This window comes from Juglans regia, chromosome 7 (assembly GCF_001411555.2).
Source record: "Juglans regia cultivar Chandler chromosome 7, Walnut 2.0, whole genome shotgun sequence".
Lineage (NCBI taxonomy): Eukaryota > Viridiplantae > Streptophyta > Magnoliopsida > Fagales > Juglandaceae > Juglans > Juglans regia.
Window position 1 is genome coordinate 613,778 of NC_049907.1, and position 140,534 is coordinate 754,311.

The 140,534-nt window shown below is 36.0% G+C and overlaps 17 protein-coding genes and 1 pseudogene across 21 annotated transcripts; 8 read left to right on the top strand and 10 right to left on the bottom strand.

Moving 5' to 3' along the window:
- Positions 1-1,242: 1,242 nt before the first annotated feature.
- On the top strand, positions 1,243-3,651 carry LOC118348995 (probable amino-acid acetyltransferase NAGS1, chloroplastic). The gene is made up of 4 exons (XM_035691793.1): positions 1,243-1,376; positions 1,977-2,136; positions 2,541-2,613; positions 3,248-3,651. The coding sequence occupies exons 1-4, from the start codon at positions 1,287-1,289 to the stop codon at positions 3,396-3,398; spliced, it is 474 nt and encodes a 157-aa protein (XP_035547686.1). The 5' UTR covers positions 1,243-1,286; the 3' UTR covers positions 3,399-3,651.
- Positions 3,652-5,260: 1,609 nt separating this feature from the next.
- Positions 5,261-23,144, bottom strand: LOC109002459 (NADH dehydrogenase [ubiquinone] iron-sulfur protein 4, mitochondrial). The gene is made up of 5 exons (XM_018980221.2): positions 22,896-23,144; positions 13,941-14,029; positions 13,042-13,171; positions 12,444-12,473; positions 5,261-5,526 (listed from the first exon to the last, which is right to left on the bottom strand). The coding sequence occupies exons 1-5, from the start codon at positions 23,052-23,054 to the stop codon at positions 5,467-5,469; spliced, it is 468 nt and encodes a 155-aa protein (XP_018835766.1). The 5' UTR covers positions 23,055-23,144; the 3' UTR covers positions 5,261-5,466.
- A 3,523-nt stretch (positions 23,145-26,667) lies between these two features.
- On the top strand, positions 26,668-31,213 carry LOC109002460 (telomere repeat-binding factor 2-like). The gene is made up of 7 exons (XM_018980222.2): positions 26,668-26,916; positions 27,630-27,829; positions 28,038-28,252; positions 28,784-28,868; positions 29,488-29,571; positions 30,091-30,440; positions 30,864-31,213. Coding segments are annotated over exons 2-7 (885 nt in total). The 5' UTR covers positions 26,668-26,916; positions 27,630-27,679; the 3' UTR covers positions 30,865-31,213.
- A 1,991-nt stretch (positions 31,214-33,204) lies between these two features.
- LOC109002461 (50S ribosomal protein L7/L12-like) lies at positions 33,205-34,050 on the bottom strand. The gene has a single exon (XM_018980223.2). The coding sequence runs from the start codon at positions 33,925-33,927 to the stop codon at positions 33,418-33,420; it is 510 nt and encodes a 169-aa protein (XP_018835768.1). The 5' UTR covers positions 33,928-34,050; the 3' UTR covers positions 33,205-33,417.
- Positions 34,051-34,935: 885 nt separating this feature from the next.
- Positions 34,936-38,639, bottom strand: LOC108997894 (ADP-ribosylation factor-like protein 8b). Its single transcript, XM_035691748.1, has 6 exons — positions 38,443-38,639; positions 36,968-37,049; positions 36,836-36,868; positions 36,553-36,674; positions 35,372-35,533; positions 34,936-35,205 (listed from the first exon to the last, which is right to left on the bottom strand). Exons 1-6 carry the CDS (start codon positions 38,478-38,480, stop codon positions 35,088-35,090), a joined length of 555 nt encoding a protein of 184 aa, XP_035547641.1. The 5' UTR covers positions 38,481-38,639; the 3' UTR covers positions 34,936-35,087.
- Positions 38,640-42,121: 3,482 nt separating this feature from the next.
- On the top strand, positions 42,122-44,921 carry LOC109002447. Its single transcript, XM_018980203.2, has 9 exons — positions 42,122-42,367; positions 42,666-42,859; positions 42,984-43,259; positions 43,338-43,396; positions 43,555-43,591; positions 43,683-43,754; positions 43,877-44,027; positions 44,116-44,283; positions 44,438-44,921. The coding sequence occupies exons 1-9, from the start codon at positions 42,167-42,169 to the stop codon at positions 44,804-44,806; spliced, it is 1,527 nt and encodes a 508-aa protein (XP_018835748.1). The 5' UTR covers positions 42,122-42,166; the 3' UTR covers positions 44,807-44,921.
- Positions 44,922-46,934: 2,013 nt separating this feature from the next.
- LOC109002440 lies at positions 46,935-52,021 on the top strand (annotated as a pseudogene).
- A 4,207-nt stretch (positions 52,022-56,228) lies between these two features.
- Positions 56,229-58,214, bottom strand: LOC109002462 (protein SHORT-ROOT-like). The gene has a single exon (XM_035691603.1). The coding sequence runs from the start codon at positions 57,902-57,904 to the stop codon at positions 56,429-56,431; it is 1,476 nt and encodes a 491-aa protein (XP_035547496.1). The 5' UTR covers positions 57,905-58,214; the 3' UTR covers positions 56,229-56,428.
- Positions 58,215-63,400: 5,186 nt separating this feature from the next.
- LOC109002463 (peptidyl-prolyl cis-trans isomerase CYP65) lies at positions 63,401-69,502 on the bottom strand. The gene is made up of 11 exons (XM_018980225.2): positions 69,174-69,502; positions 69,005-69,067; positions 68,822-68,925; positions 66,897-66,988; positions 66,695-66,784; positions 66,508-66,583; positions 66,055-66,425; positions 65,511-65,767; positions 65,145-65,433; positions 63,911-64,021; positions 63,401-63,809 (listed from the first exon to the last, which is right to left on the bottom strand). Exons 1-11 carry the CDS (start codon positions 69,299-69,301, stop codon positions 63,603-63,605), a joined length of 1,788 nt encoding a protein of 595 aa, XP_018835770.2. The 5' UTR covers positions 69,302-69,502; the 3' UTR covers positions 63,401-63,602.
- A 181-nt stretch (positions 69,503-69,683) lies between these two features.
- Positions 69,684-72,746, top strand: LOC109002442. The gene is made up of 4 exons (XM_035691741.1): positions 69,684-69,971; positions 71,198-71,345; positions 72,155-72,225; positions 72,313-72,746. The coding sequence occupies exons 1-4, from the start codon at positions 69,720-69,722 to the stop codon at positions 72,532-72,534; spliced, it is 693 nt and encodes a 230-aa protein (XP_035547634.1). The 5' UTR covers positions 69,684-69,719; the 3' UTR covers positions 72,535-72,746.
- Positions 72,747-75,297: 2,551 nt separating this feature from the next.
- Positions 75,298-80,280, bottom strand: LOC109022093 (adenylyl-sulfate kinase 3-like). Its single transcript, XM_019004897.2, has 7 exons — positions 79,838-80,280; positions 77,572-77,712; positions 76,839-76,988; positions 76,619-76,737; positions 76,389-76,473; positions 75,953-75,999; positions 75,298-75,732 (listed from the first exon to the last, which is right to left on the bottom strand). Exons 1-7 carry the CDS (start codon positions 80,025-80,027, stop codon positions 75,634-75,636), a joined length of 831 nt encoding a protein of 276 aa, XP_018860442.1. The 5' UTR covers positions 80,028-80,280; the 3' UTR covers positions 75,298-75,633.
- A 6,904-nt stretch (positions 80,281-87,184) lies between these two features.
- Positions 87,185-90,624, bottom strand: LOC109005686 (BTB/POZ domain-containing protein At3g49900-like). Its single transcript, XM_018984725.2, has 4 exons — positions 90,251-90,624; positions 90,043-90,112; positions 89,210-89,746; positions 87,185-88,132 (listed from the first exon to the last, which is right to left on the bottom strand). The coding sequence occupies exons 1-4, from the start codon at positions 90,394-90,396 to the stop codon at positions 87,380-87,382; spliced, it is 1,506 nt and encodes a 501-aa protein (XP_018840270.2). The 5' UTR covers positions 90,397-90,624; the 3' UTR covers positions 87,185-87,379.
- A 1,188-nt stretch (positions 90,625-91,812) lies between these two features.
- LOC109009362 (60S ribosomal protein L26-1) lies at positions 91,813-92,542 on the top strand. Its single transcript, XM_018989816.2, has one exon. It carries the CDS (start codon positions 91,912-91,914, stop codon positions 92,350-92,352), a length of 441 nt encoding a protein of 146 aa, XP_018845361.1. The 5' UTR covers positions 91,813-91,911; the 3' UTR covers positions 92,353-92,542.
- A 2,562-nt stretch (positions 92,543-95,104) lies between these two features.
- On the bottom strand, positions 95,105-103,680 carry LOC109009361 (mitochondrial outer membrane protein porin 2-like). Its single transcript, XM_018989814.2, has 6 exons — positions 103,525-103,680; positions 103,339-103,406; positions 96,284-96,394; positions 96,109-96,195; positions 95,797-96,005; positions 95,105-95,686 (listed from the first exon to the last, which is right to left on the bottom strand). The coding sequence occupies exons 1-6, from the start codon at positions 103,571-103,573 to the stop codon at positions 95,380-95,382; spliced, it is 831 nt and encodes a 276-aa protein (XP_018845359.2). The 5' UTR covers positions 103,574-103,680; the 3' UTR covers positions 95,105-95,379.
- A 6,177-nt stretch (positions 103,681-109,857) lies between these two features.
- On the top strand, positions 109,858-116,863 carry LOC109012392 (calcium-transporting ATPase 2, plasma membrane-type-like). Of its 3 annotated transcripts, XM_018993997.2 has the most exons (9): positions 109,858-109,979; positions 110,153-110,204; positions 110,301-110,559; positions 112,179-112,233; positions 112,313-114,267; positions 114,376-114,534; positions 115,451-115,622; positions 115,735-116,033; positions 116,247-116,863. In XM_018993997.2, exons 3-9 carry the CDS (start codon positions 110,377-110,379, stop codon positions 116,490-116,492), a joined length of 3,069 nt encoding a protein of 1,022 aa, XP_018849542.2. In that variant the 5' UTR covers positions 109,858-109,979; positions 110,153-110,204; positions 110,301-110,376; the 3' UTR covers positions 116,493-116,863. The 3 variants fall into 3 exon arrangements, with proteins under 3 accessions (XP_018849542.2, XP_018849541.2, XP_018849540.2); XM_018993996.2 differs by having other exon boundaries at positions 110,153-110,559; XM_018993995.2 differs by having other exon boundaries at positions 109,863-110,559.
- A 3,508-nt stretch (positions 116,864-120,371) lies between these two features.
- On the bottom strand, positions 120,372-125,834 carry LOC109012394. Its single transcript, XM_018994000.2, has 5 exons — positions 124,717-125,834; positions 123,596-124,060; positions 122,438-123,505; positions 122,162-122,345; positions 120,372-121,484 (listed from the first exon to the last, which is right to left on the bottom strand). Exons 1-5 carry the CDS (start codon positions 125,812-125,814, stop codon positions 120,508-120,510), a joined length of 3,792 nt encoding a protein of 1,263 aa, XP_018849545.2. The 5' UTR covers positions 125,815-125,834; the 3' UTR covers positions 120,372-120,507.
- A 1,993-nt stretch (positions 125,835-127,827) lies between these two features.
- Positions 127,828-130,047, bottom strand: LOC109012395 (cyclin-D5-1-like). The gene is made up of 5 exons (XM_018994001.2): positions 129,602-130,047; positions 129,413-129,499; positions 129,032-129,323; positions 128,813-128,946; positions 127,828-128,669 (listed from the first exon to the last, which is right to left on the bottom strand). Exons 1-5 carry the CDS (start codon positions 129,872-129,874, stop codon positions 128,457-128,459), a joined length of 999 nt encoding a protein of 332 aa, XP_018849546.2. The 5' UTR covers positions 129,875-130,047; the 3' UTR covers positions 127,828-128,456.
- Positions 130,048-135,419: 5,372 nt separating this feature from the next.
- On the top strand, positions 135,420-139,423 carry LOC108982395 (BTB/POZ and TAZ domain-containing protein 4-like). 3 transcript variants are annotated; one of them, XM_035692699.1, is made up of 6 exons: positions 135,420-135,881; positions 137,268-137,549; positions 137,806-137,936; positions 138,307-138,613; positions 138,737-139,050; positions 139,169-139,423. In XM_035692699.1, the coding sequence occupies exons 2-6, from the start codon at positions 137,286-137,288 to the stop codon at positions 139,302-139,304; spliced, it is 1,152 nt and encodes a 383-aa protein (XP_035548592.1). In that variant the 5' UTR covers positions 135,420-135,881; positions 137,268-137,285; the 3' UTR covers positions 139,305-139,423. The 3 variants fall into 3 exon arrangements, with proteins under 3 accessions (XP_035548592.1, XP_018809310.1, XP_018809309.1); XM_018953765.2 differs by lacking the exon at positions 135,420-135,881 and adding an exon at positions 136,616-136,877; XM_018953764.2 differs by lacking the exon at positions 135,420-135,881 and adding an exon at positions 136,885-137,001.
- Positions 139,424-140,534: the final 1,111 nt, after the last annotated feature.

Below are 140,534 nucleotides of genomic sequence, written 5' to 3' on the forward strand. Positions count from 1 at the left end.
ATGGAATGGTGTTACATGTGTAAAAGTAATGGCGAATCAATTGAGCACCTTTTCCTGCACTGTGAGGTGGCGAGGGAGCTATAGGCAGGTATTTTCAGTTGAGCTGGGCTGTATTGGGTCATGCCTAGAGTGTGATGGAGCTTTTAGCATGTTGGAATAGTCATCATCATTGCCCTCAACTCGCAGCTACATGGAAGATGGTTCCTTTGTGTCTATTGTGGTGTATATGGATGGAATGGAACGAGAGATGCTTCAACAACAAGGAGAGAAATGTGGGGGAATTATGGAATTTTTTTGTGTTTTCTTTAGTTCAATGGCTGGCTGCTATTGTACGGTGGGAACGTTTACGAGTTCTTATTTTCTTTTCAGCTTTCTAGAATGTGATTAGGAGTCTCTTTTGTATACTTACTGTGTACATGGGTGTTTCCTAGTTTCATTCAATCAATAAATTTCTTACTTATAAAAAAAAAAATTAGAACTAGTGGGTAGAGTTCAAAGAAAGTTATTTGAAGTGATAAGTTGTCATAAGAAAAATTCTACTCATCATCTCCACACACCACTATTTATTTTTATTTTTTTCTCTTACCAAATGTGTGGTGTATGGATGATGAGTAGAAGAATTCAATTAGTTTAAGAATAATAAAACCCAAAAAAATTAAAAAATGAAAATACAAATAAATGTGGTGTGGTGTATGAGGATGATGAATAGCAAAACTCATTGTTATAATGCTCGTGGGACTGTCCTTGGATCAGTATTTATTTGGTTGAGTTGACTTTGTGGTCAGTTCTTACCTTGTAACTTACATGCTGGTCACTTTCAGTGACTTGTTGATAAATTATCCTTGTATGATTTGCCTAGTACTTGAGACTTTTTAATGCCTTTAATGCTTCTTTTTCTTGCTCATAGGCTGTAATTAGGTATTTCTCTCTTGTATACTACTTGTGTACTTGGACTTTGCCTAATTATGAGGATCAATAAACATTCAAGCATTAACCGTTTTTAGTATCACCTGCATGATTCTTATTTCCAATGAGTAAAACAAATTTAGGAAACGAGAAGATTGTGATTTATATGCAACAAAAGTTGCATTACTACCTGGAAATGATCCCTTCTTCAGAAATTATACTCCAGATGGTTTGGAATCTGCCTTTTAAGTATCTACAACTGTCTTTTCTAGTTAGAATGATGCAATCATATTGCTGATTTATACTTCATTATGCTGTTCTTCATCCCATTCACTAACTTGTGCATTTAATCCTGTAGTGACCTCTATGAAGGAACCCGGATGGCTAGGGCCGAAGATTTCTCTAGCATAAGACAAATCATGCAACCTTTGGAAGAATCTGGCATACTTGTTCTCCGGACTGATCAAGAGGTTTGTGCCCTTGCTCTTTCATAGTTAAGGGGAGGTTTGAATAGTGAGTTGAGATAAGATGAGACGAAATTTGAAAGTTGAATAAAATATTATTAGAAAACCCAGGGGTTGGCCCAAGTGGTGAAGACCTTAGTCTTTGGTATCACTCCCTTCAAGGTCCAAGGTTCAACACCTCATGGGTGTAAACAATCTTTTGGTGCCACACCTTCGGGTAAAAAGCCAGCGATTTAACCAGTTCCGTGTAGGAAAACTTCCGAGGGTACGGTGCACGGGACTGGGGTTTTCTTTGCAGGGGTGGGTCCGAAAGGCCCTACCTTGGAGAGGTTTCCTGACATAAAAAAATATATATATATATTGTTATAATATTATTTTTGTTTTGAAATTTGTAAAAGTTGAATTGTTTATTGTATTTTGTATGAAAATTTGAAAAAGTTGTAATGATTAGATGAGGGGCTTTTTGTATCCAAACCTCCCCTTAATCAACAGGTCTGAGTAGCATTTGCTGATGTGGTTATTAATATTAACACTGAAAAACTGCCCCTGTTTGGTGTTAGTTTCATTTGAACTGGAAACATTATTCACTTGTTTTTGTGCTAGTAGCTTCTTGAAGCATTGGATTCCTTCGTTGTTGTGGAAAGAGATGGCCAGATAATTGCTTGTGCTGCTCTTTTTCCTTTCTTTGAGGAGAAGTGTGGAGAGGTTGCTGCTATTGCAGTTTCTCCTGATTGCCGTGGACAAGGACAAGGATACAAATTACTTGGTATGATTTTAATTTCCTTATTACTGCAGTTTGGCAACATCTGAGATGCGTACCCATAGATTACTATTAGTGTTTTTCTGTTCAATATCTAGCGCCTTGTTCTGACAGAAACTGATAGGAGTAATAAATAACATAGCAGAATCATTCATTATGAGAACTCTTTGGAAGGGTGATTATATTATGAACATGGATATAATGTGCTCCAAACCAATGCAGTAGTAGATTCACATATACAAGAAAAAAACAAAATCTTTAAAGGTTGACATCAAGTGCGTCTGTTCAATTATATGAATTCAGAAAATCCTATTGGTGGTTTTTCCTTTTTTTTTTTTAATTAAATAATTACCTGTTTGTTGCTTGTGGCCTTTGGTCTGCAATTTTATAACTGGAGCAAATGACTGCAGATTACATCGAGAAGAAGGCATCCTCCCTTGGATTGGAGATGCTTTTCCTGCTTACAACACGAACAGCAGATTGGTATGTTTGCACCCTCCTACTGCATGAATTTGCAACCTCCTGCTGCTTTAAATAAATTTCATAGATGTATGCTTACTGTATCAGATTGCAATGGATTCAATAATATATATATATAACTGAAAGTAGATTGCTGGTTGAAAAATACAGTGGAGTATATTATAGTTTTATGAAGAGGCTGTGCCCCAAATTTTATTGATTAGCCCTTAATAATGGTGGTAGAACACCATTACAAGTTTGAGATTTCAGCTGTCACAAGAATCCAAAAACCAAAATTGGATGCTGTTTTGATGACAGCTCGCTCGTTGGGAGAAATGAGTCTTTCGAACTCTTCGTTTTTGGGCGAATACTCTTGTACTGAATGTGGATGCTTTAAATGTTTCCTTTTTAGACTTTGTTAGTTCCTAGTTTCATAGCTTGTATTTAGGTGTTTCCGCTTGTATACTTCCTGTGTGCTTGGACTATGCCTCTCTACTTGCATTAATAAATTTCTTATTACTTGTAAAAAAATAAAAATAGCAACCAAAACCAACCTGCGAATGAGAAATATGTTTGTGTTTGGTATTCAGTTTATGGCTTGGTGAACATGGTAAAATGCTCGCTTTTGGAAAACTTATATCCACTTTTTGTTTTACAGGTTTGTGAGGCGTGGTTTTTTGGAATGTTCACTTGAGTCAATACCAGAAAAGAGGAGAAAAATGATCAATCTGTCCCGCAAATCCAAGTACTATACGAAGGAACTGCTACCTGATTCAAGTGGAATTACTGTTGATAGAGCAGTCCTTTGAAGTTGCAATGCTGCAGCTTGAAAAATTAGTTTTAGTAGATCAGAAGTATGTCGCGGATGTCTTTCTCATAATGCCGCATCAGATTTTTGATGTTGGCTATATTGGATTAATCTGCCATCCTGTGGAGGCATACTCGAAATTTTGTTCTGGGTTATGTTGAATAACAAGTATTGCAATTAACCACCTTTTTGTGCTCATTTACAGAATGGCAAGTTGCTGATGATATAATGAAAAGAAGATGGTGACCTCTGAATCCACGTATGATGTAAGGTCTATGAGAGGAAATGAATTGATAAGATTCTTACTTGAGACCTAAAAAGAATAATGAATCAGATGGTGATTCTAATTCAACACTTGGATCATGGTATACTTCCATGCTCTACAACTGCATCAACAGTTGCTCATTTATCGACACATCCAATAACTCTACTTATTGGAATGACTTGATGTTAGGCTTATACATTCTAAAAGCAACAACCCTTTACAATCTTATACTCGAAAGCGATGGTTAGCTCTCATGAGAACCTGGCTTGTAAGAAATTACATATATGATATATATGATTAAGCTTGGCTTACACGAGAGATGCGGCACACTTTGATCATGACACAGTGCTAGGCCGGTGGCTGTTCGAGTGCACGTACGGTATCAGTCATCAGAGTGCATGAATGATATATTCTTACACTTCATAAAATATTAAAAACTGCCAAGATAGGTTGATCGTCGAGGGGACATAGATACAAGGATAGGTTTCATATTGCAAGGTCCGTACCCAGCGGTTATATTAGGATACATTTATATTGCAAATCAACATGCTCATGATTCTGTATTTGAAGCATTTTGGCTCTTGTCCTGGTGTTAATTTCCTCATTTTCACTGTAATATTTCACAGCTAGCCCAAAAAATTAAGGACATAAAAGACTTCTGGATCAAGAGTCAATACATCGGTGACTATCCCGTTTGGATGGTGAAAATGTTTCATCTCATTTTATCTCATCATTACAACTTTATCAAATTTCCACACAAAATATAATAAAAAATTTAATTTTTTTAAATTTCAAAACAATAATAATATTAAAAAATAATATTATAATAATATTTTATTCAACTTTCATCTAAAATCTTCTCAACTCATTTTACTATCCAAACTGAACTAAGTGCTGCATTGCCTCTTTGAATAAAGCAACGAGGGGTAATGTATGCAATGCCATTATGCCGCTGACATTAGGGCCCGTAGTCGAGTGGCTGAAGGCAGTTCACAGCGATGACCAAAAGTACCCCAATGTATTAAACTCAACTTTCCGGCAACAATTTGTTCCGTAACTTGAAATACAGCTACTCTAATGCTGTGAGACGGTCACAAAAAGGCAGGGGATGAGCAACTTTCCGGCAACAATTGACATTGACTCATCAAATAAGTGTCATATTCAAAATTCAATGAATTTGTGTTTAAAATCCCTATTAGATTCAGTATACACTAAAATCTTCAACTTTAAGCTACAGTATATAAATTCATCTCTAAATTTGAAGACTAATTGTTTACTCTATAATTATTATTTTATTTACTTAAATCATTGTTTCTCAATTTTGAACCACAATATATTTAAGTTGGAAAACAATAATTAAGTATCAAATTAAATTATTAATTAAAGTGTAATTGTAAAATATGAAACAGATAAATTAATAATTTTATTATTAAAAAAATAATATTATATTATTATTTTGACTAATTCAATGTGGAGTTATGGCTATGAAGATTTTGAATTTATGAAAAATATGTACTTTTCATCAAATTTTAAAGATAAATTTGATGAAACCAATGCCAATTCCTTTTTTTTTTTTGGGGGGGGGGGGGGACACAGAATTCTTCAATCAGTCTATTGCACCGCGGATGCAACTTAAATGTGCCATAGTTTTACCGAGTACAACTTCAACTCCCATTTATTAAAATCAAGGAATTCATTTGGGGCAAAGCGACTTTTTTTAAGAAAAATGTGATACCAGGAAAAATTCAAGGCAGCTCGTCTCTTATATAATAGAACCATGAGCAGAGAGAAGTGAGAAATAAAATCATTCTTCCTCTGGTTTGGGAAGGCCCTTCCACTTGAAATTGTCTGCATATGCCTTCACCTGCAATCAGAGCAGAAGCTTCTACATTGTTACGACTGATATGAACATTTTAACATGCTGATGAATCAGCAACTAAGACAGCTATGATCATGTCATGCTTCCCTAGACATGGGTTGATGCAACAATGCACGGCTGGCCGAACACTGACTCACAACCATCTAAATCCTCAACTTATATTGCCACATTTTAATATTTATTCTAGAGCACTTTAGGCCTAGAAGTTATTTTGAATTATTGCATACGATACACATCTTAAATTTTTCTGGGCGTATTAACAAGATCTAAAATCATCATTCTGCATGACTAGTTAACTCTCGAACTTGTTAAACGTTTTCATCCACACTCCATATCTATTCTCATCATAGTGACTTTTTTACTTTTTGGAAGGAGATACTAATAAAAAAAACTTTTTGGAAGGAGATATCCTCCTTGTTCTCTTCTCCTTTTGCCAATTAAGCATCATTTTCCAATTCAGAAAGTCGAAAAAACAACTCCATATGCAAGGAAAAAAAAGGTACAGAGAGACTTCAAGATAACATTTGAGATCTTCCACAGGAGCCAGGACTTTAATTCTTCATGCATCATGAAAAAACCATAATGGTAAAGTAGGACATAAAAGAACTACAATGTCTTCTATGTGCCAACACCAATTATTGGATGACCACCATTCCAACATTATACTACAAGGATGAAATAAAAAGAGAGAAAAAAAAAATGTTGTAGAGAGGGATTCAAACCCTAGTGCAACAAAGACACACAGGTCAGTCAATGGTCGACAAAAGCAACAACACCCCAAGAATTGCGATTAAAAAGGAGACTAGTACAAGCTCAAAAGGCTAAGCAACCAGATAAGGAAAACGATTGAGCTTAAAGACAGGCATTCCTCTTCTGTTTACCCAAACAAAAATGGACTACGCTACTGATAACACCACTAAAGCCATCAGTAAACCATCTCTACAGTTCAACATGTTAGGAAAACATCATGTACAGGAAGAAAGGATTGTAATAAGAATTCATATCATTGACGGCATTTTTCTGACTGTCTTGGAAGGAAAATGCCTCCTACGAAATGCATTGCAATTGAATCCAAGGTGTTTGAGGTTATAAGGGATGGACGCCATGAGCTTATAACTGAGAAAGGATGAAAAGTTGTGAAAGATATGAGCTTGGGGCTAGCTACGGTATGATGGTTTACCAAAGCTTTGGAGGAGCGTCTGAAGGCTGGGAGAAAGGAGTTTTACACTGCTCATCGGGAAGGGGACAGGGGCTTCATTGCACAGCGTTGCTCTAACTCCCAAGGCTTTTACATGGCACTGGTAGAGTACGATGGGGAAGGCCGCCGGAGTTTCATCTTCATACCAGGGGATAGGGTGCATGGGTTGGAGGAAGCTAGCGGAGGTATTGAAGGAAGCTGGAAGAGAAGGTGGTCCTGCTCGTTTGTCCCCGCCAGTGACAACGGTAGCCACTTTTGACACTCGGTCATACAGGGAGGTACTCCAACAACCACGGGTTTTGGAGTTGCCTCGCGAACATGTCAGACTGGTAGGAGTGGTAGGTCTGCAAAGGTCAGGTGGTGCCACCATTTCTGCAAGTGCACAGAGATGTGAGGGGGGTGGCAGGGGAGGTGTTGGTCTGAATGAGGAAATGGTGCATCAAGTGTTGACTGTAATGAAGAGCCAGCTGGGCAAAATGACTGATAAAGTTAACTGGCTAATACAGTGCGTTAAGGAGAAAAATGGGCTGGGCTTGGGCTTGGGCTTGGGCTTGGGCTTGAATGTAGAAAATAACAGGAGTGTCGTTTCGGGCTCTCATGGTCAAACGGGCCAGGGTCAGCATAGTGGGCCTAAAGGGAAGGAAAAATGTATTGGGCCCAGGTGTTAGGCTTCAGCCCATGGGTATGCAGTCTTCCAAACAACAGGCAGGCCTTGTTTGGAGGAGAAGAATGCAGGTTGAAGTTGGCCCATTGGCAAGTGGGTACCAGCCACCATCGCTAGTGAAGGCTCAGGTGACCTTGCCGAAGGTTGCAAACCACCGACGGATGCTATGTTGTCGACGGTAGTATTCACAGAGCAAGGAGGTGTGAGATCGAGCAACACTAACATCCCCCTAGCCTCCGACATGTCGGGACCAGCATAGACTAGCCCAACGGTGGTTGCCGATGCACCTATGATGACAACCCCATTGAAAAGACAGTCGGGGGTTGAAGTTATAGAAGAAGGGGCTACGAGAATACTCAACTGTCCTCAGTTGGGCAGTCACAAAGAGTAGTGTCGGAGTCCACTGCCCCTACCAATGGTGTCCTAGCACCAGAAACTGGAGGAGTGGGCCCTCAAGGTAGTCACAGGGAGTTGGGCAAGGACTTGAGGAAGGAGGCACTCTTTGTGGGGGTGCCAGATGGATCGGATCTGCAGTTGGTTATCTGCGACGGAGAATGCTTTGATGGGGGGGTTGCTGAACTAACCCCATTATGCACGCTCCCTCCCAGTCCTAATTCAGAGAGGTTCATTTTTGTTTAAGAAGGTAGAGGAGTTACAAGCTTGCATTGGGGTTTCTTGTATAGGTTTTGAAGAGCAGTTCCGGGCCCTTCTTGTTGCCATTGAAAATGGTCGCTTGAAGTCCGCCACAAAGAGAGACAGGGAACTCAAAAGGCTCAAATGTACTATTAATTATGCAGCAAATGAGGAGAGTGGTGTAAGGGATAGATTGAAAGGGAGGGGGGTCACTATTGCTCATGAAACCTAAGATCCTCTCTTGGAACGTGCAGGGGTTTAGTGATCGCAATAAGCGCCTTCGCATAAAATCCTTACTGCGGACGTGGAAGGTTGATGTGGTGTGTCTTCAAGAAACAAAATTGCAGGTCATTAATAGAAGAATCATTCGTAGTCGGTGGGGGTGTTCGTATGTGGGTTGGTCCTATTTGGCCTCGTTGGGTGCTTCAGGTGATATTCTTTTAATGTGGGATAAAAAAGTCGTGGAGGTAGTACAGAAGTGTGTTGGGAATATATATATATATATATATATATGTTAATAAGTAAACAATTATCCGTTGGGAATTTCTCAGCCGCTAGTTTATTTAAAAATGTTGTAGATGGATGGGAGTGGACTTAATGTAGGCATCTATGGGCCAAACATGGATAGAGATAGGAGAAGGCTATGGGAGGAGTTGGCGGGTTTATATTATTTATGGGATGTGTCGTGGTGTATGGGTGGGGACTTCAATAGCACTCGCTTTCCTAGTGAGCGATCGGAGAATTATCGCAGGCCATGGAGGAGTTCTCTGAGTTCATATTTGATTTGGATATCATGGATCTCCCCCTTGTTGAGGCCTTGGGGGCGGGTTCACATGGTCCAATAGTCAGGGTTGGTCAAGATTGGATAGGTTTCTCGTCTCCCCTTTGTGGAAGGCACACTTTCCGGAGTTTTGTCAGAAGCAGTTGCCCCGTGTTCGCTCGGATCACTTTCCTATTTTGTTAGATTGTGGAGGTATTCATGGGGGACGCCAGTATTTCAAGTGTCAAAATATGTGGTTAGCAACTGATGGTTTTGTAGAGAAGTTTCGTTCTTGATGGTCTTCTTATCAGTTCACGGGTACTCCCATATTTATTCTTGGTGGTAAACTTAAGGCTTTGAAGTAAGATTTAAAGAAGTGGAACTTGGAAGTTTTTGGCAGCGTTGACAACTAGAAGACTACCCTTATGGAGGAGGAGCTACAAGAGTTAGAGATGGGAATTGACGGGAGAGACCTTGGAGGAGGTATTGTTGAGGAAAAGTTCAGTCGTGTCTGAACTAGAAAGGGTGTTGTTGATGGAGAAGACCTCGTGACGACAAAAATCCAGGGCCCTTTGGTTAAAAGAAGGTGATAAATGCATGAAGTTCTTCCATAAAGTGGCTAATGCACATTGGCACATCAATGCTATTGAGACACTCCATTCAGGTAATCAAGTACTCTCTTTCCCCTCCAAAATAGAGAACCATATTGTGCATTATTATGAAAACCTCCTCATGGAGCCGACTTGTTGGAGGCTGAAGCTCAATGATTTGTTTTTTGAGTCTATTGATCCGCAGAGTGCAACCTGGTTGGAAAGACCTTTTGACGAAGATGAGATTTATAAGGTCATTAATGGTATGGCTAAAGACAAAGTGCCGGTCCGAATGGCTTTTTGTTGGGATTCTTACAAGCTTGTTGGGAGATTGTGAAATGTGATGTTATGCGGATTTTTCTTGAATTCCACTCCTTCAAAAAGTTTGAGAAATGCCTCAATGTGACGTTCATTACTCTCATACTGAAGAATCATGGGGCTACGGAAATTGAGGATTTCTGCCCGATAAGCTTGGTGAGTTGGATATACAAGATTATTTCGAAGGTTCTTGCTAATCGGCTAAGCTTGGTAATGGAACAAATTATTTCAAAGCTTCAAAATGCATTTGTTCAAGGGAGACAAATCCTTGATTCAGTTCTCACTGCAAATGAGTGCTTGGATCATAGGTTGAAGGAGAGAGTACCAGGTATTCTATGCAAGCTAGACATGGAAAAAATATATGACCATATGAATTGGGAATTTCACTTTTATTTGCTCGGGAGGTGTAGCTTTGGTGATAGGTGGATTTTATGGATTCAACATTGTGTTACTACTTCTCGCTTCTCAGTGCTAGTTAATGGCACTCCTGCTGGATTTTTTAACAATTCCCGTGGATTGCGTCAAGGGGATCCGTTGTCTCCTTTTCTTTCATTATTGTTATAGAGACACTTGGTTGGATGGTGAAGGTTGCTGTTGAAGAAGGTTTTTATGCGGTTTTTGGGTGGGCAATGGTACTAATGGATCTATCATAATCTCACATCTCTTATTTGCAGATGACACTCTCCTCTTTTGTAAAGTGGATCTTGGCAAGATTCAAGCTTTACGAGCACTTGTTATGCTTTGAAGCCGTGTCGGGGCTTAAGGTGAACCTTGGTAAGTCCGAGATAGTGGTGGTGGGTGTGGTGCCTAGAATCAACAATCTGGCGAGTCTCTTGGGTTGTAAAATGTCTTCTTTGCCTATGAAATATTTGAGTCTTTTTTTGGGGGCAACCTTTAAAGCTAGAGCTATTTGGGATGGGGTTATTGAGAAAGTTGAGAAAATAGTTGACTGGTTGGAAACGGTTGTATTTATCGAAAAGGGGTTGACTCACACTGATTATGAGCATTTTATCTAACCTTCCGACCTTTTTTTTTTTTTTTTTTTTCTATCTATTTCCATTGCCTGCTAGGGTGGCGAATATGATCGAGAAGTTATTTCAGACTTTTTTGAGGAGTGGAGTGGGGGAGGAAACAAAATTCCATCTTGTTAATTGGAATAAAGTTTGCTCCCCAATCTTGAACGGTGGATTGCGAGTGCGCAATTTGAAGACTTTCAATAAAGCTCTATTACGGAAATGGCTATGTAGGTACCACTTGGAGGGGGATTCACTGTGGAAGGAAGTTATTGACTTTAAACACGAAAGTGCTTGGGGGGGCTGGTGTTCCAATGAAGTGAGAGAGAGAGGGGCGTGGGCATGTGGAAATTTATTAGGAGGGGTTGGCAATGTTTTGAATACCATATCCGTTTCTTGGTTGGAGAGGGTACCAGAATCAGGTTTTGGCATGATGTTTGGTGTGGAGATCACGCTCTTGATAGGGCCTTCCTAGCTCTCTATAGTATTGCAGTTAACAAGGATGCTTCTGTGGCAAATCTGCTTGCATTTTCTCATGATTCTCATTGGTGGAATGTCCTATTTAATAGGGATATTCATGATTGGGAATTGCATACCGTTTCAGAATTTTTCAGATTGATATACTCCACAGGAAGTATAACGGCACAGGGAGATAGAATACAGTGGAGGTCCAATGGCAACAAGAAGTTTACAGTCAAGGCGTATTACAAAATATTGTTATCACAAGGTAACATACCCTTCCTGTGGAAAAGTATTTGGAGGTCTCGTGTGCCTTCCAAATTAGCTTTTTTTGTATGGACTGCTGCTCTTGGGAATATTTTGACCACGGACAACTTAAGGAAGAGGGGGCTCATTGTGATGGATTGGTGCTATTTGTGCAAAAAACATGGAAAATCAATGGATCACTTATTATTGCATTGTGAGGTGACAAGAGTGCTGTGGAATAAGATCTTTAGAAGAGTTGATGTCGCTTGGATAATTCCATTTAGGGTGGTTGATTTACTTGTTTGTTGGAAGGAAATTCAAGGCTGTCCACTTATCAAAAAAAAGGAAATTCAAGGTAGTCCCCAAGTGGCGGCAGTATGGAAGATGATTCCCTTGTGCATTATGTGGTGTACTTGGTCAGAAAGGAATGCGTGATGCTTTGAAGATAGGGAGCACACAATGACGGAGCTTCACATTTTTTTTGCACACACGTTATTGCTTTGGTTTTCAGCCATTGTGCTTTAGTATAAACAATGTTCATGACTTCTTATCCTTGATTTAGCAACTCTAGAATGTATTTAGGCGTTCTTTTGTATACCTTTGTGTACATAGGCTATGCCTATTTCATTCATATCAATAAAATTTACCTCTTATTTATATATTAAAAAAAAATCATATCATTAAGGAACTCTAATGGCTGGCAAGGGCGGCTAGATTTTGAATAGATATGCCATTAACAGCTCTTACTGCTCCTAAACAGCACAGCTTCAAGCTTTGTAACCAGCGATGGAGAAGCTAGAAACTAACCATTGCAATTTTTCAAATCTTCAAGATTATTCCACTCTTGGCTATTCTAAAGCCTAGCACAGAGTGTTATTAATAGTGACAAATCCAACAACATCAACTGTGACTCTGCGAGTCCCCTAGTCAAACCCTAACCCATAAGAAAAAGATTTTGCCATACATGGGATCATGAAAAATAACAAAAAATGTCAAAAGAAAAGGTGAAAGAATCTCAAACCTTCAATAATGGCGTGTGGTGTTTCTTAACCTGCAGATGAGTTCAAGAATTATTGTAAATAGAATTAACGAGAACCAATAGTTAAGGTCAGAGGAAAATGTGAAACCATCAAAGAAGAATCAAGAGAAATTTCAACCAATAACACTAAAGCCTATTATAACAAAGAAAATTTAAAATAAAGAATCAGAAGATGCTCACGGCTACAAAAATTTAAAATTTTGGAAAAAGGAAGGTAATAGAGTATAGGGTCTCAATACATGCATAGAAAAAACCCACAGGAAAAGAACATTATACAAGATATGAAGATGTGGAGACGTACAGCTATCATTAGCTCTACAATTCACGAAGGGGCAATAAAAGGCTAAATTTCAACTTGTCTTTATGTCAATCTACCAAGTAAGTTTACTGGAACCAGACGCAACTAAACAAGACAAGACAAGAACAGACAATGTGAAAGCATGTGCAATTGCACAAAAAAAAAGGTATGAGAACGGACCTCGAAATAATTAGATTTGAAAGGATTACATATCAAAGATCCAAAAGAGAAAAAAAAACCACTTGCAATGTCAAGTTTTCAAAAACATTGAACAACACATACCACATAGTCCCAACCATGCCTTTCTGCAAATGACTTTGCAGCTTCTTCACTGTCAAAACTCAGTGCAGAATCACCAACGTGGGCATATGGGTCCCCTGTGGACGTCCAGCCCATCAATGGATTTTCCCACCTACAAACTTATTAATTAGTGAGGAGAAACAATAAAATATGTAATCGGGGGTATATGATTTTTTTAAAAGTAATTCATTGTACAAGGGGCAGGTGCATCAAATTATCACCAAATAAATTTAAAGAACTAATGCATTTTTGTTAAAGAACTTGATTGCCCTCTCGTAAGAACAAATATTGGAGGGGAGCTTGTAATATGTGTTGGCCATTGCCCTGGGGCATCCATTAGTTGGTCAAGTGCATAAATGATGAACATTGCTGTCTGGCCTGAATTCTAGATAGATATTCTAAAGTTTAAAAAAAAAAATGACAGTCATTACATAAATATTCAGAAATTCAAGAAATCACAAATATTTAAGAAATATTCACAAAATAGAGATATCTTGTTTTCCTAGGCTTCACAAAAAATAGAGATAATTGCTATTAATAAACCACTGTAATCAACTTGTGACTTATACTTTTTCTAAATACAAAATATGTTCGGTATAATAAAGAAATTTTCTGGAAAAGCTCGATTTCACCATTATGCATATCTTTGACAACATATTGTCAGCAGATGGAAGTATCATTTCCATGAGATCAATCAGGCTTCTCTGCAGAAAGCCAAGAGCATAAGATTGCATTCAATAAATGGTATTTATCCACCTAGCCATCGTGAATAACGGTAGAAAATATTCCTACCACATAAAACCATCAAAGCAAAAGAGAATTCAAAGTTCACGACTAGAAAGGCTTCCCCCAAGAGGAATTACACAGATAAAAGAACATACTTTTGTGTTGACATAAAATTGATCTTCCACCTTCCAACTTTCCCTGATCCTTGTTGGGTTGCAGCTCTAGCAGGCGAGAGAATGACAACCTATAATACATATGTCAAAAACTGAAGTGAGAAGAAGTGCTCTGGACTGAAAATCTTAAACACAATTATCGAATAAATGAAAAAAAAAAAAAAAAGCTTAATAACTCAAGCAACTATGACAATCCAGTGACAAAAAGAACCAGATCAAGCCTAAACTTATGCCTTGAGTTCCCTTTGACCAACAGCTTGCCATGTCCTTAGTAACTCATGGAATCTATTTATATAACCATGACAAAATAGAGATTTTCCCAACTACATACATATACCGACTTCTCTTAAGTAGTGCTAGAGCATACAGGAAGTAACTCAAGTTTAATCAGGCATGTTTCAAACATTAAAAAGATCTAGTTCTTACCACCTAGAAATTGATACATACCAATCCACTATTAGCAAAATATTGGCCAGTCAATAACAACAAATTTTTTACTTCTTTCTGTGAGCCCAAGCCCATGGGCTACATTTACCTTTTGCTCTTACTTCTTTTTACCCGCGTTTTGGCTTTAGATTATTGTATGAGGCCTTTGGGTTGTAACAGTGGGCTTAGGCCCGTAGCATTAACTAGTTCGCAGATTGTAGTTTTATTATCTTGTTGTTACTTTTTAGCCCAGACCCAGTACTCGGATTATATGTACTGAGCAACTTGGCTCTGAAGAATCATCCAAATAGAATCAAAAAACTTAATTTTCCCTTCTATCTTCTTCTTCTACCCAAAGGTCCTCACCCTCGAAGTGAGATTATTCTTTTTGACTCTTTGTGGTGTGTTACAAATTGGTATCAAAGAGACACCGATCTCTGTGCCATCATGGAGGAAATCTTTGTATCCTTCAGCAAAATCAGTGAGTCAATGGAACGAATTCACGAAATTCTCCATCAACATGTAATTGATGGCAGGAAGGGTTTTGAAAAAAAAAATAATCATCTTGAACAACTACTTCGTGAGTTGCAGGAAAAGGAAGAACGAGATAAGTGTTATTCCGACGCAATTACTCTTTCTTCTGTTCCTAGAAATCCCTTTACAAATTGGAAATTATTTTTTCAACGCTCAAATCTCCCTCCCCAATTTTTGTTTCCTTCCTTTGCTCTCAAATTTTACTTTCTCTTTCCTTCCTTTATGTTGGTCGTCCCTAGCACTAACTATACACTAACTAAAAAAGGGGAAGACCAAGCCATCCAATGGAAGTTTGACCCCGATGGAATCGATTTTCAATTTCTCAACTCTTCACTTTCACCACAAAAAACCAGTCATACTATATTTCAACCCATAGATCTCTCAAAAACTTTAATCTTGGTGTGGTTCCACATCCACGCTAGTTCCATTCATCCATGGTGGACAAGGCAATCCTGTCGGCCTCTCAGTCACCTTCGTCGACGTCGTCGATCGTGCTGCTGGGCCATTCAGGGAGTTACAAAGCCTTGCTATGGGGAAAGGAGTAGCAGCAATAGCTTCGGCTTCTGTAAAGAAGACCCAGGTCTTCAGTTGCAACCTCAAAATCCGCTGCAACAGCTTTGGTCTCTGGTTCTCCAAATCAGTTTTGAATGGGGTCCAAAGCTTCTCCACAGCCTTAACTCAATCCTTTCTTGAACCACGAGATGTGCTACGTTTGGCTAGGAATGACATGACCTATGATGATGCGGCAGTTTTTGTCTCCATTCCCAGTGGTAAGCATTTCTCATGTCACCATTTTCAGTTTTTGTTGAAATTCAAGTGCACAGCATACTATGGAAGGTAATTTTGAGGTATATGGGGTCTTTTATACTTTGTTTGTAAGCTCTGGTGGAGGGGAATGGAGAATTCGTATGGGGTTGCAAGTTTCAGTAGATACGAACCTTGCTCCTCATATGCTTGATTTTTTGCCACTTAAAGTTGTTTTCAAGCCCTTTGATAGAGGAAGAGAAAGAAACCCTTTGGGAATGCATTGGAATGGCCAGGACACCATTGAGCTATTGAAAGAGCCCCAAAATTTTTTTGTAGCAAATAATGTAGTACATCATGTCACTCAGAGAGAGTAATTATTTAGGTTGTGTGGTGGAGAAGGATGTGCTGGAAAAGAATTTGCGAGTGTGGAATGGAGAGTGCGTTTGATGTGAGAATTGGGATGGGTCTAAAAAATTTATTGAAGGCTGATTGTGTGAAGGTGATTCCAATGATGCCTACTTTTGGGTGTGACTCCAATGATGTTACTTATTATGCTATGATAGATGCTGATGGACTGGCAATGCATGCAGCTCCTATGTACATAGCAGCAACCGGAATAAATAGGCCAATTGCACTCATTGAAGCTAATGTTGTCCTAAGTCGAATTAGTCTTTTCTGTGAGATAGCTGGGCACCTCTGTTTGGTACCCTTCACCCTAAGTTTGACCCAATGACTTCCTGGAAGTCTGCTATTGGTTTGATGTTATGCTCATTGCCTGTTGTGGTTTTTCTAACATGGTTAACCAACAAGGAGATGAAGCAGAAAGGGATGGGGTTAAATGTAGTTCTCTACAATACACTCTTGGCCATATGTGTTGATCTTGAATATTATCAAAGGAAAGCTAGGGTTTTCTTTAAGATACGGCAGCTAGGCAGCTAATCTCCTATTTTACTGGGTTGCGGCTAGGGTTACATGGCAACTAATCTCCTATTCTACTGGGATACAACAGAACTAATTTCAAATAGATTAGGATTTATTTACTAATCTTATCTTGTATTTAAATTAAACTTGTACATATTTAGATAAGATAAAGTCAGGTTAGTTTAGATAAGATAAAGATGTAGTTTGTTGAGATTCAAATTGAATTCTCAATCTTATCTTTGCAATTATTTCTGGAACTATTTTTTATATAATGAGAAGAAAGCACCTCAAAGAGGTATTCGACCAAATCTGACATGGTATCAGAGCTACTTTGATTTCCTTTTTCTTTTTTTTCTTGCACTTCCTCGGCCAACCCTAAAATCTTTAGGGTTTCTATTTTCTGTTTTTTCCAGAGGCTACTTCTAGTTTCTTGATTTTCCTGGGGTCCTCTATTTCACGGCAACATCTCTCTTTTCTTGCTCTTGGTCTGTTTTCATGGCATCTGAAAAATCTGATTCCTTGTGCATTCGGTTCAATGGAAAAAATTATTTTGCTTGGGCATTTCACTTTTAGCTTCTTGTCAAGGGTAAAGAACTCTGGGGTCATGTTGATGGGACTATTCCAGCCCCTAATAGTGCAAAGGAATTGTCTACATGGGAGAGTAAGGATGCCAAGATCATGTCTTGGATCCTAGGTTCTATTGAGACTCACATCATCCTCAATCTACGACCCTACAAAACCTCCAAGGCTATGTGGGAGTATTTGAAGAGAATCTACACTCAAAATAATTCTGCTCGAAGATTTCAATTGGAATTTGAGATGGCTAATTTTTCTCAAGGTGGCTTATCAGTGGAGGACTTCTATTTTGGTTTTTCAAATCTGTGGGCTGAATACACTAACATTGTGTATTCTTCTATCCCTGCCGATGGTCTCCCTCATGTGCAAAGTGTGCATGAAACTAGTAGGAGGGATCAGTTTCTAATGAAACTACGTTCAGATTTTGAATCTGTTTGTTCTCAGTTAATGAATAGAGATCCAATTCCTTCTCTTGATGATTGTTTGGGAGATTTGCTTCAGGAGGAGCAAAGGTTACTTACTCGGAGTAGAATGGAACAGCAACTTGCATCTCCTGCTCAAGTGGCATTTACAGCACAAGGAAAATCCAAGGGCCGAGACTGTTGCAAGGGATTTGGTCACATTGCCACCCACTGTCCAAAGAAATTTTGTAATTATTGCAAAAAATCTAGACATATTATCAAGGACTGTCCAATCCGACCTTCTCGGAAGCAAGAGAGTGCCTATTCCACCTCTGTTGAAGTCTCGGGTGCATCCTCTTCTTCAGCTCCTGCTGCTGCCACTCATGCTTCAACACCTGCCGGTTCCAATTTTACTACTCTTACTCCCGATATGGTACAACAAATGATAATTTCTGCCTTTTCTGCTTTAGGCATCTCAGGTAAACCAAAGTCCACCCCTAATTCTTGGCTCATAGATTCTAGTGCCTCAAATCATATGACTAATAATTCCACATTGTTACACAATCTTCAGTCCTATGATGGTCCTCTCAAAATCCACACGGCAAATGGTAGTTCACTACCAATTTCTGCCGTGGGTGATATGTCCCCTGTCATTCGAAATGTTTTGGTTTCTCCTACTCTCTCCACAAGTTTACTTTCTGTTGGACAGCTTGTTGAAAATAATTGTAATGTCTCTTTTTCATCTTCTGGTTGTGTTGTACAGGATTGAGTGTCCGGGAGGATGTTCGCGAGTGGTCCTACGGAGGGTCGGCTATTTCCAATAAATCCTAGTTCAGCTTCTATTGCATCTAGTTCCTTTATTTCTTGTAATGCTGTCAAAATAAGTACTAAGGATTGGCATCGACGTTTAGGACATCCCAATCCTAATGTACTCCAAACTTTGTTTAAATCTGGTGCTATTGACAATAAAAATTTTGTTTCAATGGAAACAATTTCTTTTGATTGTGTACCTCTAGCAAACTTGCCAAAAGCAAAGTGCTACCATTCCCACAATCTGGTTCTCATGCTTCTCGGGTGTTTGATATAATTCATAGCGATGTTTGGGGTATATCTCATGTTATATCACATGCTCACTATCAGTATTTTATTACTTTTATTGATGATTGCAGTAGATTCACTTGGATATACTTTCTCCGTACAAAGTGAAGTATTTTCTGTTTTCAAAGCCTTTCTTGCACTCATTCAGACACAATTTGCTTCCTCTATCAAGGTCTTACGATCTGATTCTAGGGGTGAATATATGTCTCATGAATTTCAGAATTTTCTTCAAGAAAAAGGTATTCTTTCTCAACGTTCTTGCACATCTACACCACAACAAAATGGGGTAGCTAAGCATAAGAATCGTCATCTACTTGATATGGTTCGGGCACTTCTTATTGACTCATCCGTTCCATCTCGTTTTTGGTGTGAAGCATTAGCTACTGTTGTCCATTTAATTAATAGATTGCCCACACCAGTTTTACATAATGTTTCTCCCTATTCCATATTGTTTGGTCACACTCCTAATTATTCTGATTTCCAAATCTTTGGTTGTGTGTGTTTCATTCATCTTCCACCACATGAAAGACATAAATTAACTACTCAATCTGTTAAGTGTGCTTTTCTTGGATATAGTTTCACTCAAAAAGGGTTTCTTTGTTATGATCCTAATGCACGAAGAATTCGAATTTCCAGGAATGTTTTCTTTTTTGAAAATCAGCAATTTTTTCTATCTCATGTCGATCCTATCTCACCTAGTTTTTCAATTATTCATGATGAGCCCGAGCCCTTCCCTATGCCCATTCCTAATACCTCTTATGCTCCAATGGCTCGGTTTAAACCTGGTTTTGTCTACACTCGACGTCATAGCACCCCTTTAGCCGAGTCTCCTATGGCTTTTCAAGATTCTCCTACTCCGGCACCTGATCCAACATCCACCATAGTTCCTACTGCTTCTATTCCTTGGAAATCTACCCGTCTCTCACCCACCAGATCGGTATGTTTTTTCTTCCCCCACTTCCATGACTGCTACATTATCTTCCATTGTTATCCCTTCTTGTTACAAACAGGCTATGGAACATGAGTGATGGCAGCAAGCAATGCAGACAGAACTTGATGCACTTGCGGCTAATCAGACTTGAGATGTGGTACAATGTCCTCCTTCTATCAAACCAATTGGTAGTAAATGGGTATACTCCGTAAAGCTTCGTTCCGATGGCTCACTAAAACAATACAAAGCTAGATTGGTTGATTTGGGGAATCGCCAAGAGTATGGCATAGATTATGATAAGACTTTTGCTCTGGTTGCCAAGATGACTACTGTTCGCTTGTTACTTGCTCTTGCTGCTTCTAAATCTTGGCAATTACATCAGATGGATGTCAAGAATGTTTTCTTGCATGGTGATCTAAATGAAGATATCTACATGAAACTTCCATCTGGTATGCCTATTTCCTCCCCTACGACTATTTGTAAATTGAAGAGGTCTTTGTATGTTCTTAAACAAGCTCCTCGAGCTTGGCTTCAGAAATTTCGCAATACTTTGCAAGGGTTTTCTTTTAAGCAAAGTAAGTACGATGCTTCCTTATTTTTGCACAAGGGCGATACTGGAGGAATATTTTTATTGGTATATGTAGATGATATTATCATCTCTAGTTCGGATGGACTTTTGATTCAAAAACTTCAGCAACATCTTCATAATGTGTTTCACATGAAGAATCTGGGGGATCTTACCTACTTTCTAGGGTTGGAAGTTAGGTCTCAGCCACATGGCTTATTTCTCAATCAACACAAGTATATTCAAGACCTAATTCAGTTAGAGAGATTGGAAGATACTACTCCAGTTGATACTCCTCGGGAGGTGAATGTTAAGTATAGGAAAGACGAAGGCGAACTTCTCTCTGATCTTACCTTATACCGTAAGTTGGTTGGTAGCTTGATTTATCTCACCATCACCCGCCCTGATATTTCCTATGTTGTCCACATTGTTCGTAAGTTCATGGATTCTCCTCAACATCTTCATTTTGTAGCTGTTCGTCGGATTATTCGCTATCTACTAGGGACTCCTAATCGTGGACTGTTTTTTCCCTATGGGTTCATCTCTTCAATTAGTTGCCTACAGTGATGCAGATTGGGCTGGATGTCCGGACTCTCGACGTTCTACTATTGGATGGTGTGTCTTCCTTGGGGATTCTCTTATCTCTTGGAAATGTAAGAAGCAAAAGTGTGAATCTAAGTCATCTACAGAAGCTGAATATCGGGTTGCGGCTAGGGTTAAATGGCAACTAATCTCCTATTTTATTGGGATACAGCAGAGCTGAATTTCAAATAGATTAGGATTTATTTCTAATCTTATCTTGTATTTAAATTAAACTTGTACATATTTAGATAGGATAAAATCATATTAGTTTAGATCAGATAAAGATGTAGTTTGTTGAGATTCAAATTGAATTCTCAATCTTATCTTTGTAATTATTTATGGAACTATTTTTTATATAATGAGAAGGAAGCACCTCAAAGAGGTATTTGACCAAATTTGACAGATATAAGGTTGGAGCTGTCAAGAAACTAAATGAGGAACTTAAAGCCAATGACCATTACTTGCCTCCTATTGTTATAGTTGATGAGATTGGGAAGCATGTTCTATAGTGGATGGGGATGTAGTGGTTACATTCAATTTCCGAGCAGACCATATGGACATAATTGCTAAGGCACTCGAATATGAGAATTTTTACATATTCAATCGGGCTCGATTTCCTAAAATCTGTTATGCTGGAATGCTTCAGTATGATGGCGAGTTGAAGCTTCCAAGTCATTACCTTGTTTCACCTCCAGAAATTGAGAGAATATCTTATGAATATCTAGTGAAAAATGGAATCCGTATATTTTCTTGCAGTGAGGTCATCGAAGTTGGCCATGTAACTTTCTGCTGGAATGCAAATTGCTCTAGATATTTTAAGCCAGCACTAGAGGAGTACGTGGAAATTCCAAATGATTTCATAATTACATTAAATGTCTAGCCAAAGATGAAGGCAATGGAAATTACCGAAAAAGTGAGAGATGCTATACTTAGCCGTAAATTTGACCACATGCATGTCAATCTACCAAATGGTGACATGGTGGGGCATACTGGTGACATTGATGCTACAGCTGTGGCTGGCAAGGCTGAAGATGAGGTTGTCAAGATAACTCTTGGTGCAATAAACCAAGTGGGAAGAATTTATGTTGAAATTGTAGAAGCATGTCTTGAAAAGCTAGTTACAAAGGCTGTGATTATTCTTAATAATGAGATGAACCCAGACACTACGTCGCATGCATTGAGTTACTTTCAACAAAGGCTGGAACCAAATAATGGCCTCTTGCAAGCAATGCTTTCTATGAGGAAGTTACTGCTCTTGGGCAACAGGGGTCAACAACTTAATCCTTGGGCAGGCTTGGGTTGACTCAACAAGGGAGATAATCTTAACGAATTTTAACCATGTTTTTTTGGGTTGGAGTTGGTAGCTATGAAATGAATGGATATGTATACAATGTTGCTGAGATGCTCTAAACCTTGAGGACAAGGTTCTTTGAAGGGGACAGCAATGTAACAAACCTAATTAACTTGGACTCAGCCTAAGCCCATGGGCCACATTTACCTTTTACTCCTACTTTTTTTTACCCGTGTTTTGGCTTTAGATTATTGTATGAGGCCTTTGGGTTGTAACAGGTAGTGGGCTTAGGCCCGTAGTTAACTAGTTTGCAGATTGTAGTTTTATTACCTTGTTGTTACTTTTTAGCCCAGGCCTAGTCCGTGGGTTATATGTACTGAGCAACTTGGCTCTGAAGAATCATCCAAACAGTATCAGAAAACTCAATTTTCCCTTCTATCTTATTCTTCTACCTGGAGGTCCTCACCTCGAAGTGAGATTATTCTTTCTAACTCTTTGTGGTGTGTTACAGTATTGAACTACCTTTCTATATATGTGTACGAATGCTCCTCCCCACGTATATATAAATATTTCCAGCTTGATCAATCCCCCTCAAAAAAAAAGAAAAAAAGAAAAGGCGAATAAAACTCCAAGATCAAACTTTTGATTTTAGAGAGCTATCGGAAATGGGCTAACTTGGGAAAATGAAATTCCCTAATCCCTAGAAGTCCAAGTTCATGAAACCTCACAATTATCAATAAGTATATGATCCATTTGAAAATGGGTAAGAAGAAAAAGAAACTAAAACAATGTGATCCAATTGAAAGTGGATCAAAACAATAAACAAAAAGAATAATTTTACGGAAAAGGTCAGTTCAGGCTGTACCCTACGACGAAGGTGCTCTTCGGGGATTCCGGAGACCATGCCGATCTCGCCGGGCTTGACCTCGATCAATGCATCAGCAGAGAACGGTCTGGACCATGGGACTAGTGTGGTTCGGAAAGCACGAGCGTGGCCTGAGATGCGTTGCACGGAGCTTGCCATCGAATATCCAAATGACGCTAAGGTAACCCAACACAGTTTTGCTTCATATGCGTATTTTGCCACAAGGGAGCTTCATATGCAATTTTTGGTAAATTTACAGGCCCAGCCCCTTTTAGTTCTTGATATATGAAAACTGGCCCTTACCTTCATTTATTAATAAATGCTAACTTGCCCTAGTACATTTTTTTTTAATATTAAAAAAAGTTATTATTAGTAAATTTGTGTATGTGTTTTTTTTAATATCTAAAAAAAATGAAAATTCACTAAGGACAATTTGGGGGACAACTTGGGAGAGCAACGTACATCATTTTTTTATTATCAAAAACACTCCGTCTTATATATATATATAAAAAAATAGAGTCAATTTGGATTAACTCACTATTATTTATAAATTTTATCCTATAAATTTCATTACTATTCACAAACCATCTCAATTTATCTCATCTCAAAATCCAAACAGGATCTTAATCTTCATGCCAAATGTAGTGTAAACAAAACATTCACACCCCCTATTGAAAAGTACCACTTCAATCTCATGTGTTATACGGTAGACATACAAAGCACGAGATCCTCACTCATTTTAAACCAAAACAAGTTTCATTCTCCTCCCAAATCAATCCATCATCCTCCTGAATTTGTCCCAAAAAATAGAGATAGATCTTCAACAAAATAAGAAAATAGAAATCAAATTTTGTAAATGTCATGCATCTTTCTTGTGACTTTATCGAAAACCAAACACGGTAAAATGCATAACTTGACATGGTAGAAGCTACGGTGGTGTGGTTTTCACTTTCCACTCCTCCCACATCTCACCAATGTTTCATGAGAAAATAAGTAGGCATTCAATGGTGGTCATCATCGCTAGATCATTGTGTAGGATTTCCATATGAGTTTAAGCATAGGCTAGTTACAACGAGCAAACCCTAAACATCCCCTCTCCCATGTCCAAATATTAATATGTATATACATACATATATATATATATGTATGTATATATATGAGTAGAAATGTCAAAATCCCCTCTTTATTTTTTTTTTCTCTTTGTGTTTTCTTTCCCAAAAATATAATATGATATGTATGTTGTTTCTTTTTCACTAGAAATTCTAGATAAAATGTAGGATTTTAAGGATGTACAAAGACATTGAAGAGTTGGTGAGAAATCTCTCAATTTGATTTGTAATAAATAACAAAATCTAGAGTTTGTGCATTGGGGTTGGAGACAATGGCTAAAATGTTGAAGTGTGATCGCAGAATCATGGGAGAAGAGGCTTTCTTTACATTAGGGGTAGGCAGCAGGGCCCTGCACCTCGCCCCCGCTTAGCAGGGCAAGCAACCCTGTTTCGCCCATACAGGAGTGGGGGATCCCGCCCTGCATTTTCTCTGTGCCGCGCCCGCTTACATGTTTATATATATATATATATATACATATGTATATAATATTTATATATAAAAACATAAATATATATGTATATTTTACAAATTGTGTATATATAAATATATATTACAATTTGTTAGACTTATTCACAAAATATGCACTAGTAAATTTAAAAACTACATAATTTTTAAATTATAGTCATATTTACAAAATTTAAATTTACAATTTGGATCTAAAAATATATTTTTAATCACTTTTAGACATATGAATAATTTTTAAACCTAGTAGAATGTAATCTATTTTTAAGTAGACATGAGACAGAACGGATTGTGAATCCGCCTCACACCCTGCCCACCGAGGCGAGGGACAAGGCTGAAAACCCCATCCCTAGCCCCATGTGGGGTGGGGGGCAGGGTGGGGGCTACCTTACATCGTATGGTGCGGGTAGCACCCTTACTTTACATCATGGTTTGAAGTGATAGGCTATAATGACAAATCAGAACACTGGAGAAAGATAGTTTCAGTACACAAGAGGCATAATTTAGTCCATCACGGTTTAATTTTTTACACAATTGGATGCTAATGTGTTTCACTAACATTGTGTGATGTAAATAGCCTATTCTCACCGCATCTAGCCTGAAGGGAAACTCACAAAATAATAATAATAATAGTAACACCTCGTCGTTTTAAAAAAAAAATACACTTTGTCACCTTATTTTATAAAGTAATGATATAAGCTTTGCATACTCCTTTTTTAATCTGGACATGATTATAGCAATCTTTCAATTTGAATATGATTATAACAAATGTTTTAACACGGTATTAAGATTCATGATATTATCAAATATTATCAATTGCATATCTTATTATCTTATACAAAAATATGCAACTACTACCCCTCAAGATAGGTTAGGATATAGTCTCTAAAAAGTCAATGAATTGTAAGTGTCGAAAAATCGCACAACAGGCTAGAATAAGAGAAAAAATTATTCTCAACCCACTATGATGATTCAAATCTGGAACGGCATGGTCTGGAGCTCCCAATAGTGGTCCGATACGACTGTGCGGTATTCGTACGTACATCAATGATAGTGAATAAGAAGTAAATGTAGGAAAAAAAGAGAGATTGAAATACACAAATTTATGTTGTTTGACACAATGCCTACATTCATGAGTGTTTGAGGAGGAGAAATCTAATAAAACATGAGTATTTTACAGTCTCTTATTTATCATTGTATAATTGAAGTTAGATCTCTATTTGCTGGAAGTGATATTCTCGCTGGAGCTCTCATCGCTTGGTTGAAGATGATGAAGAAGTCCTAGTCCCAATCCACTTTCTCGTCCGGTCTAATCCATTTTTATCCCCTGGCCTTGGGAGTGATGAGAGATGGCAGCTTTTCTCCACTTCTCGTTGACGTGCCTGACTTGCTTCACTCCTTTTTCATTTTTCTCTATTTTTTTCATCTAGTCTTTCTTTTCCTACTGACACTTTATTTTTTCTTGTTCTCTTTTTATCTCTTTTTTTTTTTTTTTTTTCTAGGGGAGTTCTTTGATAAACTAGACTTGTTTATTTAGGCTTGGGATATTTTATCTTCTTTCATATATAAATAATTGACTTAAGTGTCTATAGAGACAGACTTCTTGAGTCCATATCCTCTCATCCAGCTACCCTCACGATAGTAAATATTACATTATGTCAACAATTCCAGTGATATAAAGATATATAATTGGTGTAATGCACAACATGTGAATATTCTGGTTCTTAAAATAATATATACACGATCTTCCGAAAAATGCAGACATGAATTAGAATAATCTTAGTGCAATCAATTTAATTCGATCCTGAATTTTCATATTTATAAAGTATGTTGTTTACATTATTTTCTCTTATGATTTTCCATTATTGTTTATCAAAACCTCTCATAAATAACTACCATTGACTTCTTGATTGCTTTTGTTTTATATCATTATTAAAATGTATGGTATATCCTAACCGGTGAGGAACAAAAACAAAAAGAAAAGAAAAAGATTAAAAAAAAAAAGAAAATTAAGGGCGGTCTTGTATATCATTCTTTACAAGCAAGATACAGTTTCATTTAAAAACAATCTAGACCCCTTTCGTAATTTGAGAAAATATAAGGGTCGTGGGTTTCAAAAGAGCAACACAATTACCGTAAGTTGTTGTATTTCTCGGACAACATAAAAAGAAAGAAAAAAGGAAAAAGGAAAAAGGAAAAAGGAAAGAGGAAAGAAAACAAAGGCTATATAGTATATAGCACTCTGCTGTATATGTCTTGTGGTCTCAATCCTATGTTTCGTCCGTAATAATAGCAAAAATTCGAACAAAATTTGGCATATAATCCAAAAATGATTAGCACGTGAACCCATCTCCGGCAGGGTCGATTCCTTTGATCCGCTGCACCTCTGCCTCCACATCTTCTCCGTTTCTTTTCTTCTCGTTAATTTGTTCTCAGCTACACCTCAGAGGTAAAACTAAATTACATGGTGTATGTTTGTCTCTGGTTTTAGGACCTGTTCATGAGGTTGATCAAATCATGCTGATAATATTTTCATCAACTTTACGAATCTCTCTGCTTTCTTATGGTGCTTGCATTTTTATGCGGTGGGATCTATCTCGCATTGTTTTGTAGGTACGAACTTGCTGGGTTAATAAAATCAGGGCTGATTTGCACTAAAATTTGATACTTGTGGTTGACATTAATTTCTGGAGGCTATAATTCCTCAACTGAAAAGTAGATGCATCAGTTTTTGTTTTGAAGTAGATGCAATCTGTGAAGTTTGCTCGAATATGTAAAGTTTATTTGAGTTTTGGTGCAGATGCTTCATTAAAGTTGTTGCAAATTGGTTTTACACATTATTAGCAACAAAATAAAATCTGGGGCTCTCATGGAATTTGAGCCATTCAGATGAAATTAGCTTCGGTCATATGGTGTATTAGGAGTAGGAATGGGATAAAGGTGTTTACTTTGTTGGGTTTTATTTTATCCTTCATGATATGTATAGAATAATACAAGTTATTTGCCCTTTTTGCGGGTAATTTGGTTTTGAAAGGCTTACATGTACAACTCGGAATGTTTGGTCAAGATTTCGTTGCTGGGTCTCTATACATCTACTGTTAATGTGCAACTAATTTCAAGTCGCTGTCTGATTATCTGTATTCTGTGCATGGGTCCTGATAGGCGGCAGGATCAACTGTGATTTTGTTCTCGAAGGGTTTTAGGGTTTAGTGATGGGTGCTCCTAAGCAAAAGTGGACAGCAGAAGAAGAAGCAGCGCTTAAAGCCGGAGTCATTAAACACGGGGCAGGCAAATGGCGCACGATACTAACAGACCCGGAGTTCAGTGGCATCTTACATCTACGCTCAAATGTGGATCTGAAGGTAATTGTTTTAAATCTTTGGAAGCAACTCTTTAACTATTATGGAAGAAAGTGTGATCACTCTTTCAGCTTTGAAGAAGGTCTAGCATTTGATCCAATGGATGGTGCTTCTGTTCGTTGCATCTTATAAACTAGGAGGGCTATTTTAGTTTTAATCTGAAATTATATGTTATGGTGTGTCAGTATTGGGTATTATATATTCTGGACAGGATAAATGGAGAAATATAAATGTGACGGCAATATGGGGGTCCAGGCAGAAGGCCAAACTTGCACTTAAAAGGGATCTACCAACCCCCAAACTTGATGACAGCCCCATGGCACTGAGCACTGTACCTCAGAGTGATGCAGAAATTGTTGATGCTAAGCCTCTTGCAGTTTCTAGAGCAACATTGCAGAATGCTGATTCAAAGGAACCATTTGCAAGGTTACACCTCTAGTAATTATATGACATTTCACTTATTTATCTATGTAAAATGTGTATACCGTGATGGTGAAGTGTACCTACTTAAGTAGTTTTCATTCTTAATTTATCTGATCTAGAGTTCCCATCGCATTTTTATTTTCTCGTGTCACTTCATTTAGTAAATCTAGTTTACAAACTATGTACTAATATTGCTAGACTTTTATACATGGTCTAAGCAGCAGATATAGTACCACTCTTGGAAAAGTTGCTCTAGGTGAAGACGTGACTCTTGGCTGCTAAATAATCTCCATAAAATATTTGCTCCCTCCGATGTGGCAGACTGCTGTTAAACCCATATTGTGTATTTATAGCAGCTATAAAGGAAAGAGCCAAACAAAAGAAAAAAGAAAAAAAAAAGGCCTCCAAAAATAAGGTGGCTCTCCAGGTGTCACAGTCCATAAGAATCTTGTAATGGTAACCATGTTATCTTGTTTTTCTTGACATCACTGATTTCTTCTGTTGGAACTTGGAACCTCCTTTGCTTGATTGTAGGTTGGATAAGCTTATAGTAGAGGCTATTACCAATTTGAAGGAACCGAGGGGTTCTGACAGGGCTGCAATTGCTTTGTACATAGAGGTATTTCCACTATTGTGTCTTTCCTTTCGGTTGTGACTTCTTGAAACTATCATGCTTGCAGAAATAAAAACTTGAAGCTGTCAAACTTCATAACATTTAGTGCTTTTAATGAGCGTTTAGAATTATTCAAGTTTTTTTCTTGAGCATATCTCTTTTCAACCTTCACTTCTTTCTAATAAATTGGTCTTGCTAAAGTGAGATTTAAACGGCTTCCTCTTAAGCACGATTCTTTTGACAGAACAAAAACATTATCACAAATTGATCGCTTCTGCTATTTGTGCAGAAATTTTATAATTCATCGAATCACATCAATCAATGATAAATTAATGCTTATTTCTTTTAGATCTGAGGCTGCAGTCTTTCTTTTCAATTTGTTGTCAATTACAACTAGCTGGTATCCAGCAGACTTGATAATATTTCTATTTTTATCAGGCTGCTTACAAATTGTCTGCCACTGTTCAAAATCCTATAAGATTTCATGTAATTATTTTCTCAGTTTGGTCAAAAAATGTCAGAGAATCTCATCTAACTTTAGATCAATGGTTGCATGTTCAGTTTGGGAATTTTAGAAACATTGGAAATGCATGCGTTTGAAAATATTATGAACATTTTTCTGCAGGAGCGATACTGGGCACCACCAAACCTCAAAAAACTATTGTCCACAAAGTTGAAGCATATGACAGAAAAAGGAAGATTGAATAAGGTACTCAATCTGTCAAGTATGGGTGTTACATTGTACGATGGCAGGGAAACATGTTGGCATTTGTACATGGAAATTGATGAGCAAATGAAGCTAGTTGAGAAAGATTCATTCCTGCAATCCTGCAAATTATTTTAAGTTTGATACTTATAAAAAAAAAAGTTTGACACTTATCCTGTTTGAGGGTCATACAAAGATTTATCTTGTATGGCAGAAATATCTAGGCTATTACTTTGTAATAACCTTGGATATTCATGAATGGTTGTACATGTACTGCAGAAAGCAGTTCAAAGAAATTTTAGATGATGTACAAATGCAGGAAGGATTTTTTTCTCACTGCACAATGACATGAAAGTTAGCATTTGTGATATGCATATGTAGGTATGTTTCTGATGGGCGTCAACTACTATTTTAGAGAGAAGTTTATAAAGGATGTAGTCATGTAGACATAATTTTAAAGGAGAAGAAATAGCACGATCATGATTCAGAATTGGATACTGTTTATGGTGGTTGCATTGACAGATAAAACATAAGTACAAGATGGCACCAATTTTGATATCTTCTGAGAAAAGAAGAAGCTCTTCATTGTTACTCCTGGAGGAAAGGCAGAAGGATACTTTGAAGGCACAAAAGAGAGAGATCAATGTTCTCACAAAAGCCCAAGTCGATGCGGAGCTAATGAAGATGAAGGGTATGACTGCACAAGAGGCTGCTGCAGCTGCTGCACAAGCAGTTGCAGAAGCAGAAGCTGCTATCCATGAGGCTGAAAAGGCAGCTAGGGAGGCAGACGCTGCAGAAGCTGAAGCAGAAGCAGCACAAATTTTTGCCAAAGCAGCAATGAAGGCACTGAAATGTGGAACACTTCGTGCTTGGTAAAGTGTTCTCTCTTCAATTTTCTGTGTTTGCACTTTAACTTGGCTGTCCATAGTGTGTAGTCTTGGGATACCATGGTTAGGATGCTGCATTGGATCCCTAATGCCTCTATTACACCACTATCTTGTTCACTTTCTGAATTTTTTTTCAGAGAATGTTACAATCCCAATCCCCCCGCTTTTCCAAAACAGTAACTAATATCTTATTCTGAGTACTAAAATTCACACGAACCCTGTATATAACCCTGAAATCCATGATTTGCGACTTGTTGGATGTTGTCATGCTATCATAGAGAGGTTCTTGTTGACCAATTAGAAAACTTTATTTTGATCGCCTGTATCTAAGCTGCAATATTTCTTCACATTATAGTTTAGTGCCCTTGATGGCTGTTAATCCTAGTTGTATCTTTGCAAATTTTGCAGATGATGGAATTTCACGTAGCAAGAGTATCGAACGTGCATTGGGTCCATCATTGTACTGGTGCAGCTCCATCTTCAGCCAATATGTCTATAACTGTAAATATGGCTAGGCTTGTAAATGTGGGGATTGGGAGATTGATATGTGAGTTGTGTTTGCTATTTTTGGGATCATTTTGTTAGAAGTTCATAGATTTTTCCAAATTTTGGAACTCAAGTGTGAGAAGTAAAAGACCACCAAAAGAAATACATATAGGGACTTCAGTTGCCAAGTTAAATATGTATTCCAGATGTCCTTGCGACTGTCATTTTAATCAATGGAAGAGTAAATGAAGAAAAGAATCATTTTCAAGGGATGTATGTTTGAATGCTTGGTAGCTATGGCTTACCAAATAGAAGCCCCGTGTTTATCAACTACTGTGTTTGTTCATACATTCGCATTTGCGCTTCCTTTTCACCCACTCCCTTGCTATCGCGTGGGTTTACTCCTAAGATGACGAGAGCAGTATACAAAAGCAACAAAAAATTCTCACTCGGTCCGTAGTTCTCTTGCCTTTTATACGTATCAGCTGTTTCATGGAGAAAGAAAGGAAAATGTTCCAATATAAATATGTTTCCACTTCTCCTCATGTCAGCGCGAAGTTGTTATTAATGGAATATCACCCCTAAATCATGCCCTTCTTAGACCGGCATGCACTGCTTCCCTGTTTCTTCCGCCACAGGAGAGTGAGGGAGGAGGGAACTTCAATTTTCTTTTGACGAATAATAAATCTCATTCAAAAGGTATAAACTAAAGCAAAATGCTTTATAATACAATATACTAGCAGCAATTAATGCTACAAACTAGAAACAAATTTGAGACAAATCAATAACAGAGTAAGTGTAGCCGAAATATTATAAGGAATCCATGACTGATGGAGACGAAGATGGTATTCAGTTGCAGTCCATGCCAATTTACAGAGAGTTCACCTTGTAGCCCTTGCCCTTTTAAAGAATTTCCTGTCCAGTTGAGCTTAGTAAAAGAGCATTAACAAAAGATGTGGTTACTGCTCTTGCCTCTCCCAAAGGCACGTTAGAAGTCGCAGATTAAATAACGTTTTGGAATCATGGCCCAGTATGCTTGAGGCTGTTTTCTTCTGATCGCTTCCCATCTTTCTAAACTTGTAAATTTACAAGTTATGGAAGGCAACCAAACAGCTGAATCTTCACTATTGAAAGCAAGTTACCGGAGTTTCAGCCAGGTTGTCAGGTGTAGCTGGAGGCGATACCTATATAGCATTGTGGAGCACACTAGAGCCTTAAGCTTGAATTGAGCTTGCTGAATCATATAAAGCTTTATTTCCATATCACAATTAATGTGGTCCTGCAGGGGTGCGAATTGTCATGCCAAACATAAACTGAATCCGCTTTCCCCACCAAAGCATCAGTAAAGGTTGAGAGATGCCCCTTATTATGAAGAATCTTCCTCCAACCCCATGCAGTATCAAACTCCATAGCCTTCCTAATCTTTTTCAGACACTGCAATATATTTAGTCCACAAGAGCTTTGCACATATTATGTATAACGGAGAATCTTGCTTTTGGGGAAGCAAGAACATTTCTCTATCACCTTTTCTATGGTTTTGCCTTCATATTGCCCATTATTTGTGACAAAAGAATGGCACAAGAAAAGGAATCATATTTTGAGTAATTGTACATTTTTGACTATCAAGGCAGGCAAAAAGAAGGTAACCTTAGTTCTATTTCTTCCTTTTTTTTGATCGGTAAAGTTCTATTTCTTCCTAAAAAATGTTGATGTAGCACCAAAATCCTATCTCAGCAAGCTAGCAGTAAACCTTACAAACACAAAAGCAGCAAACGATTTCACGTCTCAAAGAACTAAATGCCTCAACACAATAATCTCCTAGCCTATCAACATTTGTAAACTGTTCATAGCCTTTATATTCCTTTCTATTTTCCTAGTTAATTAAGACTCAAAAATCTATAAGTGCAAATAGCACAGCAAATGGTCTTCTCAATCATAAGCCAATAAGCCCCTATCTTTTAACCGTAAACACCAACGTGAATTTTTCTTAATCAACACCAAGAGCAAACAACCTTCTCATCTTACTTTAAACCCATCCTACCCTCAAAGAAATAAGAGGATAAAGCCTAAAAAAACTGCCTTGAATGGAGTTTTATCCGGTGGAAGAATAAACAAACCATGGTGCATGCAATTTGACAATGATCGTGAATGAAAATACGGGCCAATAGGTAACAAATACATCAACATAGATTCTGGGGGTTTTGGTTTGTACAAGACAAGATATGTAACATACCAAATCAGCTCGTATTTGTGATATGCTTAGGCAAACGAAGAATAGAGATTTTTCACTTTCAATATTGCACGACAAGAACACAAATTTGGAGAGAATCATTCTCAGTAAAACTGGGATCATATAAAGGCTCCCGATAACACAAACTGACTTCCCACTAACAAAATTCTCATTTCCCATTAATCTAAGACGCCATTATTCTACATCAAAAGATTAAATCCGAAAAGTTAAAAATAATAATAATTGTCATTCCAATACCACAGCAGCACCCAAGTCCTTGAACTTGGCAACAATGGAATCGGCCTCCTCTTTGGTGAGTCCCTTCTTCAACACCACGGGCGCTTTCTCCACCAACTCCTTGGCCTCCTTCAGACCCAAATCCGTGAACGTCCTCACCTCCTTTATTATCTTAATCTTGGACGCCGCGTCGAACTTCTCGAGCTTGATATCGAACGCCGTCTTCTCGGTAGATTTGGCCTCATCGGCAGACCCTGTACCGGATCCGGCGGATGCGGATGATGGGCCGAGCCCGGATAGTGCGGGACCGTACTTGTTGAGGCCCATCCGGAGCCTCGAGAGGATCGCATAGTCGTAGCGCTCGAGCTTGTTGAGGTCCAAAAGCTCGTCAGCGATTCGCTCGAGCTTCTGCTCCCGAGTCTCGGTAGCCATGCAGAGAACGCGGGAGAGCGGTCTCGGGGTGAGGGTGAAGAGCCTGGTTAGGGATTTGGATGGGATTCTTGAGGTTATGGAGGACATTTTGAAGCGAATAAGGGTTTGGGCAGGGCTTGGCCGCCGGGGGTTTACACTTGCAGGGAGGTTCTGGGTGAGCTCTCTCACATGAACGAAATCGGAGAGGTGAGGGTAATTATGGAATTCGACTTATGAGTCAGCAACAATAAGTAGATAACTTCTCCCAACGACGTCGTACGGGGGAAAAGAGCTGCATGCGCAAACGTGCGCATATAGATTTTCCTTGGTAAAAGCCATTGGTTTGTATTTTTAAGTCAAAATTTTAGAATATATATTCCGAGAACATGCATAAACAAATCTTTATATGTACAACTAGTTTTGAGTTAGCCCCATTTTTTTTTTTTAGTAAAATTTATTATTTTTCTCTAAATTTTACGTTTTATTCATTTTTTTAAAACAATTACGTAAAAATAGCTCAATATAAATTGAAGTCTAAGGCGAAATTTAAGTGACTCATTCATAAAAATATAAATATAAATTATCATATGGAATCATTTTCAAAATTTTCAATAAAATAAGATTTTATTTAAAATCCTTAAATAAAATATTTTTGAATTTACATTTAATACAACAACATAAAATGAAACTTCAATGCAAATTTTATACCTCAATTTAACAAGATTTTAAAAAAAAATTATTTAAAATATAAATAATTCATTATATTAAATATTAGATTTAGTATCATAAGGCCTTGCTCATTAAAAAATATAAAAATTATTTAAAATTTTATTTAATAAAATGATTTTTATTTTTTTAAATTTTAAAAAAAATATCTCATTTTTATTTTTGAAGGCCTTACGTAAAATGGGAGCCTTAGTCAATGACTTAAATAGCCTTACCATTGAGCCGGCCTGTAATTACGTGATAGTTGCACGACTTACAGTTACAAATATATTTTCTAAGGGTGGGTGGATGGGTGGTGTGAAAAGGAATCATTGCCCAGTTAAGCTGATGGTTGGAGTTAAGGAGGAGCATATTCCTTTCACCAGTGCATTGTGAGGAGGAGAGCGAGCGAGAGATCCAAACTACCCAGGAACTCGAGTAGTCACGAAGAAATATACAGTAGCTTATAGCCTTACATCTCAACAATCATCAACCAAGACAAACCCATCACCAAAGAAAAATTCTAGCGCACAAATCCAAAATAAAACAGAAAAAAACTCCGCTCAGCTCTTTGACTTCGAGTGCTTTACAAACCAATCAATAATTGAATCGATGTTTGTCGAGTTCTTGCATGAGATCATGAAGCAGCAAACTTCTCTGTCAGTAATCAACTTGAGATCCCTGCAAAGTACAATGCAATTTCAGTATCAAAATAACAAGCTCTTCTTTATTGTTCTTTAATAAAAGAAGTATATGGTACTTTTAACGTCTCAACATTAATCGAAATTGGCTTATTTTGGAATATCGCTTGACCAACTTCCCATCAAAAGTAAATATTATATCTTACATTTGATCGGTCAAAGCCTGTTTAGACAAGGCTCCTGGCTTGTCAATCTTGTTTCCTAGCACTAGCAGTGGAATACCACTCAGCGAGGGTTTGCTCAGCAAATCATGAAGCTCGCTTCTTGATATACTCACGTTATCGGGATCAGCAGCATCAACAACGTAACTGCAGAAAGGATCAGGTTATAGCAACTTGTTAAGCCATCATAAAAGTAAGCATCAACACGACTGATCTATTACTCATCCAATCAACAAGATTTAAAAGTTAATAGACAAGGGATTTAACAAGAAACAAAGTTCATGATTAAGAAACATTTGCCAAGGAAAGTCACAGATAAAACTTACATCATAAAAAACAGGAGGCGTTATGGCCAACATGTGTAGGTGCAAGTATAGAAAGATAAATAGACCCAAAGAATATTGATGTAGAAATTCTTCTAAACATTCATGTTTAACCTCAGAATTTTCTAAACTTGCTCGTGACTTCCATGTAATTGCACCGCACCCATTTGATCTCATGTTCAAAGACATTAATGGGATACTGGAATTGGCTGAGACATTACTTATCACAGGAGTCTCAATCCTATTACTAGAGTTCAAACTAGTGAAGGAACAAGTTCCTAAAGAAACAATTTTGTGACACCAAATAATTCGTGGAAAGTTCTGTTTCTTTTAAAAGTAAGAGCTCAACTACAAGGCATTTAGGTCATGATTGGCTTTGCATCATGGTAACTGAATATTGGATGAGGATCAATCTCTCATCTGTTCAAGCATAGCTTTCTGCTTAGGTATGCATAAAAAAAAAATAGGCGCATAAAAATAACATGGACAGAGTAAATTGGGTAATTGACAGGGACATACATATATTTATTCCACCTTAACATTTGCAATCTTACTTAAAGAAAATAACTTTTAGAATCTCCAGTTGGAGAGGCTTAGCATGGGTGATGCTTAGAAGGTTAATTGAAACCAACGGTTAATTTTTGCTCTTTTTACTAGTTGTATGATATGTGACAGACAACTGTACAAGAAACCATGCATGAACATCAAATGCAAACATAAATGTATAGTACACGGAAGCTCCATGAACAGGGTATGCATCAAAATCCTTTTATTTTTTTGGCAACAATATATTATTTTACCGAACAAATTGAATTAATTAAGATGGAATAAATTGGTTCATACACAATAGCAGAAACCGCACGACAGTATCGCTCCCACATACTGCGGAATCTAGGTTGACCTCCAAGATCCCACAACTTTATGGTGACATTTCCTTTTGTCACCTTCCTCATATTAAATCCTACCTGAAAATCAAATGATAGGATTGATAAATACATATTATCCCGGGCAATAAATTGAGTGGAAAAATAGACTGAAAGGGTACAAAAACCAAGATTTTGGCAAAAGTATATACTTCACTTGTAAAACTAAAATCAGGCACAACCCTTTCTAAAATATTACTCACCGTAGGGATCATATCTTCACTATATCCACCAGTCTAGAAAGTAGAAACAAACAAACAAGTTTTCAGCGCACCAACCCACAGGGACAAAAAGAAAATATTAACAGTAGAAGCTCAACATGGTGATCTACTTACTGCAACAACATTTACAAGTGAAGTCTTTCCAGCATTCTGAAGGCCTATCAAAGATAGCTCCATTTCTTGCTTAAAAAAGAGGCTGCAATCACATGTACAATAGAGTATGTCAATTGATTCTAAACAAATGGTCCATCAATGCCACTCAAAAATAAAAAATTGAAAATTTTGAGGATTCCAAATATTCTTGTCAAAAGTAGTGAAGAGATTCAAGGGGCAACCAAATACTCTGAAAGACAGATTTCTGCTTAGCTTAATGGCTAATGCACTAGATTTATAGGCTTCAAAGGGATACCTATGGGGTGGCTCGGGAGGAGTTTAGGTATCATATACTTAAGTGCAGCGAAGTGTGCACAGGCCTCTAAATTGGTGGTTTCTTGGGGTTTTATAAACAGAGTTTGTCAGATATATGGAAAAGAAAAAACAGCAGTGAGGATTAGGCTCTGGTAGCTGGGATAAAATATGGCATTGTAAAGGGTGAGAAACTTAGACATCATGGATGAGTATCTATCCCTACAACGAGGGTGAGGTTCACAAGCCATATCCTTAAAATAATGAGAAATGTTAGTAAGGTGAAGCTTCCGCATGATGTTCTGATATTTTTAACATAGAAGAGAAATATGGATGCTATGTTGCAAAACATGTAGGATGAACTGAAGACATAATCTTTTTTACATTTGTTACACTTCCAAAAGACTAATAAAGCAAAGACTTGCATGATTAATTCGGACATGAGAGTTGAGCTGGGGAGGATGAGTTAGGTCCATGCCAGTCCCCAAAGGCAAAATTTTTCCATGGAAGGAAATACGGGGCACTAGTGCTTCTACTAAGGTGGCCTTTATGGAACCAAGCTAATCAGCGAATTTTCACAGTTGTTCACAGTTGATAATCTTATGAATTACTTATCAAAAAAAATAAATGATTGATCCATATGGCTAATACTTGTAAAGCCTAACATGGGTAAACCTATATCTTCGATTCTTGTTCACTAACACTCCCTACGACACCGAATGTCCATCCTGTCATCTGGAAAATCTATTTTTCTTAACAGCTAAAGCCTAAGCGTGACATTTGAAGTTAATTCAACAACCCCAGGTTCAGCATATTTCACTTCAATAATGCTGTGACTCAATCAGCAACAAAAAAAAAAAAAAAAAGCAAGAAAATTTACATCGAACTAAAATGGATATAGATAAATAAAAAAATGAATCTCCATTCTGATTATTGTAGACAAAAAAAAAAAAAAAATTAACAAAGAAAGCTCAAATGAATCTCCATTCTGATTATAAGCTTTTTCTTTTTTCTTTCTTTGAGCAGAAGGTAAAATATTGCACTAAAGATTACGTTCCACAATACAAGTCTCTGATCGAGAATTTTAGTATGCATACCACATTTTTTTTTAATTTTTCGAAAGGTGATTTCTCGAAGAAAAAGAAAATCAATATTTCGAGAGACAGGGAGAGGGAGGAGCAAACCTGCGGAGCCAATTGAGAAAGGCATCCCAAAAACCCATTGATGATCGATCAGAGAAATTGAGATAAGAGTCTCTGTTACCGCAGAAAGACAGGCAGAAATAGCGAGAGATCTACCACTCCAACTCCAACTCCAACTCCAACTGAACCTGACCTTGGAAAACAAGCAGCAGTAGGATTTATCACGTACATGTAGGATTTACTGGGAGCCATTTTGCGGTGGGCGGGCTGGGATATACCAGGAATCAGAAAACGACATCGTCTAAAATTCACGATACAATAGTTGGCAGATGGAAAAGTGGACGGCCGAGATTTATTTAGATGATAGAGCCGAAGGAGTTGATTGTGGCATAGTGAAAATATCTGGTAAAATTGAAACGTTTTGCAAGTTGATTGGTCCAAGGCCCGACTAAAACTTCTCAAATGAACCTCCGACAGAGAGACTGATTAAACATTGCCATTACAATTTACGAGTGAAAAAATATTGGATCATCTTTAAGGTTTGATAAAGTAAAAACAAATAAATTAATTTTTATTTTTTATATATTAACTGAGATAATTTATTTTATGGTGAAAAAGATTTTCAGCATGCATAAATCTGTCATTTACTCATTTTCTTGTAGAGAAATGTTACAAGGAAATATTAAACAACACACTCTAATTAACCAACATGAAATTTATCATTTTTATCATTCTATTCAAACACATACATATTTAAGCATGAGGAATGTTAGAGCTATAAATGGATTACACAAAAGTAATTCTACAGCCTAATGTGGTTTCATATAATTCATTAAATCTATTTTATAATAAAAATAACTTTATAATATTACGATCTATATCAAGCCACATCATTTTGTGAGATTATTTTGTGTAATCCCTTGTGGCTATAGTATTCTATATTAAACCATTAAGATAAAATGATAAAAATGACAAATCACATGTTGATTAGGTGGAGGTATATGGTGCAAGACTTTAATGTAGACTTTCTCTTTTCTTGTATAGTTGAGCACAGTCGGGCACAAACAATTCAATCAGTCAATGACTAGGGGTGAAAACCGACGTCATCGTTGCGGTTTCGGTCCAAAATCGACGCTACACCGACGAATTTTTCTAATGTTAAGAACCGGCCGAATAGGGGGAGCAAACCGGTAGCCTCAGTGTCGGTGTGATTCCGGTTGGTTCTTTGATTTCCTATCGGTGGCACTGTGAATAAGAAGGTGATCAGTGGAGGGTTGTGGCGCTGCGGGGCTGTGTGAGAGAGGAGAGAGATTTTGAAAAAATAAGAGTAAGAGGGAAGAAGAAGAAGAGGGAGGAGAGGGGAGGGGTAGGGTTAGTAAGCCATACATGGTCGAAAAGACGCGCCGTTTCATATAGTTTTTTTTTTTTAAAAAAACGTTAGAACTAAAAAGACACTGTTTCACTCATTTAAGTGAAACAATATTGTTTTCTATATGTATATAATATATATATATATAATCGGTCGGTTCAGCAGTTTGAACCAAATTCAAATTTGGACCAAACCTGCTAACGTTGATTTTCTTATTTTTTTGTCATCGGCCGACTAGTTCTCTGTTGATTCGTGTTGGTAGTCGGTGTGGTCGGTTTTTGTACAACCCTAAGTGAATCTAGATTGAGAAATGATATTTATAGTTTTAGGATATGCAAGTCTTGCTCATTCTATTAAAAAAAGACATAAATTTGAGATCCATATAAAAAAATTAATTTTTTTAATAATAGACTCCGCATTTAAAAAAAAAAGAGACATGATATTTGCGCACACTAAAACTATCTATATATATATGTATTTATATATATATATAGCATTACTCATCTAGAAGATAGGGTCATTGCCTCTAAAAATCTTAAAAATTCTCCTTATCCCTTTAAAATAAGACATTTGCTACTCATCATTCCACACAACATATACTGTATTTATTTTAATTTATTTTGGTTTTGTTCATTCTAAATTAATTGAGTTTTTTTACTCATTATCTATATACCATATATTTGATAAGGAAAAAAATAAAAAATCATGTGTGATGTATTTTATAGAAATGATGAGTAAAATATTTCTTAAAATAATTTTAAAAAATCTTCTATGGTCCCTGACTCCCTACAAAGAAAAAATAATAATTAAAATCCCGGCCTCTCGTTGACTACCTCCCAAAATGTTTAATAGTCTGATCATAACCCACAAAAAACAGAAATAAGCCTCACCATTATGCATAAATTTTAACAAAGGAACCCATATTTCCCTTTAGAAAATCTTCAACAGAATAAAGCACTAATTAAGAGATAAGATGAGATGAGATGAGATGAAATGAGATAAAAAAAAATTATTTCTAAATAATAATGAGATAATATATGAATAGTAGTGAAATGATTTGAATTAAAATTTTTGTGAAATTTTGAAAAATGAGAGATAAAAAATTAAATAAAAAAAAGAAGGTTAGAATATAATTTTTGTTATGTGATTTGAAAAAGCTGTTTTTTTTTTTTATGTTTTGCTTAAAATTTTGTGAAAATTGTAATAATTAGGCAATGATTATATGAAAAAGTTGAAAAATATTTGTGTTTAAATAGTGTTTAGATATTGAGATCATGAGATGAGATGAGATGATTCAAAAATTTATGAAACCAAACCTTGCCTAAATATATATATTTATATAAATATAAATAAAGTTTTTTGAAAGCCAACAAAATATTATAGAAATATATAATAAACTCATAGTGTGTGATTTTACTACATTTTTCTTTTGAATCTGATCTTCAAATAATATCTATGTTTTCGTCGGTTTTCTTTGGATTTTCTCTTTTTCTAAAAGAGAAAATATAGTAAATAACAAAATAATTCTATATGCAAATTAACAAAAAGTTGATTATTAATATAATATTCCTGACTCCATTAACAGTACTTACTATTCACGCCTCATATATATTAATTAACGTTGTATAATTTCTTAATTTTCACAATTAGTTTGATCATCGCGAAATAATGAAATATATATATATATATAAGTTGATTTGGTCATTCTATTTTATTATCAATGTAATCATTAATTTTACAAACATCATGATCACTAAGGGTTCATTTGTTTTCAAAGATGAGATGAGATGAGTAGAGATTAAAGTTAAAAAATTAAATAAAATATTATTAGAATATATTTTTTAATATTATTTTTGTTTTAAAATTTAAAAAAGTTGAATTATTTATTTTATTTTGTATGAATATTTAAAAAAATTATAATGATGAGATGAGATAAAATAAGATGAGATGTTTACTGAAAACAAACTAGGCCTAAATTATTAAAACCCCATATTTCTAACACCAGATATATTGAATGAGCCAGAGAATTAAAATATTGCACTTGCACGTTCAAATTAGCAAAGATAAAGCCATTTGATTTTGGTCAATCGTCCGGCCAGCTATAAGTACTATCAATTCATCGAATTGGGAAACCAGAAACTTCGCCCAATGATTCGTTACCTCATTCTCTAATTCATTTTTCCTTTCTTCAACGTAACACAAATCTTAGAAAACCATGGCCACAAGCTATTCTTACCTTACTCACCAAGTCAGACCAAGAACCCGAACCTCCCTCTCTACCCTCTTTTATCTCTCTCTCTCTCTCTCCCCCAAGTTAATTAAAAGTTTTTTGGGCAACATCGAACGCTCTTTTCAGCTTGACAGGAAAATCTGCAAACTCCAGAGTTTCTGCATAATATGCATTCCATGTCCAACTCCAATGGGGTTCTTTGTCCTTTGGTTTTCTTCTTGGTTTCCACGTCAGTGTTTTCACCAAAATGGATAGCGTCCGGTTCGCCTACTGATCAGGAACCCAAGCACTTCAAGAGGACCGATCCTCTAACCCACTTCAATAACTACAATGGGGGTTACGATGTTCGAAACAGACATTACTGGGTGGTAAGTTCATATAACATCTTCGTTACGTAGTTCATATAACATTTCGTTGCAAATATCTTTTCTCATGTTTATATATACCTGCGTGCACATGTCTATTTCTTTTCGTGGATAGGACCCACACTGGTGTAATTTCAAGTATGGTCCCATTTCTCCCAGATAGATACTGCATCATGTCAATGAGTTTCTTGGGATAGGAACCAATGCAACCTGCAGGATGTCATTTGTGAAAACGGGATTGATTTGTGGGCAAATGAAAACGGGATTGATTTTTGCCTTTTGTTTTTCTCATTTTTTTCAGTCTGCGGCATTTACAGGAGTCCATGCGTATGCAATTGCGGGAGTTTGGTTGCTATGTGGGCTGGGATTTGGTATCTTCTTGACAGTGAAGAATCCAAGAGGTAGCTCATGGCCATTTATAAAGCAATATTTAGATCGTGATCATAATTATATCCTGATGTTCCTGCTGGTCCTGCTCTTCACCTTTCTCGCCATGTAAGTGCCTAATTAAAAGCGATCCATATTTGCACGCTGCATGCATATCTCTTTGCTCTTTCTTGTTGGTCCTATATTTGTTTGGTCTGATTGGGCGAGGCGTTGCATCTTCCTGGATTTCAAGAGTTGCATCCAGTTTTGTCCTGGCAGCAAATCAGAGCACCTTATGGAGAACGGAGAAAATGAAAGGAACTATTCTGAAAATGGGAGGAGATGCCCGTCAAACCATCCAGAAAGTAATGAATGCAATGACAGAAATGCAGTCCCTTTTACTTCCCTACGATCCAATCACATCTAGGACGTTGAAGATCACCACCCATCGACTTGGAAGAGAATCACATGTCATCCACAATTTCGTTGATAAGAGTGGGCATTCAATTGATCAGGCAATCCATACTTCGTAAGCATCTATTCTTGACATCTTCTCATGCTTGATGATCAAGAAATTAATGTAATTTTTTCTGATCATTCCATGTAGGTACATAGCTCATCTTGTGATTGTAACTATCAACTTGGTGATGCTGGTTGCTGCACTGGGTAAGTTTTCTTTTACCATGAAGCATAAACTTAGGCACTATGCATGGAATCCCTTTTTCCGTTTGTTCTTTGCGTACGTTCTTAATATCTGGTTGATTCTAACAAGGATGTAACGAAAGCTAAATTGGTTAGACTAATGGATTGCTGCTTTGGCTCAGTTCTGCTCTTGTTGCATTGGCACCACGGGATTATTTTGTGAGTAAATTTATTGATCGATCTCAGTTAATTCAATTTGGTTAAAGGTGGTCATTCTTTCACTCACGTACATGTTCTGCTTTCATTTCAGCATAATTTTTTGCTGCTGGATCTTAGCAACTATATGCTGGTTTTTGACTGGCATTGATTTCTTCCTTAACACGTGAGTAAAACTTATATTGTTATGGAGATCACTGGCTTCCATTAATCCATTGTCTTCAACATTCATGCACTAGTCTCTCATTGATCACGGTGTTCATTGATCAAATGCATGTTGCAAGGCAGCTTTGCAGAAGATACATGTTCAGCTTTTGCAGATTTTGAAGAAAACCCACATAATAATAGTCTGAGCTCAATACTGCCATGCATGAATCCTTCATCCTCGAAAAGGATAATGGTTGACATTGGCTACACCATCCATACCCATATAGCTCAGGTGCAAACCTGCTTATTTTTGCAGATACGTACACAGAGTGAAATTGTTTTGTATAACACAATTAATATTTGTATATCATGTGTTGCAGTTGAATTCAAAAATAACAGACTATTATAAGTCTCTTGGATCAGATGAACAAAGCGAAGGTTTCGTCGGAGTTAGAAAGATTTGTGAACCCTTCTCGGGAGCACCTAGCTACAGCTACATGCCTGAAAGCTGCCCACAAGATGCAATTCCAGTTGCTGACTTACCAAATGTAAGCTATATATATATATATATATAACGTACCCAAAACAAACTCATGCATGTGTGTGTAAGCATTAGATTGATTGAAGCAAATTTCCATAAGTTGGATTAATTAATATCAAAACTTAAAACTTTTGGCTGCAAAATCACGTCCGTACGTGTAGGTTCTTGCTAGATTCACATGTTACCAGAACAAGTACTCCAGCGGAGAATGTGAAAGCGATGGAAGATTTCTTCCCGAGGCTTCTTACAACATGGTCTCGGCTTATAGTCGTTCTGTCCAATACGTGATAGATGTACATTCAGATTTGCAGAGCTTGACAGAATGCAGCTTTGTGAAGAACAGACTTTCTGAGGTTGTTTCACATCAATGCCGGCCGTTTAAGGTTTCGATCAGATTTTTATGGTCATCAATGCTTGCGCTTTCCATTGTCATGGTGCTTTTAGTATTAATTTGGGTGGCAAAAGCTTATCAAGACAGAGGAAGAAGCTTCTCTATATGTTCCATCACCCCCAATATTATTCCTAGATAGAATTAATTAATTAATTAGAAGATGAATTGCAGCAAAATGCAAGACCAGAGGGATTAAATTAGCATTGATTACAACACAATGTACAGATAAAATAGGTTTAGAGCAAAATTTGAGGGTGTGGTAATACATGCACCTTTCCTCTATTTTTTATTTTTTTGCCTTTTCACTTTTAAATTTTTAGAAATAAAGGAAGGATAGTGATCTATTTACACAATTCTTTTTAGTAAGGATTATTGGGGTTATTATTTAATATATATATATATATATATATAATAGGATGAAGCACATATTTAGCAAAGATAAATGCTTAATTACCCCCAAAATTGAAATTAATTACAGAAATCATGAAATTACTCAATATATATATAGAGTAATGCTATATACAGTCGTGAAGTGTACAAGCGTCGTGCAATCGTTTTGAAAAAAAGTTGAGTCTACTATTAAAAAATTATTTTTTTTCAACTTTGTGCATGAATCAATTTTGTGCTTTAACGATTTCATTTTTACAAAACCAGCTATATGTGCTGGCCTGTAATTACAAAGGCTCTGTTTTCTTTTAATTGTACGTACGTATTATACAAGACATACGTACAATTAGATATATATCATGTTCAATTGGCATGGGCACGCTGTGGAAGATATATATATATATATATATATAATGTATTCACAATTATTTTTATCTTATTTAATCTAATCATTATAATTTTTTTAAATTTACATACAAAATAAAATAAATAATTTAATTTTTTTAAATTTTAAAATAAAAATAATATTAAAAAAATATATTTTAACAATATTTTATTCAACTTTCAACTTTTATCTCATCTCATCTCATTTCCAAAAGCAAACGAGCGGTTGTCTCAATAAATAAACAAATATTCTATCGCTTATACCTAATTGCTTAATTATTCTAAACTTAGAGAAGCATTACAAAAGCAACATTAATCCCCGACCGACCAAAACAAGGGTTTTGACCCACCAGAATCAGATGCTTAATTAATTATCGCGGATCAGATCACCTGTGTTTAGGGACAAAATGACCCAAAAATTCTAATACATTGTGCCAAAATGCCACTTTAACATGTTCTTTAACACTAAATACAAGCATTTGTTTTTTCGTTAATTATTATTTCTGTAAATTTTAAAAAATATATTATTTTAATTCATAGTTGTTATAAACAAATTGTTAACAAGTAGTAGGTCTATCATTTTTTAAATCGTATAGCACCTCACAAATAGTTAAAATTGGCTTTCTGTGATGAAAATTATATATATCCCCGCAAAAATACTTGGATGCAAAAGGGGCCGTTTGTTGTAATTAGGGTTGTATAAAAACCGGTCTTCATTGATGCGAACCGGCCGCTAGAGTCTGAAATCGACTGAAACTAGTAGGGAACCGATTGGATGGCGGCAACAAAATAAGAAAATCAACGTTGACCGGTTCGGTCCCAGTTTGAACTTAGTTCAAACTATTGGATCGGTTGATTATATATATATATTATTATATGTATAGAAAACAACGTCGTTTCACTTAAATGAGTGAAATGGCGTCATTTTGATTCTAACGTTTATATAAAAAAAAAAACCCATCCCCCCTTCTTCTTCCCTCTTATTTTTCTTTCTTCAAAATTTCTCTCCTCTCTCACACACAGCGCCACAACCCTCCGCTCCCCTCCTCCTTGACAATGCCACCAATGAGAAACCGAAGTGTTAACATTGTGTTTCATACGCTTTTGAGTCAGGTTCCAGGAACTCAGGTCTTCATAATTGGGCCTGCGAAAATAGAGAAAAAAAACTGTGAGAGAGTGGCTTTGTGGCCAGGGTGTCTCCACTGCTAAAGTTAGTAAAGTATTTTGAAAGTTTGTAAATAATGAGTGTCTACAGATCCGAGAGTTTTTTCGTACCTGAAAAACTGCTATTTATACCTAGAGACCGGGGGAAGACAGATCGTGTCTGCCCCTATGGAGCCCATGTAATTTTTACTATTCCTTTTGTCATAATCCTTTGATGAGGCGTGCCTTTACGACAACATCATTATTGTGGCGTGTAGCTCGGATAGTGGTGCCATTAATGAGGCGTGCTCCCTGATTTGCCTTACTCTGCTGGTATATTTGGTACCTCGTCGATGTTCCCTTGTCAAAAGATCAAAGGTCCTTTGTCTTTCCCTCTTTGTCCTATACGAGTCCCCATGAGCAAGGTGCGACTGAGTGGCGTCAGGTCTATTCGTCCCATCAGCCATCATTGTTTACCTTTTTTTGCAAATGTCTTACTTTATGGGCAAGTTGGGCATCAAGGCAAAACCCGTTACCTCTCGGCTGAGCGCTCAATCGGCTTATGAAGTGAGGGAGAAATCCCCTTACACGAAGAACAACACCCACAATTCCGTGCACTTGTAGAGGTGGAAGAACAAAATATCAGATCACCCCACCCAAGGGAAAGAGATCTCCACGTGTGGCAAAAAGAAGAACAAAGCAGACAACCATAATAATTGATGAATTTCTCGATGAGAATTCACAGCTTAGAAATATATTTTTTCCTAATTGGAAAGCTATTATAGATCCAATGAAGGATGTGGGGGAATGATAGCTATTACTATTATTCAGGGAGAATCTGGTTGGACCTTGATGGAACTCCTATTCAAGCCCATGGAGGAGGTGTTCTATATGATCAAAGATCAAGAACATGCATACTCTTGGTATGGAGAATATAAAGATGGGCCCACCTACCATTCTCACAAAAAAAGTGCGGCACTTATAAGTCATTCAATTTTTAGTTCATAGTCTTATGTTCAAATGGCGTTTGATTTTATAATTTCAGGCCTTGAGGTGCAAGGGATGCGATCGTCGTAGTTGATATATTCGATGTTATCTGTATGCCTATCACACATTTTGATTATATATGTAGCGCTGCTACTTATCAATGTTTCTTTTGTATGCGTGTCTTGCTTAAGACTGGAGAATTGCAATCATCTATACCATCCAAAATATGATTTAAAATGGTCAGTTATCCTCAAGCGGCTTAATATTAGCTCTAACCTCTTTCTTTTGGTTCCAATATAGCCTAAACTTCAAGATTCAGTTTCTACGCTAGTGTGGGTTATAATGTTTTACCCTACATGCCTTACAAAATTAACCTAAATGTAACGATTACACCTTAGGAAATCTTAGTCCCGTTGGTAGTGGCATCTTTTGAAATAATAGTGGTATTTTCATCCACAATTTCTCTATGCCCTTTGATATGGGTTGGTATATTCGACAGAAGAATTGTGCCTTTTTGGTGGTCTCGATAGGCAAAGAGCCAAAGGTTATAGAGATGCGGTGGTCTACTTAAGAGATAGTTCAAGATATTGACATGTTTTCGTATGAATCTTGAGAATTATGTAGAAACCGAGGTTACATTTAGATGAATGAATGCTCGTTAACTAGGAGGTAGATGTAGTTGCTAAGATAGGTTTACCAATATGGACTATCATATCAGCCTCTTATATCTTCCTTTGTCTCTTTCTTGTAAGTTGTGTTGTAATAATTACTTTGGATACTCTGTTCTGTCCTTTAGCTTAGTTCTTTATATCATGTCCAGTTTTTGCGTTTTATAAACATAAAAGTAACTAATATTTATAGAAATAGTGGAGAAAAATGTCTTTATAGAAATGTCACTAGTAATAAATCGAAAATCATTTTTGTGTTTTATTCTATGATGAGATCACTTAAAATTTTTTGTGCCACCACTGAGTTCGGCACAAACAAACTTTGAGTATATTTTTGTTGTCTCTATCTTCAAATTAAGTGGTTCCTTTTGGCCACGAACCTAGACATAGGAATTTGTGAAACATTCATCCTTATGAACAAACATGATCAATTATGGATGACTTCACACATGGAATATTGGCACTTATATGACTAGGGAAATGCCAAAGCTAGACGATAGTCTCTAGCATGGTTGTGGATGTTTGCTTTCCAGGATCTTTGTGTAAATGAAAGAACTAAATACACTTTCTTGTGCAAGCTTTTGGCCTGTCCATAATTATGGCCTTGCTTCAATGCATTTATTGTTAATTTTTTTCAAAGCACTTTGTTAAATTGTAGATATAGCTCTGAATTGAGATTACTTCCGTAAAGCTTGCATCCTTTTAAAAAAATGCAATTGCTCTTTAAACACCTAACTCTTGTACTAAATGATCCTGATAATCAAATTTCAAAATGAAAAACATTGTTTGAATAACATGTTATGAATTTGTGGAAATTGTAGCGATTGAGATTGCATAAGTGAAACTTAGTAAGTACGGTATGGTTGTCCTAACTGCAATTGATATTGCCTATAGGTCGTATTTTATCGAGGTTGTCCCCCTCGAATTTTCTATTATGAAGAGTTGAGAGAACATAATATATATATATATATATATATATTATTGTGGGACAAGGAGAGAATATAAATTCATGATAACATTAAAAAAAGAAAAAGTTGAATATTTTGTGGTGAAATGGAACACCCATACTATCTTAGACTGTTTTGGTTTCGACCACATAATGGTAGATATATCACTTTTCTGGACCAACACTGGTTATAGGTTATTTTGCTTCTGAGTTTTCCTAATCATCTAAAATTATGTACCTGCATTGCTGATGCTACTAAATTTTCATTGATTTGTGTTGTGCTGTAATCTTCCTCATCTTCAATATTTACATCAGATATGTACTTTAAATGTTTCATCACAACTGCATCACATATTTAATTGTGAATCCTTTCTAATGGTTCAGGTTGACACCTAGGAGTTAGTTGCTATTCTTGTAAGGATTTGTGGACATGGAAAAACGAGGGCATTGTTCTGGCAGCAGAAGAAACAAATGAAATCCATGATCTCCACAAATCCAGTGTTCTTGAGAGGCCAAAGTATCCTTTTTACAACAGCCTAGTGAGGAACTTTCGGACAGTGCATAAACTGACAGACCTTATTCACAGCAAAGGCTGTGTCGGGTCTAGTGAGAGATAATTATTGGAGGCCTCCTACAATACTCTGAAACAAAATACTATCCTCAAATTTAGGTGTATCATATTGTGAGAGCTTAAGGGAAGCTGCCATTGGAGAGCTTAGAGGTTTTGAATGAAGCATATTGCTTCAATTCAATAACTCTTTGATGAATTTCCGTTGAGATAAAAGGAGACCAGAACCAAGGTAATCAACTTCAATTCTAAGAAAAAAAGACAAACGTCCAATATCTTTAACAGGAAAGGCAGTAGACAAATCACAAATTAGAGAATCAACAGCACTGGGTTTCGATGCAGTCACCACTATATCATCCACATATATAAGCATGAACATTCTTAAATCACCGTGATTAAGAATAAATAAAGATGGATCTGCATGAGATGATGAGAAGCCATATTCAATCAGCCATGAACTCAGTTGTGTAAACCAAGCTCTAGGAGCCTATTTGAGACTGTAAAGAGACTTGTGAAGTTTACACACATAGTGTGAAAATTTTGGGTCAATGAACCCTTGAGGCTGTTGTATGTAAACTGTATCAAATAATTCATCATGTAAAAATGTATTTTGAATACCTAATTGACGCAGGGGCCAGCCATGAGAAACAGCAAGAGACTGTATCAACCGAATGGTGGTTAATTTCACAACAGGACTATACGTATCATGGAAATCAAGACCAGGTTATTGAAAGGCTACCAATCAGGCCTTTCTTCTTTCAAGAGAGCTATCAGATTTAAATTTTGTTCTAAATACCCAACGACTACCTAAGACATTAAAGGAAGAGTTAAGGGGTACCAGACTCCAGGTTTTATTCTAGATTAAAACATGATATTCGTCGGCCATTGTTGTTTGCCATTCAGGGAATTTGTTGGCAACAGAGAAGCTGGGAGGATCATCCGGAGCAGTAACTGTGGTGAAAAGGCAGTGTCTTCGACGTGGGTAAGGGATCGTGCCGTCCGTAGGAAGACGAGGGCAAAAGGAGTTTGTTTGACTGCGGGTAATCACAGGAGAGCGCGGTGGGTGAAGAACAGGGGGTAACTGTGTGGGAGAAGGTATGAGAGGAGTGGGCGAGGTAGAAGAATCTGGAGATGAAGATATTGAAGGATTGAGAGGGGAATTTGATTGGAAATGGGTATTAGGGTTTTCAGAGGAATGAGATAAGACGAGAGAGGTATTGGGGCTTGGGGAGGAATTTGGGCATGAGACAGGACTTGGGCCTGTGCCTAATATGGATGGTTGAAATAATGGGAGAGGAATATGGGAAGGAGTGGGTTGAGATGGGTTTGAAGCAACGGGCTTTGAGTGAGAGAAGGGAAAGGCCTTTTCATTAAAAATGACATCTCTGGATATGTAGAGTCTTTGGGTTTGAGGGTCCAAACACTTGTAACCCTTGTGAGTACCACTATAGCCCAGGAAAAGGCAAGATTTGGATCAAAACATGAGTTTGTTTGTATTGTAAGGCCGCAAGATGGGCGAGCACTCACCAAAGACTTTCAAAAAAGTGTAGTCAGGTTCTTTGTTATAAACCATAGAATATGGTGATTTGTTTTTTAGAACTTTTGAAGGAAGTAAATTGATTAAATGAACGGCAGTTTCAAAAGCCTCAACCCAAAAATTTGTTGGGAGAGATGAATAGGCTAGAAGAGCAAGCCCAGTTTCGACAATGTGTCGATGCTTGCTTTCAACTAGCCCATTTTGTTGATGAGCATGGGGACAAGAGAATCTATGTGTGATGCCAAGTTTTTGACAAAAAGTGTTTATTGGTTTAAACTCACCACCATTGTCAGTTTGAAGCACAAGCAATTTAGAATTGAATAAACGTTCAATGAAAGGTAGGAAGGAAGAGAACACTTGAATAACATCTGATTTTAATTTCAACGAAAATAGCCAAGTGAAACGAGTAAAATGATCTACAAAGGAAACATAGTATTTGAAACCATTTCAAGAGATTACAGGAGATGGACCCCAAAGATCCGCACTAACAAGTTCTAAGGGCCTCTTGTATTGGGCCCAACTTGAAGAATAAGGTAGACTGTGTGTTTTGGCAAGTGGACAATTGGGACACTTGTAGTCTGGTTCTTTATGAGAAAAAGGCAAGCACCTGGAGTGCAGCACTTGAGAAACAAGCTCGAGAGAATGGTGTCCGAGGTGTCTATGCCATTGAGAGAAATGAGCTTTCTCACCAACGAGCCGAGGCAGATGGTGATTTTATTGAAGGGAAAACATAGAGTCCGTTACACATTGGTCCTGTGAGGAGGGACATCCCCGTCTGATTGTCTTTCACAGAAAAATGGGTGACATGAAATTCAAAGAAACAAGAGTTGTCCATGCAGAATTTAAGAACATACACTAGATTTTTTGTGATATGTGGAACGTGAAGAAGATTTTGCGAATGAAAAGAGGAAGAAGGGGTAGAAGGAAAAGATGATTCACTGATGTGCTGAATTGGAAGACATGATCCATCACCCACGTGGATAGCTTCACTACCCGTATACTGCTCGCTGGACAGATTGAGGTTGCTGAGGTCATTTGTGATGTGATGAGTGGTTGCTGAGTCTGGACACCAAGTGGAGTCTATGGAAGGGTGGAAATTTGGGTAGTTGGTGGTGTAATTGGCAGAGAAGTATGGTGGAGCTTCAAATTGATAGAGTGATTAAATCGGTGTCTACATTGCAAGGCTACATGACCCATTTTTTGACAGACTTGACAAATGGGATGTGCTCCACCAGATGTTTGAGTTTGGTTCCCAGAGAAGTTAGAACCAAAACGACCTCCAGGGCTTCGATTATTACCACGGCCACGACCCTGTCTTCCTCGAAAGGGATGTCTACCCCTTTGAGATTGACCTCCTTGAGAGGACTGGACACTAACATTGACTGAAGGTTCAAGAAGTTGTTTAGTGGAATGAGCCATACGACTTTCATGGATTAACAGCATCTGGAATAGTTCATGGGATGAGACGAATTCAGATCGGGTAGTGATCGAGGTCACAAAGGACTCATAGAGAGGACCTAAACCTATAAGAATATAAGTGACTAACTCTTTATCTGGCAATGGATTGCCAGTTGCAGCTAAGGTATCGGCAAGGGATCTTACTTTTCCAAAATATTCAGTGATGGTTTTCTCACCACAGGAAAGATTAGTTAACTGAAATCTAATATGGAAATCCTTAGCCTGTGAATGAGATGCAAACATGGAATGAAAAGCCACCCACAAAGAGTTAGGCGTAGCTGCAGATAACACATGGCCAATGACTGAGTCAGACAGAGAAGAAAACAAGACACTAAGGACTGACTAGTCTGTGCGTACCCAAGAGGTGAAATTAGGATTGAATGTGGGAGGTGCATCTGAGCCAGGGGCAACAAGTTTTTCTGGACAAGGCAAAGTTCCATCAATATAGCAATAGAGGTCTTGCCCGATTAGGTATGCTGATATCTGCACTTTCCATAACAAGAAATTTTCAGTAGTTAACTTCACAGTAACCACATGAGAAAATGAGGAGATTAACGAAGAAGAGGGTTGCGGAATGGGGGACGCTAGAAGCATAGCCATTTGGATCAAGCTAACAGCTTTGATACCATGTTAGACTTGCTATTTCTCATGAATTCCATCGTAATATTCATATTAATTAGAGGTAGTGTGTATTTATACACATACAGAGGGAATCAATTCTGTTACAGAGAATCAGAAAAGGAATATAAAAAGGCTATATACCTACTTCTAGAGTATGCTAGTGCTATATACAGAGAATAAAAAAGGAAATAATGTTTATACATTAATACTTACCATTTTTTTTGCTCAAAGCACATTTGTAATTCATCTGCCGGGATTTCCAGGTTGGTTTGTTTTCATGGCAGATTGGTGGAATCCAGCTGACTTGAGGGACTCAAGATATGTGTGGTTGCCTTTGATGGTTGGTGGATTAGCTGATCACCCACTTGACTTAAATTTTGGATTCCCATTGTGGTCAAGAGTGTCAATATACTGGCATAGAAATTGGAGACTCCTGCAGGCCAGGTGGAGTGGGTTTAAGTGACGTAGGTTTCTTACATGGTATGTGTATCATATTTGATGGCTCTATGGTCATTCATTTACTGGTTTTGATCATTATTCCTGGGATTTGCTTATTACAAGCTAAGCCATGAGGAGGACTCAGATACGAAATGTTCAGTCTTAAACACTCCCTATGTGAAGTTATACATCCCTTTGTCCAGGTATTGTAGTACTGTTAATATTAGTTTCACATTTCCCATATGAATTAGCCATTTAATTGAATTTTTTTTAGTAAAAGATAACCAAGTATTAGTATTATCTCAATCTTTTGTATCATCGCTTCAATTGTAAATGATCATGAGTCTCTATTCTACTCAATTTTAAGGCTAAATAGAGTATGTAGTGGACTTGTACATATTCAAATGTGTTTGTCATAACCTCCAATTTCCAAATGCTTTGCATTGCAAAGACAAATTTTTTGGTCAATGTCGTGTACAGCCAGTACTTACCTAATTTCCCAAATCATATTGGGCCCCGTCAAAGCATGGATTATGCATGTATTTGGGAAGTCTCTAGCTCTCTTTTTTGTGGTGAGCAGAAATTTGCAGTCATTAATTAATTATAACCATATTATTAATAGGCAAAATAAAATCATTGCTGATGATCATCAGGAAAGGCAATTTGCTTTATATGCCAATCGTGACCATGGACCATTTATATATAGGGTAGTGATTGAGTTACTATTTATTTATTATTTATAGTTTATTTGAAATTTTTTATTTTTTATTTTTATCATTTTCTTTTAAGTATTTTTTTAACATCCTTAATTATTAAGAAAAAAATTAAAAAATATATATTATTTTACTAATAGTCATTTTCTTAACTATTAAAAAAAATCAAATACAAAAATAATAATAAATAAATAATAGGATAATCCTATCATTATCCTTATGATATATATTATTATTATATTTATAAAAATATAAATATTCTTATCCTAAATAATCATTTTAGTCTACTTTAATTTTAGAGTTGGCCCCCGAAACTATATAATATTATTAATACCGTTAATTTCAACGTGTGGGCGTACGCGGTTTCTGCTAGCTAGAACGATCACCAGCTGCATGGTCCCATGCCATTAAACTTTTAAAAGGGAAACAAACAGCTAGCTGGGTCCTGTCTCTGATCAATTTGATAAAAGGAAAATCAAAGCTGAAGGCAAATGTAGTTAGAAAGGCCCAATAGACAGGTCCACTTTACCTTAACCCACGTGAAAACAACCATAAAATAAATAAGATGAAAAGATAAGAGGTGTGGAAAGAGGTAATCAATGTTAACGTAGTACTGGAGGGGAGGGCAGGCAAGTCTCATCAAAACGATTTTTACATGTTCAAACCCTGAAAAGAAGTTCCCACTCTCTCTCTCTCTCTTCTCATTGTGTCTCTTCTTTATAATAAACCTTTTCTTTTTCTCCGGCCTGCTTCCGTGGGCCAAAAACGTACTGGCCAATTCTTTTACGTTAGTAGACCACCATGAAAGAGCTTCTCTGGTATTGGTGCATGGTGGGGGCCATGGATAGGGTCTTAAAGCTTAACTTTCTTCCATTGAAAGATGATAGGGCTTAAAAAAAAAATGGAGAAGCTTGACAGAGAGACCATGTCAACAGTAGTACTGCTACTGTGTGCTTGCCACTAAAACCCAGTTCCCTCGATCTTGTGCCAATATTGACCAAACATATAGCTTTTTTATGAGATTCTCCAAACACAGCCCAACTCCATGGCCGTCCTAAGATTCCATGTCCCAGATTAGATAACAACCTTTTACTTGTCTAATTATTAGTTTAAGGAGTTGAAACTTAAAAAATCCTTTTTTTTTAGCTCTTAATAATTCGTTGATCGAGCTGGTATGATCATCAACCTAATACACCAAATACCAACCCCCATTGCAGTTTTGGACCCGTGTTTGTATTTTTTGAGTTTATTATGGCATGCATGCAAGTACCATCTCAATTAAGATAAAAAAAAAAAATGCTTGTAAGTGATTAAACATGGGGTTCTTAATTCAGTTCGTTGATTGTAGGCTAATGATGGAGACAAGTACTGTGCAGGCCATCTCTAGTAGTACGTTGTTTGTAAATTTATTTTTATAAAATATTTTTGTAATTTATATATATATTTTCTATATATATATACACTTGATCATATAATTAAATATATACTTTGATGACCAGTTCAATCAATCTAAGCGTGGACTTTTAAGATAAAACGATTTTTCTTCCCACAAAAAGAAAAAGAACAAAGAAAACTCTACAAAATTCCAGAGATATCATAATCAAATGCAAAGCCAGAATCAAAGTACCTACAGATCAACATCACAATCTAGCTAGGACTAGTACCGCTGGTTAAAACATGATCATATTGATGATCAGTACGTACGTACTAATTAATATGAAAATAAATTTACTTCATTTATATTCAAATCAAGAAAATCCCTTCTCTTTTTTCCTTAATTTCTTCCAACCCCACACCCACAATAATTAAACTCCACCCCATGCACGCCCAAAAAAAAAAAAAAAAACGAAAATAAATCAAACTTACACGTGTGGATCAATCCCAAGCGTGCGAAACTCCGTCCCGCCATTGTTAAGGCCTCCATGAACTGGCCCACACCACAGGTTGATCCTTCCACGACAAGAATATTCCGGCAACATCCGAGCACTGTGTCATCGACCAACCCTCCTTGTACCTCCTCAACAAGGCGCGTACATCATCACACACCTCGTCACTATACGAAACCGGGCCGAACCCACACGCATGCAAGCGCCGAGACCAGCACACCGCTGACTCGCGCCGCTCTACCGATTCGGAAGGTGGACACGCCACCAGGTCAACGATGGCGCGCCCAGCCTCGCGCTCGAGCATCAAGCGCTCGTTGCTGGTCCGCGGAAAGCTCTCGTCCAAAGCCTCAAAGTAAACCCTAAACCATCTCAAACATTCTTCAAAGCCTTTCACAAACTCGAGCCCATCAACGCCAACGTCAAGATCAGCTTCTTCTTCAACCACGGTGACTATCCTCGGCTGCAATCTTCGGAAAGCCGATATCAGATAATCTCGGCGGTTACGGACGGGCGTGATTGAATGTAAGGTGCCGACACAGTTGATAGCTAGGGCTTCGTCGTCTTTGAGGTCTAACTTCTCTGTGTTTAAGTCTGAAAGATCACCACCATGATGGATGACATTGAATTTGAAAGGCACACCCATAAGCCTAGCAAACTTTTCCATTCTGCTACCGATCTCTTTCATTACCTTCTGCACTGCGGCCACACCTCCAGTACTACCACTGGATTTGGTGGCGACCACGGTGGTGAGCCGGAGATGTGGAGTTTCATCACTGCGGGTTGCTAGGGCTTCAAGCAAAGTAGGCCACTGCGTACAGTATGTGTTGCTGAAATCAACTATATGTAACTTTGGCTCACCTTCAAAGGCTTCCATGATTGCACCATTACACGCAACATGTCCGAACGTAGTCCAGGGGCTCACCTCTTGAAATTTCAAGACCATTTTTCTGGTTGACTCGAAGGAGCAAGTTTTCTCTGATGCGGACGCTAGAGTGCGGTAACATCGGTCACCGGAGTCCGTCATGCGGCTAAACAAGGCTTGGAGAAAATGGGCAGCGAGCTTTTGATCGGTATCACCATAAGGTGAGCTGAGCTCGTTGAGCATCCACGTAAGGTGCTGGACACGGGTGCTGTTCTTCTCCGCGATGGCTCGTGCGGTTTCGAGGAGTATTTCGTGTGCCCACTTTCCAGAGAATTCGAAGTTAAAATCAAGGGCGGGTGAGAAGGAAAATTCGGTGGGGGTGCTTATGTTTGTGGTGGTGGTAGTGGGGGTGGCAGTCGGAGGAGTGGTGGTGGAGGAATTAGGGTGGGGCTGATAGGGATAGTAGTGCTTAGAAGAAGACGAGGAGAAGTCTTCTTCATCCATGAAAAGGTTGAAGCATTCTTCGTCTTCTTGCTGGTAGTGATGGTTTTGTCTGGAGGATCGAGAGCTGCTTGACGTTCTACTAGAGTTGTAAGATTGATCAGATTGAAGATTGACTAGCCTAAACAAGGTATCCATTTAACCAACCCACAGAAGAGACCCACATCAATAAACTGTAAGTCTGTTTGGTCTTTTGGGTGGAAGCTGGAGATATATGGGAGAGTTTGAGTTTTTAACAGCTAGCTAGATGTGGAATTGAGAGAAAGAGAGAGAGAGAGAGATTAAAGGAGGGTTCTTGAAGTTGGAATTTAGCCAGGTTTAACTTCAAAACATAATTACGGGGTAATCTAAGTGGGTTGGATTTTGCTTTAGATCTTTTGGTGTAATCGATGAGGAGTGAAAGGGTGGGGTTGGTTTCTTTTCTAGCTAATTAGGTTATTCTTTATTGGTAATATTTAAAAAAAAAATCTATGAGAGGGGGATCGAGTGGAATAGGGGCGCTTTAATCTGTTAAAACTTGGAAAGTGGCATGGACTGGCTGGATGTTATAGAATTAGAATTGTCTGACAAAGGATAGAAAAAAGTATGAAAAAGTTAACAAGGTCGAGATCACCAAATGGCTTAGTGGTTTAGCTTTTCATTCTTTGGCAGAGAGAGAGAGAGAGTAGTTTTTGATTGAGTGGAAGCAGGCGTGCCAACTGGGTTTTGGGAGAGAGAGAGAGATAGACATGAGTAGTAAAGCTGCCGGCGTGCATCATCATCATCAAACCCACCATCACCTCAACCACAACCCACTCACATTCCTTGCCCCCTAATACCTCTCCAAACTCTGCCAAAATTCCCCCATACTTTTCCCTTTTTTTATACTATTAATATACCCATACATGAAAATGTCATATAATAATTCTGTATTCAAATACCAAAATGTGCTTTCCGCAAAATCTAGGGCATGCCTTTTACCTTTTTCCCCACTTCAATATGATTGTTTATAAACACACTGTAATCTCTTTCCCAACACCATGACCGATTGTTTAGGCCTTTCCTCTACATAGTTAGCCCAACCATGCATAGCTCTCCGCGGGTCCCTTCTGCATGTCACAGCTGCCCTGGCCAAAATCTGATGTATCTTCTACCATGCAAGTTAGTTCACTGGTATGATTTTGCTTCAAGCTCGGCTTCATGATCATGATCATCGGCTAGATCAAGCTCAGTCTTTATTCCTTATAAAGCTAGCAAATCTAAATCTTACCAGCTTGGGATTATGAGCAGCTTGTTCAAATTATATATAGGAAATCAATCATTGCAACTGGCCGTTTAGTTGGTGGGATGGTTTTGGGTTTGTCCGAGTACTGATCAAAGCATGCATGCGTATTGGAATTAAGTTATTAACATAGCGAGCATATATACGTACGTACATAGCTAGCTAGCTCTGTATTACTATTATTATTATTATTACATTTTCTTGTCAATTAGTTGGCCGATATGCAACAAATCTGTTTGCTACAATTTAATCTTTTGGATTTCTTGATATATATATATATAGTCCTTGGTTTTTCTTCTATCAATCATTAGGAAATTCCATGCTGCATGTTTGTGTGCTCTTTGTCCCCTTCTGAGAAGTTGGTTCCATGTAGTGTTGTTTCTTGGAAGCCATCATTGCAAATGCAGACAGAAGCTGCTAGCAAGCACGGAGTATTAATGCTCGATTGTCTTCCAATCCAAGAGATAGCACCCAACAGTCGTGCATTGCTCTGTGACGGGCAGTTTGGTGATCAATCAACTCCCTAGAATTATGATGATCGGAAGAATTACTGCGCGCCCAGTGGAATCCCCACTGCCAAAATTATATCAAGTTTGGTTATCATCGTGTATGTATATATATACATAATCCATCATACTAATTCATTATAAACAAGGCTGTAATCGAGCCGAGCCCAGCCGATCTTTGACTTGCCAAGTTCGGCTCAACTCAAATACTCGAACTCAAGCTCGTCTCACAAACGAGTTCGAGTCGAACCGAGCTCGAACTCAAATTGTTTATTTTTTTAATAAGATTTAATAATTAATAAATAAAAAAATAAAAAAAATCTAAAATTGAATTTATACAACTAACAAGTAGAACATCTATTGAATTAAAAAATTTATAAATGATTAATATGTAACTAGTTTATATTTATCCAAAATAACAATATATTATATGCCTACATATATTATTAATACAAACACTTAATATGATAGCATATATCTATTTCATATATGGTTCCCACATACTAGTATACAAAATTATTAAATTTTATCGACTAATTATTATACAAATTATAAAATATATTTATGAAGTATATTCACTATATAGACAAAAGTAATTAGATTACATATTCTTTATTTAATTATAAAAGTGATATGTTTATATTATTAGTTACTACATATATGTGTGTATATATACATAGATGTATATATATATTTATTAATATATGAATGAGTTTTAATCAAATCGAGCTAACGAGTCGACTCGAGCATAAACGAGTGAGCCTTAACGAGCCTTAGTCGAGTCAAATCAAGTTTTGTCAAGTATGTAATATTTACAATTCGAGTGGGTATCTGCTTTTATGAACGAGTTTTTCTTTCCACGAGTCGAGTTCGATTCGACTTTAACCGAGCAAGTACCTAGCGAACTATCGAACAAACTGATTCATTTACAATCCTAATTATAAAACTTTTTTTTTTTTTTTTTTTTTTGGTGATGCTATTTGTTTAAATGAAACAAATAAGACAAATACATTCAAGGAAGACTAAATTAAGGATGTTTTATGGCTTTCTGAGGCTCACTGCTACGACCTGCATGCATCTCGTTTTGATCAGGCCGATTAGTATAACATGATGAATATTATATAAATATATATATATATATTTATATAAATAGTCTGATCATCTAGCCCCAATACAAATAATTTAGTGTATTAATGTAACAGATATTCCTCCATTAATTAATTATTAGATTGGTTCGTGCAGGGTGGTGGGTCGATTAATTCATGTTTTAGGTATTTTATTCCTATTTTCTTATTTTGGTAAGTAAGGAAGATATATATATATATATATATATATATATAAAGAATAAACTGTTTGTTTTAATTTAAAGAATTCATAAGACCTGAATTAGTACGTTCCAATTTAATTAGAATAATTAGGTATTTATAATTCCCAATATATATAAAATGTTTTCGAAAGCTAGAGTACTACTACTTCCAATCCAAGACTAAATAAAAAGGGTAGCTAATTCTTTTATAATCTGCCGACTAAAATTATGAACATAAAAAATTCTTATATAATGCATATGATATTTACACTAGCTAATTAATTATTAATTTATTTGACTCAATATATATATATATTATATATAATATTAAGATCACCACAAATTAACTACGCTAATACTATATACTAATAAATTATAATAAACAGTACTTAACTATCATGTTTATTAGGAATGATCAGAATGGAGACTTAACAAAGTTTCAAGACCAAGTATAAGTATAATGGGTTTAGTTTAATCGCAAGTAGTAAATTATTATTATATATTGCTATACCAAATTAAATTAAATTAATATATATAACTTAGTTTTTGGAATGGGATGTGGATGGCAACATAACAAAGTTATTCTTTATATCTAATTAAGAACTACATAGCTAGCTAGACCAATTAAAATCAGTTTAGTTCAATATATATATATATATTTATATATACTACTCAGTAATAATAAACTATTGTTTGCTTTGTGAATGAAACAGGAATATTGAGATTCGAGAATTGATTGCGGGTTCAGTAAACCAGACATATATATATATATGCTATTGTTAAAAAATATAATAAAATAGAAAAAGAGATCGACGGATCAGAAGAGAGGAGTGACAGAGAAATTGAGAGCTGCATCTTTATTATTCTCAATTGCACATTAAATATATGGTAACATCTATCTCTATTTATAGATAAATGAGGCTAAAAAAATGAAGATACAATAAAGCAATGATACTAATTAATTTACACAATAAATTAATATATGGTAGAGAATAAGTCATATTTCTATACATGAATATTGATGGTATCAGAAGTTATAAGTTTAGTGGAACCTGTCCACGCGTTTGCCGTAGACCATTCATTGAAAACATGACATGATGCAGTCTTCACCTTTCTTTGTGGTTAAAATTTTGATATCGTTATTGTTCCGTTTTATCTGTCAATTATTAGGAGGCCCTACATGTGCAACGTGGAAATGATAAAGAGTTCATTGACTAAATGGCTGTGAAGTTCTAGATGGAACAGATTTGTGTGGGTATGAAGTACTACTGGTCTGTTAATATTTAACGAAGGAGAGTCGAGACCGTGAGTTGGTCTCGGTGTTTGTTTTCTTTATTTATTTTTTTTTTTTGAAGGTAAGATAGTTATATTGTATTAAATTAAACAAAGAGAATTCTTGGTAGACAAATCTACCATAGTTACAGACATATAATAGGTGAGTCTTTTTCACTGTAAAAATCCAAAAGACGGCTGCCCATTGCGTTATATTATGCGCTCATCGATTATGATCTCGATGAATTTTTTTAATAAGCCAACTCTCAAAAGATCGCAAGAGTATTCTTGTGTCTCTAACTATAAGTTCAATGATCAAATCAGTAGCTTTTTCAAGATTTTCAATTAATTTAATAACAACTTCTGAATCACCACCGATAGCTAATTTCTTTATCCGGTGTGCTCTAGCTTCTTCAATTCTTATGAACAGAGCTGTTGCTTCTCCTTGGTTGGCATTCTTTTCAATAGAACATTAATGCTGCTTTTTACCTTATATATAATAATTATCTTAATCATAATTACTGATGTGATAAATTTTTAAATAATAGTATTTGTTAACTGTACATTTAAATATCAAAATATGTCATATTAATAATAGGTATGATTGAAAATAATAAAATTTAAAATGAGAAAGAACATTTCTCTTCTTCTTTTCATCCTCTCATGGTTATGAAATATCACTATTTAGAAATTGTCACCTAGCTAGTACTCTACACTAAGGCCTAAGGGAAAGTACTCGATCGGAGTACTGTATGCGTTCATAATTCACATTTTATACCCCTCCTGTATGAGATCACCTGGTGCTTAATGTCCATCTAATTTTTTGGGTAAAAGAAAAGAAAAGAAAAAACGACAGCAACAGAATTGGAATGGATCGTATAAAATTCAACTATGCATAATGATTGAACAAAAATAGAAATTGATAACATTAACTAAAGACTGCAAAAGTGTGACTCCAGCAATGCAAAAGTATGTAATGTCTCCACCAACTTTAGTTCACTTTTAAGCAGGGGAAGGGGTCCCCTCCCCTCCCTCACTAGCTCCTCTCCCTGTGGGTGACGCGGGAGGGACTTATATAATTTGCACCCTTTTACCTTCCTTTCTTATTCTTTTCTTTTAGATATCTGACCTGTCGATCAGACTACCACTGCATCAATTGCATGCCATGTGTTTGTGATCATTCACCCTGCTTGCTTATGTTAACCATTTTTCACTGCAGACCATTTATATTGCTTTGACATAAAACATTTTGATTATTCAAGCATGACTCCACAATCTGCAGTTTCTACTAATGAAAACTAAAAAGCAGTTTCTGATAAATAAAAAAACATCTCCTTGTTACTTACAGCCTAATTGTCTTCTTTCGTTTTTGGAATCTCGAAATGTAACTGTCATAAATATGGCCTACACAACAGCTCCATGTTTTCTCTCTCTCTTTTTTTTTTCTTTTTTCAAAATAGGAAAAAACCCATGGTACCATATTGGGAATTCTTACCAACCAGAAAAATCTTTGAATTGTCCTGCAGAGACTCCCAATTTCCTTTTCTTTGCTACAGGTATCGCTGTTGGATTAGTGTCAACAGCAACAGATTCAGCCTGACCGTTTCTTGCTTTCAGGTACTTCCCAACACCACCACCAACAGTTCCAGAACCTGTTGTTCCCGTGCCTGGATTGCTAAACCATGACCCAATTTTATCCTGAACAAAAAGAAAATATCCAATTGATTATTAGAAATATGAGATAGAGAGAGAAGAAAAAAGAGGCTGGTAGCCTGACGTTCAAGGAACAAGAAACTAACATTTTCTTCATCCTCAGCATTCTTCTCGTCTTTGGCCTTCTCTTCCTCTTCCTCCTCAGGTTCATTATAAGGATTGACGAACACTGTTACACTAGTAATCTTAATCTCCTCCTGCACAAGTGATAAAGAGAATACAAAAATGAGGTATTTGCAGTAGTAGAAGTAGCTAAATCTCACGATCTTCCTAGGTATATGTTTCAGCAAGCATTATGGATCAGCGCAACTGGACTCAACCAAAACAAGTTTTGCTGCTAATTTGTAAAATGGAAAGCACTAAACATTTTTGTTTTTATGACGATGTAGACTCTCACCAAGGCAGGTTCCTTCTGACCCACCCTGGGGGAGTGAACCCAGGATACACAACCCCATCCTACATAACTGTGTATCAGGTAATACAAGAGAATTAAACCCGAGAAGTCTGAGTTAACAGCTCAACCCAAGCCCTCCCTTTGACCACTAGGATGCACCCCAACAGAGTATATTTTTCTACAAAAACAACTCATGGTGAGCTGAAACTAGTTTTGAACCCTCACTCACCGAGGCAGGTTCCTTCTGACCCACCCTGGGGGAGTGAACCCAGGATACACAACCCCATCCTACATAACTGTGTATCAGGTAATACAAGAGAATTAAACCCAAGAACTCTGAGTTAACAGCTCAACCCAAGCCCTCCCTTTGACCACTAGGATGCACCCCAACAGAGTATATTTTTCTACAAAAACAACTCATGGTGAGCTGAAACTAGTTTTGAACCCTCACTCACCAAGGCAGGTTCCTTCTGATCCACCCTGGGGGAGTGAACCCGGGATACACAACCCCATCCTACATAACTGTGTATCAGGTAATACAAGAGAATTAAACCCGAGAAGTCTGAGTTAACGGCTCAACCCAAGCCCTCCGTTTGACCACTAGGATGCACCTCAACAGAGTATATTTTTCTACAAAAACAACTCATGGTGAGCTGAAACTAGTTTTGAACCCTCACTTTCATGATCTTACACATTTGTAGAACTTGCAAAAGAGCCAGATTACAACATCATTGCTTTCTGCACACAGCTTCCAAACTCAATAAGAACAGACAATTTAAGGACCAGCACAGAACCCAACAGAAGACATGAAAGCCTGTATACCGAATTATTTTACATGCAACTACACTCAAGCCACACCATACGAAGCATAAAAATTACTCCAAAAAATGTAATACATCATTAGCATACAGAAGAGAAAAACCCACCAGAGGTCGGTCATCGTCATCAACAGGAACCTTTTCCATTGCTGCCAGTGTAGTCAAGCCACCAACGACCCCACCAAAAACCGTGTGCTTGAAGTTTAAATGATTTGCAGACTTGTAAAGGATGAAAAACTGGGAACCGTTTGTGTGGGGACCACTGTTTGCCATACTAACAACGCCCCTACCAGTGTGAAGCAACTTGGAGTTCAATTCATCTTTGAAAGGCTTTCCCCATATAGATTCACCTCCTCTCCCAGTACCAGTAGGATCACCACCTTGAATCATAAAATTCCTACAATAAATTGGCGAATGTACCTATCATCAGTGACACAAAACAATTGATTAATACTAGACAAGTTATGACTATACCTGATGTTTCTATGGAAAGCTACTCCATTATAATAGCCACGTTCACAGAGAGTGATAAAGTTCTCACATGCCCTGGGAGTAATATCACAGTGCAGCTCAACATTCAAATCACCATGTGTTGTATGCAGCTGTATATATCCCTTCTTCTTTGGATTTTTCTCAACTTTGATATATTCAAATTCATTTTCAGTGACAGGGTCAAAAGAGGTAGAAGTGAAGGATCTTGAAGCAGCACCAGTAGTAAAACGGCTCTTTACCTGGCAAACAAAATCTCATGTCAAAATTGACTAAAGCACATGGCAAATAACATGCCTGAGCAAATAAGAATAGAACTTCAACAAACTGGATAATACCCAATGGAGTTGATAGGACAACCAATATACAGAAAAATATTATCAACGTAAAAGACAGCATTCTTCCAGAATATATTATTTCAAATTGATCATTGGAATGGTACTCCTAAATTTCACTGGTATTTATTAATAAGGTTTTAATTATTTTTTTTATAGGTATGATTAATGAGGCTTTAATGAAAGAAACCTACCATCTTTGCATTCACAGGTACCCTCTCACCAGCCATGTGCATAGAAATCTTGGCGGCAGTTTTGTCACTTGATGCAGCTTTTGCAGCAGCGGCACTTCTTCCATGTACTGAAGCAGAAGCAGCATCTACAATACTGTAAGCCTGAGCTTGAGCCCCTCCATTCGAATTTGATTTAGAATCTTCTTTAATGCGTGATCTTGCAGCTAAAATTGTAGTAAGTGCAGCAGCCCTTTCCATTTGTGCCTTGCTGCCACCTCCCCCATGCAGTGCAGTTTGCTTTCCTTTTTCAGTTCCGAGCTCCTCCAGCATCTGCTTAATATCCCCAGTGACATTGATATTATAACTTGGATCTGAGCTCATTTTCTTTAAATCTGGGAAAAAGAAATGAAAAGGTAAAAAACCAAAAAGGGAAAAAAAAATCCACAGCTAACCCTACAAGGAGGCTAAACTTACCTTCATCATCAAGTTTCAAACTATTTTTAATATGATCAAAATCCAGCAGAACCTTGGTGTCTAGTGCGTTAGGATTCTGTAAAGCATGCCAATAAAGATAAGGAATCCACCAACAAGCTTTCAGCAATGAACACAATGTGACTCAAATCAATTACTATCTGAACTGTTTTTCGATAAGTATTACTACCTGAATTGTTATAAGGTCTTGTTTGGTAAATGGTTCGTCGGTGAGGAGCTCCTTCCAGTTCTTGGTCTTGATGTTCAACTCTTTAATTGCCTATGTAAACAAAACAAAAATGAAGGGTAAACAACGTATAACATGCAACATAGGGATTAGGGATGACATAGGAGGGAAGTCTACTGGTACAGTCTATCAGCAGAAAACAAACCTCATAAGAGAACACATTTCCAGTAGTCTTCACAGCAATTATGTGTGTAAATTCAGTAAACACTTTGTTTAACACAGGGCAATGATACTCTCCTGCAAAATATGTGAAAAGGTTTTCGATTAATATTAGGATCAGATAGGAAGACAAACTGAAGAAGATGTGTACCACAACAATGAAGAAGTGGTTCATAACATTTTGATTCATATCTATGAATATTGCATGGATAGATAGTTTCATTAGCAATCTATCTATAAACTGGATTAGTGTCGAAAAGAAGGGTCTGGTATATCTGTTCCAGAAAGTAGTTTCACATGAAACAAATACTTTATATTGATGACTTTATGGTTGAAACTAAATATTAGATACACTTCCAACTGTCTGCTTTATTCTTTTTTTCTTACTCTTTTTGTCTCACTTAGTGCACTCATATTTTTTTTTATGAGGCCTCTAGCTGACTTCTCAAACAGCCAAAGCAAATTCTGAGGAGTCCTACAAACATTTTTTTAGTGGCACCAAGTGCCCGGAACAATCTCAACTCATCCCGGGAGTGCACAGGCCCTCGGCAAGGAGTTTCCTGCAAGTGCACCACGAGTAAATTCAAAAGGAAATTCTCCCAGTTCAATGGCCCCAAGAGTGTAAATGCTGTGTTTCAAACCCAAGACATCCAGTTTTTACGGCTCGCCCCAGGACCACTACACTAACCATTGCGGTTTCCACTAACATTTTTTCAACTGCTTCCTATTCTCCAAGTTTTTTTTCTATAAGGAAAAAAAAAAAAAAAATCTTGATCTTCAGGTTAGCCGATATCAAGCTAATGAATGATCATGACTGCTTGTAAAAGCCAGTTAAACAACAAATGTTGACCAACTTGCTTAGAAATTCTCTAGACTGAACAAAATGTATTCACAAAAGACATAAAGAAAAAATTATCCACAATGAGTGTAGGTAGCGTATGCGATTCCACATTGCTTAAGAGTCCAATTATACCATTGACTCGTTCTTATGGAGTATTGACCCAGATGTGGCTTGGGCCTCCATTGGGGTGTTACAAATAGTATTAGAGTCTATCTCAACTAAAGGTGTGGGACTTGAGTTGTGCCGCCTATGATGGACTAGCCCGACGAGGACATTGAAAATTTAAAAAGTGGAGATTGTGATATCCCATGGTGAGTGTAGGTGCCCCACATTGCTTGGGATGGAGAAGTCCTGGCTCTGTATGATGATTCCAATGGAGCACTAATTGTAACATACTAGTCCTTTTGGAGTGTAGGTCTAGATGTAGCTTGGGCCTTCCCTTGGGCATTTCAAAGTTGCTCCCTACTCTTCTGAGTCAAGGTCAAGGTAACTTGCTGAGCTATAGTGATATAGAGCCCAATAGTACACAGAACAAATGTTCAAAAACAAGGGTCGAGCATCCTGTTTCTTTTGCCATAAATTGCTTATGTATCCATATATAGCTCAGACCGACGTGCCAGAAATCTACTGTCCACATATATCTTCTTTTTTTCCCTTTTTTATAATCAATCACAAATATTATTCACCTACCCATACAGTATTACCCTTATCTAATGAGGTTTTGCATAAGCTGTCATAAAAAGAGCAAAATAAAATTCACAATGGCGTCGCAGGCCTGTAACTTTAGTCAACATATAAAACAGATTGACTCACATTTCAAACCCCCTTCATTGGTTATATAAATAGCCTTCATACATGCAAAGCAAAAGTTTCAAGTACAAATGCGCAAAAGTAACTACCGATTAACAGACTCAAATCCCAGTTTTGAGGCACCTCATGACATTTCAATTCCGTATAAACGACAAATCAACTAAATTTTATGAAAGATGCAATAAACGTTTCAAATTGAAGCTCATAAAAAATAGCAAAGAAAGGGGTGTCTTTGAAAAGAAAAAAGAATATATACGAACCATCGGAATTCTTGTGGAAGGTTAGAGGGATGAGATCCTCTTGCTTAAGAGAAGCTCCTGTTACAGGATTCTTCCCATACTTTTGGATATACGGAATTATATTCCTGCGACCAAAATTTCTTAAAATCAAGCCCAATACCACTTGAAATTTCAAAAGATGCACCAAGCAAGGAATACACGTACATAATGTCGAAGACGCTGCCATCCGCCGTGCACACCGGGTCCTCGAAGGGCGTAAATGTGAGCCTGCCACACCCAAATTGAAAGCATTTTGCAGAATCAGAGATAGAAATAGAATCAGAGAGACAGGCAGCCAGAGAGAGACAAAGAGAGGGTACGTGTAAGTGCGTACGCGCAGCAATAGAAGGGGAGGCGTTTGAAGGGGGTTCGATTCTCTTTGGATTTTGCGCCACCCCATTCGGTGGCCCACTCCGTTTTGGTTATGAACATACGGTCTTTGCTGTGCTGCTTCTTCCCCATCTTTCTCACCCTCAAATCAACCCGGTGAAGCTGAAGCTAAGGTTCTCTCTCTGGCTTCCAAAATCAACCCGGTGAAGCTGAAGCTAAGGTTCTCTTCCACTGCTCGCAGTTACTAAACGCTTTCCGTGGTTCTCTTCTCTTTGCGTGTTCGTCTGTGTGTGGGCGCGCGCGCGTGAGAGAGAGAGAGGGGCATTTCTTCTACTTCTGAATTCTGGTTTTCGACCGCCTTCGCCGATAAGACGTCGGCCCATTTAAGGCCCCAAATGAATATGGGCCTGGAATTGTTTGGATCCAAAGAGTAGACCCTCATTTTAACCCAGATTGAACTATAGAAGCAACCGAGATGGGCCGATTGCATTATTATAAGGCCCAGAATAGCCCACACAGCTTTTCCATCTAAGCTTCCGACTCCGCCACAATGTTATGGGCAGAGGAAGTGAGGAGAATGGGAGGTCGGAGCAGTGAGTGTAGCGACAGCAGCAGCGGAGAGCAAGACGGGGATTCCGAGTGGAAAGCGGCAATCAATTCCATCGCCGCATCCTCATCCTCGGGAAAATCCTTCATGAATGGCTCTTCCGCAACCTCCAACAATACCCAAAGTGACGACGACGACGACGATGCTGGAAACCGCAAACAAAACCCACAACAGCTCAAGTATTACCAAATCAAGGTCAGTGGTTTCATAAATAAATTTTAATTCTTTTAATCCTTCTATTTTAGTGATTTTATGTAGTAGACGAAATTTTTAAAAAAAAAAAAAATGTAGGAGACGAAATTTTCTCGGTGAGGATTTGGCACCCCTCTTACCCCCCAAAAAAACCCACTATTGTACAAGCTTTAAAGATTTTTCTTTTTACTTGGAAGCTGTTGTTTCTGTGCATGTGTTAGATTAATAACTAGTTGAGTTTTGAGTGCTGAGTCCTAGAAGCCAAGGTGCTAATACGAGGAGTAATGAGCTAGTTTTGGACTACGGATATATGGCAATTCCACTTTATCTATATCATATCATTAAAAATTGATTAGTAGAGTACCGCATTATTTTGTGCTTCAGGACTAACTAATGATTCGACATGTACAAGCTTGTTACTTACAAATTACTACCGAAAAGATACAGTGGCTTATTCATTTGGGCGCTTAGAGAGCTTCCCCTGTGACCTTAGCCTGAGCGATTGGAAGTTCAAATTATCCGAGGTGGATTGGACTATGCTTGTCTTTCTAATAACGCGGTTTGTCTCCGATTTTCCCGTAAATCAGGGAACTTGCTTTTCCAATGATGGCGTGTTGTAGCTAGTTCTTGGAAGTGCAAGTATTTTTAAAAGAGTAATGCTAGATATAAGCTCCAAATAGACAAGTCTTTTGTAAAAAAATGGGTCTCACTAATAAAAAATAGTTTTTTTTACACTTTTTTAAGGTGGGGTCCACTTTTTTACAAGGGCTTGTATGGGACTTGTTTATTTGGAGCTTGTACAAATCATTTCTCTTTTAAAAATATATTACGTACAAGTTGATTGGCCTGAAGAATTAAATATGTTCTTTTTCCAGTAATATGGACAAACTGAGGGAGATGATTGAATAAAAAATGGACAGATTCAATAAGCAAATTCTTCAGAAATTAGGTTTGGACATAGCCAGATACAAATGTGCTCATGTTTGCCTAGTGAGTACTTGACCATTTTTTTGGAAATGTTGGAGACTCGGGATTAACTTGAAAGTTTCTCGATTATAAGGGTGTAGTTGTGAACGCTACACGAAGGTAGAATCAATGTGGGTTCAGCATGTATTTGCCCCTTAGGGCCCTGCCCCATATTTGTTAATAATAATAATTTTAATCTGTCTGGAATCTGGATTGGTTTCTGTCTTACTAGTGTGGACATTAACTACTGAACTTCTTTACAGGCCCAAAAGCTTTTAGATGATATGCTAGGAAAGAAACTAGAGATGGTGAGAGACCCCATTGATGCTCCTCATAAAGATCCCGAGATTGATGAAGGTGGCATTCATTTGTTCAAGCATGCTCCCCGTGGAATAGTGTTTGATTATATAGGTAAGTCAATCTCATCATATTCTTTGGTTGCTTTTGGTGAAACTATGTGTATGGCAAGAACAGTACACACAGAATTTAAATGTGTTTCAGCATTGTACGTACATCCCCAGGATGCAGAAAATCTTCACCATAGTGATAACAAAAGTTACATATAGAACACATTAAAAAAAAAATCTAGATATAATTTAGAAAACCCAAGCCCGGTAAAATCCTAGATATATCCTTACCATACTACCTGAACCACCCCAAAAGATGCCCCAAGCTATATTTCGATCATGATAGATATTTAGGGCTCATTTGGACACTGGGAATATCTCTAAATTCTGTGAATAGTAGTGAAATGGTTTGATCTAAGATGTTTTATTGGGTTTTGGGAAAGGAGAGAGAAAAAGTTGAATAAAAATATTATGAAGTTAAAAAATTGTTTGGATATAATTTTTTAATATGATTTTTGTTTTAAAGTTTGAAAAATTGTATTGATTTTTTTGTTTTGTTTTGAAGTTTATAAAATTTGTAATGACTAGGTAATGATTAGATGAAAAAGTTGAAGATCTGAAGTTGAAAAGTATTTTATGTTTGATTGACGTTGGGAATGAAACTGTGAGAATTTTTGAGAATTTCTCATCTCATGTTATTACCCAAACGTACCTTAATTTAAACCCAATGGGCCATACGTGGCAAACTAGATACTGCATAGTACATTAGATGAAGAGTTTTCAATAGAATTTCACACGGCGTGTATGCGTTTCTCTGCATGGCCCATTTGAAATTCTAAACATAAAGACTGAAGATTATTTGTGTGCTCCCAGACGAATTTCAACAGCCAAGAAAGAAACCGAGAATCCTTCCTGGAAAAGAGATTGATGAGAAATCAAAGAAGGTTAGTTCAATTATGTTATAGATTCTTTGTTGATCATTATTGGTTCATAATCTAATTTTCAGTATTATTTTGAACCAAACTTGACAGTTTAGAAGACAAATCCAATCTGCTGCTGTCAATGCAGAAGATATAATGGCTACCGCAAGGGATGCATGCCAAAAAGCATTGGCTAGACTGGAAGCTAAAGATGCAGCTGCAAAAGCAGCAGCTAAAAGAGAGGAGGAAAGAGTTGCGGAACTGAAGAGGATTAGGGGTGAGAAATGGCTACCTTCCATTGCTAGAGAGATGCGGGTAAATTTTCAGGGTTGAAATATGTTTACTACAGAATGTTTTGTCACTTTTGTGCTCGTGTTGCTGTCTTTGTGAGCACTAATCCATGATTGAGAAATATCCATGATCGTAATCTCTCACACTTTCTTTGCCATTGCTGGAACACTCAATCAAGGAGAAACTTCACACAACTAGTATGGATTCATATTCAAAGGCAATTTGACTTCTGCTCTTTTAGCTTTGTTGCGTCAGTTCTTTTTGTATTTCAATCGATAGAAAAATCCAAATTTCATAAATGATACAACCACCATTAGTTTGAGTCCCAAACTTCTTTAGAGGAGAAAAACACTACTAGATTACAGCCAGTAGTTTAGCCATCTTGATATAGTGCATATACGAAACGTTATTTCATTTCCATACCAAATCTTTTTCTCCAAGTAAAGTGCCCTTCTTTGGTTGGGGCGCTATATTTGGCTCAAAAATCCGACGGAATAAACAATCTATCGAAGCCGACCTTGGACCATCCTATCACTGTTTTACTGTCGCGTATAATAACCGCCTATCTGTTGTGTGCCACTTCTCAAATAGCTTTGCCATTCATCGTCAGACATAAAAGGCCAAACTTTTTGAGCTCCAAAAACTTCATAATTGTGCTTAGTAACTGAAATGAGTTTGCTCTTCTTGAACATATACTGGGATGGCTAAAACTGAGATCATTAACAAGAGTGCATAAGATTGAAAGAAATCGACAAATTACAATAATGGGGAATTTGGGAAACACGTTTTCTTTGAAATCTTCCAATTATATAATGAGTTTATACCTTGCGAACTGTCCGATCCACCGAAAACAGAATTGGGGCCGACCCACCAACCATTCAAAACGGAACTGGCCCTACCCAACCTGCACCATTCAGCTAAGAACTAGGGTTGTACATAAAAGGCCTTGGGCCCGATCTGTCCGTAATACCCGATATGGTCCACCCGAACAAAGTCGGTTCCATTGGGTTAAATTATAATACGGGCTTAAACACTACATTATCGGTTTCGAAACCGATCACCAAAAACACCCCATTAGGCTTTAGCTCTCCAGTCTCTTCTCTTCAAATGATCAAATCCTATCCACCCACTCCATACCTCCTCTCCGTTAGCTCTCCAGTCTCTGTTTGCAACTCCACCCACTTCCACCTCTCATTCCTCACCCCTCATTTTTCTATTTTCTGTGTATGTGTAGGTGGAAAAAGGGTTGCTTTTCTATTTTCTTTTGGAGGTGTCCGTGCTCTGTTTGGTTACAGAGAAAATTGAAAGAAAGGCAAAAGAACTTCTTAGCATCAAACCTTGTTAAAAGCATGTCTCTATTTTAAAATATTGCTCATAATTGTGTGAGATTTGTTAAGCTTCTTATCTTTGATCATGCCGCCACTGTTGATTGCCGCTTGTAAAAACCAACATTATCACTAATCAATGTCTTTTGAGGTTTTATTCGCATCTCGACTTCTTTATTTTAACCCACAAAGTACATTCAAAGGTACAATGCTACAAAAATTAGCTTCAGAAAGTGGATAAAAAAGAAATCTTTATAATACAACCATTATCTAATCGGATCCCACTAAAATTTATATACCCATTAGTGATAACAACCGTTGTTATTATTCCAATATTCCATCATGCATGCCGTCTGCATCTAAAGCAAGATTTATATGAATGTGCCCATGAGAGAGAGAGAGAGAGAGAGATTTATGAGTGTACTTGACATACAAAGCGATTCTCAGATGTGTTTCACTGACAACGTTTAAGCACATGTTCGGTTGCGAACAGGAAAATAAACACGATACTGAATATTACTGGCCTATTAAGGCAATTTTCCTAGCCGTTCCACCAAACCTAACTCTTCTTCCCTTCCAAGTAATGCTGGATATGTCCAGTAATTAAAAATAAATAAATAAATAAAATACTGAATAGGGAACAAACAAAAAGTAAAATGTTGAATAGATTGCAGCTTTGATCCAAGGAAAGATAAGGAGTGGGAAGCAACGTGGAAGCAACCGTCTCTTTAGCTTCGAGTGGGAAAACCCTACTCTCACTTTCCTTAACTTTCTTTTAAGAAGGCAAGATGGGGGTGTCCCCACTTCCCTCCCACACACACATTTCCCCTTCTCCTTAGCCTGCAATTCCTTCTTTGTTTTTCTTCCCTTCTTCTTTTTCTAAGCTGGCCTGCAATGAATCACTGCTGAAAGGGATAGCTTTTGAGTAATGGCATAGCATCTGATTCAATATCAAGTTTGTTTTGCAAAAACCTTGGGTGTTTGTTGAGTGCTCCTTTTGGGAAGATGGCACATGTGGTGGCAATGGTGGTGGAGGGAGTGGGAGTCTTTGTAAGGACTCTCTGGGGTCTGCAGGAGAGGCGTTTCTCTGCCACTTTTGAGGCTGTGAGATCTGCTGCGGTGTCCATGACAATGGCTCTCATCTTCTGCTTTTTGTCTATTGATAGACATCAACGAGGAAGAATGGGCCTTGCCTTTATTTGATTTTCAGTCTTTTAATAATCTATATCTGCCTCAATTCTGGGTTGCTCATCAATTTTTCTTGTACCATTTTCTGGGCTATATGAAGTTCATGATGTTTGAATGCGAATATGGTTTGCATGGCCTTCATTTGGTTTTCAATTCTAGCTCTTCCAAATAATTAATCTTTGATTTCTGAAAGCTATATCATCCGCCGCTCCTCAGACAACCTCCCCCTACATAGTTTCTTTCAGCCCATTTGATAATTTCTTTGGCTACAGCAAGCGCCAACAATATATAATTAAATATTTCTACAAGGTGGGCTGACTTGTTATTGCATAATAATGTCCTTGTCACCAAATGATACATACATCATACACACCAGAGCACGACTGATATCTAAATTATGGAAGCCATGCTGCACAAAGTGGCTACCACAACCCAATTAAGTAGCGACATTAATTAATCGATCGATTAATTTATCTAAAATTGGAGGAACCTTATTGAAGACCAGATCAACAAACACAGGAAACAAGTCGTTTCCTGATCACGGTCATCGCTTTTATTGCAGCAAACTACATTACACGTAAAAGGAAAGCATATCAGCAAGCAGGAAGTGAATGGCGTTTCCCAGATATCAGGCCTGCAGGTAGCCTCTCTCCTCTAAGTAAGATATCACTGTTTCAGCCATTTCACATGGGGAAATACAGTCCTCTCCCTTCTGCTGTAATACTATCTGTAGAAATAACATCCAGAGCGAAATTCCATTTTATTGAACGAACAGGGCATGAGTTGAAATGCCAGGAAACGAAGAGTCTGATGAAAAACAATCCCATAGTCCATATATCCCACAACCATAAGATTGTTCAACATTATGTCAAGTGCAAAAGTATATGCATATTTTTGCAAATTCAAGACCTCAAACATGCAAGATCTTCCTTTATGAGCATACGCACCTCGCAATTTACTGGAGGTTCATACGGATCATCAATTCCTGTAAAACCTGCAGAATGACAAATAAATATTTCAAAACATACTTTAAATTAAGAAAATTAGTACCAATTCAAATTAAACAGACGAAATTAGCAGAAGCATACTAAATCCTTTAATAGTTCAAACGGCAAGATGATAGCTAAGGTTAGAACTAAACCAAGAAAATAGACTTTCATTTTTTCTTTTTGGTGCACAGAAATGTTCTCGCAGACTAGAACTAATGACAGCAACATTATGAGATTGCATAGCAGAGAAGAAAAAAGGGTTAACACTTGAACTTCTGAGAGGGCGAAATAACTTGATTAATTTGATGCCACGTCCCGTCAGTAAACTGAGGAACACAAGGAAACAACCAATACTCTCTGTTACCACTCTTATATGCAAACTCCAACGAGATACCTTTGATCTTTCCAGATCGTGCAAGCTTGTACAGTCCCTTTGGGTCCCTTGCTTCACACACTTCCAGTGGCACATCCAGAAACACCTACAAAGTGCCATCACTCATCATTAATAGTTCATCACTGTCGACGGCCAAGAACCTCTGCTTGGTTTAAAACTCCTGTGAAAACACTCCAAGCCTATGCCCTCATATCCAAACTGCCCCCAGTGACTTTGTGACAATCACGTACCTCAATGAAATCTCCCTCTGGCAATAATGCACGGCAGTCATCTCTGTCCTTCTTGAAGGGAGATATCAAACTAGCAATGCAAATGATGCCTGCATCTGCAAATAGCTTTGCTACCTCGCCTAAAATTATGAAAATTTTGGAGTTTGCAATTAATCGTTATAAAAGATGCTACATGAACTAAAGAACAAACTTAAATCAACTGAACGTGACGAAAACTCACCAATCCTTCGTATGTTTTCTGCACGATCTTCTGCTTTAAAACTAAGGTCATTGTTTAGACCATGCCGGACATTGTCACCATCAAGAATGTAGGTCAGCTTTCCTCTCGAATGCAAGCCTCGATTCAAAGTACATGCCAAAGTGCTTTTTCCTTAAACGAGAGATAGAGAATGGATTACACAGTAGAGTAGTTAGTTGTTAGCAATGCTGGAACGTCTTTTATAAGATCCATAAAGTATTCCGAGTTCTATACATTTCAAGACATTTTTACTTCTAAATTTCATTGATTGCCAGCGCATTGCATCATAGTGACCTATCTGATTGACCTCAAACATGGTAACTCAGTCAGCAAAAGTCTACAAAGTAAGTCATCAAAGTTACCAGGTACACCAAAAAGATTGTTTATATGTTTTCCAAATTTTGTTTTCACCTTTATAATCCACGAGAGGTGTTAATGGAACCATGTCTTAATTCAGCTGAAAGGGCTAAGCTTTTGGAATTGTAATACCCTTTGTTTGACAAGGTTCTGCTTTCTGTTGCTGGGGAATTAACACAAATCCTTGAGAAACTTGCAATATCCATTCTTAAAAAAGAAAAAGTTCACAAACATGTAAATGACACAACTTCTGAATACACACATAGAACAACGTCTCCAAAAGTGTCACCAAAACTTGCCAGCACAGACACTATTCAACGATATTTCATAAAGGCAAAAGAGCAATACAATAACAAACCTGAACCACTAAGACCGGTTATCCATATGACACACCCTTTTTGCATAAGTAACTCTTGCCTATCAAATTTCTCCACTGGACATTTGTGCCATACGATGTTCGTCGACTTCCCTACGGTTGCCATCTGGTGGAAATTTTTTCCTAATTATAAGAGGTACTTCAAATCAGAACCCAGAACTTGATCCGACGAAAAACATGTATGATTAACCATGTATTCGGAACCATGTTCTGATCAGAAGCTAGATTGTGCAAACGCAAAGACGACAACAAGAAGAACAACAATAAAGTCAAAGCTGCCTTATGGGAATCTCGCAAACAAATAATTAAATCTCCGAATATAATAGAATCTACATCAAATTAAATTTTCGTAAGGTGAAGAGTTGAAGATTCTTAACTATTTAAACTGGTTCAAATTTTAAGAGATATGGTTGCGTTTGCTTGTAAGGTGGGGGAAATTCCTTTTGAACTTTTTGGTTTGAATTTGAGATGTCCAATAACCAGCGGTAGATGATGAGTTGAGATGAAACCAATTGAGATAAAAATTAAAAGTTGAATCAAATATTATTCGAATATTATTTTTTTAATATTATTATTGTTTGAGATTTGAAAAAATTAAATTGTTTATTATATTTTGTGTAAAAATTTGATAAAGTTATAATGATAAGATAAAATAAGATAAGATAAAATGCTTTCACCATCCAAATTGGGCCATCAATATAAATAGTAAGAAAAATAATAAACACATAATATTTTTCACAACATAATTCACAATTATATTTTAAAATGAGGGATATTATTATAAAATACCATATAAAAGTAACATTACTTTACAAAAATACCTTTATTTTACATAATATATTGTGAAAGTAAAATGTTAAATGTACTTAAGGAAAAACTTACTTATACACGTGTCAATTATTGATATGTTAAAAATTATGAAATTTGAAATTCAAAATTTAAATTTCAAAAGAAAACTAACAAAATAAATCTTGTAAGTAAAACTGTAAGTATATGTAGCACTACTTATTGTGAAAAGTATTGTGTGTATATCATTACTCAAATAGGAATGACAATATCTGACATGACCCGTGAACTCAACACGAACACGACATGAAATTAGAGGGTTTGGGTTTGATGTTAATAGGTTCGGGTCAAAACGCGTTAACTCGTTAAGACACGATTTATAAACGGGTCAATAACGGATCAACCTATTTAACATGAAATCAACCCGTTCTGATTCGTTTAGAATTTATTTCAAAATTAAAATTTTATTATTGTTAAGTTATAATATTAGTATTTCTCAGCATGCTTATGTTTTTTTTGTTGGAATTATAATTTTAAACATATATTCATATTTGTTATTGTATGGTTTGTAATATTGATTTTATTATATATTAAAATTTAAAAAATATTGATATATATTTTTTAAGATATTGTGATTATTAATAAATATAGATTTTAGATTTTATGTAAAGTTATGTTAATCAAGTTAAATGCGTTATGCATCTTAGTTCCATCCATTTATATGATACAAACAGGTTTAAATGAGTCGTCTCGTGTTAACATATTTTTGATTAATTATTAAACAAATCAATATAGATAACACGACACGACTCATTATCTAAATAGATTGAGTTAGAATTTAAAAGTTTGACACGTTTAACTTAACAAGTTGAGTTTGGATTGACCTATATAGTCAAATATTTATGATTTGACACGACACAAATAGGACTCGAAAACACGATTTGTCACCCCTATAATATATAAACAATAACAAATAATGCATAGCTTATTTTATGTGTACATTTTTTTATTAAAGGTCCCTCAAATTCTTACATGGAATCCTTGACCCTGGAAAGTCTACAGCTCGTTCTGATCATCATCTTATTTGATCCTTCAGACAATTGTGTAGTCTTCCATTAGTATATGGTTTTACAAGTTATCGTTCTCGTCCACCAGAAGCCTTACGGCCAACATTCCAAAACCACAGTAAACACTTTTCACAATATTTTATATAATTATATTTTAAAATTAGAGAAATATTTCGTAGAAATAACCTCACTTTTTAAATTTATCATTTACCTTGTTTTAAAATATGTGTTCTGAAATATGTGAAGATATTACTCATCTATTTTTGTTCTTGAAAAATGCTATTTGTTCTTAGAAATAAAAAGAAATTGAAGAAAAGGAAGTTCGGGTAGCTACGCGTAACTACGGTATCAGCTTGCATTATTGCGTATAAAGAACTTGAAAAGACAGAGAGTACCCGAAATGACAACACAATCATTTATCAATGACGCAGCATTGTTAGAGTAACCAGAGGTTGCTTTAACCGGCTTAAGGAAGCTGGATCTAACATCGACGCCATGGAGCGCTGCTAGTCTCTTATCGGCCTTATGATTCAATCCCATCGCATTAGTCTCCCAGAGACTCGCAGACCCCAACTTCAAGGCCATTCTAGGACAGATCGAGCAAGCACGAGGAGTTCCGACTGGGAGCAAGGTGGAAAACTTGGTTTCAGAGAAATCAGCGAGACGGAGTCGATGGAAGAGCAGAGGCTCCCGGAATAGAGAGGATTGGCAGGTGGCGTACTTGTATAGTTGTATGTTTTAAAAATGACCCTGCGTGTGCTTGTGCGGGGGTTTGGGAAGTGGAAAGCCTTGCTGTTATTTGGTGGGCGGCGAGGGAGACTTCCAATAGGAAAATTAGTGTTCTTTCCTTCCTTTAAATAGTGGAAATTGGAATAGAAGGATTGTGAAAGAAAAGGGGGAACGCATCTTAAGGAGGTTTAGATTCTTATCTGATCTTATTTTGTAATTATAATTTTTTAAATTTTTTATATAAATATAATAAACGATTCAATTTTTTAAAATTTTAAAATAATATTATTATTAAAAATAATATTTTAATAATATTTTATTCAACTTTTAAATTCTATTTAAAATTATCTCATATTATCTCACTATTTAAACAAAACCGTTTTACATGTATAAATCTTGTACAAATCTTTTGTAAAATTGAAAGTCTCATAAAAAAAAATTATATCTTTTCATAAAAAAATTATATCTTTTCATAACATAATCTATTTTTTTATATAAAAACTTTCGTAAAATTTGTATAATTAAAACTTCTATATATTATTACACTAAAAGAAAGAAAAATTATTTACATCAGTCTCAACACACTTAGTGTATTGAGTTAAAAAAAAAAAATGAAACCATGGTATGTGGAGAGCGTAGACTGATGTATAACCGGCCTCTAAAAGAAGAGTAATGCTACATATAGTCGTGGAATATGTAAACGTCATACAGTCGTTTTGAAAAGAAGGGGGTCCACTATTAAAAAATTAATTTCTTTTCATGTGGGTTTCATATTTATTTTTTTTTTTTAAAACGATTGCATGACGCTTACACACTCACAACTGCAAGTATCATTTCTCCTAAAAGAAATTGGTTTCGGTGCACGCACGCGCTTGTTGAAGCTAGGGGTTGGGTGTGCAATGTGATTTAATGTGAGGACGAGAACATGGTGGGATATTTCCCGGCGAATACACATAAGATAGCATTTGTGGGATAAATCATAATTACTGTTTAGGAACACAAGTTCTAGATATTATTATTTTTATTATTTATAAATTATTTATTCTTTTTCATAAACTATTTATTATTATTTTATTACTATTTATAAATTATTTCATTATTATTTATAAATTATCTAAAATATTCTCAGTCTCCAAATAAAACTTCTTCTATCTACAAGAAAATAGTACTTATCATTATTGAGATATTATATGTTTCTTGGAATGATGATAACTGATATATAAGAAAATAAATCACCTTATAGAAGTTTCTAGTTTGGATCATGCTATAGTCACCACTCCTGTTGGGAGTTACAGTTAGTTAAAATTTTATTTTTTTTATTTTTTTATATATATATTTTTAACACTTTTAAATATTTTAAAAAAATTATAATATTATTTAAAAATATTTTCTTAATCACTAAGTTAAAAAATAAAATAAAAAATACAGCAGTAGGGCGGTAGAATGGAGAGCCCGAGGTCATGACCACGAGTACTGTACCACATAGAGGTATAAATTTAAATCGAAAAACTAGAAAATCGAACTGGTTGGTCCAATTTTGAACCGGTCCGGTCCGGAACCGGTTTCTATATTATAAAAACCGGCTGAAACAGGTCCAGTTTTGGTTCCGTAATTTTCGAAACTGGACCGGACGGAACCGGACCGGTTGGAAAATATATATATATAAATTAATTTTATATATTATACAAAATATTTATATATATGTTTTATTTATATATAATATATAATAATATATTAAATTATTTCATATATGATATATAATTATATATCATATATGAAATAATTTCATATTATAATTTATAAATTATAACATAAAATATTAATTTTAAATATGAACATTTGTAATTTGTTTAATCATATGTTATTAATATAATTATATATAAGATAATATTATTATAATTTATAAAATAAAAATTTAATCTTAAAAATGAAAATTTAATTAATCATATGTTTTAAACATAATATATATTAATTTTATCATAAGAATTAACATTTTATTATATGTTTTTTACATTTTAAAAAAACTGAAAAACCGAACCAGACCGGAAACCGGTAAAATCGAATGTACCAGTTTAGGAGGGTAACCGGGATATAATCGGTTTTGAAAAATGAAAAACCGGTACATACCGATTCGATCATAGATTTTGTCTAAAACCGGACCGGTTACACCCCTAGTGCCCACATGACATTGACGTACATGCAGGTTTCAATTCAATTCAATTCGCAATTAATAAAATTTATAAGCATATATAGTTTAGACTTGGAAATATCATTTGCAGAAATATGATTTCGTCTGAGATTGGATCCTTCCAACCTTATTTTGGCATAAGGAGGAGGGGTAGGCGAAGTTTAATTTGTTTGGAAGAGTAATGCCTATATAGTTCATCAAGTTTTAATTAATGAAACATTTCTCAGAATGCAGTACTTGTACGTACGTGGAAATTAAAACATGAATTATTCTGTGCATGTGATGTAATAGTTTACCAAACATTTATATTTGCGGGCCCTCGTATACATGTAGCCACTCAATACCATGGCTACATCATTACTGCTATTAATAAATAGTTAAGCATATGCAGCACGCGCGACAGCTGTCACACAACACAATTTTTTTTTTCTTTCAGCAAATAGAACTTTATAGATAAACTAGAGATTATCCCTTACAACCTTTTCAAACCAACATATTACAATAAAAAAAGAAAAAAGAGAAATTTGGAATCAAAAATATGGCTCCATCCATTTTCCACAAAAAAAAAAAAAACTGCTTTATGAGATTTTTATATAATTTAATAAACAAACTATAGAATTGCAACTACAAGCTGACACAATACAATTATATATTATATGTATGCATTTTTTATTTCCTACAAAGAATTGGTAGGCAAATATATATATCTATTCTATTATATAAGTAGCTATCTAACTGCTACAGTGATTTTTTTCTTATTTTTTCGTTAATTTTCATTCTTTTTCTATTAACTTTAGTTTTTCCATTAATGTGTAATAGTGAATAAGATGCGAAGCAATTGACCTACAACCCCAAGCGTAACACCATGCACACCATGGCCGAGCTGCTAGTAGCCAGATTCTTATGTTATCTGCCCCTTTGGTTGAGCAAGAGGGCCATTTAAATTTTGCAAGCACTTCTTTTGTAAGCACTCCTTAGGTGCTAATTATTGTAACATTTTTATGTTTGCAGGGACGGTGGCTGGGGGAAAGGGATGAGGCTAAAGAGGGAAGCTGATGCCGTCGGCGTGGGCTGGCTGCGACGTCGTTGGGTTTCGCAAGGGTGAACCAGAGAGAGCTTTACGGGGAGATGGAATAGGACGAGGTGGGATGGGGGTGCCGAGGCGAGGTGGTGGACGGCGTGCAAGGTTCTCTACAACAGGAATAAGAAAGGGGAGAGAGAGGCTGGGGGTGTGGCACAGGAGGTGGGAGATGAAATAAGATAGGATTTTCACCTTTCGACTAAAACGACAGTGTTTAAAATGGGTTGGGCTCACATGCCACGGGTGGGCCTATTCTCCACCCCTTTTGGCTCAAAACAGATCACACAAAAAAAAAAAAAAATTCCTATCCTAACCCACTGCACAAAAGGCCCAAACTTGAAAAGCAATCAAAAAAATAAAATAAAATAAACAATAAAAATAGTAATAAATAATTTAAAACACACTAATTTTTAGGGTCTCACATTTTGCACCGTTCGTCAAATTGTCTCTAAATTTAATTTACCTCTTGAGTCCAATAAATATCATTTGTGTGTGATTCATGTCAACAAGCAAAAAGTTATTGTTCTTTTACTTTATTCATTTCTACTTATTATCTTTATTCAAGTGCTTTTCCTGAAACTAAGCCTGTAAGTGCCACTTTCTATTAATTTTTTCAGGATGGTAGGTCGAGCAGCATTTATAGGAAACCATCAATAGATTCTTTCAAACAATTACACTGGGGTTGTCCATCCACCAGAGGTTAAGGGTGGACCGGACCGGTTTTACAGGTTTTGAACCGGTCCGATCCGGAACCGGTTTTTAAAATATAAAAACCGATCGGTTCTAGTCCGGTGCCGGTTCCGGGATTTTTTGACCCGGACCGGGCCGGTTGATTAAAAAAAATAAAAAATTATATTTTTATATATAAGTTTTATACAAAATATTTTATATATATTAAATAGTAATATATATAAGTTTTATATATAATGTATAATTATAAATTTTTATGTGAAATTTTATATATAATATATATTCATATATGAAATAATTTCTTATTATAATTTATAAATTATTACATAAAATGTTAATACTAAATCACTAAAAGTTTATAACTAATACTAATATATAACTTATAACTATACAAATAGTCTAATATTAATACTATTATATAGTCTAATATATTAATAAATGTATAAAACAGTTTTTTTAAAATCAAAATTTTTTTTTTATAAACAAAATTTTAATAACAAATTGTGAAATTTATATTTTAGAAAAACTAAAAAACCAGACCGGATCGAAATCGGTAAAACCGTAAGTACCGGTTTAGGAGGGTAACCGGTGCGTAATCAGTTTTGAAAAATACAAAACCGGTACATACCGGTTCGGTCCTAGATTTTATCCAAAACCGGACCGGACAGGACCGATTACACCCCTACCAGAGGTACCTGATAGAATTTTGGCTTCATGATCAAATAGAAGAGAGTTTAATGTTAATCTGGATGACATGTTTTTAATTTATAAGTGGTTGAGTTTCCTTTCTTGAGCTAGTGTTTGTGAATATATTGTAATATGGGTATCTTTAAAATGATGGCTGCATTTGGTAGTACCAAGCTTTTTTTTAGCCTTTTGCGATATCTTTCCTAGGGCATAAATTTTTGATGAGTAAAAATTAGTTCAAAACTTTATTTTGTGAATATATGGTAGTTTTCTATAAAACTTGACATAATTTTTACTGTCCAACAGAGAAATATATAAACTATGGGAATACCCCTAAATCACACAATTAAATAAAAACCATTTAAAACTAGAAATGAGAAGAGTATACAGCTTTACGTTATATCCCCCCCTCCCCTCCCCTCCCCTCCCCTCCCCTCATTCTCCTGAAAACAAGAAAAAATGTTTGGAAGTCCCATCTAATATATCATTGATCAATAAATAGCATTTTGAAATTTAGCTCATAATTGAATACTTTTTTTTGTTTGTTATAAGTAACTATTATTTAACAAAAGTTATTGTGATCATATGATTATTGAGTTATCTCTTATTTCAAAGTTAATGTGTTGTATTGCATAATGTACAAAAGTGACTAGCAATAGACTTATATAAAATTAACATATTTGAAGGATGTTGTAACACACAAAGAGAATAGGTGATTTAACTTGGTGTAGATTTTGATCAACTCAAGCAACAGCGTCACAAAATATTGAATGTGCTCTTAATTAATCTCATAGAAGATTGAATGATCAAATCTTTTGTTTTCTTTTGAAGAAAGGATTTAAACAAATCTTTTGTTTTCTAATTTATCAAAACATGTCATTATTAAACTCACTAACTTATCATTATTCAAAGATATTTCTTAAAATTTATTTTTTTATGCATTAAATTATGCATTTATTATTTTTTTTGATAAAAAATCATATATTTTTTTTTAATTAAAAATCTTGTCTCACTCAACTAAACAAACGTAATCTGACCATATATATATATAAAACTGGCCAGTCATATCAGCAAGACACAACTACTACTTCATAATTAATTAATTCTGTCATTCAATATGATTTTGTCCGATTTGGTTTGGTACCTCAATTGATGATTGTCGACGTGATATTGACTGATTGACAAAATGTCATGCATGCATGTGTCTCCTTACTCCCTCCCAGCAACCAAAAAAAAGTCCACGATCTTTCTCCAATTTTCTTTCTTTCCCTTCCTTCTGATCATATATCTCTCGCTACTGTATTGGATTGATTCTTCCTTCGGTCTGTGGCACCAGATATGCATAATTTAATCCGAGTAACGCAATATAAAGTCGTATAATATATAAGAATGGTATAATTATTTTATAAAAAAATAAAATCTATTATTAAAATTTTTTTTTTTTTTAAATAATTACGAAACATTTATACTCTTATGACTGTAAATATTATTTTTTATTTAATAAAATCCGTATCTTCTTCTTAGAGCATTGGCAATGGACTAGCCAAATGTCAATGCAAGTCTAAACTTTAGCTAGATGTGAGAAAAAGCCTTCACATTGGACTAGCCAATGGTCCAAAGCTTAAGATTTGATGAATAGTAAATCTTAAGTCTTCTCCAAATATGGCTAGCTACTATTCACAATGGAAATTAATATTTAATTATTTAATCACTTCTCTCTCTCTTTGAATGGTAAAACATGCATGGCATGCATATTATTTTTATTGATTGATAGAGTAGACACATTATTTCTACAAAGCATGAAGATCTAAAAAATATATAAATTGTATTTGCAAAAAAATATATATATATATAATATTATATTATTATTTTAACTTTATAATGACTAGTCCAATGTGGACTCACCTAGTCAAAAATTGATATTATAGCTAAAAATTAAGATTCTAGCCAAATTTTAGACTTGGCAATAGCTAGATCATTGCCAATGCTCTTAGCTAGGTTTCGAGAAATTTGTTTTAGCTTTTGGGCCAGTTCCTGTTATTGGGCCTCGAGGGCCTTGTAAAAGGTATATATTTTGCCCTTTTTGGGCCGGCCTCATTGGTCATAATACGTATTAAGACTCGGGCCGGTCATTGTTCGTTCTATAGTTGATGCCTGAAGGGGTTTGGTTGTCCCATATTCAATAGTTCCATGCATCCTCTGATTGTCCCCAACCTGCTTATAAACTGTTCTTTATTTAATCGTAGAAAACCCAAATCTAATTAAATGCTGAAATTTTAAAACCTTTCAGTAGTTTGGCCTAATTATTAAATTAAATTTAAAAAGAAAAAAAACAAAGTAATGATGATCATTTAATATTCGCTCGGAGAAACCAAAGTAAATCACCATAGAATTTCCCAATTCCATTTCTGTACACAAAGCAGAGACAACAAGTGCAATAAGGTCCTACAAACACGTGTCAAATTAATTAAACATCCAGCCTAGAAAATAACTGAAGGAGAGAAAGCACCTACGTAATTAAAAACAATTCTCTCTACTTAGGATATCATCCCTACGTACGTATTAGCCATGATCTAATTCATGATCTCCTGCCCCCTTTCGATCCATTGATCTGCCCGTGCTTGATTTTCTACTCTCAATCCCATTCGTTGATGGTGATTTTGATATCCAGAACGCACTCTTTAATCCATTTATCAGCCTCCTCCGAATATTCTTTGGAGGCATTGTCGACCCAATATTATTACAAGAGCCCTTATCCCAGGATGAAGACTCTCCTACTGCTTTTTCTCCTGATCTCACATGGCAGAACCGAAAGCTGGCCGAAGAAGCAGATCCTCTTTCACCTCTTTCTATCTTATTCTCCGAACCATAGTGGAAACTCGAAGACCGATCTGACCCCATTAAAATGCTTCTCTGCAATATGTCAGGCTTATTCAAGAGCTTCTTCATGACGTTTAGCTCTTTCTCCAGGCTCTGTATGCGAGAGCTCGTTGCATCCATTGCGGCCTTAAGATGGGCTGCCTGGCGAAGAGCCGCCTCACGCTGAAGAATCGCTCCGAGGGTTGTGGGGCCGTCGTCTTTGCTGCTGCTCCTGATCCGTTGCCTGCGAGGTTGGATGTGATCCGCGGCAGTACTGGAGATCAAAATGGAGCGCCGGGTGTTGAGCTGCTCCATCAACATGGCTCGGACTATGAATCTAAGTGGCATTATAGGGTTTTGCACTGCCTCTAAGAGGAGTTGGGATGAGAGCTTGTTACAGTCAATGGAGTTGCATATTTGGGCTTTCAGGTCATCCGATATCTTGCCACTGTATCCCTGGTATATGTAAAATGAATAAGAAGCATTTTTCTTTTCTTTTAAACAAAAAGGTTACCAAAATACAGAAACCATTGTTCCAAAAAAGAGACAGCCTCTATTGATTAAGTAGGAACTCGTACATTTACAGAAGTAATTTGGAGATCATGCAGATAATAGTTGGCTTTATGGTACTTTTGGAGCAGATGGCAGTGATGTGATCAGTGATATATATATATATTATATATATATATATCCAGTTTGTTCCCACTAAAAGAACAAATTATGAAAATGTATAACAAGCATCAATTTGACTCATATAACCTCGCTCAAACGAAATACATGATCAATTCTTTTGTAATTAATCACTAGAGGGGCTGATTCAGTAGTAAAATTCATTAAGAAGAGGTTATTAATTAGTTCTCATTTAAATGATGAGAAAAGATGAAATGAGATGGATTGAGACCATCTCAACATCCAAATAAGGCCTTAAGAGTTTTCATATGCACAATGTTGATTTGGATTACTAAAAATATCATGTCCAAACTCTAAGATTATCAAAAAATTTATTATTATCCATGTGAATCACTTGGATTTAGATAAATATTATGACACATACTTTATATATTTATTTCCTTTGACTCGAAGTGTTAAGAGTAATTTCAAAAACACTCTTTGAAACTTTTATCATGCCAGCAAAGCAAGCCAATTACAGTCACAAAATTTTTTATAAAATTAAATCTATAAATTGACACGATCTAGATTTCATATAATATGTTAGATTTATTTTATAATAAAAATAATTTTTATAATCTAATATATCACATCAAAATATATTAATTTTTATTTTTATTTTTGTGACATCTTTCTTTTTATAGTTAAAACATTTATCTATATAATTTTATCTGTCTCGAGCTATAAGGAGCCTGAATGGGATCCCCAACCTTTAGCATTTCATTTCTTATTTTAAACAAATAAAATCTTCCTAAATCCAATTAAATGGCCGCTAGCCAATTAAGCTTAAAAGCTATATTATTCCAAAAAGGGTAAGAATTGGAAAAGAGAAAAGAGTGGAGTAGATAAGCCTCAGTGCCTGACCTTGAAGTAAAGATCAACCGTCCTGTAAAGCACGTCATGGCTCGTTAACCGACGGTGCATGGACGTCGCCACTATTAGAAAATCCTCGGGTGACATCGCTATGACGTCGTCGAAACAAGCCACATTGACTCCGTCACCACCACCACCACCCTCCACTACTGAACTACTCAAGGCTTCAACACACCTGCTCACCAGATACGCCGTCGTTTCCGCCTCCGGAAGCAGAGGCAGGCACGACCGGAAAACTATGGACGCGTACTCTCGGTTAACGTTGATAATCCGACGGAAGTATGCCTCCGTTATCTGCATGAGGTTCTCCTCCTCGCCATCGCCATTGGTGTCCGCCATTTCCAGTAGCTCGGCTGCCGTTCTGAGAGCAGCGATGTTGAACGGTGTCAGGACGATGTGGCTCCCGTAACAGAAGTCGGCTACAAGAGAGAAGGTTTCGGGCGTTATGTGGAGCGGTGGAGAGAGTGTGAAGTCCGAGATTTCCGTTATTTCTCGATTAAAGTAGGTGCTTCTTGTTGTCAGGGCATCCTATGAAGAAGATGAGACACATAATAAGTGACCCCTGGCTTTTCCATTAATTACTCACCTGCTAATGTCTGCAAATTAATTAGCACCCTATTGATGATGAAATTTTCTTTTATTTTCGCCCCATCAGGGTAAAAAAATTACAAACAGCACTCTTATTTATAAAAAATTTGAATGTGATTGTAATTACCCAGGTGTCACGCAAGAAAACATCTTAATTTATAAGCCAGCAACTCGACCGGAATCAATGGAAGATAAAAAAAGACAAGAAAATGGACCGTGAATCGACAACAACTAACCTTGTGCAGATGGAAGCACCTTCCATGAACACGAACCAAGATGTCTGTCTTCTGCCCCCTTGCCAACGACCTAATTAAAAATAGTTGCTTAAGATATTACACATGAGAGTTTTCTGCAACTCAAGTGAAACTGATATAGACGAAGAAAAAAAAATCAGTAAAAGTAGGAAAAAGAAGGGGAAATATATAAAAGGAATTACGTAGGTACCATGCCTGTACTCTGGTATGGAGATCAGGAGTAGGAGGAGAGGAGAGATCAGTTGGAGAAAGAGAAGGGGAGGAGGAAGCTGAGAATCCATATTCTTTTTCTTCGTCTATCGTTTTCACAATACCTAGATGTTTCCAAGCCCTCATTGCGTTAATCTTAGATAGTTTCTCCAGGCCCAGCAGCTCCAAATTGATCACACAGAGAGACAGAGAGAGTATAGCAGATCAAGAGTTTACTCGATCTATTCAAAAACTAATTTGAATAATGCTTCTGCTACGTCTCGGCCTATGAGGAGCATTAGGGTTTTGGGGAAGGTGGGAAATTCCGTGCTGGGTTATGGATGCCAAGGGGTAAGGTGTATTAATGGCACGCATGTGATGACTCATAAATGCTAGCCTTAACTCATCCTTTCATAACCTTTCGTTTTTTTTCTTTTTTCTTTTTTTATTTTTTGAATTCTGACGTACTTAATTCATGACCAGTTCTAGACAGAGATCAGTAGAGATGTCTTGGTGTTATATCGGATTTGAAATTTTAAAAATACGCAACTTTGGCATATTTCTTTTATATATATAAAAAAAAAAAAAAAAAGTTATAGAATTGTGATTTACGTGAGAAAAATGAGTGATTTACGTGAAAAAATAAGTGTGTGAGATTTACACATTTTAAAACTCTATTTAGTATTATTCATATATATTTTAGACTTTTCTACGGATAAATCTTTGAGTCTAATCATCTAAATACCTTCTTCATCTTCCCATTTATTTAAATAAATGAAATTTAGATGTTTGCGGCAATTTTGCATGCCTTTGAAAATATCCATTAATTATATGATTATGAGATCGTTGGAGGCAAAAGTTGAGATAATTGCTCATTAAATAAGTCTTGAATGTGCAAAATTGACATGTTTTGTCAAGGTGATCTAGTTGATGATCAACATCTCCTTAATTCTTCGCAAATCTAATACATGAAACAAAATTAAAACTATATTGTATTCTACACAGTAAAATTTCTTTGTTTATGATTTCGTATCAAATGATCACATCAATATTTAATATTTTTAAAATTTGATATAATATGATAATTTTGAAGTGATAACGCCTTGTTTATTTTTACAGATAAGATTAAATTAGTTCAGTTGAATTGATATTAAAGTTAAAAGTTGAATAAAATATTATTAAATTATATATATTTTAATATTATTTTTATTTTAAGATTTGAAAAAATTAAATTTTTTATTTTATTTTATTTTATATAAAAATTATAATAATTAGATAAAATAAAATAAATTAAGAAGAGTTATGGAGATAAACCAACATGAACACCCAGAGCCTTTTTTTGGGTGGCACAGGGTTGTAAAATCAGACCCGAATAGATGCAAACGTGGGCTTATACGACAGTAAGCCTGTCCCGAATAATTTGGACTGTTTAAAGGACCCGATTCAGTAAGTTTAAAGGATGTGGCCCGAATGATATGTCGCGGTCCGAACAAAGCTGACTCACAGCCACTCAATCGGAGGCCGGAACAAAACCCTACCCTTATACGGCACCGTTTGCAAAGGATACCATTTCCTTTATAAATCCGAAGAAACCCTAGCCAACCCCCCTTATTCTCCCATTCTGCCCAGCCGTTTCCTTCGAGAGCGAGAGAGAGCGCCAAGATGAAGTACAACCCAAGAGTCTCGAGCTCTCGCCGCAAAAGCCGGAAGGCACACTTCACGGCGCCGTCGAGCGTGAGGCGCGTGCTGATGAGCGCGCCGCTCTCGAACGACTTGAGGAGCAAGTACAACGTGCGGTCGATGCCGGTGCGCAAGGACGATGAAGTCCAGGTGGTGCGCGGGACGTACAAGGGTCGCGAGGGCAAGGTGGTCCAGGTATATCGCCGGAAGTGGGTCATACACATCGAGCGGATCACCCGCGAGAAGGTGAACGGGTCCACTGTCAACGTCGGCATCAATCCATCCAAGGTGGTAATCACCAAGCTCCGCCTCGACAAGGACCGTAAGTCCCTCCTCGACCGCAAGGCCAAGGGTCGCTCTGCTGCGGACAAGGACAAGGGCTCCAAATTCACTGCCGAGGATATCATGCAGGCTGTCGATTAATTCAATATATGAAGGAAACATTTTTCTGGGACTGTCAAGCTTCCGTTATTACCTTTAGTATGTTTTTGAATGTTATATTTGTTGGATCTAAATATTTGGGTCTCTCGGAGATCTGGATGTTTTGGTGTTTAAGTGATGAATGCGAAATTTCTGAGTTTCTGCTAATAATTGTTTTTTGGGTTTTTATTCATGTTTATAGCGTTTTGGTGATTCCCTTGCTGTTTGAAGTTAATTCTCTTAGCTGCATGGCTTTTAACTATGATATTTTCGTTAACAATGTGTGCGATTTCGATATATTTACTTATATAAATGTTGTGATCTTTCAAAGACATGGCTTTTAACTCGAATTCTTGAGGTTCATTTGCACCTTACTGGTTTAGAGATTCTAGGTGATGTATGGTCTTAGTTGTATGCTTTTGTAGGTCTTGTTTAACTTGTAGTTTGTGATTTTATTTTTCTGAGATGTGAATGTCAGTATGGATCATTTGGGTTTTTACCAAATGAATTTTATCGTAATAATGATGATGCTGCTTTTGTGACTGTTGATGCATGAGATTGGTAAATGTTAGATGCTAATTAGATATCCCTTACACTACCCGTGTCCTTCAACGAGGACTGCACAGTGCACATCATTGTCATCAAAAAAACTTATAAAAAACAAATGTTAATTATATAATGAAGGGACTTTACATAGTTAGGTGTGACCCAATTTAATTTTCCTATGATAAAGCATTAATGTCTATATTTTTGTTATACTTGATATAGAATGATTCTAACCCGTTCGCTTGTAATCATATGTTGTTGATTATGCTTATGAAGGTGTAGTTGATTCGAGCAATTTTGTTTCATGTAGATCTTCTTAATTCGGGCTTGAGGCATTTTAATGGATAATTGTATTGCTTCAAGTTGTTCTTTTGAACCCTTGATCATAAAGAAATTATGTTTATGAAGGCCTTAGTTGATTTTTGTGTTACTGCCCATAAAGAAATTATGTGCTTTTGATGTAACCTGAATTAGTTCAGAGTTGATTTGAGTTATGTTATTTACAACTCTGGTGTAATAAATACATCAGAGAAACACTTCATCTGCAAAGGCACAAAGGCGTCTAATAAAAGTAAATTTATTGTGATATGTTAGATCTAGTTTACAGTAAAAAGAATTATATCAATCAGTGAGTTTATTTTTGTGAGATTTCTTTGCGGATCTAGCATTTCTCATTCATCAATTAATGTGACTGTAAGATCTAATATATTCATCAAAAGTACCAAAATTTTATTTACAGAAACCTGTATTGCACGCTTTCATATCATCGGCGTTTCTAATCTTAGTGGGAAACCTGGGGCATTAATAGCATGGCAATGCATATGTTTCAGACAATTAGTGCTGCCTCTGATAAATGACTTAATTTTAGTTCAACATTAATGTCTGTGTTAGATGAATTTCATTTGGAACTTTGTGAGGAACGTTTTCTTTCTGTGACATGTCGAGCTGCTGCTTTGAGTCAGGTGATGGAACCTAGAATAGTCATGTAAGGTGCCGTGAAGTGTGAGAATGTTAATAGCGATTGTGTTCGAAGCCTCCATCCATTTGTCAGAAGAGGTAAATTTCTGCTAGATTATAAAGTGAAATCGAGTGTTATATAGATATTTTGATGTCCTAAAAGTAAAAACGCGGCAAAAACTTGAGCTAAACTCGAGATGGAGATCAAGAGATTGGGACACAGGCCACTGAGGTTTGTCTTCGATACCAGCGCAGTGATCAAACATGTCTTTCCCTCATAAATTGTTACATCCAGTTGGAACACTGATTTACGTCAAATACCCATATTCCCAGTACTCAAAATGTGTCGCTGCATTCACCAACCTCTGTGCAGGATAGTTTCTCTAGCATGTACGGACGTCACACTTTGAATTCCCACTCCTTGTTCCGTAATTGGAGAATTTGATGTAACGAGGTTGTAGTATTTGCGAGGATCTGGGTATTAGTCAATTTAGATACGTGGTTATGTTTTGAGATCCCACTCCTACAACTTTAAAGGCTTGTCGTTCGTTATGCCTTGGAAGCATTTGGATCTTCGTTGTCATGCTTTAAGTGCCTGAAATGGAACAGATTTGCAATCCCAAGGGACATGTTTCAAAGGTACGCCTGTTACATCTAAGAGTGATGCTAGAGCCACCGCTGGTGGCTCCCGCTGGAAGCCACCGCTGGTTCTAGTATGTATTTTTTTATGTGTTTTTTTTACAATTATTTTTATATAGATATTTTTAACAATTTTAAAAAAATAAAATAAATTTATAATATTATTAAAAAACACTTCTTTAATCATGAAGTAAAAAAAATTATTAAAAAATACTTCCTTAATCACAAAGTAAAATAAAAAAATAATTTTTTTTTACTTCATAATTAAAGAAGTATTTTTTAATAATATTATAATTTATTTTATTTATTTTTTAATATTTAAAATTATTAAAAACATCTATATAAAATTAATTGTAAAAAAAATAAATAAAAAAACACATGATAGAGCCACCAGCGGTGGCTCTATCATTTTCCTACATCTAAATAGGCTTGGTAATCTTAAAACAATTTCTCTGCACTAAACAAGAGATAAAGGATACTTTTGAAAGTGTAGGAGGAAAACTTGCTGATTAAAACCTAAGTGGAGTCCGTTTTAATTAGTAGTAGAGATGATCATGACACGAAGGCCTAGACTACTTTACTCTCTGCCAAAACATAATTTGAAGGTGTGACATTTTCAAGAACATACAAATTAGATGAAACTCCTCATATAAGGATTAGGGACAATAAAATGTATGAATGTCAAAAATTCAAAATGCCCACAACGGACGGAAAAATAGAAGACCATAGTAGACCTCAAGTATCAAAACAATTGATCCACAGTCATACAGAATCTCAAACAGATATATCTGTGGAACTAATTATTATGCGCTCCCTTCTAAGCGCCACCACCAAAAAAATCAGAGAAAATTATGTAGTCCAAATTGCATAATCTAATGGCAAAGACCTTCAGGGCTTGAGGGCGATAGCCAACCCGAACCGGGGATTTTTGTCCAAAGCCTTGGTATCAACTTCTCCAGAGATTGTTAGAATTGACTTTGGTATGACCTCATGTTGCAAGAGGGCCCCAAGCCTCCCATGGTTGTTGAGCTTTGCTTTCACGACTGTCAGGTGATCAACTGCATATGACCCTCCAACTGTGAAAGTGTTCTCATTGGTAGAGAACCGTCTTGTGATCTCACCAACAGCAGCACTCTTCTTAAATTGATCCAGGTGATGCACATATGATGCTCTTATAGTGTCTCCCTTGTCACCCCTGAGAGAAAGGGATACAGAGTATACAATCAAACAAAAAACTCTCCAAACTTCACTTTAATTATTATTTCGGTAATTTGAAACGGTGGCCAATGTTGATGAGTAACTTACAATATTATCGCAGCAGATGAATCTGGTTTTGTCACACTAATGCCAGCAGTGTACTTAGCAAAATTACCAGAAGTAGTATCATAACCTGCCTCTGCACCAAAAGCAATGCTTGGGGTACCAATGGTAGCAGATACATCAATGCCAGGAGACTGGTTCAAACCAATAGCCGTTGTGAAGGTTGCATGGTCATGGAAGTATTGCACCTCCAACTGCCAAAGTAGATAAAGAGTACAAAATTCAACAAACATAAATGTTAAGGCCACATACATAGTCATCAAAGAATTTCCCAGCATCAGAGGAGCAGATTCATACCTTTCCAGAGTTATAATTGGGCACTTTAAATGAAGCAATAGTCTTTGTTGATGGGAGAACCTCAGTGAAAGTAATAGTTGTCGAGATCTGCCAAGACATACGGAAAGATGCAACATGCTTTAGTGAACAAGAAAATTCACCATATCAACATTTTCAGACAAAGGAAACAACCCACATTTGAATCTGTATCAACTTTAACGTCAATGACTGTATTCTTGTACTTGAACTGTGTGGCCACATCCCCAGTTGAGAGTCCTCCTTTCTTCACTGCTGTTGATGTGAGGGCCTGAAAAAAGAGGGAGTTACTCGATGAAACAAAAAAAATCATTTAATATGGTTACCCCCATAAGAGCATCCGCATCCAGGTTTATTTTGAGGAACAGGTTTATTTTGAGCAATTTGACTACTTACTTTATTATTTTTTTTTCTTCTTTGCTTTTTTTAAATGTTTTTTTTCCTACTATTGTGATAATATAAGTTTTGTTGAACGTGTTTTTTCTTAATCTATTTTAAAACTTATTTTTTTCTGTTATTTATATTTTTATCATTATTGGTACATTTTTATCATCATTTGAAAATGAGTTTATCATTAATAGAAAATGAAAGATTTTGAAAAAAAATTATTGTTTGTGAGAGATAAACAATTTAAAATTTTGAAAAAACAATCCTTAGAGATGAATAGTTGAAAACACAATGAAGACAAATAACTCTTATTTAAAAAAAAAAATTGAAAAGAAATGAGCTAAAAAAAGAATAAAGAAAGATTATCTTAATAGAGTAGAGAAAAAATAGTGTTATTTAAAAAAAAGTTGCAAAGAAATGAGCTAAAAAAATAATAAAAAAGAATAAAGAAAGATTATCTTAATAGAGTAGAGAAAGAATAGAGAGTGGGATGTAGAAGGTTTTGCAAAAGTGAGTAGTTAAAATAGAGAAAATGTGCCTATAGGGAGGCCAATGTGAGTGCTCTAACAAGCCACCACCAAAGATGGAAAAATGATGCAAACCCAAATTGATATAGGGGATCCAAGTTTAGATTCTACATTGATTGAGCTAAACTGTCATAGGAAAGTGAATCTGTGCGTTAATCTTCCTTGGATTTGGGAAATATGAGTTGCTTTTTCCTCAAATCATCTATTTACGTTAATTTTTGCCTTCTTAGGAAATATTTCATTCCAAATTTTGGAAGTGATTCTGATTTCAATTTTAGCCAAAATTTTGCTAGCGTTCTTGTTAGTTGTTTACTTGTATATTTAGTTTTCATGCAATAATTAGATTTCCCCTTTTTGAGAAAATTCTCATAATTTCAAATTTTGAAACTACTTAAGCTCGGCTTGTAGTCATCATGAAATAATTTTGAATTTTACAATTAATCAATATTTTTTAAATTTTTCTCTCTATTTTGCATCTTTTCCAGAGGAAGGTTTTCTCGGTACACAATACAGTCCGTTAGAGGACTTGGTTGTATTATCGGCAGAGTCTGAGGGGTTTTCACAGAGGTCTACAGGGCTCAGTGAGAAGGTCCTGGAAGGAGGGACACCGAGAATAGTAGAACTTGGGGATGACAGTGTAGAGGGGCTATCGCAGAGTTTCACGGAGGGACGGGCTGACATAGTCGCGGTGTCTGAAACCCAGGTGAGCACTTTCCCTACTGAAAATATGGTGGTCAATTTGGGTAATGGTGTTGAATGGGAAGGACGGAATCTGTTTGGAGGGGTGGGAGAAACAAGTGATAGAGAGCCATTCCCGTTAACTCGTTTGTTTCCTAATGAGTTTGAAATTTTCGAATGGGTATTCAAAATGATCAAGGATATTCAAAATGTGGTGGGAATGGAGAGTGTGTGTTATGAAGAGCAGTTTATGGCCCTTCTCACGGCCATTGAGGCAGGCCATTCTCAATCCAAGAAAACTGGTTCCAAGAAGCAGAGGGAACTTAATAGACTTAAATGGTCTCTGAATGAGAGTAGCTCAAGTCGTGATAGGAGTAAAGGGAAGGGTACGCATGTTTCTTTATGAAGCCAAAAATTGTGTTTTGGAATGTACGTGGATTGAACAAGGTTAATAAGCGCCTTCGTATAAAGAATTTGCTACGGGATTGAAAAGCAGATATTGTGTGTTTTCAAGAAACCAAGTTGAAGTTGGTGTCTAGAAGAATAGTGAGAAGTGTGTGGTGTTGTCCATATGCGGATTGGGTATATTAGGCTTCAAATGGGGCATCGGGTGGAATTCTAGTGATGTGAGATAAAAGGGTGGTGAAAAAAATGGAAGAGTTTGTAGAGGATTACATAGTGGCTTGCTCCTTTAAGATGGCGGAGGATAATTTTTTTGGGCGTTTGCAGGTATATATATATAGTCCAAATGCTGAAATATCAGACGTTGTTTGTGGGAAGAACTTGCGGGAGTGTACAGTTGGTGGGACCTCCCCTGGTGCATAGGTGGAGATTTTAATGTGGTTAGATTCCCTAGTGAGAGGTTTGGGAATAGTCGGATTTGTTCAGCCATGATAGAATTTTCAGAGTGCATTTTTTATTTGAATATGGTGGATCTCCCACTGATACGTGGGCCTTTCAACGGGTCGAATAGTCAGGCGTGGTCTCGATTGGATAGATTCTTAGTATTGCCGGGTTGGAAAATTCATTATCCGGAGATATGTCAGAAGAGATTACCGCGACTATTTTCATATCACTTCCCCATTTTATGGGATGGAGGTGGTATCTAAGGAAGTTGTCGCTATTTCAAGTTCGAAAACATGTGGCTCAAAAGCGAAGGCTTCGTGGAAAGGGTAAGGCAGTGGTGGTCCTCTTATCAGCTTTTTGATACCCCTTCTCATATACTTGCAGGCAAACTAAAAGTTTTAAAAAATGATTTAAAGCTTTGGAATCTCCATTCTTTCGGTGATATAGGGGTACAAAAGAGATCCAGGATGGAAGAATTACAGAACATTGAGAGGATCACTGAAGATAGAGTTCTCACCACAGAGGAAGTCTCTCGTAAGGCAGAACTTGTCTCAGAGTTGGAAAGAGTTTTATCCCTAGAGAAAATATCATGGCATCAGAAGTCAAGGGCCCTTTGGTTAAAAGAAGGGGATCGAAGCACAAAATTTTTTCATAGAGTGGCTAACTCCCATAGGAGAAATAATACCATTGAAATGCTTAAAATCAATGGTAGTGAAAGCACAGAGGCTTCAGAGATCCGGGAACATGTGGTGACTTTTTATGAAGATTTGTTTAGAGAAGGCAAGTGGCGGAGGCCAAAGTTAGATGGACTTGGTTTTGATACTATTGAGCCACAGACAGCGTCTTGGTTGGAAAGATCTTTTGAGGAAGAGGAGGTGTATGAAGTGGCCAGAGGAATGGCAAAAGATAAAGCACCAGGTCTAGACGGATTCTCATTGGGTTTCTTCCAAACTTGTTGGGAGGTCGTGAAAGAAGACATTATGAATGTGTTCTAGGAATTATTTATGGCGGGGTAGCTCAAGAAAAGTCTGAATACTACATTTCTTGTTTTGATTCCGAAGAAGTCTGGTGCATCGGAAGTAAAGGACTTTATGCCCATTAGCTTCATAAATGGGGTTTACAAAATTATCTCCAAGGTGCTTGCAAACAGGCTAAGGATGGCTATTGGTAAGATAATCTCAAAGCCACAGAATGCTTTTGTTAAGGGTTGACAAATTCTAGATTTTGTCCTAATTGCCAATGAATGTCTGGATAGTAGGTTAAAGTCTGGTATTGCAGGGATTATCTGTAAACTAGATATGGAGAAGGCATATGATCATGTAAACTGGAAATTTCTCTTGTATTTATTGAAGAGATGTGGCTTTGGGGAGAAATGGTATAGGTGGATCAAATGGTGCATTTCAACGGCAAAATTTTTAGTTTTAATCAATGGCAATCCAGAGGGCTTTTTAAGCAGCTCACGAGGCCTAAGATAGGGAGATCCCCTATCCCCTCTTTTATTTGTTATCATCATGGAGGCTCTGAGTAGGATGTTATTGGCAGTGGTCAGTCATGGGTTGGTGTCCGGATTCTCAGTGGGCGATCTGAATAGGGACTTCATCTCGGTTTCACACCTATTATTTGCATATGACACTAATCTTCTACGAAGCAGAACAAGACCAGCTTCGTGTTTTGAAGGCACTTCTCTTTTGTTTTGAAGCAGCGTCATGGCTGAGAGTGAATTTTGATAAAACAGAGTTAGTGGCAGTTGGGAACGTCAGTAATTCTCAGCAGTTGGCTAATATACTTGGGTGTAATGTTGCAGCGTTGCCTATGACATATTTGGGGCTACCATTGGGGGCTAAATCACGGGCTTCAGCTATTTGGGATACAGTTACTGAGAAAATAGAACGAAGATTGGCAGGGTGGAAGAGACTGTATTTGTCGAAGGGTGGCCGGGTGACCCTGATCAAGAGCACTCTTTCTAACTTACCAACATATTTTTTGTCATTATTTCCAATTCCAGCTTGTGTGGCGGCGAGGATTGAAAAACTTTATCGCGACTTTCTATGGGGTGGATTGGGAGACGAATTCAAGTTTCATCTAGTCAGTTGGGATAATGTGTGCAGACCAATTTCCTCAGGTGGGTTGGGGTTAAAAAATTTGAGAAAATTTAACCGGGCACTACTTGGGAATGGCTTTGGAGATACAATATGGAATCAGAAGCTCTCTGGAAACTTGTAGTTGATTGCAAATATGGCAGGGTATGGGGGGGTTGGTGTTCTAGTGAAAGGAATGGGTCTTATGGTGTGGGTGTCTGGAAATACATAAGACAAGGGTGGGGGGTGTTTTCGCGATATACTAAACTTATGGTGAGGGAGGGTACTCGTATAAAAATTTTGGAGGGACTTTTAGTGTGGGAAAGAGGGCCAAGAGGCGCTCATGGACTTGTTCCCTTTGGTCTTCCGAGTGGCACGTGACCAAGAAGCCTCGGTGGCGAATCTCATGGTGCATTCAGGGGACCAAATCTAATGGAATATAATATTTAATAGAGCTGCCCAAGATTGGGAACTAGACAGTTTTGAGGCTTTTTTCAGTTTAGTGTATACTACAAAGATGAATGGAAGGGGTGGGAATAAGCTATGGTGGACACCAGCAGGTAAGGGTACTTTCTCGGTGTGTTCCTTCTATAAGTCCCTTACCTTACTTCCAAATACTCATTTCCCTTGGAGAAAATTGTGGAGGAATACGGCACCTTCTTAGGCACTCTTCTTCACTTGGACAACGGCCCTGAGTAAGATTTTGACTACCGACAATCTACGAAAGTGTAGGGCAATTATTCATGATTGGTGTTGTATGTCCAAGAAAGATGGGGAGACAGTTGATCATCTTTTGCTACATTGTGAGACAGCTAGAGCCATGTGGAGCGAAATACTCAGTCAGATAGGGTTAAACTGGGTGATGCCTGCTACAGTGGTGGATTTATTGGCTAGTTGGGTGATACCGAGGGGAGTTCCACAAATCAAAGTTGTGTGGAAGATGGTTCCTAGCTGCATTATGTGGTGTACTTGGCGAGAGCGTAACAAGCAGACATTCGAAGACAAGGAGCAGACTTTAGAGGAGCTTCGAGCTTTATTTTTCCGCACCTTACTTTTTTGGGCTATGGCTATAGATTTTAATGGCCCAAATGTACATGATTTTCTTGTTTCTTTTATAGCAACTTAGATAGGTCTTACCTCTAGTATAATTTCTTGTATACTTGGGCTTTGCCTGTTCTTTTTTAATACTATCGTTTACCTATCAAAAAAAAAAAAAAAGCTTAATTTTTTTGCAATATGGAAATATGAGTTTTTTTTCCCTCAAATCATCTATTTACATTCATGTTTGCCTTCTTAGGAAATATTCCATTTCAAGTCTTGGAAGTGATTATGTCGATTTTAGCCAAAAACAATTTTTGATAAGTAAAAATTTTTTAAGCCAATTTTTTGGCAGGATTTTTGTTTACTAGCGTATTTAGTTTTCATGAATAATTGGATTTTTCGTTTTTAGGAAAATTCTCATAATTTCGAATTTTACCACTAATCAATATGTTTCAGAGTTTTCTCTCTATTTTGCATCTTTTCTCAATCTTAATCCCTAATTTATGTTGATTAACTAGCATTCAAAATAATCCTAATTCTGTCTAGAGTCAAATAACTAGGGCATGCCCCACCAAATGGCATTCCAAAGCAAGCATGACCAAACACTCAGAAAAATAAATTGAAGATGGATAGTGCTAGTCGGCCGCCCAGGGTTTACCGCTGTGCGTACCGCTAGTGCAAAATTTTTGTTTTCCTTTTTTCTTTCAAACATTTTTAAAACATCTTTAAACTTTTTTTTTTAAATACGCAAATTCATAATACTCACTTCCTTAATCATTAAGTAAAAAAATTAAATTAAATACATGAGCAGTTAAAATGAGGAGGCAAAACCATGGAGCAAGTTAGCATTTTCCATTGAAGATACCAGAAGTTCATTCTAGCTTAAAGATTGGCAAATAATTTCTAGGTTCATCTGACAGAATTCTCTGCTTAAATAGAAGCAATATATAAATGAGCATAATTTTTAGATAAGTAACAGAGATAAACTAGCATAATTTCAAATAACATAGGACTGTTAGCAGCTCCATTTGAAAGAAAAGAGCTTTCAATAAGACAGACACAACTACTGTATTGAGATCTATGCATATGTGAAATTTAAGGGTACTTAATTCTATTCAAGAAAATTAAGTCAGCTGCCTGCTCTAGTGACACATCCTTTGACCTTTGAGCAAATGAACTCCCCTCCAACTCCCCCCCACCCCCTCACCAAAAAAAAACTAGGAATTGATTCAGGAAAACAGCTTCTGTTCAACACAAACACACCAGTTTGAAAATATAATAACTCCAATTGAGAATGGAAATGGCTTGCTGATAAATAATAGAAATAGAAGACACTCACAACACAACTCAAGCCAACTTAACCATATCCTAATCCTATGAGCTAATTATATATATATATATATATATATATATATATATATAAAACATGTAGTCTGAATCCAGGCTTGATGAAATTTCATGAAGGAGCCAGGAAAAACCAACACTATGAATTTTGCAAAATTAAACAAGCTACAAAAAATCAGTTCAAATGCAATAAAGATTCAAAAAATAGCAAGGTCATCCAAAAAACCCTAATTACCGATCTAATCCGTATTTGCCGTAATAGTTACACGCATGCGACTGTAATTTGGGAAGGAGGAAAAAGCTAGATTCCGTACCACTCCAGCATCGCTGTAGGTGGAGACAGAGAATTTCTGATCGGAGGAGTAGTCCTTGGTCAGAAGATCTACAGAATAAGCAACGGCAAAAGGTTATAGCTGCAAGAATCAAGAATCAAGAAAAGGAAGGGGGAAGCATAGGGAAGGCGAGTGAGATTAGATGGTCGGTGAGTGGGTGAGATTTACCTTTGGCTTTCTTGCCGATGTCCGAGAAGAGCCCCGGTCCCTTGCCCATCTTCGCGCAGACTCAAAGAGCGAGAGGTGAGGAAATGGGAAGGAAGGAGTATTCGAATCGTGATGGCCACCACAAACGTGGGCTAAATAAATAATTAAATAATAAATACATATATAAAAAATACCTCCATCTTTCTATATAAAATCGACACTTTAATCGCATTGAATCGTGTTTAGATTGAAACATTGTGGACTTACTAAAATTATGTTAACGTCGTATTTCACCTACCTTTGGGATCAAGTTACGATAATTCGGGTCTTTTAAAATAGACCTACAACAGATGATGGAGAGGGCAGTTTTAGACCGAAGAGTCTCTGATGTTAAAGTTAGTAAATATTTTTAAAAACTTATAAATAAGTGAGAGAGTTTAAGAATCAGATAGCTTTCTCATACCTAAAACTTGTTATTTATACCGTGGGTTGGGGGAGGTACAGATCATTTTTGTCTTTCATAGAGTTTGTGCATCTACTGTTATTTCTACTGTTAGAGTCCTTTAATGCGACATAGTTTCTTAACTTTGTGTCTATCCCTCGTGGGTCGTAAATGGTCTGATATTGATGGATCGATGATCGTACGCATTTCCCGATGGACTTTGTGCAGGTCTATGGGTTCTGAAAGCGATGGTGGGATGTCAGAGTAATTATCTTATTGATCACTTGACTCCGTCCCCTTGTCGATCCTTTGCCCCTATAGGTCCTGGTAGCCCCTGAGCCGGGTGTTGGGCCAAGGGCCAGTGGGCTCTACGAAGTAAGAAAAATTTCCTTACAATTATGTTTAGATTAAAAATCTAGAGATTTTCCTTAAAATATGAAGAAGTGATGGGATCCAATGAAAATATGTTTGAAATGAATTTTTTTGTAAGAATTTTTTTCAATTTTATGAATGTTATTTTTATTTTTGTTGGTTACAAATTGAGGTAAGCATTTTAATAGTTGAGATAACTTTAAATTATTTGAATCGAGTATAAGAAAATTTTCAAAAATTCTTAACTTCCAAACTTTCAAATCGTCTATATGAAAAATGCTAAATATATTTAAGAAAAACTTATAAAAAACTTATTTCTTCATGTGTTAGTTATTGATATACTGGAAATATGAAAATTTCAAATAAAATTGTAAAGAAAATGGGTCTTGTAAATAAAACTATAGGTAAAAGTGTAACTACATGTAGCATTACTATTGTTAATTTATTTGGGATTCATATTAAAGTACTTTTTAATATAAAAAATGTTAAATAGTACCTTTTAGGAAAAATATCAAATTTGATGTTTTTTCTCAAATATACTTTTTCGGATTTTGCAAAATGTAATTATAACTTTTAGCTTAAGGCTTATGTTAGAAGCACTTTTAAATATGTTATATGTTTGGACAGTGAGTTGAGATGAGATACTTGATATGAAAGTTAAATAAAATATTGTTAAATTGTTACTTTTTTTTTATATTATTATTGTTTTGGAATTTGAAAAAAAAAATGAATTGTTTATTATATTTTATATGGATATTTAGAAAAGTTATAATGATTAGATAAGATGAGATGAAATGAATTGAAATATTATTTGTATCCAAACCTAGCAGTGTAAGTTTGGGATTGCGGTGACAAATATAACTTATAGTTTTAGGGCTTATAACTTAAGTAATAAGTTTTACTATTAAAAATTTATTTACTGTTTGGTAACCATGTGTTTGAAGCACTTTTAAACATATTATATTTGTTTGGAAACAAATTAAAAAAGTATTTTCTGATGTAGAAAAGATGATCATTTGATTTTTTAAATATTATGATCATAACCTTAAAAGTTTAAAAGTTGTAATTATCTTAAAATTGTATGGGTATTCGTCCATTGACAGTCTTTTTAAAATTCAAATTATCCACAAAAGCACATTTGAGGAAAATCACCACAATGATAATTTTTCTCAAACGTATTTTTTAACTTATTTGAGATTAAAAAGTATTTTAATATGTAACACAAATAACCATAATATGTAACAAAAATAACCATATTTTTTCATTAAAGAGTTTTTAAGACTATTTAAGTACTTTTTAAGATTTCTAACGCAATCCTAAAAAAGCCCTAAAGATTGTGGTGGGTAGTATAGTGTTTAGCTTCACGTTTATAGTTGTAGAGCTTAAAGTAATAAGCACTAAATAAAAAGTTATTTATTGTTTAGTAACCTTATGCCTAAAGTACTTTTAAACATGTTATATTTGTTTATAAACAATATTGAAAAAAATATTTTTTGAAGTAGAAATGACATAAAAAGTAATTTAAAAGTTGTAGTGTTGTGCATATGATAGGATTAAAGGGAAAAATTATTAATTATCTAAAAATTGTGTAGGTATGTTCGCCTATAGACAATCTTTTATAATTCTAGAACTATATTCTATATTATTCGAAAAAACACGTTTAAAAAAAAATTAAAATGAAGTTTTCTTCTAAACATACTTTTTAGCTTATTTAAAATTAAAAAGTACTTTAATATGTAACTCTCAAACAATATAATTTTATCATTAAAGAACTTTTAAGATTATTTAAGTACTTTTTAAGGTACCTAATACCACACCAAACAGGCCCTTAGGCTCGGTTTAGATACACAAAATCTCTCATATCATCTCATATCATCCTATCATTATAATTTTTCCAAACTCCTACTTAAAATATAATAAACAATTCAACTTTTTTAAAATTTAAATTAAAAATATTATTAAAAAATTACATTCTAACAATATTTTATTTAATTTTTAACAAAACATCTCATTTTATCTAATTTAAACCGTATAACCAAACGTAACCTTAATCTTCAACGGATGTCATTTAAAAAGAAAGTGAGATAGAATCATTGAGGCAAGTTAAAGTGTCCAACCTCTTCTTAAGATTTTTTAAAACAATACATGATCATTTAGGTTGTTAGATACCATCAAACTATTCATTATAAAAGGTACTTCATAATCAATTTAGATTATCACAACGTATTTGTCGACTCTAAACTTAAAATTCCAACAATGACAATTTTTATCGAATAATTTGTCAGAGTAAAAAAGAAAAAGAAAAAGAAAAACATAAATCAAGAGGTAATCCTCGAAGTAAAGATATTGTTGAGGGATGGAATTAACACTTTTAAATACTCTTCAAAAGAAAACTACTTCAAACCATCAATCACCACCTAAATTTTAATTTATACAAGTAAGTTGCTACAATCAGTTTTAAGGCTTCTAAAACCCTACCTAACTTTAACATGTAACATCCCAACTAAATCACTTCATATCTACATAGAGTATTGCTATTTATAAGCCTCACATACTACACACTACAATTTTTTTTAAAAGTTTTATTTTTTATTTTTTAGTTTTATTCTTCTTAAAATAATTGAATTCTTCTACTCATCATTCATATACCACACATTTGACAATAAAAAAAATTAAAAAAATACAAAAAATATGATATGTGGTGTATAAGACTTATGAATAGAATTTTTCATTTACATAACTCCAAAACTTCAACCTCTTTTATAATATCACCCTAAGAACAAACTCATCTATCAATACTACAACTAACATATCGATGAACTAAGCGGGCAGAGTCTTAAGTCTCGTTCGGTTACATAGAAGATATAATATGAAAATTGAAAGTTCAATAAAATATTGTTAGAATATAATTTTTTAATATAATTTTTATTTTTAAATTTAAAATAGTTGAATTATTTATTATATTTTATATGTGAGATTAAAAAAATCGTAATGATTAAATAAAATAAAATAAAATAATTTGTGAAAATAAACAAGATCTTAATAGAGGTCAATCCGAAGGACAAGATTATTTTAAAAAAATATATTTATAAATTTTAAGACAAATAAGTCCCGTTTAATTAAAAAAAATCAAAACTCACGTAATTAAATTTACAATAATAGACCCTAAACTTTTGGTATGCAAGACATTGAAGGACAATCAGAGACACGTAAGGTCAATCAATCACAAAGAATGTGTTGACGATCAATCATTGAGTCCACTTCAACTTTAGAAAAAGGATGGTGCTACAGCTCCTGTTTAGAGCTCTTGTTGCATGTATTTTATTTTTTAAATTATTTTTTATATAATTTTTTAAAATAAAATAAATTAAAAATATTAGTAAAAATATTTTTTAATAAAAAGTGAAAAAAAATAATTATTAAAAAATATTTCTTTAAGCAAGAAATAAGATAAAAATTTTGTGATTAAGAAAATATTATTTAATAATATTATAATTTTTTTTATTATTTTAAAACATTTCAAAAATTTATATAAAAAAATTATAAAATACACGTAATAAAATACACTAGAGCAGAGCTCTAGCATTTTCCTAGTTGTATATATTTTCCTTTCATAGAGAGAAAAAGTTTTGAGTACTGCTAGAGCACAGCCCGTTGGGAGTTACTATTGATTCTAGAATGTGTTTTTTGATGTATTTTTTTCAATTATTTTTTATTAAAATTTTTTTTAATACTTTTAAATATTTTTAAAAAAATAAATTTAAAATATTATTAAAAAATACTTTCTTAATCATAAAGTAATTTTTTTTTTTTATTTTACTTTGTAATTAAGAAAGAATTTGTTAATAATATTATAATTTTTTTAAAATATTTAAAATTATTAAAAAAATTTATATAAAAAAAACTAAAAAAAAACACATAAAAAAAACACATACTAAGCCAACGGTAGCTCTCCCAGCTACGTGTCTCTATCATTTTCCTTAGAAAAAAGAACATCTCACGACCAATCATCTCATCTCATCTCATCATTACACATTTTTTAAATTTTTATATAAAATATAATAAACAATTCAATTTTTTTAAATCCCAATACACATTTTTCAAATTCCAAAACAATAATAATATTAAAACTTAATATTTTAAACTTTAAAACAAAACACAAAATTCTCATCTCACTCTCCAAACCTACCCTTATTTTTCCGAATCCGAACATGACGAGGGAGGTCCCGCCGTTAGTAATAAGGATCATGCTCGCGGCCGGCCCCAGCATTTACTGCTGTGCTAAGTATAAATTTGTTGTTATTTTTATTTTGATTTTTTAAATATTTTTAATCATTAAAAAAAATAAAAAAATACATAATTTAGTCACTTATTTAATTATTAAATAAAAATAAATAAATTAAAAAAGTAAAATACATTAACTGCAAGAGGAGCAGTAAATTTGAAGAATCCAACTAACATTTTCTAATAAATAAAAAAAAGAAACGTAATTTAAAAGACAAAAGAAAAAAACGACTTTCCAATCAGAAACACGGAACATGAGAGGAAAGCACCGTCCTTATTTCGTCACACTTTCCCGACCTGCTTCACACGGTATTCCATCATTTCCATGTCCCACTTGTCCGCGTCTCAAAACGCGTAAGGCAGTAAATTTCCCACTTACATTCTCAATGGATTTAACGAAAGTTAAAAGGATAATTTTAACGAATATAAGATGAATTTAAGTTTTAACTATTTTATTTATATAAATTTTTATATTAGAATAATTATTTTTTTATTATATAATAATAAAATATAAGATAAATTTAATTTTAATTATTTATATCAAATTTTTATATTAAATTATTTATTTATTTATTATATAATAATGAGTAATTAATAATAATAAAATATTTAATTTTTTTGATTATTAATTAATTTATATTTTATTATTCTATCTATTATATATTAATTAATAATTATATTTTAATTAAATTATGAATTAAAAAATTATATTTTTTCAATTGTCCTATAATTTTACAAGACGAAACGACGAGAAAAAGTAGAGAAGTGAAAAGTGAGAAAAAAAATTCAAGAAAAAGAAGGTGGTTGCGCGAGAAAATATAGAGAGAAAATTCCAAATAACTAATAAAATAAATATTTACTCCTTAAACAGTTATAAATAAATTTAACTTTATTTTAAAAATACTGTAGATAAAAGTCATTTCACATGACTTTACCTGATCGATTGCAACCAACTTTTCATCTGGTTGAACTTTTCATCTGTAATAGTTAAATGGGACATTTGCCTATTCGACTGCTCTTATATAACCAAATTAATTATTACCATCCAACAATTTCGAATTTAAAAATATATATTTTTTATTTAATAATTAAGAAAGTATTTTTTAATGATTTATAAATTTTTATATTTTTTTAAAAATAATTATAATGATTAAAAAAATATATAAAAATAATAATAATAAAAAAAAGAAATGTGTTTTTCGGCCACACATATTCGAGACATATTATGTAGTGCTGCTACAGCTGAAAACAAAACCTAAATAAATTGCAGAAGTAGCCTTTGACCCCGTTGGTTTCGTTCCTTCCCAGATTCCTAAAAACCAGGACGATTAAGCTCTCTACAGTCGAGTAACCCCAGACCGTTATTCCCCTTTCACAAGTAATGCAACCAATTTCGGATCCTCTTTTCCTTCTACCTTCCATTTTTGTCTGTCCATTTCCTAACCCCAAAATCTCAAGCAAAAACCAGAGAGAGGACTGATTAATTATATAATCTCAGATAATGCGATTTACTTTATTCTCAGCTAACTCTTCTTTTTAATTTATTGACAGAAGCGTGTCAGAACTTCCTACCTACTCGCTCTTCTTCTTCGAAAGAACTTAGGTATTTGTTGTGAAGTTGCTGCCTTTTTGGACCGAAGCTTTTTTCGATTCAATTTCATATTAATATACAGCGAGGGAGACGCGACTTTGGTTGTAGATTCAACAGCAAGAAGAAGAAGGAGAAGGAAAAGTATTAAAAGGAATTGGGTGAGTGGAAAGCATAGAAATTGGAAATGGTGGTGGAGAAGTATTTGAACGAGAATTTTGGGGAAGTGAAGGCGAAGCACTCGTCGGAGGAGGTGCTTCAGAAATGGAGGAACCTATGTTTCCTGGTGAAGAACCCGAAGCGAAGGTTTCGGTTCACTGCCAATCTTTCCAAGCGTTATGAAGCAGCTGCTATGCGCCGTACTAATCAGGTCTTGATTTCTATTTATAAATCGAACATGCCATTAGATGTTTCTAGATCTTCATTTAAGTCCATCGTCTCTGTCTCCGATTCTAGATCACGTTCTATGTACCATATCCTTCGTTTACGAACATCACACACACACACAATACAAACATTTCAAGAAATTTTCTCATTGACTTTACTTTTAAAAAAGAGCTTTTACCATCCCACACTATACACCATTTTTTTTTTAATTTATTTAAAATTTTTTATTCTTAAAATAATTGAATTCTTCTGCTCATAATTCATATATCACACGAAAAAAAAATGATGTGTGGTATGTAAAAATAATAAACATAATTTTTCTTTAAAAAATATTCGGAGATTATTTGGATACTTAAATACTTTCACATATTTTCAAACTTTTTATGATTTTCTTCTCAAATATCACTCAAATATAAAATATTTTTCAATTTTAAATCTTTAACTTTTCATCTAATTATTATCCAAACACAAAATCTAATATAATTTTCTAAAACTTTCAAATAAAACACAACAAATAATACATTTTTTTTTAAATTTCAGAATTAAAATAATATTTAACTTTATAATATTTTTATTTAATTTTTTCTCTATCATTTTTCAAAATCGAATAAAATATCTTAATTCAAAACCATTTTACTACTGACTACAAACTATTTTATTACTATTCACAGATTTCTAAAATATTTTAACTGCCCAAACGAGCCCCTAATTAGAACTTGGCTGGTTTAATATCTATCTAATTCTCCTTTCAAATAAGTGTAGAGAAAAAAAGCAGTTGCTTGTCTATGGAGATTGGTATAGATATTCATACGAATCTCCATTTCCCTCCAAGATCACCTGGGGTTGTCCATTTCCTTTTAAATGTGTCAATATATATTGTTATGACTTTGGTTGGACTGTAAATGACTTTCAAAATTGTATACGGGGAAGATTTTGTGCATTAACATCATAGGATCAGTCAATCAGGCTAAGATGATAACATTTTATTCTCTTTGCTTTCTCTGGCTCTTTTTATTTGCTCTTTTACCGTTTTTCAGGCTCAAATCCCAAATTTTATTGTTCTGACTCTTAGCAATTCCATCATCCATGTTTGAACTAAACCATCAACTGCCATCAATGTCATATTGTGACGAAATCTCAGTCAAGGATGCCCTGTACATTTAAAAAAATCCCTACTTGGGAGTAGAATGAGAGTGGAAATCGTCTGATTGATATATTAAACCTCATTACATTTTAATGAAGACGAGGAATGCGGGTTGGTTGCTTTATTAAAATTACTGTCAACATCCAATACACTTCTTACCTAACTTTGAAACATCCTGAAGTAGTTTGAATCTTTTTGAAACATAACTTTGCTTCTTTTTCTTAATTCACATACTCTGTCTACTCCCATTGACTTGTGTTTGTTCGTCTTGGATCTTGTTGTTAATGATTGCATTCCCTGATCTTTTTTAAGTGTACTTCTAGTGCAAAATAGAATTCTTGATACCTGAATTCGTCTTGTTCACATGGACTAACAAAATATCAAATCATTCTAAGATTATGATAATCACTTGTTCTAAATTTGGTATACTAACTACTTCTCTATCTTGAATCGTGTAGGAAAAGTTAAGGATTGCTGTTTTGGTTTCCAAAGCTGCATTTCAATTTACTCTCGGTAAGTTTCTCCAACGTTCATATCAATTTAGATTATGTTATTTGAAAAGATTTTCCAATCTGGCTATTGTGGTCTGCAGGAGCTGCAGGGCAGCCAAGTGTCTACAAAGTACCTGAGGAAGTTAAAGCTGCAGGTTTTCAGATTTGTGGTGATGAATTGGGATCTCTTGTTGAAGGTCATGATTTGGAGAAGCTAAAATCTCATGGTGGAGTAATTGGTATTGCAGAAAAGCTCTCCACTTCAACCAACAATGGACTGACTACTGATATTGATACTGATTTGAATCGTAGACAAGAGATCTATGGCATCAATAAATTTACTGAGAGTGAAGGACGGAGTTTCTTGGTATTTGTTTGGGAAGCCCTTCAAGACATGACTCTGATGATCCTCGGCTTGTGTGCTTTTGTGTCTTTGATTGTCGGCATAACTATGGAAGGATGGCCAAAAGGGGCTCATGATGGCCTTGGGATTGTTGCAAGCATCTTGTTGGTGGTCTTTGTCACGGCAACAAGTGATTATCGTCAATCTCTACAGTTCAAGGATTTGGACAAGGAGAAACAGAAGATTGCTATTCAGGTTACAAGAAATGGATACAGGCAGAAAATGTCGATATATGATCTACTTCCTGGGGATATTGTACATCTTGCCATTGGGGACCAAGTCCCTGCAGATGGGCTTTTTATTTCAGGATTTTCTGTGTTAATTGATGAATCAAGTTTAACTGGGGAGAGTGAGCCGGTAATGGTAAGTGCTGAAAATCCTTTTCTTCTCTCTGGTACTAAGGTTCAAGATGGATCATGCAAGATGATTGTAACTACTGTTGGGATGAGGACCCAATGGGGTAAATTGATGGCAACTCTTAGTGAAGGTGGAGATGACGAAACCCCATTGCAGGTGAAATTGAACGGAGTGGCAACCATTATAGGTAAGATAGGTCTTTTCTTTGCAGTTGTGACTTTTGCAGTTTTAGTGCAAGGATTGCTAAACCGTAAATGGCAAGAGGGAAGTTATTGGAGGTGGTCTGGAGATGAAGCATTGGAAATGTTGGAATATTTTGCCGTTGCAGTTACAATTGTTGTTGTTGCTGTTCCAGAGGGGCTGCCGTTAGCTGTTACATTGAGCCTTGCCTTTGCCATGAAGAAAATGATGAATGATAAAGCACTCGTGCGCCATTTGGCAGCTTGCGAGACTATGGGATCGGCAACAAGCATTTGTAGTGACAAAACTGGGACACTAACTACCAACCACATGACTGTCGTGAAATCATGCATTTGCTTTAATGTCAAGGAAGTGAGTAAACCCAATGATGCTTCTAGCTTGTGCTCTGACTTGCCAGATTCTGCTTTGAAACTTCTTCTACAATCAATATTTAACAACACGGGGGGAGAAGTCGTGATTAATAAAGATGGCAAATCTGAGATACTAGGAACACCCACTGATACTGCTTTATTGGAGTTTGGCTTGTCACTTGGTGGGGATTTTCAAGCTGAGAGACAAACATCTAAACTTGTTAAAGTCGAGCCATTCAACTCTGTGAAGAAAAGGATGGGGGTAGTGTTGGAGCTTCCTGAAGGAGGGTTTCGGGCCCACTGTAAAGGTGCTTCAGAGATAATTTTGGCTGCCTGTGACAAGGTGATCAATGTGAATGGTGAGATTGTTCCCCTAGATAAATCATCCATTAATCTTCTTACGGACACAATCAATCAATTTGCTAGTGAGGCTCTTCGAACTCTCTGTCTTGCCTATATGGAACTGGAAAATGGATTCTCTTCAGATAATCCTATCCCAGTTTCTGGCTATACTTGTATAGGAATAGTGGGAATTAAAGATCCTGTCCGTCCTGGTGTTAAGGAGTCTGTTGCGGTTTGCCGTTCAGCTGGAATTACTGTACGGATGGTTACTGGAGACAATATCAATACTGCAAAGGCTATTGCTCGGGAGTGCGGAATTCTCACGGATGGTATAGCCATTGAGGGTCCAGACTTCCGGGAGAAGAGTCAGGAGGAATTGCTAGAACTAATTCCTAGAATTCAGGTGCTTTCATCATTTATTGTTACAGTACATGTGCAATTAGATTGGATCTCTCAGCAGTGATCAAAATTTTCTCAAATCATTGACACAAAAGTTCCACTTTTTGTATAGGTGATGGCTCGATCTTCACCACTAGACAAGCATACTCTGGTGAAGCACTTGCGTACCTCACTTGGTGAGGTCGTTGCTGTAACTGGTGATGGAACAAACGATGCCCCAGCACTTCATGAAGCAGATATTGGGCTAGCAATGGGCATTGCTGGAACTGAGGTGAGTACTTAATGGGGCTTTCCAAGTGGACCATTTATCAAGTGTCATCTAAAAAGACAGGCATGAATGGCTGCTGGAAGTTACAAGACAAGTTAAAATGCTTATTCCATTTCTTTTCTAATCATAGACAATGAAAAATATCTAGCAAATTGAGAGTACTCAAGAAAGTGTTTCATCAGTACAACGGAAATGCCAAAATGGCTTGACATAGTATACAGAGACATTGTAAAGGTTTGTTAAAATCTTGAGAAAAGGATTGAAGGAGAAGGATTCTCGGCTTGAAGTACTGAGAAGGATTTTGTTCTATTTTATAATGATGGATTTTACACGGCAATATACTACAACATAAATTACAGATCCCTATGATAATGCTAGACTGTATACCAGGTGGCTATACAAGGAAACATTGACTATCAGTTTGGATACACAAAACATCTCATCATCTTATCTCATAATTACAACTTTCCCAAACTCCTCCACAATATATAATAAACAATTCAACCTTTTCAAATCCCAAAATAAAAATTACATTAAAAAATTATATTCTAACAATATTTTATTTAACTTTCAATAAAACATTTCATCTCATCTCATCTGAACTGTGTAACCAAACAAGGTATCAAGTCTTGCCAAATTTGTCTGGATTGCTGGCAGTATCTCCTTACAGCCTTAACAGACATTATAACCTCCTTTTATCTGGAGATGTCTCTCAATTGAGGAAAATGACCAAGAAGGCATGGGAGTAGTTGATGCCAAGAGTTGGATCATATATTGATATTCTGTTGAGATTTATTTATATAATGGAGTAGTCGGTGTATTCTCATTAGTTCAATTTTTTATTAGTTTTATTTTTTGGTTTTTGATTGAAATTTGTAATAACGTTGCAATAATTTCAATTAATTTGTATTAAATTCAGGTGGCTAAAGAGAGTGCTGATGTGATAATTCTGGATGATAATTTCTCCACAATTGTGACAGTAGCCAAATGGGGACGATCAGTTTACGTAAATATCCAAAAATTTGTACAGTTTCAGCTGACTGTTAATGTGGTTGCATTGATTGTCAACTTCTCTTCAGCTTGTCTGACAGGTTAGAAATCCCACGTACTAAATTTATTTCCATTTTTGAGCTTGCCTTCCCAATAAAAGAAAACGCTATTGGCTCATGTCTGCTTATGCCTTTGCCTGAAATCATGCTTCAGGGACTGCTCCCCTCACAGCTGTTCAGCTATTGTGGGTCAACATGATAATGGATACGCTGGGAGCACTTGCACTTGCAACTGAGCCTCCAAATGATGATTTAATGAAACGTTCACCAGTTGGAAGGAAAGGGAAGTTCATCAGTAATGTCATGTGGAGGAATATATTAGGGCAATCTGTGTACCAATTTTTGGTGATATGGTTGCTTCAGACAAAGGGAGAAGCAATATTCCGTCTTGAAGGCCCAGATTCTGATCTGATCCTGAACACGCTTATTTTCAACACGTTTGTCTTTTGCCAGGTAACCTTCCTATTCTGAAAGACCTATAAGTACTCATTTCTTGCAAACTAAGTTTGAAGTGGTATGTGTGATGTATGATTAATGGAAGATGCTGACAAACAGGTTTAGTTCAACCAACAGCATATAGGGATAGACTCTGCTTTGTGATAGATAGTTTCTCATCCGATTAGATATTTTGTAGCTTACAGGAAGTGACTTGATTTGATTATGCAGGTTTTTAATGAGATAAGCTCCCGGGAGATGGAGCAAATAAATGTTTTCAAAGGCATACTCAATAATTATGTTTTTGTGGTCGTCCTTGGTAGCACTGCTCTCTTCCAAATCATAATTGTAGAGTTCCTGGGCACATTTGCAAACACATCGCCTCTCACTTTACCCCAATGGTTCCTGAGTATTGTGATTGGATTTTTGGGCATGCCGGTTGCTGCCGCCATAAAGATGATCCCTGTTGCTGTTTGAGACACAATGGGCGACAGATGCCAGTCTTTAAATTATCAGTCAAGGGCTGTTCGTATGCTTGTACAAGTTGCTAGCATTTCAAGTCATGGGATGACCATAATTCTTGTCTGGTGGTTGCTTTTTAAGCCTGTAGATACTTGGAAATTTGGAGTCTCATGGCATTCACCCAAGTCCAATTAATTTGTAGGACATCTTTTATGAATTCTACTCATCATACTTATACTACACACATGTTATGGGAAAAAAAATAAAAGTTGATGTGTGGTAGAGGGACAATGAGTAGAATTTTTCTTCTTTTATTTCTAATATTAACTTCTCTCGCTAGTCATAGTTGTATTTACCAAAGTCATGTAATGTCCAGAATTCTTTCATTTTATGTATCCCTTTTCATAGCATTATCACCAATCGCAAAGGTTTGCGATATGTAGAAAAAAAATTGTTAGTTTATTTATTTATTTTTTTAAATATAAAGTGTTTCAAATTAATAAAACTCTAAATTACTTAAAATTTATTGACACGACCATTTATAACTTTTTGTCGTTTAATGTGTGGACGGACAGCATGATTAGATAGGGATACGATTAATGAAATATATGTTCCATAACATTTCTATGGGTGTCTCAACAGGAAAATATATGTTCCTGTGAACTAGGATAAAAAACAGTTTAAAGAACAAAAGCTTCTATAAATATATATATATATATATATATATATTTTCTTTTTCCTTCGATTCGAATTTTAAAGATATACATTTTCAAAGCAAGTCAGCCTGGGATAAGTCATCCGTAAGGAATTGGAGACCAAAGAGTTCCAGCATCTGAATCAAGAAACACAAATCCTCTTTGGTTTGTGATTGAGAAATCTTCAACTGTGTTAAGAGCTAAATCCAAATTAGCGAGATTGACGTTATGTTTGGATAGTGGAGTGATCACTCTATTATTATTCACTATTATTTAATATTTTATTATTATTTTTTACTATTTTTTATTACTATTTAATATTTTATAATTTTTTTTACTACTTTTATATTACTATTCATAAATTATCTGAATTCATCTCAATACCTAAGCGTAACCCGAAAGAAAACAGAGCGAGAGCGAGACATGGATTGGTGGGTCTGTATATAAGGCCCTAATTGGATACAAAAATGATTTTATCTCATCTCATTTTTATAATTTTTTTAAAATTTTAAATAAAATATAATAAATAATTTAACTTTTTAAATTTTAAAATAATAATAATATTAAAAAATAATATTTTAATAATATTTTATTTAACTTTTATCTAAAATTATCTTATTTCATTTCACTATTTAAATAAAACCTAAGTTTGAACGAGATTTGAATGGGCCTGAATAATCTGGCCCAGCTCCTCACCCCCTATTATGTTGACCAAGTTCCTCGGCCACCAATACAAGCCCCCACGACCATTTCAACGGGTAGTGGGTCTATAATCATCAGCTTGTTGGGGGCATGTGACGTTATCAAAGTCATATATTGGATGTATTTTGACTTTAGATTACTAAATGAAAATAGTCCACCTACCTACGTGACTTCGTACATGCTCTTATAGCGATCTCATGAAATCACAAAATCAATACGAGGCACTAGTGATTAGAGTGACCATAATGGTTCGAGATTTCTCAAAATCTTTCATATAAAACTTTATAAAATTCTCATTTAGATATAGTAGTTTGATTTTTCTTCTACAATGTGTAAATTTTACGCAATCTCCTTAAAAAAAAGTAAAGTACATCTAGAATCAGTAGAGCCGATCATGAAAAAGGTATATTTTTATATAGGGTCCAAATATACCCCACCTTTTGTGTGTTTTTTTTTTCCACCTTTTTTAAAGGAATTGCATAGAATTTATATACTTTAAGACTATACAAATAATTTTGTTTATGATTCATGCTTAATGGGTGAGTGAATACATAATAAGATGGGGCTTGATCTACTTGCATAAGCCATTTGTTTTGAAGCTTGAGTCGGACACATCCAACATACCTTTTAAATTGATGACACAAGGATAAATAAAAAAATAAAAAATATTGATGTTTTAACTTGTTTATGATTATAATATATTTCACAAAAAAAAAAAAAAAAAGTGTTGACACATCATCTCGTAAATAGAATACCTCATTTATGATTAAATTTTTATGTACACCTAACTGAGAGCTTAATTTTGCTGAAGTATTTTATTTTCTCCGTATCAAAAGTATCCGACCACCAAAGGGTTGACTGTTTCAAATTCTACAATATGGAACTGAGAAGATCTCCGAGAGGGATTCACCGCAAGATAACCAACGAACCAAGTCATATAGTATTCGATTAAATTTTGAGCTAGATACAGTCTCCACTTGGGGACTGTATGTGCAGGCTTAGGCTATTTTAACTTTAAAATTTTTTAAAATTATAAAATTATCCCTCCTAAATAATGTTTCCTCTCATTTAATAATGTGTCTGCACATGCAGTCCCCACTTGAGGACTGTAAATAGAATTTCTCTTAAATTTTACTCTTTCTTGCAAAACGTGTAATCGTGTATCTGGATTCTGAACTGAACCTGACTCCTTCAAACCCCACCCGGAGAGATGGTACAAAAAGAGTACATGTGCGTTGGAACTTGGACTTTTCTAATTACTATTAATTTTTTAGTATTTGGGTGATGAAGAGTAGTTGAAAATCTTTATGGGTTTGGGTTTTGGAACGAGTCTCCCTTGTTAACAAAGAACCCACACGTTTCTGAATCTGTTGCCTCCTCCAACGCGGTCGACACGCGGATATATATACTTTCCTCTCGGCTGTCTGGTCGGCACCATCCTAGCCATTACATTGCATTCAATCAGCCGCAAAGCGCTAATCCAACTGTCACCCACTCCTCTCATCCCAGAAGCCAAGTTCCAACAAGTCCGACATGGCCGCATTTGCTGCTTCCAATACAGCTGCTGCTGCTGTGGCCCCTCGGTGGATCCCAAAACGGGGCCGTGTTCTCAGGGCGGTTCTCAAGAAGCTTTTTGTGTGCTTTCAAGAAGAGACTCGGGCGCCTACCCCTTCCACAAATCCTTCAGCCGTTTATCCTTGTTAATGACCCGATTCCATAATATGGGCAACCTCGGATTCTCTCATATATTACCTGTATTCCTCGAGTCTGATCGGCAATTTTGTACTACATCTCATTAGAATATATATAATCAAACCCTGAGTCTTGCATTTAAGCAACTGAAAAATCTCGTTCATTAATAATCAGGCTGCATGCTCAGCTAAATCCCTTTCAATTGTTTGATTAAAACGTCAATTTATCCTGCAGTCTAGCTAATACTACTCATTTTCGACTCGATGCTGAATATCTCAGCCCACATTCATGAACCAGCTGACCGCGAGGCATATATGCATGATAATTGGTGTAAACTACATACAGCGTAATCCCCAGCTTGTAGAGAATGTGGAATTACCTTTTACCTCTGACACCATTTTGCCATGAATGGCGAGTGTAGCAAACACCAGCGCTAATCCAATCGCTACCGGAAATATTCACATAACAGCAATAACTCTTATAAACTTCATTTCATATATTTATCTTTCTCCTTCATGCTTAAGTATGACCATAGTAAACAATTGGAAATTTGGAAATTGGAATCTCTTCAGGAGAGGTTTGAATTCAGAAATGAGTTGAGATGGATTGAGATGATTTTTGAATAATAGAATAAAAGTTGAATTATTTATTATATTTTGTGTGAAAATTTGAAAAAGTTATTTTGGGATTTGAAAAAGTTGAATTGTTTATTATATTTTGTGTGGAAATTTGAAAAAAATGTAATGATAAGATGAGATGAGTTGAGGTGGGTTGAGGTGGGTTTTGAATCCAAACCTCTCCCGTCTTCACATTCACCAACTACAAGTACAAAATCCTGCATTGTTATTTTTCTTTTTTCTTTTTCTTTTTTTACAACAGTGCTTATATTATCCTCGATGGTTCAAATTTGCAACAGAAAAAGAAAAGTACTAAAAAACTGTCTATTCTTCCATCATAGAAACCTTCCCTGTTTCATACATGTTGTACATCCAAACAGGTTCAAGCAACTCCTTTGAACTACGTAATTTCTGCCTTCCATCTTCATCATTTTGTTGTTCTATTTCTCTCTCTATTTGAGGGTATATGTCTTGAAGAGAGGCCAACATAATATCACCCCACTCTCTATCATCCGGCCTAAACAACTTCGTACATACAAAGTGTAAAAGTCCCAATACTAATCCGAAGTCCTTCCTCTCGAGCCCAACTAATGAGCCTGTTAGCAATATCACCCCAACTGAATCCAGTATGTTAGGATTTCCTTTTAACAAAGTAACAAACATTCCCAGAAGTTTCTTGGACACTGGGAACTCATCAGTATCCGGAACTTGGTCGTCGTCCTTTTCTGGGCTAACTTCATTTAGTTCACTGAGCTCAATCTTTGCTAAAATCAAGGGCCAGGATGGAAAACGAAGTTTAATGCGATCGGATGCATGAAAATGTGTCCCTTCTCCTCGAGTCTTTTTCAGTATGTCCCCTGATCCTAATGCCAGGATCAAATCAGGCAGCCAAGGCTTCGCAGCTGCAACAATACGTGCTGCATTACCAGAGCCCTGGTATAGTTCAATGGAGGAGATTAAATCAAGCAAATCATTAGCAAGTTCAAAAGCTTCTGGAGGAAGTGGCGAAGTTTTGCTGATATCTCTGTGGACTAGATTAACTAGCTTGGCCGCATAGGTGAAGGAGCTCTTCAGACACAGAATTATATTTTTCAAATCCTCCTCTTTGAACTGAAGTTGGTCATGAGACTGTCGCCTTAAAGTGGATATGATGTATTGTACATATCTTGACGTGAACTTTAAGAACTGTACATAATAGTGACAAAGAAGACCCATAGAAGTGATGTCAACCATGAACTTGAGAATTGCAGTGAGCATCTTCACTGTAATTGATAGTCTTTTTTGTTCGGTTTTAACAGATTCTACAGAAAAATTCAAAATCGTCAGTCACTTTGGCACATAAGAAGGCAAGAACATAAAGCTACAGATATAGGATTTAATGTTAGGGAAAAATTAGTGCACTGACGGTGAAAATTAAGATCTTAGAAAATCATACAGATTTCGAGAAGTGTTGGGATGTTAAAAAAACTAATAATAATAGTACTACAAAGTTGTCCAATGTGGCAGAACCAAAAAGCATAACCTACCTTAACTGCAGAAGAGTGGCAGTTCAATTGTTCGGCGAATTAAGAAAATATTTATATTTTTTTTATGGATTATTAACCAAACTACAAAAGAACACAAGGATCACAAAAAGAGAAATGCTTACTGTCCTGTCAGCCACAGACAGATGAGCACACAAAAATGCTAGAGAAAACTGTGTTCTTAACATGCAAAAGCAGGTCATTGCTATCATAACCTTTCTCATGATCTTGAAAATCATAATTAAAAATCCACCCTCATCGATCCCTATGCTCAAAGTATAGATATTTTCCAAAGTTTTAATAGTCCAAGGAGAGATGGCAAGTGCAACTCAGTTCCAATGTATGGCATAAGTGCATATCAATACTTTTCTGATATGGAGCCAACATTCAAATATAGACCTAACAAGCAAGTGTATCCAATCTGTGTAATTTGTGACCTATCCATGATTCCTTACCGCTAGCACTTGGACTGGAGCCATCTGTTTGAGGTTCTCTGTGTTGCAGTCCACGACTGGCTGCCTTATCGGTAGCCTGCTCAAATTCTAAGGGAGTTTTGCCGTGCTTTCCAGAGTCAAGTGCTCCAAGTAGCTTCTCTACACAGTTAAGCACGTGATCCACTGCATGTTCTAACACAGTTGGCTAAAACAGAAGATAGAGTTGGAAGCCCATCAGTGACAAGTTCCTTAGAATCCCAAAACCAGGATAAAAGAATATTATAAATAAATACTTGCCTCCTGAAATGATCTCAAGGAATCGGTGCTATTGTTCTTCTTAGTACCTCGAAGTTTTGTACTATGTATGTTAACATTTTGAAGAGTCATATGTAGTGCAAGGGCTGTATATGCCAAAATGGGAGATGCGTCCATGTATTCACAAAGCATGCACTGCACAATGCTGACTTCAGAGATGATTTTTAAAGCAAAAAATAACGTTTCAAGCATTTGAGCCCCCAATATAGCCTTCCGAGAGTCCTCAGATATTAGCAAGTCCCTGATTTGCCAGGCTATTCCTACGGCAATAGAATAATCCTCCTCAAAATTCAACTGTTGTTTTCCATTGACATTTTTCCATTTGGCTGAAATTTTGCCAAAGCACTTAGATTTCTTCCTTTTTGCAGAGGAAACACAGTTCTTTGGTGCTTCAGTTCCAAATTTTATATGGCAACGATAGGCAGCTTTCTGCAAGCATAGTGTTAGAGCATCAAACATGTCATCAAATCCATCACAAGAAAGGAACAATCTGTGGGCAGACCTCACTTCAGCTTGCCTTTCCACATTGTCTGATATACCACTACAATTAGTAACAAGGTCCGTACATTCCTCGAAAAGCCCAACAGCATCATTTGGAGAAATGGTGGAAACAATGTTGAGTACAGAAGATTGAGCACGTGCAGTAGATGCAGCAGCAAACAAGAACTTCACTTTTTCACCAGCAAGTAGCTCCTTAAGGGCATTTTTGTAACATGGCTCTGTTGCTAGGCTGTTGCAAAGGTAGACAGCAGCAACAAGTAAACCCTCAATCTGATCAGCATTTAGCTTGTCAGGTGACAAAACCAAACTAATGAACACTCTAATGAGTTCCATCAGAGACTTGAGGGATGCCCCTACTGATACAAAATATTCACAAAACCTTGCTCCAGCCATAGGAGACCTCTTAATTAGTGTAACACAGCGAGTGCATGCTTCGCCAACAGGTACTTTTGAGGGGAAGTATGATGGCATAAGTAGTTTTGTGATTTTCTGAGCAACAGGAGGTTGATCATTCACTAGTGTAGATAATAAGACATCCAAGCTTACCACCTACAGAGAAATATGACGAGTAAAATCAACCAACAAAGGCATCAGATAAAACCGGTGCAGTGCAATGTTTGATCTGAGAACACACTATACCTTATTAAACTGGAAATTTCGCATGTCCCTTAAAAGGAGGAGGAGATCTGCTACAGAAACTCGTACCGAAATGACATTATCCAGCATCAGATGCCCCAATCTTGGTAGCAGCACTCTAAGAATTTCATGAGATTGGGGATTGTCGAGCAAGTATATGATACCATTCAATGTGGAAAGCCTAACTTCATTGCATATATCATGTGACGTGTCATCAAAAATCTTGGTAATTATCTTCGTAATGGATGCTGAAGGGATAATTTCCCAATATAAGTGAAGGATGCGGCAAGAACCTTCCACTGCAACTACTCTTACATCTGGACAATCATCCATCAGTAATCTCTCCAACAAAAAGAATTGTTTGTAAAGTAATGTATCTTTCACCTCTTTCGTGGAATCAGGATCTTCAAGAGGAAACATGTCTAGAAGCAAATGCAATGCATTTTGCCGAACATTAGAATTTGCGACCTGTCAAACAGAAACATACAGCCTGGTTAAACACTGCTGCTATCTAATTGATCCAAATCAATCCCCAAAAAGTCGTATATTTAAGGCACAAAGAAAAATCATTTTGTGATATTTAGAGATCCTGAAAAACCAATATCATGATCACATCAAGGTTTTACCAGGTTAGATAATTCACTAGTTAGTGTAATCTGCAACCAGTGAACTTCAATCCAACAGATACTGCCAATTTAAACCAACCCAGAATAGATGGCAATTATAAAAGCATGCTTGATTTTTCTTATTCTTGTTTTTCCCTCTAAGCAAAGTCCCCTATGATGTTCAAGCAAGTAAACTCTTTAGTGGACCTGTATTTTCTCAACCCAAACACAATTGGTGCAAGAATGACATCCAACCATGCACATGGATCCGTGAAAACGTGGTTAACAAAATAATACTTTAAAAGGTCGCTATGGAAAAACAACCTCTGTCGAACTCACTAGAAAATGGATTAATAGCACTTAAAAACGTGAAGCAAATCATCGTACCTAACGTCCAACCAACTGCGATTAATGACAAAAAAATAATATGAAGCTATCATCTATACATTATTATAGGCAATGCAATTTCATCAACACTATCTTCGATGATCACAAACCAGCGAAGAACAGAAAAATTACTTGTAAAGATCGAAATATCACGGGCTCAGCGAGCCGGAAAAGAAGTTTCTCAACCCCCTCCGTGGTCCGCTGGCTGATAAAGCCACCCAAAACCCTCCTAATAGAGGCTGTAAGCTCTCCTGAACTCCCATGTATAGCTCCCTCAATTAAACCCTGCAAAAATCCATTCTCAATCTCATCCTTGAGATCGGGTTCTGCGGCCTTCCAAGCCCGAAACAATATTTCCCCGTATGCCTCCAACATAGATTTCCGCCCAAATGGGATCTGAGACCGAATCATCGCCAGCACTTCCTTCAATAGCTGATTGCTCAGCCCGAACGTAAACGCCACGAAGCGCCGCCCATCATCAGTTTTCAAATACAACGGCGCTATCACACACCGGACCAACAGGAGCTTCAGGTCTTCGATGCTCCCGTCCTCGAAATCGAACAAGGTAAATGCCTCCCGGAGTGCATACACTCTATGCACGTCCACTTTCCTCTTCAAAGTCAGTGACTTGGACAGCAAGAAAGGAAGAGATTGAGAAATCAAAGCCTCTCGTCCCGGAAAATTCTCCTTCCACCACAGCTCGCACAAACTCGCAATTTCCGATAGAAGAACCGAGCCCTCCTCGGATTCGAAAAGTATCAAGTTATCATGCAATGCGCAAGCGACCGGAAACAAATCGGAAGCCAAGAACGCCTTTTTCGGGTGCGAGATGCATAAAACCGCAATATGAGCGAGAATTTCGAGGCCTTGGAGAAGCTTCTGCATCTCATTCCAGAAATCGGATCCATGGCCATGCGAACGGGACTCGACCCGGGTCTTGGAATGGCGCGAAGATCTCCGGAGGCGCTTGGTGGGAGGGGAGCGAGGGGACTTGGGAGGGTTAGGATTTGGGGGGCTTGGGTTTCGACGAAAGTTCCGGAAGGATTGGATAAACTGAGAAATGGAGTGATGAAGAGAGAGGGGGAGAGAGGAAGAGAGATCTGAATTAGGATGAATGGAGTGGATTAGGGTTTTGATAGTAGGTTTTACGGATTTGAGAGACAGTTTAGTGGCGGAGGAGACGAAGTCTTGGGCTGAGGATTGTAGAGAAGTGCGGAGCCGCTTCTCCATTAGAGGGCAGAGGGCGATGTATTTTCTTTCGTATTTGAATTTATTTATTAAAAGGAAGGGGAGAGAGGGAATTGAGAAGGTACCGTTCCATTTGAATTTCGAATTCTCTTGGGCTTTAAGAGTATCGACAGAGTTGGACCGGATAACGAGGCGGGCCTAGTCCACACGATAATAGTTTGAAATTTACATTTCACACTATTTTAAATATGAATTTTATGCTATTGAATATTTATTTTGTTTTATCAATTTTTTTTTAAAAATTTGAATCTCAAATTTCGAATTTTTAAAATTTTCCCTATTTTAATAATTGATACGTCAGCAAGTAATGATATACATTACACTTTCATCATATTTTGATAATACTAAGTGGTATGTGGCACATTCATCACTATTAGATGATAAATAAACATGTAATAAATAATCATTTAATGGTGATAAATGTGTCACATCATACTTAGTAGAATGAAAGTGAGATGGTAGTATGATATATAGAATTTTCCTTTATATAAATAATGTGGAACCATCATTACATACGATAGAATCTATGAATTCTATTTATTTCTTTTCAAAATGTAGAATGTGTTTAAATAAAAAAAATTATAGAAAATAATCTAATCCCAAGTTACATAAATCAATAAATTAGATTTTTTTTAGTCATAAAAGCTCTAACACCACAGAATTCAAGGAGGTTCCACCACAATAATATCTTTTAATTTGGTCCCTCCCATACCATACTTCCTTCCATGCTCTCCAAGATTTCGAGTTTGTCTGCCGAGTTCATCTTTATGTTGATCAAGACAAATGAATTCTCTCGTGACAGAAAAAGCGCACACAGCTTCAGCCGTTTGTTGTGTCCTGGAACTTGACGTGGTCCAACAACAATTCCCAAATGCAACCACGAACTTGCAACTGTTTTTGTAGTCATTAAACTACCATTAAGTATGATCATGATCTTAAGATAGATAGTTCCCCAAAAATTCTTAAGATATTCAATCACTTAATTTTCATGGTTGAAGTTTTACTGCATCCGCATCCATGATCCATTACTTCTGCTAACCCAACATTTATCTTTGTATTTATCAAATGTAGGAGAAGAAAAGAAGTACAAATCCATGGTCTAGCATTGCAGCAAATGGATATGAGATTTTTCATTATTGATCCGGTTGATTAAGCTTCTTCCCTTGGAGATGTTTGGTACCAAAAAATCGATTCAAATATATATATATATATATATATTCCTGCATTTCACCGAGAATTTTGATTGTAGAGAAATACTTTAGCCACAAAGAGATTATACAAAGTAAAATCGCAAAATGTCATGGCTTGATGCAATACGTCAGATTGCAAAGTTATTTTTATTGTAAAGTAGATTTAACGGATCACATAAAGACATAAATTTGTAAATTTATTTGCGTATACTCTCTTTGTGTATGTAACACTTCTATTGATTGCATGCTAAATATCTCAACCAGATGAACCGATGTTTAGAAAGACAGGTATGCAAGGTAACTGCTGTAAACTAAAATACAAGGTTGTACAATGCCAGACTGGATGCCTATAATCCCCAAGAAGTCATGTGGAGGAGTGGAGCCTCTGACACCATTTTGCCATGAATCTCATGCCCCATATTCCCCCTCCCACCCTACCCCAGAACAAGGGTCTCAAACTTCATGATGATAGGGCTGGGTCCTACTACATCAATGAAGGGAGCAAACAGCAGCAGTAACATTTGTTGTTGAAAACAAGGGCATGGAAAACATTAGTTAGCCATTTCAAAAGAGAGAGAAGAAAAAAAGAAAGAGTGGCCACTAATGACATCATCTATGTTTATCAATACGGTGATTCAGGTTATTTTTCTGAAAGTCACAACCTTTAGCATTAAATCGTTTGTTTCAGCACTAAATCCTATTTGATTTCCAATACTCATACTAGGGAGTTTGAGGACCCCAACAACAGTGCAAACCAACAGTAAAAGGCAAGCTCCCCACTAATCAAAAGGAAACCCCAACAATCTAAGAAAATATAATCACATTCACCTTTATATACTTTTCAATGACCCAAATGCAACACAGATGTATCAAATCAAGCAAAAACAATTCCTCATTCCTTATGGCTTTCAGCCTTTTGAAAGACATAGGAAGCATCCCAAGCCCCCCATCGAAAGGTAGGGTGGCAAGCCATTTATGAAAAAATAACTGTCTTCAAAAAAAGAAATACAAAAAATGAAAAAAGTGGGTAAGAAAGTGGTAACATTCAAGAAAGCAAACACTACCAAGAGTCACTATAGACAAGCTGTCTTCAATGGCCTTCTGGCACTCTCTTGGCCTTCACTTCATCCTTAATAGCTTTTGGACATCCAGTCAGCTTCTTACTTCTTACTGTAGGCTAAAGTCATCCCTTTTTATTTATTTACTCTTCTCTTTTCTCTGTCTTCTCGGTTGTCACTTGCTGAAGCTTTTGTTGGGTTTTTAAAATGGAATCCCAATCATCAACTCCAGATTTTATCATGAGATGGTAGAGAACACTCATAACACCTATAAACCAATCTATACTAAGAATCTCTCAGTCAAAAGACCCTATAATGCAATCGGAAAACACAAAATCAAAACTTTGCTAAGAGGATTAAATTCCGCTAACTATGGTCAGCGGCTTCTCTTTGGTGGGCAATTTTGATCACTGTTTGTGAATACAAGACTTCTCTTACTGCCAGCAGCAAGGATGGAAGAAGAATTCTCAGTGGAATCGATAGAGCTTGAATGCATTGATGACAAATTCGGGGAATATACAGACTTGGGTGTCGTAACTTTTCCCATCTCAATGTTCTGCATTATATTATAACAGGAAAATACATGTTCCTGTGTGCGTGCAGCATAAAATAAAAATCAGCTTAAAGAATCAAACATTTTTTGGTTCATTCATTCAAGTTTTGAGATATACATTTTCAACACACAAGATCAACTGCATTATGTGAGAAATTACTGCTAACAAAAAAACTCACCTTTTCTTGAGACCCCCACAAAGATATCACATTGGTCTTGAGCTCCAATGCTTTTTTAGATAATTGACCATCAACTGCTACTAATACTGCAGCTGCAGCTATAACAGATGGCCGATGGTCAATTAAATTGGTCTCTGCAACAAAGAAGTTAACTTGATAAGTAAACATGTTAATTATTCAGAACTCAGTTTGGAGCCAATCTTTAATGCCAGGGAGTACCTTTTGTGATGGCCAGAATAAGTTCCACAGCTCTATAGAACAACCCTTTCGGTCTAGATTCATCACAAAATTTATTGATGAAATAACGCAGATAATGAAAAGGAGTTATTGAACCCAATTTCCATTCCAGACAGCTCAAAATTATTAACTCCACACTCTTCACCGCTCTGTTCTCGAAATTATAACCTCCCACCTTGAAGTCCGATAGCACCGGCACTTTACACTCCTCCATCTTTGCTGCCAAAGTTAAACATGCCACGTATAGTATTTCAATAGCCCAAAGTTTCCCATCCTACATCGACAACAAGAGCACCCAACCATATCATAAATTTGACGAACATGAAAAACCCAGTGGCCAAAAAGATAAAGAATTTGGCTTACCTCAACGACTCGCTTTGAAAGAAACTGATCAAAGTAAGTAATAGCTATGTAAGCCGTATGAGATTTGAAACCAAAGATTGCCCGAGTCTGAATCAAGAAACACAAACTTCAAGAGCCGGTTCAATAACAATTAAAGAAAGCTACAATAAAAAGGGGGGAAAAGAGGGAGCTTTACTGAGAGAAACAAACATTGAAAATCCACGCAATCGCTGCAAGGCGAGCACACTTCAAACAGCTTTTTGTGCTTGAGCAAACACAAGAGGATGGCACCCTGCTTTTGGATCCAAAACCAAAACTCTCTTTCTGAGCCAACTTCTCAATATACTCATCTTCATCCTCCGAAACAAAACATGGTTCTTGGTCAACCCAGTTTTCTGCCTCCTCTTCCTCCTCATTCAACCAAGCTCCGCCTTCTGAGCACAAGAGACCGGAGGGAGAAAACAAAGTGTCGGAGTCCCCCATTCTTGTTCTTTCATCTATATTCAAGAAAATGAAACAGAAACAGGATGTGAGTATATATTTGAAACAATTTACGTGCTAATCCACGTTTATAAAGATTGAGAAAATCTAGAGAGAGAGAGAGAGAGAGAGAGAGAGTTGAGGGTTAGGGGGTGAGGGACAGTAGCGGTTTTAGTGCCGCCAAAATGAGCGGATGAGATATAGTGGGGAGTTAACTAGCGGTTGGAGATATATACAACATACGCTGTGGGTAGATATATACGGACAGGTATTGAGGCATAAATCCCCCAAAATCTCTATCAAATGCTAGGCATTATGCTGAGAGTACTGAGGAGTGGGGATATTGATCAGTCACGTGCCCCACCATTTTGGGGGTTTCTCTAAATTTTGGGACAGTTCTAACTTCTATCTATACACAGTTCAATCTGAATACCCAACCCGAGTTCAACACAAACCGTCCGTATCATCTCTGCTTTGGTCTGATCGGGTCAATCGTAGCACCACAAGATGATCGCTTCACCTTTTGGGTCGGGTCGGCCGGGTTACTCTCCTAAATAATTAGGCACATGCCCTACCATTTTTGTTTTGTTTTTCCCTAAATCACACTTGATTAAAGGGGGCTCATTTGGCTGTAGAGGCTCCTCATTATCATCTACATTTTCTTCCTTTTGTTTTCTTAATAGGGGTCATGGGCTTTCAGTTTAGGAATTGAATCTTATGCAATATCGGTAATTTTCATCCTTAAAAAGGATCTTTGTTTTGTGAGTGTTGTTGTTTTCTTAAATACTTCGTCATAATTCATAACTGCGGTTTATGTTGTTTTACACAGCATGTTAAGCTGAACTTTTTAGTAATATTCCCATATATACCAAATGATTAAAAAATATTTTATACCGCACAGCATTCAAGTGGCAAATATGCCTTGTAATATTATTTCTTCTCTTTTTGCTGATTTGTAATTATCAAGTGTTAATTCTACGCATGTATCTATGGATGCTGTCTGTTAATTTAAGAGAAATGATAGTTATAGTTATGAGTGTGCAAGCGACGTACAATCATTTTAAAAAAATGAATAAATACGAGACCCATTTAAAAAAAAAATTAACTTTTTAATAGTGAATTACACCCTTTTTTAAAATGACTGTACGGTATTTACGCACTCCACGATTATATATAGTATTATTATTTTTATTTTCTCTATGTTACTACATAGTGGAAAATAATATTATAGATTTTATTTTCTCTGTATTATGTTTCTCATTGTTTCTTTTTCTTTGGTAAACTATGGATCAAACGAATTGTAATTAAAAAAGAATTATTCCTAGAAGAACTTAATACTGCATGTACTACTTGACAATTAAGGCAAGCAATTTCTTTTAAAAAAGGGCAGTATTAGAGCCACCGATAGTGACTCACGACATTGCCCGCCGAGAAGACTATTTTTATTTTTATTTTTTCTCTTCTTTTTTTTTTATGTATTTTTTTAATCTCTTTATACATTTTTAAATAAAATTTAAAAAAAAAAAAACACAAGAGGTAGCTGCATTTATTGGGTGCCACTGCCATTGATAAAATTAATTTAAATAAAAAAAGAAAGTATTGGATATTTTTGGTAAGAACAAAGAGGGTGTATGATATATTTATAGAAGGGTTAGGATGAAGGTCCAAATTACTCTCCACATATGAATAGTATACTCTTTAATAATCAACTTTATACTTTCCTGACTTTTTGTTCTTTTTGGCTAAAATATAATTGTAATCACTACGAATCTGTGATGCTTTCTTTTGTGCTCTGCTCACCTTGATTTTTGAGAATAAATGTGTCTTTATTAGCAATTGGGACTCCACTCTCTGCTGGCTCTTCCTTCTACCCACTTGGATTACTTATAAATCTTTTTATTATCATTATTATTATTATTATTATTGGTGGATTAATTACATGGGTGCAATTAAGGATGAGCACAAGAATAAAGCTCTCTTTTTTTATTTAAAAAAAAAAAAAGAGGCAAGGGGTCATGCCCCTTATGTACTTCTTTAAAGGCATACCAAGGCTTAAAAAAAAATGTATAAATTAAACGTAGAAAATTAGAGGACGCAAGATCCAAAAAGTAGACTCTGATTATGATTAGTGAACTGGCATCTTATGTAAATCTTAAGGGTCAGACAAGAACATTACTGATCATCTTCCCAAATAATTATATGGTAAATGCTGCTATACTTCCCTTTTTTTTTTTTTTGAGGTTTTGAACTCCAGATCTCTATTTTGGATACTGGTGATTATGTCAATCAGGCTACAGATCTTTGACTACACTTCCTTGTTAATATTTATAGATTTGTTTTTTTCTTATTCCTTCAATTTTACCATGATACCAACATTAATATTTATTCAATTGATACACACTATTGGACATGTCAACCAAAGCTCAATTTCATGTTTGACAAACTATCCACAATCAATTACATAAATTCATTCCCACCCAAATTGGAACCCTTTCCTGCATACCCATTACTCTAGGCCATACTTGATGCATAAAACTACAGGAAATATTTCAAAAACCAAAAACCAAATTACAAGTTCAAACTCAATTAGAACAAAGTTCGTGTCGAATGCGATCATATCAATACTAATGCACTGGATTCAATCAAAACACTGCGACCGAGCGTATTTATGCGAGTATATATAGTAATTAAAAAAAAAACAGATGCTTGTTTCTTGAAAAATGATCACTACATGTAGAATTGATCTAGATAAAAACAGCCAAAATTTTTGAGTTGATCGGTTTGGATGACTGGGTTTACGGGGGCACACAGGAATAATTTGGATTGTCTTTTAGGGGGGGCAGGAAAAAACTGAATAGAGAAATATTGGTTGTTCATTTCAAAGATGCCAATGGAAAAACCAAAACTATGTTAAGAGGATAATGTCCCACCAGTCTGGCAGATTAAAGGAAATGGAAAGGTATTGATGAAAAGGGGTATATATATATGATAACACACGTGAATATAATATATGAGACTTGGTAGTAAGGGAGAAGAGAGAGAGATCCATCCATCCATCCATCGATGGAGGGAGGGGGTGAGGGAATTAGGAGGAGCGTCTTCACGTGTGAAAGGCTGGACCACTCCAGTCTGTGTTTTTGCAGCATGCAAATAACAAAGAAGATGAAGACGCTCCTCCTCCCTCATCATCTACCCAAAGTTGCCACCCACTCATAATAGAATATCTCTTACAATCATGCATATAGTCTGCAGAGTTTTATAATATTGTTATTGCATTCATCATGTGAGGTGGCAACCTTGGGTCTTGGTGCTGGGGACTGGGACCTTTGACTCTGAAACCTTTTGCAACCCCAAGATGGTCAGCAGCTTAGCTTTGACTGCGTGTGTACTCTACTCTGTATGATGTTTTCTTGCTTACAGATGTAGAGTAGGTGGGGAAAATCATGCTTGATCCAAGACCATGTCCCCTTCTAATCCATGAGCTTGGGAGATTAATCTACCTTATTCCTTTACTGTTTGTCTCACACGATCGAAAGGAGAGTGAGTTAAAATGAGATTAGTTGATTTTATTATTATTTTAGAATTTAAAAAAATAATTTTTTTATTATATTTTATATTAAAATTATACTACCATACTGCTGAAGATTAATTAAAAAAAAAAACAACTTAATTAGTCCCCTTCAATCTTTTCATTCTTCTCTTCTCCTTTTTGTTTTCTAAACGTGACTTTTTTTTTCCCCATTTTCTCTTTCTAGTAGTACATATGGACAATAGAATTTTAAAAATAAGATAAGGTCGGTTGGCGTTTGTAGGTGAGCTTCTTTGAGCAAGATTTCAGAGAGAACAGCGAAGAAGACTGATGGGATGGGCCTCAAAAAGCATTCCTATCTGACATTCTAACCATAGGCTGTGAATTATGCACGTTTGTTGTGTATTGGGCCTTTTAAGTAGTCCGACATGGGTCAATCCGAACAACCTCAGCTCCATTACTGTTCTTTGTTCAGGTTGTCTTTTGACTTCAAAGTTCGAGGCCACGATCATTACTCGCTAAACCTTGTACATTTACATGATTTCTTGCGTTTTCAAGAAAAGCTTGCAGCACGAGTTTGTGAGAAAGAAGCAAAGCGCATTTGCTGTTTCATCTATGAACTAAGTGAGCTTTATTGATAGTTGTTGGCCCAAGGTTTGAAGTCCATACCACCTCAATCGTGTGCAATTTGGGTTGCAATAAGTATCGGGCCGTTTCAGTATCTGCTGGCCCATGTTAACTCCCAGGCCCTTGGCCTTAGCCAATTAATCCCCCCATATATTATAGCGTTTTAAGTGAACGCGCATTCTATGAATAGTAATGAATAATTTTGTAAATAATAGTAAAAATGATTTGAATTAAGATATTATATTAGATTTTAAAAAATAAGAGAAAAAATTTGAATAAAAAATATCATAAAATTAAAATATTATTAGAACATAATTTTTAATATTATTTTTGTTTTGAAAAAATTATATTATTTTTTGAATTTTGTTTTGAAATTTGAAAATGTTATAAAGATTATGTAATGATTAAATAAAAAATTTGAAGATTTGAAATTGAAAAATATTTATGTTTAAACGATATTTGAAAAGGAAATTCTGAAAAATTCTAAGATGAGATGAGATGTACGTTCGTGTTCCTAAGCAAGCCTAAATTCATATCTATGGTTTGTATTCGAAGGTACTCATGAACTTGTAAAAAATCCACACTCATTATTGACCTTTTATATAGATTTTGTTTTTTTAGATAAATGAGAGTCGCAATCGTGGGTGCACAAGTGTCGTGTAATCAGTATACGAGATTTACATGAAAATAAAATTAATTTTTTAATAATAGACTTCATTTTTTTCAAAATGATTACGTGATATTTACGCACTCTACAATTATAATATAACATTACTCTTTTTTTATCGCCTTTTATAATATTATATGCTTCTCCTTATTGAAGATTCATTCATTGAACATGCATGCATGCAATTTATTAATCTCAACCAACATTCCATCTCGTATTTTTAATGGACCAACCGCTGGCGCTACCATCCATCCATCAAATATATATATATATATATATATGTATGATAAATGTAAAAATATGTGGGGGGTGGGGATCGGAGATTTGATTATTGTCGAATGCACGTGACTAGTATATATAACAATCCAGTAGTAGTGCCAGCAAAAAACAGTTGTATGTGTAGTACTATAATCTTTTTTAATTTCCAAGTTGTAGCAAAAATCAGAACATGGAGAGGAAGAGAAATTGGATTAGATGATCAGTAAATTGCATGCCTTATACTATAATCTAAATTAAGTAATAATATCTGAATTCATCATTTTCTTTTCTGTTTATTGACCCTCTGAAGAAGTAGTAATTGACGGCAGATAAGAACGTACGGCGGTGTTCTGACGTGTACATGCATCAGCAATGGCAAAACCATGCACGTTTGATTTTGTTTTATTCATTTTTCTAGTGATATGACGGCTTTTTTTATTATTTGTTTGTCTGTTGAAAAAATAGACACGTTCTTCTTTCTTGCATACCGACGTTGGTGAAAGAAACTGAAGACCGACAGATAGGCAATCTGAAACTGAAAGACAGTTTTATAGGTTCAGTTTTATGTGAAGAATTCTGGTGCGAAGTTTCGCCTCCAGACACAGAGAGAGAGAGAGAGAGAGCTCTTAAACCAAACATCCTCAGAGATTATATATTTTATGAAAATAGTTGCTCCCTGTTTCTCTCTTTCGGAGTTTTCTCTCTGGGAATTATCGTATTACCCCAATTTTCTTTCTGTCTTTGACGATAAGGTACCTGGTTTTATCATTTGCGTTAGTTTTGTTAAGAGAATAGAGCCTTTTGCAAGGGAGCCGACGTTTTGAGGGATCCGAGGAGGCCAATTGCGTTGTCGATCGATACATTTCGATAAGAACAGGGTTGAAATTAAGGATTCGTGGAAACGACAGGCAGAGTATTGATATTATAAGGTTTGTGATCTCTCTCTCTAGTCATGTCAACTCAATGAATCTTTTTCTTTCATATTCTGATATTTTCTTTGGAGGAATTGGGTCGGATCGCTCGTTGTACATGTTATTTTGATCCTAGTCTCAAACTGAGGTCAGTTTTGATACAGCAACATTTTGGAATAGTTTGGATTTATAGATAGATTGAGATGGTTTGTGAATAATAGAATAAAAATTAAATTATTTATTATATTTTATGTAAAAATTTAAAAAAATTATTTTAAAATTTGAAAAAATTGAATTGTTTATTATATTTTGTGTAGAAATTTTAAAAAAATTATAATGATGAGATTAGATGAATTGAGGTGGGTTAAAATGGATTATGAATACAAACGAAATCAAATCTCATCGTTATAATTTTTTTAAATTTTTATATAAAATATAATAAATAATTAGATTTTTTAAAATTTAAAATTAATAATAACATTATTAAAAAATAATATTTTAATAATATAAAAGTATACGATTTTATTTGATATGAAAACGAGACTTGGATGAAGTAAAAAACGTTTTTAATAAAAACCAGAAAAAGAAAAAAATTGAGAAATTTTCTAACCGTTCATTTCGACTTTGTGTTGCAATCAAGCATTAAATTGGAAATGGGTCCCCAACCTGCTTTATTATGTTGTTAACAGCTGTGAAAATGACTATTTTAGGATCTTTACATTGGCAGCTTCACCTATTCTTCTGCTTGCGTCATTCAATTTTGGCTGCATTAGTTTGACAAGTTGACAAAAAAAAATCCTACTTCCTGAAGTACTGATCTATATATACCTTCAACACTGAGTTGTTACTCATATTATATGAGCTGCATATCAGCATATGCTTCTCGGATCGATCCACATAAAGACCAGGACCCTTGTGGTCTAATTACATTGCAGTATAAATCAACTGCAAGTTACCGCAAGAGCTTAGCTTTTGGTGTTTAAAACTCTTTAGGATCATAATTTTGATCTTTAGGTAGTATTACTTTCATGCTGTTGGCCTTTGATTGTACCATTTCCGCTGCACATCTGCATATATTGCTGCTCTCTTTCATGGCTTCTGGTTTCCAGATAGTGAATCTACATATAGCCCTCTGATGGTGAATCTTAATTACATACCTTTGAACAAAATCAACATTTGGATTATGTTTTCATTTAGACCTGCAATTGAATGCTTATGATTTGATGCATACCCAGCTAATTCCACCCCAACGAAGATACAGTTTGGTTTGATTATGTTAGACTAAATCTGCCAGAGGACAAAAGTGACACATTTACAATTTTGTAGGAAATATATAAAAAAGGCTACCATGTATGTCATTTTGGAGAATGAGAAACTGATTTTATCGCTGACTAATATCTGCAGAGGCGATCTTGGAATTTAATGGGAAAGGTGGACAGCATCAGTGAAGGATCTCCCGTAGTTTCAGAGAAAAGTGTTCCAGTAGCACCTCCATTGCCTAGTCCAGCAACAACCATTTATTGTCATAAGGGATTAGCGAGGAATGGATCAAAGTTAAGAGGATACAGCCGTGTCTCTACAGCAACAAAAGATTTGTGGGAGCGCCTGTTTGATGAAGGTTATCGAGCTGATGTTACCATCAATAATGACGATGGTGGCACCATCTATGCGCATGCTAGCATCCTTGTAAGTTAATTTATCCAGTACTATGAATTGATTCCTGAATTTCTTTCTTGAAGGATGCTAGCATCCTTTAGTTTGTCAATTGAGGTCGACTTATAAAAGGCTGTTTTTGTATGGTTAGTCATGATTCTGCTAGAGGGATCAGATAATATAGCATAAATTTGTGATTAGATATGTAAAAATGAATTGAGAAAACATGTTCTGTAGAATTGAACTGCCCGTTTCAGATGATAAAAACTAGTAGTTATTTTGCTGACAGGGCATGGCTTCACCTGTGATGAAAGGCATGTTAAAGAAATTGAAAGGCCAAGGTAGGCAGCGATCAATTGCAATCCGGGGCGTTCCACATGATGCAGTTCGAGTTTTCATTAGATTCTTGTACTCTTCCTGGTAACCATTTTCCCCTCATCAGTTCTTACTATTTGCTGGATTTGACAAAAGAATCTTGACGCAGGTCAATTTAGAATTTAGAACCGGACCATGGAGTCTTTATATTTAATGTACAATGGAAAATGTTCCAGATCTATCCTATTTTTTTCTAGTGATTATTTCAATCTCTATAAACCATAGTCCATGTTATAAGACTATTTTTATTTTTTTTAAGAGAATGTTAAAGCAATGATCAGTGTAAATGGTGTGAGAAAATCTATTACAAATTACATCTTTTAAAATTTTCAACTGTTAGTAGTGAAGATTAGAACTTTTTAAGTAGAGGATTATTCAAACACCCCTTCAATTTTGTGGTCGTTTTCATATGCAGTTATGAGAAAGAAGAAATGGAGGAATTTGTCTTGCATTTGTTGGTGCTGTCACATACATTCGTGGTTCCTCAGTTGAAGCAAGAGTGTGTGCTACAACTAGAGCAGGGATTACTTACCATAGAGAATGTTGTTGACATCTTTCAACTTGCATTACTGTGTGATGCCCCTCGGCTTAGCTTCATATGTCACCGTATGATTCTGAGGAACTTTACAGCTGTTTCTGCTACTGAGGGATGGGAAGCGATGAAGCAAAGCCACCCCATGCTAGAAAAGGAACTTTTGGGGTCTCTAATTTATGAAGAAAATGTAATCTTTAATTGTCCTTTTCTTGTCCTTTTTCCTCTTCTGTTTCTTATCCTCATACTGCAACTCGTGAGAATCCCATGATCTACTATGTATTTTTAGGTAATGGTTTAGAATTATCTGCAGATGCAAAAGGAGAGGATCAGAAAATTAAATGAGAGAAAGATTTATTTGCAATTATATGAGGCAATGGAGGCTTTAGTTCATATATGCAGAGACGGTTGTCTGACAATTGGGCCACATGATAAGGATTTTAAAGCAAACCAGGCGCCTTGTCATTATGCAGCCTGTAAGGGACTGGAAATGCTGGTCCGCCATTTTGCTGGTTGCAAGTTGAGAGTCCCTGGTGGCTGCGTTCATTGCAAAAGAATGTGGCAGCTATTGGAGTTGCACTCGAGGCTTTGTACCAATTCTGATGTTTGTCGGGTGCCTTTGTGCAGGTGAACCATACCATTCTCTCTCCTCTTGCTTTTTTCCTTTTCAGTTTCATATCATAGTTTCTTGCACCTAAATGCATCCAAAACATCTGGCTAACTTGGGAAAATACCGTCTTTTCAGGAACTTTAAAGAAAGAATCAGGAGACAGAGCAAGAAGGACGAGATTAAGTGGAGAATATTGGTGAAAAAAATATTGAGAACGGTACCCATTGTTGGAGCACCATTCTTTTCATGGGAAATTGTCAGCTCTTCATGAAAACAGAGTTTCCTTCTCCTAGAATAAGCTTTTTGAACTTTAAACTAGTTGTAATTGTATGTTTGTAGAGAAAATATTACCCCCCCAAGTCGGGGGTGTGTGCGTGTCTTTGTATCTCAGTGTGAAATTATAAAGCAGAATCACTTTCCTCCAAATATCCCCATCTTTGTCATTCCCAATGAAATACAGACTCATGACCCTGAAGTCAAGTTTGTTCGTGAGCCTAATAGACAGAAAATTCTTTTGGCTAACCTGTCATTTTCATGAATCAGATGTGTTATAGTCTTAAATTAAACCAAAACTTCATGATACAACCAAAATACATAAAAGCTTCATCCTTTGTAAAATATTATATTATGTAACAAATACATAAGAGTGAACTTAATGTTAAATGAGTTTTACTATCCATTATCTTCACACATCACACTTTTTTTTTAATTTTTTTTTTGTTTTATTCTTCTTAAATTAATTGAATTATTCTACTCATCATCCATATATTACACATTTGCTAAGAGAAAAAAAAAAGTATTGTGTTTGGTATGTAAAAATGATGAATAGAATTTTTCATGTTAAAACCAAAACTTCTAATTAATATGAAAGGTTTCATAAAAGCCAAAACATGAAAAGAGCTCTAAGGTGTAGTTTGTATAGTGAGATAAAATGAGATGGTTTTAAATGAAAATTAAAAATTAAATAAAATATTATTATTTTTTTTAAATTTAAAAAAGTTAAAATTTTTATTATATTTTATATAAAAATTTAAAATAATTATAATAATAAAATAAAATAAAATAAAATAAGATAAGATAAAATAAAATATTCTTACTATACAAACAGTGCTAATACAGTCATATGCAACTCACAAAGGCTGTTTGTTGGAATTGGAGTTAAATGATTTGACATTTTGCTTAATTTGAGGCATTGTCAAGGCTGATTTAACAAACAAGTGGCTATCTATTTTGACAAAATCAGAAATCATTGTCCATCAAATAAAAAAACCGAGAAACAGACAGACATTGCACAGGATATCCCATTAGATACATCTAATACATCCACTTGTTGCTAAAAACTGTCTAGCAAACTACAACAACAATCATCCAAAACAAATAAATAAATAAAAAAATACGTTTTTAAAATTTAAGCTTTTATTTTTTATTAAATCACGAGCTCTCCATTTGATAAAAGCACCACCAGCCACTTCTTCCTTTAAGAGATGAAAGACTGCAGGCG

Bases quoted from the DNA above. Each gene is read 5' to 3' on its own strand.
- LOC118348995 (XM_035691793.1), top strand. From the start codon at position 1,287: ATGGCTAGGGCCGAAGATTTCTCTAGCATAAGACAAATCATGCAACCT. The intron at 2,137-2,540 runs GTATGATTTTAA...AAATGACTGCAG, and splicing joins ACAAGGATACAAATTACTTG to ATTACATCGAGAAGAAGGCA. The intron at 2,614-3,247 runs GTATGTTTGCAC...TTTGTTTTACAG, and splicing joins ACAACACGAACAGCAGATTG to GTTTGTGAGGCGTGGTTTTT.
- LOC109002459 (XM_018980221.2), bottom strand. From the start codon at position 23,054: ATGGCAAGCTCCGTGCAACGCATCTCAGGCCACGCTCGTGCTTTCCGA. The intron at 13,172-13,940 runs GTATGTTCTTTT...ATAAGTTTGTAG, and splicing joins AATTTTATGTCAACACAAAA to GTGGGAAAATCCATTGATGG. The intron at 5,527-12,443 runs GTTTGAGATTCT...CTCTGATTGCAG, and splicing joins ACCACACGCCATTATTGAAG to GTGAAGGCATATGCAGACAA.
- LOC109002460 (XM_018980222.2), top strand. From the start codon at position 27,680: ATGGGTGCTCCTAAGCAAAAGTGGACAGCAGAAGAAGAAGCAGCGCTT. The intron at 28,253-28,783 runs GTTACACCTCTA...GCTTGATTGTAG, and splicing joins TCAAAGGAACCATTTGCAAG to GTTGGATAAGCTTATAGTAG. The intron at 29,572-30,090 runs GTACTCAATCTG...TTGCATTGACAG, and splicing joins AAAAAGGAAGATTGAATAAG to ATAAAACATAAGTACAAGAT.
- LOC109002461 (XM_018980223.2), bottom strand. From the start codon at position 33,927: ATGTCCTCCATAACCTCAAGAATCCCATCCAAATCCCTAACCAGGCTC.
- LOC108997894 (XM_035691748.1), bottom strand. From the start codon at position 38,480: ATGGGTTTTTGGGATGCCTTTCTCAATTGGCTCCGCAG. The intron at 37,050-38,442 runs GTTTGCTCCTCC...ATGTGATTGCAG, and splicing joins TTTCTCAATTGGCTCCGCAG to CCTCTTTTTTAAGCAAGAAA. The intron at 36,675-36,835 runs GTGAGTAATATT...TTTGATTTTCAG, and splicing joins GTGAAGATATGATCCCTACG to GTAGGATTTAATATGAGGAA.
- LOC109002447 (XM_018980203.2), top strand. From the start codon at position 42,167: ATGCATTCCATGTCCAACTCCAATGGGGTTCTTTGTCCTTTGGTTTTC. The intron at 42,860-42,983 runs GTAAGTGCCTAA...CTGGATTTCAAG, and splicing joins CTCTTCACCTTTCTCGCCAT to AGTTGCATCCAGTTTTGTCC. The intron at 44,028-44,115 runs GTGCAAACCTGC...CATGTGTTGCAG, and splicing joins TCCATACCCATATAGCTCAG to TTGAATTCAAAAATAACAGA.
- LOC109002462 (XM_035691603.1), bottom strand. From the start codon at position 57,904: ATGGATACCTTGTTTAGGCTAGTCAATCTTCAATCTGATCAATCTTAC.
- LOC109002463 (XM_018980225.2), bottom strand. From the start codon at position 69,301: ATGGGGAAGAAGCAGCACAGCAAAGACCGTATGTTCATAACCAAAACG. The intron at 68,926-69,004 runs GTACGTGTATTC...TTTTGGTCGCAG, and splicing joins GGCAGCGTCTTCGACATTAT to GAATATAATTCCGTATATCC. The intron at 66,989-68,821 runs GTTCGTATATAT...CATATTTTGCAG, and splicing joins CTTCCACAAGAATTCCGATG to GAGAGTATCATTGCCCTGTG.
- LOC109002442 (XM_035691741.1), top strand. From the start codon at position 69,720: ATGTTATGGGCAGAGGAAGTGAGGAGAATGGGAGGTCGGAGCAGTGAG. The intron at 69,972-71,197 runs GTCAGTGGTTTC...ACTTCTTTACAG, and splicing joins TCAAGTATTACCAAATCAAG to GCCCAAAAGCTTTTAGATGA. The intron at 72,226-72,312 runs GTTAGTTCAATT...CAAACTTGACAG, and splicing joins TTGATGAGAAATCAAAGAAG to TTTAGAAGACAAATCCAATC.
- LOC109022093 (XM_019004897.2), bottom strand. From the start codon at position 80,027: ATGGCCTTGAAGTTGGGGTCTGCGAGTCTCTGGGAGACTAATGCGATG. The intron at 77,713-79,837 runs GTACTCTCTGTC...TCTTATAATTAG, and splicing joins TGATTGTGTTGTCATTTCGG to GAAAAAATTTCCACCAGATG. The intron at 76,989-77,571 runs GTTTGTTATTGT...CTCTCGTTTAAG, and splicing joins AACCGGTCTTAGTGGTTCAG to GAAAAAGCACTTTGGCATGT.
- LOC109005686 (XM_018984725.2), bottom strand. From the start codon at position 90,396: ATGAGGGCTTGGAAACATCTAGGTATTGTGAAAACGATAGACGAAGAA. The intron at 90,113-90,250 runs GTACCTACGTAA...ATTTTTAATTAG, and splicing joins CATACCAGAGTACAGGCATG to GTCGTTGGCAAGGGGGCAGA. The intron at 89,747-90,042 runs GTTAGTTGTTGT...TCTTCTTCATAG, and splicing joins GGTGCTTCCATCTGCACAAG to GATGCCCTGACAACAAGAAG.
- LOC109009362 (XM_018989816.2), top strand. From the start codon at position 91,912: ATGAAGTACAACCCAAGAGTCTCGAGCTCTCGCCGCAAAAGCCGGAAG.
- LOC109009361 (XM_018989814.2), bottom strand. From the start codon at position 103,573: ATGGGCAAGGGACCGGGGCTCTTCTCGGACATCGGCAAGAAAGCCAAA. The intron at 103,407-103,524 runs GTAAATCTCACC...CTTATTCTGTAG, and splicing joins CATCGGCAAGAAAGCCAAAG to ATCTTCTGACCAAGGACTAC. The intron at 96,006-96,108 runs GTATGAATCTGC...CTACTTTGGCAG, and splicing joins CCAATTATAACTCTGGAAAG to TTGGAGGTGCAATACTTCCA.
- LOC109012392 (XM_018993996.2), top strand. From the start codon at position 110,377: ATGGTGGTGGAGAAGTATTTGAACGAGAATTTTGGGGAAGTGAAGGCG. The intron at 112,234-112,312 runs GTAAGTTTCTCC...TGTGGTCTGCAG, and splicing joins TGCATTTCAATTTACTCTCG to GAGCTGCAGGGCAGCCAAGT. The intron at 115,623-115,734 runs GTTAGAAATCCC...ATCATGCTTCAG, and splicing joins CTCTTCAGCTTGTCTGACAG to GGACTGCTCCCCTCACAGCT.
- LOC109012394 (XM_018994000.2), bottom strand. From the start codon at position 125,814: ATGGAGAAGCGGCTCCGCACTTCTCTACAATCCTCAGCCCAAGACTTC. The intron at 123,506-123,595 runs GTATAGTGTGTT...ATTTCTCTGTAG, and splicing joins GAAATTTCCAGTTTAATAAG to GTGGTAAGCTTGGATGTCTT. The intron at 121,485-122,161 runs GTAAGGAATCAT...ATTTTTCTGTAG, and splicing joins CTCCAGTCCAAGTGCTAGCG to AATCTGTTAAAACCGAACAA.
- LOC109012395 (XM_018994001.2), bottom strand. From the start codon at position 129,874: ATGGGGGACTCCGACACTTTGTTTTCTCCCTCCGGTCTCTTGTGCTCA. The intron at 128,947-129,031 runs GTACTCCCTGGC...TCTTTGTTGCAG, and splicing joins TATTCTGGCCATCACAAAAG to AGACCAATTTAATTGACCAT. The intron at 128,670-128,812 runs GTGAGTTTTTTT...GCACGCACACAG, and splicing joins TGTGGGGGTCTCAAGAAAAG to GAACATGTATTTTCCTGTTA.
- LOC108982395 (XM_018953764.2), top strand. The intron at 137,937-138,306 runs GTAACCATTTTC...TTTCATATGCAG, and splicing joins AGATTCTTGTACTCTTCCTG to TTATGAGAAAGAAGAAATGG. The intron at 138,614-138,736 runs GTAATCTTTAAT...AATTATCTGCAG, and splicing joins CTCTAATTTATGAAGAAAAT to ATGCAAAAGGAGAGGATCAG.